Source organism: Culex quinquefasciatus, chromosome 2 (assembly GCF_015732765.1).
Source record: "Culex quinquefasciatus strain JHB chromosome 2, VPISU_Cqui_1.0_pri_paternal, whole genome shotgun sequence".
Taxonomy (NCBI): Eukaryota; Metazoa; Arthropoda; class Insecta; order Diptera; family Culicidae; genus Culex; species Culex quinquefasciatus.
In genome coordinates this window covers 50239496-50353209 of record NC_051862.1, presented here as the reverse complement: position 1 = coordinate 50353209, position 113714 = coordinate 50239496, and the positions used below count along the sequence as shown (strand labels likewise).

The 113714-nt window shown below is 39.5% G+C and overlaps 10 protein-coding genes and 1 pseudogene across 13 annotated transcripts; 5 read left to right on the top strand and 6 right to left on the bottom strand.

Moving 5' to 3' along the window:
- The first annotated feature begins 6989 nt into the window (after positions 1–6989).
- Positions 6990–22511, top strand: LOC6046488. Of its 3 annotated transcripts, XR_005277137.1 has the most exons (5): positions 6990–7071; positions 7234–7780; positions 15461–15835; positions 15895–16313; positions 16375–16516. XR_005277137.1 is itself a non-coding variant. In XM_038252626.1 (2 exons), exon 2 carries the CDS (start codon positions 16509–16511, stop codon positions 18066–18068), a length of 1560 nt encoding a protein of 519 aa, XP_038108554.1. In that variant the 5' UTR covers positions 16143–16313; positions 16375–16508; the 3' UTR covers positions 18069–22511. The 3 variants fall into 3 exon arrangements, 1 of the variants encoding a protein (XP_038108554.1); XR_005277136.1 differs by lacking the exon at positions 6990–7071 and having other exon boundaries at positions 7115–7780; XM_038252626.1 differs by lacking the exons at positions 6990–7071; positions 7234–7780; positions 15461–15835 and having other exon boundaries at positions 16143–16313; positions 16375–22511.
- Positions 22512–30398: 7887 nt separating this feature from the next.
- LOC6046492 lies at positions 30399–31963 on the bottom strand (annotated as a pseudogene).
- Positions 31964–32254: 291 nt separating this feature from the next.
- On the top strand, positions 32255–33588 carry LOC119767077 (flavin-containing monooxygenase FMO GS-OX-like 2). Its single transcript, XM_038254553.1, has one exon. It carries the CDS (start codon positions 32290–32292, stop codon positions 33553–33555), a length of 1266 nt encoding a protein of 421 aa, XP_038110481.1. The 5' UTR covers positions 32255–32289; the 3' UTR covers positions 33556–33588.
- Positions 33584–40504, bottom strand: LOC6046494 (flavin-containing monooxygenase FMO GS-OX-like 2). Of its 2 annotated transcripts, XM_038254552.1 has the most exons (3): positions 40061–40504; positions 39620–40003; positions 33584–34108 (listed from the first exon to the last, which is right to left on the bottom strand). In XM_038254552.1, exons 1-3 carry the CDS (start codon positions 40448–40450, stop codon positions 33599–33601), a joined length of 1284 nt encoding a protein of 427 aa, XP_038110480.1. In that variant the 5' UTR covers positions 40451–40504; the 3' UTR covers positions 33584–33598. The 2 variants fall into 2 exon arrangements, with proteins under 2 accessions (XP_038110480.1, XP_001863680.2); XM_001863645.2 differs by lacking the exon at positions 33584–34108 and having other exon boundaries at positions 39095–40003.
- LOC119767076 (senecionine N-oxygenase-like) lies at positions 35907–37474 on the bottom strand. Its single transcript, XM_038254551.1, has 2 exons — positions 37346–37474; positions 35907–37282 (listed from the first exon to the last, which is right to left on the bottom strand). Exons 1-2 carry the CDS (start codon positions 37346–37348, stop codon positions 35978–35980), a joined length of 1308 nt encoding a protein of 435 aa, XP_038110479.1. The 5' UTR covers positions 37349–37474; the 3' UTR covers positions 35907–35977.
- Positions 37766–39099, top strand: LOC6046493 (flavin-containing monooxygenase FMO GS-OX-like 2). The gene has a single exon (XM_001863644.2). The coding sequence runs from the start codon at positions 37801–37803 to the stop codon at positions 39064–39066; it is 1266 nt and encodes a 421-aa protein (XP_001863679.2). The 5' UTR covers positions 37766–37800; the 3' UTR covers positions 39067–39099.
- Positions 40505–40888: 384 nt separating the features above from the next.
- LOC6046495 (senecionine N-oxygenase) lies at positions 40889–42304 on the bottom strand. The gene is made up of 2 exons (XM_001863646.2): positions 41681–42304; positions 40889–41624 (listed from the first exon to the last, which is right to left on the bottom strand). The coding sequence occupies exons 1-2, from the start codon at positions 42291–42293 to the stop codon at positions 40894–40896; spliced, it is 1344 nt and encodes a 447-aa protein (XP_001863681.2). The 5' UTR covers positions 42294–42304; the 3' UTR covers positions 40889–40893.
- A 3221-nt stretch (positions 42305–45525) lies between these two features.
- LOC6046496 (senecionine N-oxygenase) lies at positions 45526–64058 on the bottom strand. Its single transcript, XM_038256353.1, has 3 exons — positions 63888–64058; positions 46437–47007; positions 45526–46369 (listed from the first exon to the last, which is right to left on the bottom strand). Exons 1-3 carry the CDS (start codon positions 63900–63902, stop codon positions 45666–45668), a joined length of 1290 nt encoding a protein of 429 aa, XP_038112281.1. The 5' UTR covers positions 63903–64058; the 3' UTR covers positions 45526–45665.
- Positions 64059–72621: 8563 nt separating this feature from the next.
- LOC6046497 (kinesin-like protein Klp68D) lies at positions 72622–87054 on the top strand. The gene is made up of 4 exons (XM_038254898.1): positions 72622–72834; positions 79176–79369; positions 79431–81141; positions 85607–87054. The coding sequence occupies exons 1-4, from the start codon at positions 72796–72798 to the stop codon at positions 86132–86134; spliced, it is 2472 nt and encodes an 823-aa protein (XP_038110826.1). The 5' UTR covers positions 72622–72795; the 3' UTR covers positions 86135–87054.
- Positions 87055–92316: 5262 nt separating this feature from the next.
- On the bottom strand, positions 92317–93292 carry LOC6046498 (alpha N-terminal protein methyltransferase 1). The gene has a single exon (XM_038255806.1). It carries the CDS (start codon positions 93120–93122, stop codon positions 92331–92333), a length of 792 nt encoding a protein of 263 aa, XP_038111734.1. The 5' UTR covers positions 93123–93292; the 3' UTR covers positions 92317–92330.
- Positions 93293–100969: 7677 nt separating this feature from the next.
- On the top strand, positions 100970–104428 carry LOC6046499 (golgin subfamily A member 2). Its single transcript, XM_038254705.1, has 4 exons — positions 100970–101095; positions 101342–102766; positions 102825–103061; positions 103121–104428. Exons 1-4 carry the CDS (start codon positions 101054–101056, stop codon positions 104219–104221), a joined length of 2805 nt encoding a protein of 934 aa, XP_038110633.1. The 5' UTR covers positions 100970–101053; the 3' UTR covers positions 104222–104428.
- Positions 104429–113714: the final 9286 nt, after the last annotated feature.

The window sequence follows — 113714 nt, the reverse complement described above, 5'->3', positions numbered from 1 at the left end:
GATAGTAGCTCGCCCTATGTCGAACCGGTTCCTATCGCCTAGCCAGTGAATCCTTATCGACGCAGTCGGACATCCCCTCCGAGGCAGCAAGTGAGTCAGGTTCCTAAAACAACCGGGATTTAGAGATGAGAGTTGTGTTGTGATAAGGTTTGCAGAGCAGAAAGTACGATGTCGTCCGTTTGGAGTTCAGCGGTAAAAGAGGCCGAATAGAGCACAGCTCGTTTATTTAAGGTAAGTTAGAGAACGCGCGTTACATGTATTTGTACTGTCATTTGACTAGTACTCAAACGAGGGTACTCAACAGTCCTTCCCCTTTGCTTAAAAGTAAAGTTAATCGAACTCATTAATGAAATGATAAGCAAGGTTATGAATCAACCAAAATCTAATACAACTTTTTGTACTATTCGAATGAAAATATTGTTCAGGAATTTAAAATAGTCACTTTTTGCGTTTTTACGTTTTGTTCCTTTCCGTTCAGAGACACCCCTAAACGGACGGTATCTGCCGCATCCAGCACCACACGTGTCCTCGTTCGAAATCTCCATGTCGTTTCGCATTTCGTCTTCAGTAGAAGGTCATTTCGTTTGCTGCACTCCACCAGTAACCTCTTTGATTGCCAGTCACCACGAACAGCACATCTCCTTCGAGTCCACAACACGACGGTTCGTGCTACTAGCCGCCATCGCGCTTTCTTGTCTTCGCTACACTGGGAACCGTGTTGAATGAGTATCTGTTTAAAATACAAATAAAATTGTTTTAGGAAATTTATAATGAAAACTGTAATAACAACTCTAAAACTCAGGACAGAAATCCAGCATATCAGCCTGTGAACAAAGCCAATGGACCTTGAAACAACAAGTAATTCATCACTATTGTGGATTTTCGATTGAGAATTAATGCAAACAATGCATGGAATCAAGATATTTTGATCTATTTTATGAAAATATATGCTAGGTATGTCCCAAGTTAAAGAGACTACCTCATTCACCACCCTTTCAAAAAGTTTCCATTGAAACCATTGAGTTTCCACATCTACTATCTGATCATCTGTCAAACACTTCTCTTGAAAAGTTTTAGTTTTAGGTATTCTATAGTTTAACTTGTTTATAATTTGCTTTTCATTCAATGTACCATTGCACACACAACTATTTGAAATTAAACTAAATTTCCATGACAGACAATCATCGTCTTGAATAAAATTAATGAACTGAATTGAACAAATGACCAACAAACTAAAATTATGGAATTCTCCATTCGTCACTTTCGTCAGCCCGCGAATAAGGTTTCTTAGCAAACAAATTGAGAAAACTAATCTCAAAAATATGAATAACACAATGACTATTGCCAAACTGTCCAGCAAACAATTACATTCAAGCAAACAAACCAACAGCTTTGGTTTGATGCTTTTAATAAGATTCCTGTCCAACACTTGTTGTTTCTCAATTGTGTACCAAATATGACTTTCCAAAAACAGATTTAATGATTTGGCATAGATGACTTGTAAACATTTCAATTTCCCGCTTTGTAAATATAGCGGTTTGCCAACTTTGTCATTTAACAACCAGCAATCGTCCACAAATTTTTGATCATGCCGACCACAAAAATCGTCAACAAAGCGATTGTCTAACTTTTTAGTACATCCTTTACTCAAAATCAAAATAAATTGCAAATTTGCAATGCTCGTCAAAATTTCAGTCATCAGTTCGTACAGAAACAACGAATTTTGTATAGCTTTAAACCCATTATGGCAAACAATTACAGCAATCATAATCAAAAATATTATCATCAATTCAATGTTTTGCATATCATACTCGTTTTTCAAATTAGATGTACATAGCTTTAAACTCAAACTACTACCTTTTCGCCCTGACATCTCAGAAACTTCGTCAAATAATACTTTTTCAAAACAAACACTTTCCGAACTTTCTTGAAACATTCCCCAAATTGGGGTTAAAATCAAATTCTGAACATCATCAATACAACACTCAAGTCCACAACCATCATTGCCAATCAGCAGCTTTTTGTCCGAACTCTCACAATTATCAAAATTGTCACTGTCTTCCCAATTTGAGGTATAATATAAATTTGCTGCTATTGCATTGCTTGAAATATTCCTTTTGTTATCAAAATTATGTTCAATCGAACCCACGTTATTTTCCAACATCACATCTTGTTTCATATCCAAAACATCGTCATACAAAAATAAATTATTCAAACCACACACAACATTTTCTTCCCAATTTGGGGCACCTTCAAAACTCACGCTGACATCTGCTAAAAGTTCATTAAAACCAACATTCTTACATTCACCACCTTCCATGTCCTCATCCTGTAAAAATCCAAAACCACAAAACAAGTTTTCATCCCAATTTGGGGCATCATCACAATTTTCATCAATATTATAACAAGTCTTATCAAACACATCGTTCAAATCCAAAATCGAATCATCCTCCCAATTCGGGGTAAACAATTTTTTCAAATCAATGTCAACATAACTATCATCATCAATTGGTATAGAAAATGTGCTGTCATTCAACAAGCAACTATCATCAACTTCCAAATCAACCATTTGGTCCTCTATTTGTGTTTCATCCAGCTTAATATATGTTGTGTTCAAGACAGTAAAAATTTTCATGCATTGGTCGTTATTATCTTGAAAGTTTTCTATTTGGTTGAACATTTCCGCATTTGCGTACTCAATTTCACCACCTTCATTGCAGGAATAATCATCTGCAGTACTCTCACCCATGAAATTCACAAATTGTCTGTTAAAGTAATCAAGTTTGAAGCAATTTTGCTTAGAATGACCCATTTTCCCACAAAAATCACACGAAATTCTAGTCTGAGGATATCTCCTATCATAGCTTTTGTCAAAATACCTTTGTTGTTGTGTTTGGTTATTGAACCTTCGGTTAGTGTAAACTTGAGAATCAGAATTGTAGTTTTTATAAGGCTGAAATCTGGAATTGTTTCGCCTTTCTGGAAAATTTTGCAACCCATCATTTTGTCTGTAATTTCCGTACCGTGAAGACCCTTGTCTTTGTGTTGTTGTCTTTTGAATGTAATGAATTTGTTCTGGTGTAAAGTAACTGTACTGTCCCAATTGAGATCCTCCAGGTTGATTGTTTAACGCTTTAACGTTTTGTTTTGCTATGTTCCATGTTGTTATGAAGTTGTCCATCTTGTCCAAAGTCAAACCTTCCTCCTTCAGCAAATTCTCTTTGAGATTCCCGTCAAGAAGACCCGCCAGAACCCTGTCCATGATGGCCACGTCCTTAAACGCCCCAAAACCACAGAATTCCGCCTGCAGCTTGACCGCCTGCACGAAATCCTCAATGGATTCATCATGTTGCTGGTTTCGTTGACTAAAACGAAAGCGCTGGACTAAGTCCGGCTCCGTTTTGTCCAATTTTTGTTTCAGTTTTAACACAATATCAGCATAAGAGGCTTTATCCAGCTCATCTTTGCTGTAGTGCAGCTTTAATTGAGAAAAAAGAAACGGTCCGCAAATCGTCATGAAATGCGATTTTTGGCGATCAGCCGCAACTTGATTTGCGTGAAAGGTATAGGCCAGTCGATCTGACCAGTCCGTAAATGACGTACCCTTCCTAAACATCTCAATAGAGGTAGCTAACCCGTTCGAACCCATGTCTTGATATCAAAAATCAGGTAAAAAAATCAAATTCCAAATTTCCCAAAGAAAAAAATAAAAGAAAACACACAAAAATCTCTATTACTGCAAATCCAGGGATCAAATCAAAGAAAAGCTTGCTACTCACCGATCTCGCACCCGGCCTTTGCCAGCAAGCAAACTTAACCTCCTGCACAAACTCGTCGTGCGCACCGTGCACCAGCACAGGAAAACGTCGTTCAGCGAAGCAAAAGTTTGTGCACCGGCTCAAACAGCTGAATTACACCGTGGCAATTTGGCCTCACAAAGCTGCTTTCTCCCGGTCCAAGAACAAATCGCCTGGTCACCGCCGCCAACGAACGCTCTCCTTTGTCCCAAAATGCCGCCGGAACTGCCGACGCTCCAAACCACCGCAAAAAGCAGAACCTTCACCGCACCGAATCAGCAAAAATCCACCGGAATACGCCGCGCAAAATCGTGCCACTTGCCGCCCGAACCACGGAATTCGCCGTGCTGCAACCGTTCCGATGCAAATCTCCGGCCAACAGGTACCGCACTTCCAGGCACACCGACAGAATCCTCGGTTTTTTGCTGCTGCTCACTCGGCGTCGGTTTGTAGAAAACAAAATGGTGCCGCCGCTACTCGCACACAATGGCTAGCAAATTTCTTCCCCGATGCGTGTACACCCGAACAGGACGATCGTTTCAATCCCGCAAAGGAAAAATTGATTAAAAAAAAACTGTTCGATTAAATACACCACCGAAAGAAAAAAAATCGCTCGCGTAGTTCTTCACTCCTTCGTCGCCAATTAAAACAACCGGGATTTAGAGATGAGAGTTGTGTTGTGATAAGGTTTGCAGAGCAGAAAGTACGATGTCGTCCGTTTGGAGTTCAGCGGTAAAAGAGGCCGAATAGAGCACAGCTCGTTTATTTAAGGTAAGTTAGAGAACGCGCGTTACATGTATTTGTACTGTCATTTGACTAGTACTCAAACGAGGGGTACTCAACAGTTCCATCGTGCAAGTCTTCCCAATTGATCGAAGTACCTGCAGAAAATTTGGCGGACCTGGAAAATCTTCTATGAATCTGTGTATGGTCCGCGAGGAAAGACTCGTGGCGGTGAACAACGAGCTGCTCTACCTGAACTAGGTGGTGTCCGAGCAGGCTTCGGTCAAGGACATTGTCCAGCTGTCAGCCGGCCAATGGTGCTCAACAATCCAGGTGTCGAGAGTGAAAATGCGTGGAATGTGCCTGTCGAAGCGGTTTAACGAAATATTGATCCACGGGACCCAGACTGTTAGTCGCACTGATTTTTTATAAGAATTTATTTACATTTGATTTTAATTTTTCACAATACTACTGTAAAACTTTACTTGATGAAATTTAATAAAAACCGTTCTTTTGGTTGTGTTTTACCTAGGTGGGGTGGGGGTGGGGAGGCTGAATGCATCCGTTGCGTTGATGATGGCCAAGCCTATGGCCGTTAGACAAAAGCGGAATCCGGTTGGCCACAACACCGCGGAACGGCAATATGACCACAGTAAGTGAAGCCGAAGCAGCTGAACACCAAACATTCGGAGTTTCAAGTTTGGGATGCGTGGATGAGCTTACGTTCTACAAGGTCAGCTTGGACAAGTTGATGGATTTGGTTTCTAATTGGCTGTATAATCCATGAGCAGCTGGAGCATTTTCGACCGCCAAAGGTAGAGATTCAATCGATGGCCTTGTGCGACTCGTGGTGCATCAAATGTCCCCGGGCGACCGTACTTTAATGTCCCGTTCCAACGTCGGCTCTTAAGACTAAATTCATAAATGAAGTTTCAATTTTGCTCATTCTAAATGCCACCCATCTTCCAACCCTGAAGCAGTGCATCAATAATTGTTGAGAGATTTGGTGCTGGGGCGAGGGGACAGTCGTGAAGAGGACGGAGCACCGATTGGCTCAAACGTAAAGGTGCTCACAAACGATTACTACTCGAGGTGAAGGATTTCTGAAGGACCTGCACCGTCATCTGCTGCCTCCTGGTAACGACACCGTCGAGGATCGCGTCGGCTACGCCCCCGAGAGGATCTTCATTGGGACGTGTCCTTCGACATAAACTGCTACTCAAAATGCTCAGGAAAACACCTGTTGGCGTAGGCTCTTTTGTTACCGGCGACGGATTCTATTTTTTTAAATTTCCACGCCACAACTTTGCCGCCGGATCGGTCCGATTCCGCATAACCTGCTGCCCTGTAATTTCGTCGATCGTTCAATTGGCAATCCGTGGGCAATCCGTTTTCAGAACCAGGTTGGCCGCTTTGGTTGCCTTACATTTGTCAAACGGCCGCAAGCACGAGAAATTTTGCTATGTTGTGATGTTTTGACGTTTGTTCGTCAGCCCAAGATAAAAGTAAAAAGGCAGGAATACACTAATCGATTAGTGATAATTCTAATCAACTAACTGTAATTTTTAATCAACTAGCTGGTAATTTTTGGTTGATTAGGGCATGTGTCTCACCCCTAGAGAAAAACGTAACGCTAACGATTCTCTGTATTTAAAGCATATTTAATAGCCCGGGTAAAAATTAAATAAAAGTTGCCCGAAAAAGAACCTACTAAAATTGAGCCTCCAGTCCAAATTTCAGCCGGTTTGCTTGAAAACTGGTTTGCCGGTAGCTGGGTGGAATTTAACCCGTAAAAAGTTATTTTTTCACATATGCCACTTTTTGAGGCAAATTCGCCAAAAACGCGATTATAACCAATATCAGTGGCGTAACGGCCAGATCTAGGGTCAGATTTTTGTGCAACTGTTGGTACATTGATTTTTGAACTTCCTGCAGGCCTTCAAAGTTTGGCCAAATCGCCCCCAGCAAATTCAAATGGTGTCTCGGGCGTCAGCTACACTGAAAGCCCGACCATGGTAATTTTAAGAACATTTGCTAAAAATGCTGCTTATTAAAATAACTGTTGCTTTTTGGTGAAAGTAAACGCAAAAATGGTAGAATGTACTATGCTTCCACAAAATTGCATGGTAGCAATTACGAATTCATTATCATTCTTTCCATATTGGAGGGTTGAAATTACCATACCGCTCTCGACATAGTAAAACTGACTGCGTTAATCAGTTAATTCAAGCACGGAATGTTTTTAGCAAAAATACGTCGGTGCGTGTTCTCAATTTAACCCTACAATATGGTAGCAACTACCATGGTTGGGTTTTCAGTGTAGAAAAACAGCTGCGATGAAACCTGCAGACTTTTCCGAGCGGCGTTTACGTCACTTCACAGATAATTGTTTTTCCCGCACCCCAGACGAAACGTTTCCACCTTTTCATCTTGACGCTTCAAAACGTCAGTCTGGAAAAAGAGAAAAGAAATCAAACGAAAAAAAAATCTCGCTCGAGTGTGTGGCGCTTTCGAAGTTCGGTTTTGCAGGGGGAAAATACATATTTTTGGTGTAAAATCGCTTTCAAAAGTGTAAAATCTGTGTTTTCGTAAAGTGCTGAACTCGCTGCGTTCGATTCCGGACCAAATCCGGTCAAATTCGGTGGCGAGCGGTTGCTTTTCAGGCGGAGAAGGTTTGATTTTACCTGGGGTGTTGTTTTTCGACCTGTGACAGATTGCTGCCTGGCCTGCTCCAGCGAAGCAAAAAGTGAAGAGAGGAAAAAAAGAACGAGTGTTTGCTTGAATTCCTCCGCGGAAAAAAAAGAGTGTGTGTGTTGGTCGGGATCTGTGTCACCGCGAAAACTGGCCAAGCTGGAACGGAACAAACGAAACGACGCCGAGTGTTCCGACGACCCCGCGCCCGCACCTCCCGGAACCGGTTCCGGTGGCCAGACCGATTCCGGAACCCCGGTGGACGTGTCCGAGCCGAAGAAGAAAATGAACGGACTAAGCTTCAGCGAGCTGTGCTGTCTGTTCTGCTGTCCGCCCTGCCCGGGCCGGATCGCGTCCAAGTTGGCCTTTCTGCCGCCGGAGCCGAGCTACGACCTGAAGGCGGAGGATGAGGCGGCCGGCAGTGGGGGCAAGTTTGCGCTCACGCTGCTGGACCGGGCCGACTGGCAGTACGGGGACCGGGAGAAGGAGTGCTTCGAGGCGTTCTACTCGCGGTCCTCGCGGGGGAACCGGATCGCCTGTCTGTTTGTCAAGTGCAGCACCAACGCGAGGTGAGTAATGCGACTTCCGTTCTCGATAAGGATTGATGGCCGCGCGGAGGTCAGTGGTCACATGAAGCTGCGACGGTCCGTCGTGGTTGGCAAACTATTCGCAGTTGTCCAATGAGACTTCTGATTATCTGTTTATGTCATTAGCGAGTTGCTCTAATCGATAGATTAAACAGAGCAAATCTAATGTGCACCATCGCGAATATTTATGATTCGCGTGACTGGCTTGTTGGCGGGGACGGAAATGTCCACCTCTTAAGCAAAGTATTTGGAGATTCTTCTAAGGATTTTTCTACAATCAAAGCGATTGAGTTATGAATCAGAACTTCCGCAAATCGTTATCAGCATCGTAAGCAAACCACAAACATGCAAACTGTGTGTCTTTGATTGCAGTGTTGACTTAACTGGTCAAAATTGAATGTGTTTTTGCGATAACAAATTTGGTCATTCTTAAGTGGTCACTTATAAACTAAAATAGAGCGAATATCTGACATTTTATTAGTTTTCTGAGCATAAATCAAAACACAAAAGCAATTATAAATCGGAGCATTTGTTACGGTATGTCCACGCCTCCCTCATCCCCTGTTAATTCTGTGAAGTGTGTCCCATTCATACGTGTTAACAAACGTTTTTGTCCGACTTGCAACAAGATGGCACGATCAGACTGTATTGCAAAACTGTCCATCCACCTCCAACGCGTAGTGCGAATAAAACTTTCAGCCGATCTTCACGCAGATTTGTCCAAAAGCTTCAAAATCTCTCCCCCGCGCCAAAACCATGTCACAGCCCCTAACGAGCGATAATGAAAGCAATCAGCCCTGTAATGTACTGGCTGGTACCGTACCGAACACTGTAAATAATCGGTAACAACAAACTAAACATCGCCTCAGTTGATGATGATCGGTGAACCAACTCTGATCGCGCTAAATGATTATCCTGCGCTGTACGAGCGCCGTTTGGAAAACTTGTACCTTGAAGTCTAGTACCAGTACATCGCTTTGTCGTGTCCATGAGTCATTAGCATTTAGAGTTGTTGGTTCACTTTGGAAGCAAAGTCGCGATATGGGTACTTGTGTGAACCGAGACTCTCGAGAGGCGATTTGCGTTATCAGCTTATAGGTTAGATGTTTACGGAAGTGATCGATTTGTTGGGCTATAATGGAATTCTAATTAATTATATAGTTCTGCAAAATTTGTGTTCGAACATTTCAGTAAAGGTAGTTGCTATCAACGGCCTTTCAACAAATGCACTCTTCTTGACACGAATTTCAAAAGTAAAAGTTGATAAGAGTTGTTACTTTTGATAAGCAGATGAAAGAAGGTTCCGCCAATCGGCACCGTCAAGGTTCTATTTGGCTTTTAACTTATCAGTAAAGTATTGACATTTCACGCACTCAGATATTGCACTATACTTGAACAGCGACTGAAGAACTTTCATCAGAGGAGACTCGCTTCTCTCTTGCGTGAACTATCGGTAATCTGCCAGAGAAGAACATCGCTGCTTTGTGATTGTAGCTAAATCCGTCACATTCTAGTCCAGAAACTTGTTTCCATTACGAAATCCACCATTCGTTCTTGTGGCTAAATTTTTGCCCCCCGGTTCACGTTACCCATTTAGAATATCCCCCGCGCGCGCGGTGGTCATGTACAAAAAAGGTCAAAAGATTACTCGTTACGATAGGGGAGGGTGTACTGTTCCACCTGATGATCCAGCGTTCCACTGCCCCAGCCAGGTCTGGTAGAGACCACATCTATTAGGGGAGCCCCCGCACACACACATACATATATGGGCCAGCGATGTCTCTGCTAGGTAAAATTACCTCTCCCACTTTTTCCTCCCCTTCCCCTCCTTTTGGGCAAACATATTTTTTTATGGAAAGTTCACTCAAGTACCCTGGCATAATTCTACACTGCTGCTGCTTCTGCTGCCACACACTCGGATGGTCTACTGAGCTGGTAAGAGGTGTTATCCAGTGAACAGCTTGTGTTTTTTTGTCAGAGGATTTTCATTTTGTGGCACTTCTCTGTTTGTCTACAGCATCTAAAACCGGGACGCTCCAATTTTCCGCCACCCATTCCCTTTTCACATTTTTTGTATTATAAGGGAATAGGGGAGACTAGGGGTAAGGAAGCATATTCAATTACATATTTTCGAATGCTGTGTGTGCCTTAAATCTGCTGGCCGACTTGGATTATGTTGATACAGCTTAATTGTTAGTGTTTAAAATTTCCAACATGAACTGATCTCACCAAATTCGTAAAGCAGAGCAATTCTCCAATACTGCCCATAATTGAAAATTCGGCTATTATGCCAAATCAAGTATTCCGAGAAAAACGCGTTTTAGTGTTTGTCACAAAATCTCTGTCAAGGCAATTTCCCATAAGAGTGGCATATTAGCCGTTTGGTCTAAACACTATTTCAGTGAAATTCAGGTTCCAGAAGATGCGTTGGAACATCCTCTACCACCTGGTGCTAATATCTCGTTTTTGCCAAAAGTGGATATTAGCCTTTTTTCAATGGTGGGCAGAATAGGGGCCATCGATAAACCCAAAAAAAATTAGCCTCCAAAAATTACAATTTTAAATTAAAAATAAAACCTATTGATGAAAAATAATTATGAAAGTCCAAAAACCTAAAAAAAAAACGATATTTTGAAATAAACAATACAAACTTTAAGTAACCAACCCAAACCCGCCACTATCGATCTAAAAATTTGCCAAAAATCAATTTTTCAACCAATCATTGATCTTTAAGGTGAAACGCGAAGGCAATCTTAGTGCCAATGTATTAGTGAGCTCTGATAGTGTTAGTTCGATGATGATCATTAATGACGTAATTGCTGTACTAGTATTTGTGACATTGTATAGAGTTATCTAAGCCCGCTCTCACACACACTAGCACACCATTTGTTTTGCTGGCGGGTACAAAATTTAACCTCAATCTTTTTCGTGTACGTACACGCAATACATGCGCACGTAGATAACTCTATGGAGGTAGTTGTGTGAGCAAAATAACTTTGCTAACAAATGCAAATGTCTAATTGAACGAGAAATGTACTTGCTAACTTTTGAAAAGAGTTTATTTCACCATGACTTAGAACTTTGGAACTATCAAAGTAAATCTCATCCTTCAATATACAAAATATTGCATGCATTTAAAAATATTTTTTTAAGAAACTAGAATCAAACGTTTACGTTAACTGATGTTTTAATGGTAAGTTATCGATGGAAATAATTTGTCTTCATCTACTTGAAGCGTACTAAGATTTGCTTCTTATCCTGAATTTATGTTTTATAGTAATAAATTGAAACGTGTTTTACACTTTTTCAAGATTTATTCACATAAATGTTCCGTTTCCCGTCACAAATTACAAAATTGACGCGTTGGACGAAAAACAGCTGTATCTGTAGGGTTTGATCAGTCCGGGGAGGTTGAGATCCGGGTTAAATGACGAATACTGGGTTGGACTAATTGCCGAAGTCGACAGACAGATGCTACATCAGCAGCAAGGTGAATCCGGATCCGGTGCAACCGCCGCCAATCACGTTCAAGATCAGGAAACCTGCAGCAAAGAACTCTTGCCAAGAAAGCTTGCGAATCACACCCAGGTCGACGATTGCCACGAGTAGTGGCCACGTACGTTTTTGTTGGTGGCATCCTCCTTGCTGGTGATCAGTTGCCCCGGGTAGAATAGATGGCGATATATTCCTATGAGTATTTTATTTATCACGGTCACTTCCATAACGATGACTACGGCAAGCAGAACTTGCTTGTCGCCGCCGGTTTAACCTAAGAAGGTGCTGAACGTCCAACTAGATTCAATATTCCTACAGTTCACCTCCTAGGAGGCGTTTCAGACACTGGCTTGTCCGACGTTGCTAACGGTAACGGAGCTGGTGTTGTTGAAGTGATAAGTCCGCGGATTGGCCTCCGCTGGCCGTTCCGCCTGTCGTAGTCGAAGTTCTGCAACTGACCGTGATAACCAAGGTTCACAACGGAACGAATCGCCATCTGTGTCAGCTGGAGAAGCTGGTCACCGGCAATCAGGATGCCACCAACAGCTACGCCAGTGGCCACTACACTATCAGCATAGAAATCGTCGATTTGGAGGTAATCAGCATCCGCAAGTTGGCCAATCAAGGAACCAGTCTGCAGGGCCTTTTTTTCTTGCACTTCCTCGGCAGTACCGCTGTACCTGTTAAAATTCAATAAAAAGCCATAAATATGTTTAAATATATAACAAAACTGATTTTCTTACTATTAATTTGCCACATGATCTAATAATTTCTTTCCAAAACTTCAATTTTGTTTATAAACAAACCTGAGATTGACATTTTACTCTACTGTTAGTACAAAGGGATGCAAATATCACACAATAGAGTTATCTACGTGCGCATGTATTGCGTGTTTGTACACGAAGGGTTTTTAGGTTAAAATTTGTACCCGCCAGCAAAAACAAATGGTAAGCTAGTGTGCGTGAGATCGGGCTTAGATAACTCTATAGAGCTATCTAAGCCCGATCTCACACACACTAGCGCACCATTTGTTTTGCTGGCTGGTACAAAATTTAACCTCACTTTTTTCTATAGAGTTTTCTACGTGCGCATGTATTGCGTGTACGTACACAAAACAGATTGAGGTTAAATTTTGTCCGGCCAGCAAAATCAGATGGTGCGCTAGTGTGCGTACGCGAAACGTCATAAAGCTCTATAGAGTTATCTAAGCCCGATCTCACGCACACTAGCTTACCATTTGTTTTTGCTGGCGACCACAAATTTTAACCTAAAAATCCATCGTGTACGTACACGCAATACATGCGCACGTAGATAGATCTATGCGTAACTGCCATCATCCTTGTATTTTGTGGGCCCGCCTGTAGAATACAAGCTACAATCTGTTATGCGTTTCGTCCCCCTGTTTGTTACAGGAAAGTGTTCCCGGACACGCTATAATATAATAATTGGATTAATTATGAAAAAAACTTATTCATTGTTTTTTATGCTTTGGAGTCATTAATATAGGTTGTTAATATACAAATAAAGTTTTACATTTATATCCATTCTACTCTCTTTATTTTTAAGCATGAAAACTGGCTGGTAATGCAAAATTCATATTTTTATAAATAATTTCATTGAATCCTTTTCTGGCAACATTCCGATGATTTCCATTTCTATCAGTGGCGATGATTACCAATACTAAAGCAGCAGCTGCTGGTGTTTAAATGTATCGGAACAAAGGTAAAATTGCATGCGAAAATTTTCACTTCGCGACTTTATTAGAGGTACGTTTTTTGAATATGAACTGGTCCTCCTGGTTGCAGCACGTTATGGGATTACAAATTCAGTAAGGTAATTTGAATAAAACAGCTTATTTGAGGCGATTGTTGTGGCACCAAATTTTTGTATGGAGGAAACTAATCGCTCATAAAAAGGCTAGATTATGGAATATTCTGCTTTTTTGTGACTTTATTCATATTTTTCTAGATTCCTGGGAATCTTGAGTGTGTAGTGATTGAATTTGTTTCGATTTTACTAGTGAATAGTGCGGTCAATTTTCTAGTTCAAAAAAAATTCTTCTGACTTTCACGGGATAAGGGGGAACGGGACGGTAATCATGGTTAAGGCGGAACGGGACAATTTGCTCCATGTTTTTTCGCCATATTTAATGATGGCACGTTTCACATTTTAAAACACTTTTTTAATTCGTTAATTCAAATGTTAAAAACATTGCTTGTAATTTCTATATTTAACCTCAAAAAATATTTGCAACGGCATAGTGTTTCATATTAGTCATAAAGAGCATTTTTTGTAACATTTAGAAGAATTTTATTAAAACTAGCATTCAAAATCATAAATTGAAGTTTAATTTTGCATTGACAAAATAGCAGACTTTGATGAGATTCTAACAAATGCTACATTTCGTGACGGGACAACGCGAGCAAAACTTTCTTCTGAAAAAAATCACGAAAAGAAATATCTGTCATATCAACAAAATTTGACGAAATTGCTTGATTCAGAAGGCAAAATGTTCGTTTGTCAATTTTGAAACAACCGTAGATTTTTTTTTCAAAAACTCACTCGGAGAGCAGAGTTCTTCACATAAAATCAAAGTAAACAAATTTTACGTTGTTGTCCCGTCACGCTACATTTTTATATCTCAAATTTTGTGTTTTTAAAGGTTTATGTTTTGTTTTTATGAGCGAATCTTGGTGTAAATTCAAGATTCATAAAATAATTGGTCATACGGAATGAATGATTATCGGAAGGTATGTATGGGACTTCGGATAACTGAAAAAAAATCGTGTATTTTTATTTTGTTACTTTAAACATCAAATTTGCATTCTGTGACCTTAAAAAAAGCGAAAATGCATTTTTCCGCCTTTTTGGCTGCCATCTTGAATTCAAAAACATTAAATTATGTTAGAGTAGTTTAGAGGGTGAGCGCGATAATCAAAAATAAGACAACAAAAAACTTTTTTTTGTGATTCGATTTTCCGAAACAACTAAATCCACCTGAGTGGTTGGTGTCTTCCCCACTCTTAACCGAAAATGGGTCAAACAAAAGATCGGGAAATAATTTAATTCAAGTGTTCATAACTTGATACTGGGTTGCCAGAACTTCAATGTTTTGGACTCATTTGGAAGGTCTTTCGATAACTTATCTTATCCTATTCCTATGATTGATCCGGACGAAATTTCTGTACAGATTAGTGCAAATCGACTTCAAATAGTAAGACAGGGTTGCCAGATTTTCGAACATCGAAACAGTCGAAAATTACTTTACATTTTTTAATAAAACTGTGACCTTATTTTAAATAAATTTTAAATATTTTTATTCAATAAGATCAAATTTTCCAACTGATGATGTTTTTTTTTTGTTGTTGACTTTATGTCAACATGTCCTGGAAATTTTTAATTGCGATTTTCAACTTTAGTAAATGAAACTTATATGAAGTTGTTTGCACTTTTTCATGGAAAACATTTTCATTTGAATTCACGCATTTAAAATTGTCCGTAACAAGATTTTTTTTTCAATTTTTAGGTTTTTACATTTTGAAATTTTATATTTTTTTTTGCCCTTGAATTTTTTTTTTCAATTTTTGAATTTCTAAATTCAATTGTTGAATAAATATTTAAAGAACATAATGTTAGACGACTTGGTCTCACTGTCCTAAGCTATCTAAGAGTTTATTGAATTCTACAAGCCCAGTAACTTGTTTTTTTTGCAATTCCTTCGTGAAACTACTTACTTTTCCTGTCAATCTGGGACAACGAAACAGCCTACTTTTCTCTACCATGTATGTATGTATGTATCTACCAAAAGTAACAGAATCGAATCGTAACCCTTTTCAAAACAAATGCTGAAAAGTTCTACTTTTTGCATAAACTACTATTTTTCAACTGCCTTAGAAACCAGAATTTGACGATATGGCAACCCAGACATGAGACATTCAATACCAAAGACCACAAAATCCGAGGAAGGCCTCAACCACCTGTTCAATGTTCCCCAATCTCCCCGAAACACGCGTGTCTCTAAAGGTTGCTGCTCGTCCAAAATCTTCCCCAGCTCATTTCCATTGAATTCTGGGTAATTCCTTACCCTCGTGTTTGTCCCACCAGCGCCAACGCCACTTGAAATCACTGTGCTGACTTTTTTTTCCTGCTCTTCCCCCCTACCCACAGATTCACCCTGCTCTTCTCCCACGGCAACGCGGTCGATCTGGGCCAGATGACGAGCTTCTTCATCGGGCTGGGCCAGCGGATAAACTGCAACATCTTCAGCTACGACTACTCGGGCTACGGCATGAGCACGGGGAAGCCGACGGAGAAGAATCTGTACGCGGACATTGACGCCGCGTGGCACGCGCTGAGGACGCGATATGGGATTAGCCCGGAGAATATCATTTTGTACGGCCAGAGCATCGGGACGGTGCCGACGGTGGACCTGGCCAGCCGATACGAGGTGGGCGCGGTCATCCTGCACTCGCCGCTCATGTCCGGCATGCGGGTGGCCTTCCCGGCGACGAAGCGCACCTGGTTCTTTGATGCGTTTCCGAGGTAAGACTTGAATACCTTGTATGAGAATGATTTTTTGACGATCTTTTCCGTTTCAACAGCATCGACAAGGTTCCCAAGGTGACGTCGCCGGTGCTGGTGATACACGGCACCGAGGACGAGGTGATTGACTTTTCCCACGGCATGACCATCTACGAGAAGTGTCCGCGGGCGGTCGAGCCGCTGTGGGTGGAGGGCGCCGGCCACAACGACGTCGAGATGTACAGCCAGTATCTGGAGCGACTGAAGCAGTTTGTGTCGGTGGAGCTGGTCAACTGACAAAAACTGAACAAGGGGGGTGGTGGAAGCGGTGGTAGTAGAGGTGGGGGAAGTGGGGATGGAGAGGGCAGTAAGGAGGGAGGACGGAAGAAGCGTAGTGGTGCAGCGGTGGCGGATAGTGAGCAGAGACGGAGTGGCGGAGATGGGAGCGCGGCCGGGCATAGCGATATTCCCGAGGAGGACGATGAAGATCTGAACACGGGTAGATTGGCGTTTGGTTTGAGTTATGATCATCTCAATTTTTACTCCGTTATACCTTTCAGACGACGAGATTCTGAACGCCTCGATCACGATCAGCTCCAACTCGACGACGAACGTGTCCATGACGACGGCGGCGACCGCGGCGGAGAAGCTTCTCTAGCAGCACGGGTCGGACGCGGGTAGCCAGGTGTTCAACATGGCTACCGCGTCGTCCTCCGCAGCCGGTCCACTGCCAGCGTCCCGGTCGCACGATGTCGTCGACTCCGGCAGCCGGCAGCCCAGCCACAGCAACTCGATCCGCAGCAACAGCACCAAAGCGACGGTGCACATCAACGGCGTTGCCGTGGATCACTTCCAGCAAAACTCGGACGTCGACGAGGACGTGGCGGCGTCGGCGCTGGGCGGCTCCTGCCAGAACAGCGACATCCGCGGCTTCATCTCGTACTCGAGCGACAGCAGTATGATCGAGCTGAACCTCAAGTTCCGCAAGTGCGCGTGCAACGAGAACATTATCAACATTTCCAAAGAGAACTTGCAGCAGCAGCAGAAAGAAGTAGAAGGTCAACATCGAACCACCACCACCACAGCCACTTCCTCAACGTTCAGCAAAGAAGGTAACAGTAAGAAATTACTACAGTTAAACAAAGACAATTTGAATAGTTTAGTGAGTAAACTGAACGATACGAATAGCTCATCCTCATCGTGTACAAAATGTAGATTGACGTTAGATATAAATAATATTTTAAATCAGATCGTTAGCGATAGACAAGTCAAGTGTGAGACAAAGCTGGTAGTCGATCAGGAAGCGGTTTCTGGGGCTGGGGCTGGAGCAGCAGTAGATTCGGACGACGGAGAAGACCCGTCCAACGGACGGACGCTCAAGGTGGTGGGCAGTCCCTCGAAGGCCGCAAGCTGGTCACCGTCGCCGTTGTCGACTTCCCCCTCCCCAAGGGCGATCGCCGCCGAAGACCTGAACCGGCTGCAGCGACGTCACAGCGAAAACGTCGAGCGCCGCTCGATCGGAATCCAACACGGTCTCAGACCATCCGTACAGCGCAAGAAGCACCAGCTCCGCCGAGGAAAGACCCAAGCCGAAGAGATCATCATCATCTCGGACGAGTTCCGGCGCCAGTCGCTGTCCGACCAGAAGGTCAGAATCTCCCGCGGCGCATCCAAAAAAGCCATCTCCAAATCGATGGAAAGCATCGAGGACAAAACACCACCCAACGGCAAAACCGTGGGCGTCCACCTCGAGGAGGACACGCTCACCGTCGTGCTGGACTCCGCCAAGTCCAAGTCCAAATCCGTCGACGACATCTCGCTCGGCTCGAACCACAACGAGGAAGAGTTCGGTCCGTCCACCCCGCTGGCAACCTCCGCCGCCGCCACCAACAGCGTCGAGCTGGTCTTCATCTCGGACGAGTTTGTGCAGCGCAAGAGCAAAACCAGCTCCGACGTGATCGTCGTCGTTGACGCCAACCGCAGGAGCTCGGGCTCGAAGCGACGCAAATCCGCGTCCGCCGCCCTCGCCCGGAACCAACTCGTCATCATCACCGACGAAGCCGACAAGAAGAAGCCCAAAGACGTCCGGATCGTGCGCAGCGCAAAAGATCCGCGCCGCAAGACGACCATCTCGAACTCGAACTCGTTCCTCACCTACGAGGAGCCCTTTTCGCCGGAGACGCTCGAGAGCAAGGACATTGGCACGATGTTTGCGGAGGCGAGCGAAGCGGCGGCGCTGGCCGCGGCCAAGTAGAACGTTGAATGCTCATTTGTTATGCCCGTTTAACCCTGCCCTCACTGCTACCACATAATTTCTAGGGAGAAATGTGGCGCTGTCGTGATTGTTCTATTGCTTTCGGTGTTTTCGTTCTCTATTTTTGATTTTTTTTTTAGATGTTTTATTGAGCGATTCTCTGGCGTTAATCGATTGGATTTTGTGTTTTCTGATCGGCTTATTAAACTTTTTATCTTGGATTTCCTGGGAAACAACTCTGAGGTTTCGTACATTTTTGAATAACAAATCGAGTTCTACAATTCTGAAAAAAATAAAAATCATCTTAATTGTCAACTATCCTCTTCCAATTTCTTTGAAAATTTAAAACAGGAAAGCTCTGTCCAGATCCATACCTTATTTCGGGGTGAAATCATTGTCATAATTCATACCGAACTAACGTTTGAAACTATTGATTCATATTGCATACTGCATTTCGGTATGAATTTTGATTATTTTCATTTAAAATTCGATAAGCATTTAAATCTATTTTATAATTCAGAGGAGCCTCCCAAATCTTTAGTTCGAGGATCATCCTATTTGGATATTGGTATTCAATCTTGGTATAAAATCGCCAGATTTGTTTTTCAAAGAAAATATTTTTTCCCAAGGCCTTTGGATAATCTAGTCTGGACTGTACTCGGAACATGATTGATCTGCAACAATTCTAGAGTTTTTTTTTTTTTTTTTTTTTTGAAAAGGTCCTATAAACTATTGTGTTTCATATGTTTATAGGACCTATTTAAAATAAACTCTAGAATTATCAAAACTGCCCTACTGCCACTTACTTCTTCATAGAACGCTTGATCCCAGTTCGGAATGGAAATAATGTGTGTTTGGTGTTAATATTTCATTTTGGTATGATTTTTTAATTCATGCTGAACTCTACTATGAAGATAATTGATTTCTATATGTTATATCAATACGAACTGATTTTTATTTGGATCTCAGAGGCAATAATCTACAACTGCTTTAAACAACTCTGCGATTGTTATTTTTTTTTCTTTTGGGATCTTCTGATCATGATCATGTACTTGACGTGAAATGGAAACGGACATGTATGTTCAGGATTTATGCTTCATTTTGGTATACATTTATTTGATGTTTTCTTAATTCATGCCGAACTCTGATATGAAGCTATTGGTGCAAACTTTATTACTATAATTCGGTATGATTCCTATTGATTTGTATTGAGTGATTTACCTCAAGATTATTTTTTTTTTTTTCAAAAACCGAAAATCAGTTTTAAAAATATATGTTATCTCAAAAAAGTTTTAAACAATTTAAATGCTGAATTCAGCACTTTTGAAATCGAAATTTTCGTCATTTGGAGGACAGAAAATGGGAAAGTTCAGAACAAATAGAACTCAGTTTGGTATACAGTATATCAGTTTCAATTCAATGTCAAATAGTGAACACAAAAAATGCATAACAAATTTGTTAAGTGGAGTTTCAAAACATTGTAGTGCTTATTTCTGAATAATTGCTAGTTCTTTTCATATGATTAATGCCATTGAAAATATCTTTTTAAACTTTGGTCTCTCAACTAGACTAATAGTTATCGAGAGGAAGTATAAAATAAAAAAAATCATGTCACGATATCAACTTTTCAGAAACTCATAAAACGTATTTTGGTTTCATCTTGTGGCGGTCTTGTTTATCACAATTTCACCAATAACAATATATTGTTAAAAGAGTCCAACCATGCTTAATATTTTATCAGCATAGGAAAGTGCATTTCAAATCGTTTGCAATACATTTCAAGACTATTTCCAATGGAATTTTTGAAATCTCTTAAAAATAATTTCCCTTATTTTTTCGGACTTATTTTTAAGGGAGGATAAACTAATTTGGAAATATTTTAAAGTTAATTTGATTTTTTTTCGGTTCGGTATGCATTTCTTTTGTATTTGGTTTCGTAAAATCATTCTGAACTCAAGTATTAAACTATTATCTTTAACTGAAAAATCTAAATAAAGAATAAAACAAAAAATGTATTATTGTTTCATTGAGTTATTAGGCAGAAAATTCATAACGTTCGATCGATTAACGCTAGAGAATTACCCTTCTGTTAGTTGTTCCTCCTGATTCTATTGTACAAACGTTTGTTCAAATCTTGTTGTTCCGTTCCCCTAACAGCAACGTCCTGCTTTGATTGGCTTGTCAACCAATTGGTGTTTTCTTTCACCAAAGGTCAAATCTTCATCTGCGATTAAAACGCAATTAAATGATAAACAAAACAAAAATGTTTTAATAGATGTTACATTGCAGCAACCGTAGATTGATTTACACTCTTATGTACAGCACCAAATTAGCGCAAAACCTTATCCCCGAAACGATAATGGCTGAAATTATGAAACTGAAAATGTCTGACTGATGTAGTAAGCACAAACATATACCAGCAAAACTAACAGTAGAAGTTAACACACACACACACACTCAAAGACACTCACACGATCATCATCACGAGAATCCGAGAGTAATCGCAAGCTACCTAGTTCCGATAATCTTACACCAATGTTGTTTTTCCACCTTCATTGCAGATCTGATCTGAATTCACCTTATTGCCGTCCCATTACTAGCAAAAAAAAAAACAACAAACAAAACTAAACAAAGCAAAATCAAAGTATAAATGTTGCAATTGTGTCTGTGTGGTTCAATCACACCAACACAAAGACACACACACACACACCCGTAGCGAAAACCCCTTCCGGAGATCAATCTTTGTCGATGTAGTCGCGTGTATTTGTATTGCCACAAACACACTCACACTAATTTATATATATACTAGCTACTAGGAATGCGTGAGCGTGTGACGTCGTGCGTGCGTGTGTAACCTTAATCCTTCCTGAATGAAAAACGAAAAAAAGAGAAAAATGTGACAGATACTGTGAGCACAACATTAGATTCCCCCTACATATATTTTTGGATCTTGCAATATATTGTGTAGCTTAAAAATGGTGATTCCTGCATCAAACATGAAAGACTTGAAGGCTTCCTAAACCTTTAGTGGAGACAGAAAAAAAAGTACGAACTGTGTAACATTCCTTCCCCCCTCCTTCCATCTCTCTATTGTTTTGTACACTCTCTCCTCGGCACTCTGTGATCAGACCCCCACATGAGCATACCCCTTTTCTGAGAAAGTTTTCCGTGTAGAATAGCCCGTGCTCTGCTCCCCTTTTGCATTTATATCACCGCGTGTCTGTATTTGTGTTCGTAACTTTGCGGCGAGAACAATAGCAAACCAAATGAAAAAGATACTTTTCGTTGAAGAGTAGGCGGGTGAGAACTGACTTTCTAAATCTTCCGTTTTGCAGCCGCAGATTAAGTGAGAGTGAAAGAAAGAGAGGTCATCGTCAGCGAGTGTATGAATGTTAGGCACCCTTTTTTAGAAAAGAGAACATTTTTTCAAAAAAAACGCACTCATAAACCTACCGCAAGCTACAACTACTACAACCGAGAGGACCGCATACATGTAGAGATTTACCTAACGAAGCAAAACAGGCAAATCAAGCAACAACCAACCAGAGATTGTGACTGCACTAGGAAGGAAACAAACCAATCCTGTTTTCCAATCCCAATTTTTGCTCGTGACAGCATATTATAAAAATATACATTACCGAATACAGAAGTATATTGATGAGAGAGGACGCTGAAGAAATTTGAAAAAAAAATCGTATCATGTAGGTTAAATTATACGACAATGTAAACTTATTAATATAAACAAAAACATCAACACACACACACAAGTATATGAAAGTAAGGTGTTTACAATTAATCGAATTCGAATTCAAATTATTCTGCAGCAAAAAAAAGATACTTCAAAAATATGCAATATATAAAATTAAACAGAAAAAAAAAATCTACACAAAAACTAATTTCAAAACACACTCACACCGCCACGTGCAACAGCGCAACCAAAAAAACCGTTCGCGTTTGATTGTTTTTATTTGTGATTTATTGTGGTGAGTTTTCAACCCAGAATTCCCCACCCGCACACACTTCCCTGCCCCTTTTGAGAAAAGAAAAAATAAACAATTTAGTAAATAAATTCGTCTGTGAGAGTGGGTGTGACTTGACGTGTAGTGAAAGTAACAAAAAAAACGTGATGTGGAATAAAGGCAAAAAAATGCAACAAACAAAAAAATACCCGTAATGAACGATATGATTTAGCAATCGTCTCGCGTGCGAGACAGCAAAAAAAAAGGTTTTAAACTTTATTCGATAGTTTTGTAGCAGAGTTCTGGAGAGTGTGCAAGAAAAGTTTGCGGAAAAGCAAAAGCGAAAAGAAATCAGAATATTATTATGGATTATTTAAAGAACCCTGTAATAGAAGTATATTAGTTGTCAGTTGTATTAAGATTATACAAGGTACACCGTAAGAAATTATATTAAATCAATTGTTATAAGTGAAATCCAACACAAGTCGGATTCGAGTTATTGTTTCTATTTTCCCTGTATCCGATGGTCCCCTGTACTAATTACAGCTCTTTGTTTTGTTCTTTATTCCTTCCATGATTATGCTACGATGTGACGCGTCAATCTGAGATCAACCGTTCAACAAAGGCTATGAACTGCTGGTGGTAATATCACCGAAGAGTTTCGACCGCGATTGGTAAGTAGAACAGCTCATCTATTATATTTTTTTCGTACCAAATAATTCAACCAAATAAACACACCCAACGCAAGTCAAACTTACACCGACTCGTAACTTTAACTCGCTGGTTCTCGAGCATAGCTCAACCAATCGGGACGATTCTTTTTCCAGTGATTTTTAAGGAAGTCTAGATAATAGTAGAACATTGCAGAACTCGGTTTGATCAAATCTATATTTTCAAATGTATATTTGCGTTCCAGCTTTTTTTTATCGCGCTTGTCCCGCGGAATTTTGCGCGAACTTTTTTTTACACGTGAAAAAAGAAGGAAATTTGGTCAAAAACAAGAAAAGGTCGAAATACCGCACAATAGTTATATTAGTTATTTATAGCTCAAACATATTATTCGTAATAGTGTATCAAAATTTTCATAATTGAAAGACGCAACTTTTGGTACCGTAACATCTATACTGCCGTTCTACGCATAATTGTCCCATGTTCAAAAAAGTGCAACTGAGAAAAAGACGATTAAAATTTTTCGACCGTTTTTTGTGTTTCTACGCATAATTGTCCCGCAGTTCACCCAATAAGTCCCTAATCATCCCAGTTAGCAGTTTATCACTCTTATTTGTAATCCTCTTGCTGTAAAACTGATAATTTTGTGATAGAAAATACTTGGTGGGACAATTATGCGTAGAAGTACAAAGACACTTGGTGTTGTTTTCACTGAGTTTACGAACAAAGTACTAGATTTTATGTGTTTTTCGAAAAGTAAACGTCAAACTAAACCTGAAAATGACAAAAGGTCAGAATCGACAAAAAATGACATGGGACAAATATGCGTAGAACGGCAGTATAGGTCATCGCTGAAAAAGTTATCGCAGTTTTAGTGGAAAATGTTGATTTTTTGCCGATTTCGTCATTTTCCGGTTTTTGCGCGTGATGCGTCGAAAAACTCATTTTTGTAATATGTTATGTAAAATTTTCCGAGGACTGTTTTTATTTTGAGCAATTCCAGCTCAAATAATCAATTTCTCTGGTACTTCTGTACCCGACCCTCTCCGATTTCAATGAAACTTTGTAGACAGTATAAGCCATTTTTGTGTATATGAAGCCAATAGTACTCGAAAATAACATTTGAGGAGGGCGTAAGGTATTTATTTTTTTTTGTAATTTAAAAATTACTGTATCTCGGAGCCGTTGCGTCGTATTAAAAAGTGGTCGAAGACAAACTTGTAGGAAATTAGACGGGCTTTCTGAAAAAATACACTGAAACAAAAATACACGCCACATCTATGAGATTTTTTGATTTTTAAGTCTAAAACTTAAATTTAAAGGTGATGTCACGATTTTTTTTATTTCTAATTTTTTGAGGAAATAGCCTAAAATGTTACCAAAAGACTGACGAAAAATGCAGGATGGTATGTCTCTTCTAAAAATATACAAAAATCATTTACTAAAACTGGTTTTTGAAAATGGTCTAAACGTCAACATTTTTAAAACCAGTAGTGGGGATCGATTTTCCAGACAATTTTATATAAAAATCTCCATATTGACCATTGTCCTATGTTCAATCCTTGGGAAGATACAGCGGTTTTAAAAATAAAAATGTTGAAAAAACGGGTTTTTTGGTGGTTTTTGCCAATTTCTATATGACAGACTTGGTTTTTCAGTCTCGTAAATATTTTTACCGGAAAGCTCGTCCAATTTCCCATAAGCTTGTCTTTGAGAGATTTTTGATTTATATCGTTTTTATATTTACGTAAGCAAATTTATTATCCTAGTTTCTACCACACTGAAAAAAAATATTCTATTTTCAGTTATTAGCAATGCAATTAAGCTTATATCTGTAAGCCCTTACATACAATTGAAATGCTGTCAAAGGCAAACTTATGGGAAATTGGACGAGCTTTCCGGTAAAAATATTTACGAGACTGAAAAACCAAGTCTGTCATATAGAAATTGGCAAAAACCACCAAAAAACCCGTTTTTTCAACATTTTCATTTTTAAAACCGCTGTATCTTCCCAAGGATTGGACATAGGACAATGGTCAAAATGGAGATTTTTATATAAAATTGTCTGGAAAATCGATCCCCACTACTGGTTTTAAAAATGTTGACGTTTAGACCATTTTTCAAAAACCAGTTTTAGTAAATGATTTTTGTATATTTTTAGAAGAGACATACCATCCTGCATTTTTCGTCAGTCTTTTGGTAACATTTTAGGCTATTTCCTCAAAAAATTAGAAATAAAAAAAATCGTGACATCACCTTTAAATTTAAGTTTTAGACTTAAAAAACAAAAAATCTCATAGATGTGGCGCGTATTTTTGTGTCAGTGTATTTTTTCAGAAAGCCCGTCCAATTTCCAACAAGTTTGTCTTTGACCACTTTTTGATACGACGCAACGGCTTCGAGATACAGTAATTTTTAAATTACAAAATACAAAAATATTTAAATACCTTACGCCCTCCTCAAATGTTATTTTCGAGTACTATCCAAATTTTTAAGCGAAAATGGCGTTCGAATGATGAACGCCCGAAATGTCAAAATCACGCAGTGGTACCAACATTACGAAAAAAGTGTGCCATGTATGACAGCCACATTTTATTTTCTAATGTTGGTGCTACTGCGCGATTTTGACATCTGGGACGTTCACCATTCCAACGCCATCTTCGCTTAAAAACCTGGATTGGCTCCATATACACAAAAATGGCTTATATAGGACTAGGATCATTGTTTCATTGAAATCGGAGAGGGTCGGGTACAAAAGTACCAGAAAAAATCCTGATTTGAGCTGGAATTGCTCTTTTCAAAAAATCATATCTCCGAAACGTACGGTTCGACATCGCCGATTTTGTAATATGTTATGTGAAATTTTGATGAGTCTTATTTAATTGATTGCATGAGTCTTAGCAACTAGACTTTTCATCGAAAAAAAATAAAACATTTATGTACTGACAACTTGATACATCAACACATTGATATTAAATTTGCCAAAATTAAACAAGGAACTCTGTACAACATTTTTTAACGGAATTCCTATATACCTATTTTAAAATTCTTCAATAACTATAATCATGTTTAAAGCGTTCTTAGATAAACAAATATATAAAATTAGAAATAAAATTTTAAATTTAGTTATCCTTCACTTTTTCCGAAAAAAAAAATCAAAACCATTACCCAGGTTTGGCTGTAGCACTGGAGCTCAGAGTTTTCAGTTATTCTTTAAACACTGATTGTTTTTGTTTGAAATCATTCTTTAGATAAATATTGGTTATCTGAGGTTGTGGAAAAGTTGGGAATTGAAATATGGAATTTGAGTGGTCACCCTGCAACCCCGCTGCTTAGCGTTTTTGATTTTCAAAAAGCATTAGAAAGTAGAACTTTTAAAATTTCACTAAATTTCAGGTTTGGAGAAGTTTGACTTGTTCTATGTGACTTAGCCTCAAAAATTATTTTTTAAGGGTCAACTTTGGCTGTATTTTTAACTAACATTTTATATTCTACAAATAAAATAAGTATGCATTAATTTTTATAATGTCTCAAACTATGATGCACGCATTTTTTACGAATTAAAAGATAATCAATATATGAGCAATTCTCTACCAAAACCGGAAATGGATTTTATTTGTATTTTTTGATTTGGCTCAAACTTTGTGGGGGCCTTCCCTATGACCAAAGAAGCCATTTTGCATCATTAGTTTGTCCATATAAATTTCCATACAAATTTGGCAGCTGTTCATACAAAAATGGTACGTAAATATTCGAAAATCTGTAACTTTTGAAGGAATTTTTTGATCAATTTGGTGTCTTCGGCAAAGTTGTAGGTATTGTTAAGGACTATTTAGAAAAAAATAGGTACACGGAAAAAAAATTTCCCGATTTTTTTATTAACTTTTTTTTCACAAAAACTCAAATTCCCAAAATACGTATTTTTTGATTTTCGAGATTTTTTGATATGAGCAATTCTCTACGAAATCGGTCTTTTTTCTTCAATTTTAATTTTTGTATTTTTTAATCCGGCTGAAACTTTTTTGGTGCCTTCGGTATGCCCAAAGAAGCCATTTTGCATCATTAGTTTGTCCATATAATTTTCCATACAAATTCGGCAGCTGTCCATACAAAAATGATGTATGAAAATTCAAAAATCTGTATCTTTTGAAGGAATTTTTGATCGATTTGGTGTCTTCGGCAAAGTTGTAGGTATGGATACGGACTACACTGGAAAAAATAATACACGGTAAAAAAATTTGGTGATTTTTTATTTAACTTTTATCACTAAAACTTGATTTACAAAAAACACTATTTTTAATTTTTTATTTTTGATATGTTTTAGAAGACATAAAATGCCAACTTTTCAGAAATTTCCAGGTTGTGCAAAAATCACTGACCGAGTTATGAATTTTTAATCAATACTGATTTTTCAAAAAATCGAAATTTTGGTCGTAAAATTTTTCAACTTCATTTTCGATGTAAAATCAAATTTGCAATCAAAAGTACTTTACTAAAATTTTGATAAAGTGCACCGTTTTCAAGTTATAGCCATATTTAAGTGACTTTTTGAAAATAGTCGCAGTTTTCATTTTTAAATTAGTGCACATGTTTGCCCAGTTTTGAAAAAATATTTTTGAAAAGCTGAGAAAATTCTCTATATTTTGCTTATTCGGACTATGTTGATACGACCTTTAGTTGCTGAGATATTGCAATGCAAAGGTTTAAAAACAGGAAAATTGATGTTTTCTAAGTTTCACCCAAACAACCCACCATTTTCTATCGTCAATATCTCAGCAACTAATGGTCCGATTTTCAATGTTAATATATGAAACAATTGTGAAATTTTCCGATCTTTTCGAAAAAATATTTTGGAATTTTCAAATCAAGACAAACATTTTAAAAGGGCGTAATATTGAATGTTTGGCCTTTGTGAAATGTTAGTCTTGATTTGAAAATTCCAAAATATTTTTTCGAAGAGATCGGAAAATTTCACAAATGTTTCATATATTAACATTGAAAATCGGACCATTAGTTGCTGAGATATTGACGATAGAAAATGGTGGGTTGTTTGGGTGAAACTTAGAAAACATCAATTTTCCTGTTTTTAAACCTTTGCATTGCAATATCTCAGCAACTAAAGGTCGTATCAACAAAGTCCAAATAAGCAAAATATAGAGAATTTTCTCAGCTTTTCAAAAATATTTTTTCAAAACTGGGCAAACATGTGCACTAATTTAAAAATGAAAACTGCGACTATTTTCAAAAAGTCACTTAAATATGGCTATAACTTGAAAACGGTGCACTTTATCAAAATTTCAGTAAAGTACTTTTTGATTGCAAATTTGATTTTACATCGAAAAATGAAGTTGAAAATTTTACGACCAAAATTTCGATTTTTGAAAAATCAGTATTGATTAAAAATTCATAACTCGGTCAGTGATTTTGCACAACCTGAAATTTCTGAAAAGTTGGCATTTTATGCCTTCTAAAACATATCAAAAATAAAAAAATTAAAAATAGTGTTTTTTGTAAATCAAGTTTTAGTGATAAAGTTAAATAAAAAATCACCAAATTTTTACCGTGTATTATTTTTTCCAGTGTAGTCCGTATCCATACCTACAACTTTGCCGAAGACACCAAATCGATCAAAAATTCCTTCAAAAGATACAGATTTTTGAATTTTCATACATCATTTTTGTATGGACAGCTGCCGAATTTGTATGGAAAATTATATGGACAAACTAATGATGCAAAATGGCTTCTTTGGGCATACCGAAGGCACCAAAAAAGTTTCAGTCGGATTAAAAAATACAAAAAAAATCGAATGACCGAAATCCTAGAGAACTGCTCATATGTTTTAAGGGACAAAAATCCGCAACTTTTGAGCTATAGAGAAACATGGTCAAAAAATCTGCCGCCGAGTTATGATTTTTTGAAAAACTGGTGATTTTTGGAAAAAAACGAAATTTCATACATAAATTTTTTTTGACCTCATTTTTTTATGCAAAATTGAATTTGCTATCGAAAATTACTTTGCAGATTTTTTGATAAAGGGCCCCGTTTTCAAGATATAGCCACCGAAAGTTTGATTTCAGCGAAATATTTGCAGTTTTTCGATTTTTAAAAATAGTGACCATGAGTGACCATCTCTAAAAATATTTTTTTTTTGAAAAGTTCAGAAAATTTGCTATAAAATTGTCTAAGAGACATCGAAGATTGGACCTTTGGTTGCTGAGATACAGCGGCTTAAAGAAAAAGAAACACGAAAATTGAAGTTTTCTAAGTCTCACCCAAACAGCCCACGATTTTCTAATGACGATATCTCAGCAATTAATGGTTCAATTTTCAATGTTAATACATGAAACATTCGTGAAATTTTCCGATCTTTTCGAAAAAAATATTTTGAAAATTTTTAAATCAAGACTGGCCCTTTTAAAATGTTAGTCTTGATTTAATTTTTTTCAAAACATTTTTTTCGAAAAGATCGGAAAATTTCACAAATGTTTTATGTATTAACATTGAAAATTGAACCATGAGATATCGTCATTAGAAAATCGTGGGCTGTTTGGGTGAGACTTAGAAAACTTCAATTTTCGTGTTTCTTTTTCTTTAAGCCGCTGTATCTCAACAACCAGAGGTCCAATCTTCGGTGTCTCTTAGACAATTTTATAGCAAATTTTCTGAACTTTTCAAAAAAAATATTTTTAGAAATGGTCACTCATGGTCACTATTTTTAAAAATCGAAAAACTGCAAATATTTCGCTGAAATCAAACTTTCGGTGGCTATATCTTGAAAACGGGGCCCTTTATCAAAAATCTGTAAAGTAATTTTCGATTGCAAATTCAATTTTGCATAAAAAATGAGGTCAAAAATTTTATGTATGAAATTTCGATTTTTCCAAAAATCACAAGTTTTTCAAAAATCATAACTCGGCGGCAGATTTTGACCATGTTTCTCTATAGCTCAAAAGTTGCGGATTTTGTCCCCTAAAACATATCAAAAATCTCAAAATCAAAAATACGTATTTTGGGAATTTGAGTTTTGTTAAAAAAGTTAATAAAAAATCGGGAAATTTTTTTCCGTGTACCTATTTTTTCTAAATAGTCCTTAACAATACCTACAACTTTGCCGAAGACACCAAATTGATCAAAAATTCCTTCAAAAGTTACAGATTTTCGAATATTTACGTACCATTTTGTATGAACAGCTGCCAAATTTGTATGGAAATTTATATGGACAAACTAATGATGCAAAATGGCTTCTTTGGTCATAGGGAAGGCCCCCACAAAGTTTGAGCCAAATCAAAAAATACAAAAAATAAAAATGGTCGAAATCGGCCGGCTTTGTAGAGAATTGCTCATATAGCGAAAAATGCCAAAACTACCAAAAATTTAAAAAGTGACTGTGAAATTATTTGAAAAAAAAAAACTTAAAAGGCAAAAGGTAATACAAAAAAGGTGGTGGATTGAAAAACTAAAAAATAAACAAGAAAAAATAACAAGAGAAGTAAAGTTTTTCGTTGAACAAAAGTTGCTCAGAATTACCTCCTAAACGCTGCAAAAAAATCTGGAAGTTGCATTTCAAATTTTTTGCACAATGCTGAAAAAGAAATTGATTGCAAAAGCTTTTTCGATAGAAATCATTTTTTTTTTTTGCAACCCCTTTTTGTGGCCCTTAATTTTTCAAAGGAAATTTAAACGAAATAAAGAGATTTTGCCATAACTTTTTAATAAAATAGTTTCATTTTCATTTATTTGTTCCCATGTATCCATCAAAACATTCCAACAACATTATTCCCCACGATTATCCAACGATTCGTCATACTCCACCTCAAAGTTGTTATCATCCAGCACCCTAAACACATCGTTCCGATACTTTAGCAAATCCTCGTTCCTCCTGCGCTCACTGTGCATATGCATCCGAGCCATTATCGGCGGAACCGGCTTCACGTCCGCCGTCCTGGCCACATCCCCATAGTACACCGCCTGAACCTCGCCGCCCATCATGTGCGCCTGTCGCGAGCTCAACCCTCGCTTTCGACGATTCTCGGTATCCGCTTGCAAATCGGCAAGCATTTCCTCCCTCGATGGGAGCGACTTTCCTCCGGAGTAGTATTTGACCGCGAAGCGAGACTGCAGGTCGAACATGATGGTCGTGCAGACGCGGTACGGAATCCCGATGAAGGCCATCGTCGGATGGTTGATGTTCAGGATGTGCTTGTGAGGGGTTAACCCGGTTGTCGGCGACTTCGATCGTGCAGTCTCGGTGTAGGAAGGGAAGCTGTACCGGTAGCCGGTGCAGTAGAGGATCAGGTCGATCGCGTGTCGAGTTCCGTCGATGAATTCTACCTCGGACTGGTGCAGCTTGGCGATGTCCTGAACGTGGACCACGTTGGGGGGGAAGGTGACGTTCTTTAGCTTTTCATGAACGTGATGACTGAAGAAGACTGTTTGAGCTTGGCGGGATGCGGCGATCGTCAAGTCCTTTCCACTGGGACCTGATCCCACTATGAGCACGGAGCGATCGCGGAAGATGTCCGGCTTGCGGTATTCGTGGCTGTGCAGTTGAGCGCCTTTGAAAACGTTCTTTCCGGGGAAGTTTGGGATGGCTGGATCGAAGTAGTGACCATTACATACTAGAACGTAGTCGAAGGTGTTCGTCGTAGATTCGTTGTTCTTGAGATCTTTCACGATCACCTCCCACTGTCCTGCGCCTACCGGTTTGACCTGCTCCACCAGATGTTCAAATTTGACGTAATCAACAACATAAAAGTTTCCCGCATAGCTCTTCATAAACTCGAGCACTTCACTCGAGTGGATGTAGGACCTGCGCTGAGTTGGCATCTCGTACCCCGGGAATCCCATGACCTCCTTCGGGAGATTCGTCCACAGTCCGCTGTACATGCTGCCGTGGATCGTTAGCCCATGGTGATCGCTTCCGACGGTGTCCGTGTACACCCAGGTTCCGCCGACCTGGTCCGTCTGCTCGTACACCACCAGCTGGTCACATCCAACATCCAGGATCGACTTGGCCGCGGCCAATCCGGCCGCACCGGCTCCAATTACGCAATACCGTCCCGATTTTGGGCGACTCTGGAAGATTAGTTAGCTGTTTAGCAATCGCAAATCTTGTTCAATTAACACTGTTGACCTTACCATTGTACGATTTTTTTTTTATCAGCTGCGTTGTTCACACATTACCGACCGGCTCAACGAACCACTGCTGACTGTCGACTGAAAGTCATCATCACAAACATAAGCGAGAAGTCAACAGAGAGAGGAGGGAGCAACAGCTGAGAGCATCTGCATGTATTGGTTGTTCAGAACTTGCACACTGCGGTGCGCTAGATTTGGTACTTCACTGTCAATTTAAGGTGAAACGGGACGCTCGTTCTTGGACACCTTCTGTACAACTTAATTCGTCTGTTGCGGCATTTACCGGCATTTCCATAAATTCGAGTCGTGGTGTCAATATGGCGCTGCCTTCCCGATTCACCTTAAAGAGTCTTGTTAGATTCTGAACATCCCTGGTAGCCATAACTCTTCCTTATCAACAAACCAAACAACCAACCCGACAAAGCTCGCCTCATCGCCGCAGTCAGTCGTCAACCATGGCCCAAAGCACTACCAAACGCTACTGCATCGTTGGAGCAGGCGCCGGTGGACTGAGCTGCGCGAGGCACGCGGCGGACACCGGAGCGCACGTGACCGTGTTTGAGCAGACTGCCAGCGTCGGCGGTACCTGGGTTTACACGGACGAAACGGGCCACGATCGGTACGGACTGCCGGTACACTCGAGCATGTACCGCAATCTGCGGACTAACATTCCCAAGCAGACTATGGGCTATTGGGACTCGGAGCTGGTGTCGGACCGGACCTATCCGGGTCAGCAGGAAGTGTTGAGTTGGTTGGAAGGCTACGCAGAGCAGCATCGGCTGAGCCGGTGGATTAAGTTTGAACATCAGGTGATAAGGATTGTTCCACTGTTTGGCGAAGGTGCCAGCCGAAGGTGGGAAGTTATCGTGCGAGATTTGCGCGAGAATCGCTGCGAAACGTTGCAGTTTGACTTTGTGATGGTCTGCAATGGGCATTACTCGTGTCCGAAGGTACCGGAGTATCCGGGAAGAGATGCCTTCGTTGGGATTCAGATTCACAGTCACGACTACCGCTGCGCGGATCGCTTTGAAGATCAGGATGTCCTCCTGGTAGGAGCAGGGTACAGTGCGTCAGATATCGCGATCGCTACCGCCAAGGTAGCGCGATCGCTAACCGTAAGTCATCATGATCCGAACAAAGTCAACTTTGGGAATCTTCCGACACTCGTCACAAAGCCTACAATCTCGAAACTTACCCCAACCGGTGTAGAGTTCGTTGATGGGACCACGGTCAACTGCTCCGTAATCATCTACTGCACCGGCTATCGCTTCACGTATCCCTTTCTGAGCGTGGATTGCGGCATCACCGTCGAGGACAACCACGTAACGCCACTGTACAAACATGTAATCAACATTAACCATCCGTCGATGGCGCTGATCGGAGTTCCGTTCTATTGCTGTCCAACGCAGATGATGGACTTGCAGGCACGGTTCTGCATCCAATACTTCACTGGGTCAAGGTCGCTACCGTCGCGAAGCGAAATGCTAGCGGATACCGAGGCCGACCTAAAGGAACGCAAACGGCGCGGACTTCCGAAGAAGTGGATGCACAAGCTGGTGGACGATATGCAGTTCAAGTACTACGAGGATCTTGCCCGGACAGCTGGTATTGTACCGCTCGAGGCGACCGTGGAGAAGATGTTTACCGAGTGTATGAGACGAAGGATGCTGGACGTTCAGAACTATCGGGATGATGAGTTCGAGGTTGTTGGGGAGGATTAAATAAACGCTTTGAAATAAAAGTCTTTTATTCTACTGTTTTCGTTCAATTACTGACTCCACTTCCACGAATCTTGACAAAATTTTCGTCGTCAATGATGCGGTACACGTTGTTTCGATAGGTCAGCATGTTGTTCCGCTTCTCCGTGATGCACGCATCGTACAGCTTGGTTAGGACTGGCTTCAACGGTTCGATATCCGCAACCCGTGCCAACTCGTCATAGTACCGCTGCTGAAGATCACCGTCCAGCATGTGAGCCGCCTTCCCAAGCAGTCCCCGAGCAGCTCGTTCCTCCTCATCCCTCCTATTGTCCGCCCACATCTCCTCCTGCGAGGGAAGTTCCTTGGCTCCGCTGAAGAACTTGATGCAGAAGCGACTCTGCAAATCAACCATCAGCGTAAAACACGAATGAAACGGAAGCCCCAGGAAGGCCATCGAAGGGTAGCGAATGTTGATGCAGTGCTTGTACAGCGGCTTGACATGATTCTCCTCCACTTGAATCCCCGAGTCTACGCTGAGGAACGGGAAGCACGTCTGGTAACCAGTACAGAAGACCAGGACATCGCACGGATGCTTCGAGCCATCTACAAATTTCATACATAAATTTTTTTTGACCTCATTTTTTTATGCAAAATTGAATTTGCTATCGAAAATTACTTTGCAGATTTTTTGATAAAGGGCCCCGTTTTCAAGATATAGCCACCGAAAGTTTGATTTCAGCGAAATATTTGCAGTTTTTCGATTTTTAAAAATAGTGACCATGAGTGACCATCTCTAAAAATATTTTTTTTGAAAAGTTCAGAAAATTTGCTATAAAATTGTCTAAGAGACATCGAAGATTGGACCTCTGGTTGTTGAGATACAGCGGCTTAAAGAAAAAGAAACACGAAAATTGAAGTTTTCTAAGTCTCACCCAAACAGCCCACGATTTTCTAATGACGATATCTCAGCAATTAATGGTTCAATTTTCAATGTTAATACATGAAACATTCGTGAAATTTTCCGATCTTTTCGAAAAAATATTTTGAAAATTTTAAATCAAGACTGGCCCTTTTAAAATGTTAGTCTTGATTTAATTTTTCAAAACATTTTTTCGAAAAGATCGGAAAATTTCACAAATGTTTTATGTATTAACATTGAAAATTGAACCATGAGATATCGTCATTAGAAAATCGTGGGCTGTTTGGGTGAGACTTAGAAAACTTCAATTTTCGTGTTTCTTTTTTTAAGCCGCTGTATCTCAACAACCAGAGGTCCAATCTTCGGTGTCTCTTAGACAATTTTATAGCAAATTTTCTGAACTTTTCAAAAAAATATTTTTAGAAATGGTCACTCATGGTCACTATTTTTAAAAATCGAAAAACTGCAAATATTTCGCTGAAATCAAACTTTCGGTGGCTATATCTTGAAAACGGGGCCCTTTATCAAAAAATCTGTAAAGTAATTTTCGATTGCAAATTCAATTTTGCATAAAAAAATGAGGTCAAAAAAATTTTATGTATGAAATTTCGATTTTTTCCAAAAATCACAAGTTTTTCAAAAAATCATAACTCGGCGGCAGATTTTTTGACCATGTTTCTCTATAGCTCAAAAGTTGCGGATTTTTGTCCCCTAAAACATATCAAAAAATCTCAAAAATCAAAAAATACGTATTTTGGGAATTTGAGTTTTTGTTAAAAAAAAGTTAATAAAAAAATCGGGAAATTTTTTTTCCGTGTACCTATTTTTTTCTAAATAGTCCTTAACAATACCTACAACTTTGCCGAAGACACCAAATTGATCAAAAAATTCCTTCAAAAGTTACAGATTTTCGAATATTTACGTACCATTTTTGTATGAACAGCTGCCAAATTTGTATGGAAATTTATATGGACAAACTAATGATGCAAAATGGCTTCTTTGGTCATAGGGAAGGCCCCCACAAAGTTTGAGCCAAATCAAAAAATACAAAAAATAAAAATGGTCGAAATCGGCCGGCTTTGTAGAGAATTGCTCATATAGCGAAAAATGCCAAAACTACCAAAAATTTAAAAAGTGACTGTGAAATTATTTGAAAAAAAAAACTTAAAAGGCAAAAGGTAATACAAAAAAGGTGGTGGATTGAAAAACTAAAAAATAAACAAGAAAAAATAACAAGAGAAGTAAAGTTTTTCGTTGAACAAAAGTTGCTCAGAATTACCTCCTAAACGCTGCAAAAAAATCTGGAAGTTGCATTTCAAATTTTTTGCACAATGCTGAAAAAGAAATTGATTGCAAAAGCTTTTTCGATAGAAATCATTTTTTTTTTTTGCAACCCTTTTTGTGGCCCTTAATTTTTCAAAGGAAATTTAAACGAAATAAAGAGATTTTGCCATAACTTTTTAATAAAATAGTTTCATTTTCATTTATTTGTTCCCATGTATCCATCAAAACATTCCAACAACATTATTCCCCACGATTATCCAACGATTCGTCATACTCCACCTCAAAGTTGTTATCATCCAGCACCCTAAACACATCGTTCCGATACTTTAGCAAATCCTCGTTCCTCCTGCGCTCACTGTGCATATGCATCCGAGCCATTATCGGCGGAACCGGCTTCACGTCCGCCGTCCTGGCCACATCCCCATAGTACACCGCCTGAACCTCGCCGCCCATCATGTGCGCCTGTCGCGAGCTCAACCCTCGCTTTCGACGATTCTCGGTATCCGCTTGCAAATCGGCAAGCATTTCCTCCCTCGATGGGAGCGACTTTCCTCCGGAGTAGTATTTGACCGCGAAGCGAGACTGCAGGTCGAACATGATGGTCGTGCAGACGCGGTACGGAATCCCGATGAAGGCCATCGTCGGATGGTTGATGTTCAGGATGTGCTTGTAGAGGGGGTTAACCCGGTTGTCGGCGACTTCGATCGTGCAGTCTCGGTGTAGGAAGGGGAAGCTGTACCGGTAGCCGGTGCAGTAGAGGATCAGGTCGATCGCGTGTCGAGTTCCGTCGATGAATTCTACCTCGGACTGGTGCAGCTTGGCGATGTCCTGAACGTGGACCACGTTGGGGGGGAAGGTGACGTTCTTTAGCTTTTCATGAACGTGATGACTGAAGAAGACTGTTTGAGCTTGGCGGGATGCGGCGATCGTCAAGTCCTTTCCACTGGGACCTGATCCCACTATGAGCACGGAGCGATCGCGGAAGATGTCCGGCTTGCGGTATTCGTGGCTGTGCAGTTGAGCGCCTTTGAAAACGTTCTTTCCGGGGAAGTTTGGGATGGCTGGATCGAAGTAGTGACCATTACATACTAGAACGTAGTCGAAGGTGTTCGTCGTAGATTCGTTGTTCTTGAGATCTTTCACGATCACCTCCCACTGTCCTGCGCCTACCGGTTTGACCTGCTCCACCAGATGTTCAAATTTGACGTAATCAACAACATAAAAGTTTCCCGCATAGCTCTTCATAAACTCGAGCACTTCACTCGAGTGGATGTAGGACCTGCGCTGAGTTGGCATCTCGTACCCCGGGAATCCCATGACCTCCTTCGGGAGATTCGTCCACAGTCCGCTGTACATGCTGCCGTGGATCGTTAGCCCATGGTGATCGCTTCCGACGGTGTCCGTGTACACCCAGGTTCCGCCGACCTGGTCCGTCTGCTCGTACACCACCAGCTGGTCACATCCAACATCCAGGATCGACTTGGCCGCGGCCAATCCGGCCGCACCGGCTCCAATTACGCAATACCGTCCCGATTTTGGGCGACTCTGGAAGATTAGTTAGCTGTTTAGCAATCGCAAATCTTGTTCAATTAACACTGTTGACCTTACCATTGTACGATTTTTTTTTTATCAGCTGCGTTGTTCACACATTACCGACCGGCTCAACGAACCACTGCTGACTGTCGACTGAAAGTCATCATCACAAACATAAGCGAGAAGTCAACAGAGAGAGGAGGGAGCAACAGCTGAGAGCATCTGCATGTATTGGTTGTTCAGAACTTGCACACTGCGGTGCGCTAGATTTGGTACTTCACTGTCAATTTAAGGTGAAACGGGACGCTCGTTCTTGGACACCTTCTGTACAACTTAATTCGTCTGTTGCGGCATTTACCGGCATTTCCATAAATTCGAGTCGTGGTGTCAATATGGCGCTGCCTTCCCGATTCACCTTAAAGAGTCTTGTTAGATTCTGAACATCCCTGGTAGCCATAACTCTTCCTTATCAACAAACCAAACAACCAACCCGACAAAGCTCGCCTCATCGCCGCAGTCAGTCGTCAACCATGGCCCAAAGCACTACCAAACGCTACTGCATCGTTGGAGCAGGCGCCGGTGGACTGAGCTGCGCGAGGCACGCGGCGGACACCGGAGCGCACGTGACCGTGTTTGAGCAGACTGCCAGCGTCGGCGGTACCTGGGTTTACACGGACGAAACGGGCCACGATCGGTACGGACTGCCGGTACACTCGAGCATGTACCGCAATCTGCGGACTAACATTCCCAAGCAGACTATGGGCTATTGGGACTCGGAGCTGGTGTCGGACCGGACCTATCCGGGTCAGCAGGAAGTGTTGAGTTGGTTGGAAGGCTACGCAGAGCAGCATCGGCTGAGCCGGTGGATTAAGTTTGAACATCAGGTGATAAGGATTGTTCCACTGTTTGGCGAAGGTGCCAGCCGAAGGTGGGAAGTTATCGTGCGAGATTTGCGCGAGAATCGCTGCGAAACGTTGCAGTTTGACTTTGTGATGGTCTGCAATGGGCATTACTCGTGTCCGAAGGTACCGGAGTATCCGGGAAGAGATGCCTTCGTTGGGATTCAGATTCACAGTCACGACTACCGCTGCGCGGATCGCTTTGAAGATCAGGATGTCCTCCTGGTAGGAGCAGGGTACAGTGCGTCAGATATCGCGATCGCTACCGCCAAGGTAGCGCGATCGCTAACCGTAAGTCATCATGATCCGAACAAAGTCAACTTTGGGAATCTTCCGACACTCGTCACAAAGCCTACAATCTCGAAACTTACCCCAACCGGTGTAGAGTTCGTTGATGGGACCACGGTCAACTGCTCCGTAATCATCTACTGCACCGGCTATCGCTTCACGTATCCCTTTCTGAGCGTGGATTGCGGCATCACCGTCGAGGACAACCACGTAACGCCACTGTACAAACATGTAATCAACATTAACCATCCGTCGATGGCGCTGATCGGAGTTCCGTTCTATTGCTGTCCAACGCAGATGATGGACTTGCAGGCACGGTTCTGCATCCAATACTTCACTGGGTCAAGGTCGCTACCGTCGCGAAGCGAAATGCTAGCGGATACCGAGGCCGACCTAAAGGAACGCAAACGGCGCGGACTTCCGAAGAAGTGGATGCACAAGCTGGTGGACGATATGCAGTTCAAGTACTACGAGGATCTTGCCCGGACAGCTGGTATTGTACCGCTCGAGGCGACCGTGGAGAAGATGTTTACCGAGTGTATGAGACGAAGGATGCTGGACGTTCAGAACTATCGGGATGATGAGTTCGAGGTTGTTGGGGAGGATTAAATAAACGCTTTGAAATAAAAGTCTTTTATTCTACTGTTTTCGTTCAATTACTGACTCCACTTCCACGAATCTTGACAAAATTTTCGTCGTCAATGATGCGGTACACGTTGTTTCGATAGGTCAGCATGTTGTTCCGCTTCTCCGTGATGCACGCATCGTACAGCTTGGTTAGGACTGGCTTCAACGGTTCGATATCCGCAACCCGTGCCAACTCGTCATAGTACCGCTGCTGAAGATCACCGTCCAGCATGTGAGCCGCCTTCCCAAGCAGTCCCCGAGCAGCTCGTTCCTCCTCATCCCTCCTATTGTCCGCCCACATCTCCTCCTGCGAGGGAAGTTCCTTGGCTCCGCTGAAGAACTTGATGCAGAAGCGACTCTGCAAATCAACCATCAGCGTAAAACACGAATGAAACGGAAGCCCCAGGAAGGCCATCGAAGGGTAGCGAATGTTGATGCAGTGCTTGTACAGCGGCTTGACATGATTCTCCTCCACTTGAATCCCCGAGTCTACGCTGAGGAACGGGAAGCACGTCTGGTAACCAGTACAGAAGACCAGGACATCGCACGGATGCTTCGAGCCATCTACAAAGTCGATATCATTCTCACGGATTCGGGCGATCTCGGACACTTGAATCACTTTGTCGTTGAAGATGTTCAGCTGGCTGGTTTGACGATGGCTTAGTACCGTCCCGTTGGCAACCGGTGCCGAAGCTATTGCGACGTCCACTCCGCTGTGACTTCCTCCGATGACGACCACGTTTTTGCCTCGAAACGGTTCCGGACACCGGTAGTCGTGGCTGTGCATTTGACGACCCTTGAACAGGTCCGCCCCAGCGATTTCCGGTATGAACGGCTTGAAGAAGTGTCCGTTACAGATTAGGACGAAGTCGAATTGGTATGTTTCATAGGTATTGCTGGGTAGATTCTTCACGATAACCTACGGAACAAATAGTCTTAACATTAGGATTTCTCGAACAAACCGAATCATCATTACCTCCCACTTGTCACTGTCCATGAGTCGCGTAACCCGCACCACGTGATGCTCAAACTTGATGCAGCCCCACAGCTCGAACTTATCCGTGAAGTTCACGATAAACTGCAGCACTTCGGCCGCCGTCACGAACGATTCCTCCTGCTCGCCGATGGGAAAATCCGGAAAACCCATCAACTCCTTGGGAAGATTCGTTTTCAAACCCTGGTACATGCTAGTGTGAATGTCCAAACCATACTTATCCTTGCCCACCTCATCGGTGTACACCCAGGTACCGCCGACCTTGTCGGTTTGCTCGAACACCGTTACGTGGCCGCCGGATTCCTGGGCGTACCGGGCCGCGTTCAGCCCGACAAGTCCGGCCCCGATGATGCAGTACGAAGGGTTGGGCATGGTTTGCTTCGAGCTGGGTTCGCGTCCGCCTAGGTCAACCGCTCAAACTGAACTGACTGGATAACTGTCTGGTCAAACCATTCTTATCGTTCGATTTTATCATCAAGCTTATTGGGATGATCTGGATTAAGCGTTAGCTGCTACCGCGATGACCTTCATCATAAACGTTGTATCTTGATAACTTTCACTTCGATGGTAATTAGTTATTCATGGTTTGGGCATGCCCTCAGATATCCCAAAATCCAGTTCAATTAAGATATCAGGTGACTCTCTGCTTCCGGCGCTGGATTCCCCTTCCAATTTTCTCTTATCTTTGTACACACGCAAGGTTCGATTACGTCGAAGACGTATGCTACTGAACCACATGCTCAGAAGGAAATTGGAACTTTTCGTTCGAGGGATTTCTTTTCTATATCAGTAAAAAAAAGACCGAAATTCTCCAGTTACACCTCTCTATCCTCACCAACCTCAACAACCTCCTCAAAGTGCTCGTCGTCCACGATCCGAAACACATCCCGCCGAAAACCCAGCAGATCATCATTAAATCGCTGACTGCTTTCGTTGTGCAGCTTGGTCATCACCGGCTTTATCCCCTCCGGCAGTTCCGCCGTTCGCTGCAAGTCCTCGTAGTATTTGCCCTGCGCCGGTCCCATCATGTGCGCTTGCCGCGTCCGGAATCCGCAGCTAAACCGTTGCTCCATCCGAAGGCGCGTATCCTCGCGCATCGCTTCCGCCCCGGGAAGATCCAGCTGTCCCGAGTAGTACCGCAGACAGAACCGGGCTTGAAGGTCGAACATCTGGCCGGCGCACACGTAGTACGGCAGTCCGATGAAGGCCATCGACGGCTGGTTGATGTTGATGCAGTGTTTATACAGCGGCTGGACGTAGTTGTCCTGGACGGTGATGCCGCAGCTGGAGCCGAGGAACGGGAAGCTGTACCGATAGCCGGTGCAGTAGAGGATTACGGTGAAGGGCTGTTCGGAACCGTCCGCGAAGCGTGCTCCAGTGGGAGTGAGTTCTTGGACATCGGGTTTCTGGGTTAGATTCGCGGGGAAGATCGTCTTGAACGGCTCTTTGGTATGGTGACTCATGGTAACACGGGTTGCGTGTTTGGATATCTCCAGCGCTAGATCCATCCCGGATGGTCCGGCTCCAATGACGAGCACCGACTCGTCTGACAAAGAAGAAATTCTTAGAATCGCTTAAGATCATCCCACGTCCGATGCTTACCCTTAAATTTTTCCGAACTACGGTAATCGTGGCTGTGTAGCTGCAGTCCCTTGAACACTTCCTTATTGGGATAGCTCGGAATCGCTGGTGTGTGATAATGCCCGTTGCAGACAAACACAAAGTCAAACCGAAAGTTCCGAACCTCCCCACTGGGCAAATTCTTAACCCGCACTTTCCACTCCTTCTCGACTCGATCCACCAGCTCCACGTGGTGTTCAAACCGCACCAACTCCGTCACCCCAAACGTATCCGCGTACAGCTTCAAAAAGCTCAAAATGTCCTCCGACGGAATGTACGACTGCGCTTGCTCAGGTATCGGAAAATCCGGAAAGCCCATAACCTCCTTCGGTAGGTTCGTCCGCAACCCCCGGTACATGCTAGTATGGATGTCCAGCCCATACCGATCCTTCCCAACCCGATCCGTGTAGTTCCACGTTCCCCCGACCTGCTCCGCCCTCTCGAAGATCACCAGCTCAGCTCCCTCAATCTCCAAAACTCGCCTCGCCGTCGCGATCCCGGCCGTACCAGCGCCAATCACGCAGAATCTCAACCGTCCGCGATCCATAACTAACCACGACCTACCCTCAACTAAACCTCCGATCGAGTCCTGCATCCGAACCAGTAATTTATACTCACTGTGTCGCGCGCGCGCGCACCTCTTATCATTCGCCCAAGTGCATGAAAGTGCAACACAACAGGAAGGACAGTCCCCTTCCATATCTGTGTTCGCAGCGAATAGTGTTAACGATCGATCGCGTAAACAGGACAAGGCTCTCGCTCTGAAACGGTCGGCGGCGATCAACGCGGGCTTTGTGTGTTGAAGCGCGGGATCGCGCCTCTAGAATCGTTTGAGAGAATGAGGAACTATCTGGGCTATTTGTACCCATAACTGACCATGATCTCATACGAGATCAGATTTTGATAATTCTTGCTACATTCGCTACGATCGAGATTTCTTGATAGTAAGGTTTCGATCGTCACCATCGACAAATCACGATCAAACTTGGTAATATGGGGCATTTTTGCGTCGTTTTTATTTAAATGATCCAGGTACTAAAATATGCCCATTAGGATGTAACAAAAATGACTTTTTGGCGGGCATTCAAGGGTTTGTTCCGGTGGGCATACTAAGCCCAAATCCAAAATGTGAGCTTGATTGGACGTAACAGGAGCTGGCGCTCCGCCCTTCAATTTTAAATGGGATTTAACCCGTAAAAAAATATTTTTTCAAAAATGTCACTTTTTGAGGCATTTTGGCCACCAATGCGTTTACCAAAAACATCACTGGCGTGTAGGCCAGATCCTTGCGCATCTTTTGGTATATATAACATTGACATTTGGAGCACCCTGGAGCTCGGTACAGGCCTTCAAAGTTTGGCATTTTTTCGAAAAATCGGTCCCGGCAAAAAAGATATGCGTCGCGCCTCGCGACGCCCTAGACGCCATTTGATTTTGCCGGGGCCGATTTTTCGAAAAAATGCCAAACTTTGAAGGTCTGTACCGAGCTCCAGAGTGCTCCAAATTTCAATGTTATATATACTAAAAGATGCGCAAGGATCTGGCCTACACGCCAATGATGTTGAAAATAAACGCTTCAGCGGCCAAAATGCCTCAAAAAGTGACATTTTTGAAAAAATCTTTTTTTACGGGTTAAATCCCATTTAAAATTGAAGGCCGGAGCGCCAGCTCCTGTTACGTCCAATCAAGCTCATATTTTGGATTTGGGCTTAGTATGCCCACCGGAACAAACCCTTGAATGCCCGCCAAAAAGTCATTTTTGTTACACTCTAATGCCCATGTTCTACAATATGCTTTTTGATCGAAAATCTTGTTTTAGACCAGTTTTAAGGACGCTCTATCTTCTTTTAGGTTTAGTTAGCACAAACTCTCTTCGGGAATGTTGCAAACACTTTCCAGATCAATCGAATGTGAATGCCGGTTTTATATTCGTTATGGGCTTTTATATTTCGTTCATAACATTTTTTTACATGACCATCAGCAAAATTCACAAATTTTAAAAAATTCGAAACATTATGATTATTTTTTTTCAAATTCTTCAGCTCTACATTTAAAAAGAGTATTAAATAGTAGAAATTTTATATTTTAGAACTAATTATCTTTTTGAAAATTATAAAAAAATATTTTAAAAAATAATAAAATTTGTTAAATTTTATTTTTTTTTTTTAGATTTTTTATATTGAAGATCTCTATGAATTATTTTTTTAATCATTATAAGTAATTGCTCATACAATTTTTTACATGACCATTAGCAAAATTCACAAATTTGAAAAATAAAAATTATTAATGTTATAATTGAAAAAATTTAAAGTGCTTCAGCTTTACATGAAAAAATAGAGTATTTGAAAAAAAATTATTAAAAGTCTAAATTTTATATTTTTGAATTAATTATATTTTTTTAAATAATGATTTTTTTATTGAAAAAAATCAGACGTGTCACTAGATAGCACATAAGCGATAAAATATTGACGTTCGTTTGACTTCAGATTATCGAAACATCAAATTATCGAGGCTTTAGATAATCGAATCTGGACCAAGGCTAACTCGAAAAAGGTGCACTTTATTATAATTTCACAAAAATTATTTTCGATTGCAAATCAATTCTTGCAAAAAAAAAAGTAACTTTGGAAGATTTTGCAAGTGTTTTTTATTTTTCAAAACTAAAAAAAAACTAAACTCAACTACACTGAAATATCTCTTTTTCCTGAAATTTTGATATTACAAAAATGATTCGTCCATCTCTCTAGCTCAATATTTGGTACTCTTAGGGCATTAATATATATTTAAAAATATTTAAAAAATCGAATGGGGTGGGATATACCCTTTCTAATCAAACACCTATCTTCGTCATATGGAGAGTTTGATGCTCGACTAAAGCTTCAAAAATACAATTTAGGCTATAAACTTATCGGCAACAGCACCGCCTGGAATAAGCACGCAAATGTATGCCATTTACTGGCCAAAAAGATTTAGTGCACTTTTGATCATAATTTCTATTTTGCGAGACCATGCTGCTTAACTGCTTAACGAAAGTCGCCATGAATATCGTTTCACTTGCGCTAATGTTTTCAAAACGCTTAAGATATGAAATTGCTTCCAACTACCGACAACATGTTCTTTTGAACATTAGTTAGACACTCACTTGAAAAATAATCCCAAAACATGTAAATAATTAGCAATCGCCATAAAAAAAACAAACGCGCCAAGTCTTTTGACGTTTGACTTTTGACGACCCATTCCAATCGGAGGCTCAAGAAAATCAAGCGAGAAGCGAAGGCAAATAAAGAACAAAGGGTGGCCACCAACACCACCAGCAGCGCCTGTTAGAGTGAGCCAGTGATGCGTGGCCCACAGTATTCTCGTCTGATTAGAATACATTTGAGAAATATTTTTTTGAAATGCTTATAAAAGAAATAGAACAACTTTTAGTAAAAGTGAAAATAAACAAAAATGTTCACAAAAAGTTGCTCTACTCGTTGATGTACTTGGTTTTAGTAAATTTCAAGGGACACTCCAGATTATCAAGCATTATTCAAACACGACCGCTTATTAGGCTTAAAATGTGTATATTTCCCTATGATTTATTTATCATATTAGAGTTTTTGTGAAAACAAATACTTGTAAGTTTTAAATTACAGGCCTAATTTTAATTTTTTTACATAAAAGTAGGGGGGGGGGGTGTTCGAAGACACTAAATCGATCAGAATTCTCTTCTCAAGATACGAATTTTGAACGTTTTTATTGCACTTTTGTACGGACAGCTCACAAGTTTATCTCGATTTTTAAGAAGATTAGAGAGTTGATCAGCAACGGATTGAAGAAAAGCGTTTTTTTTTATCTTTTAGACGAAATGCACATGCATGCTTTATTAAAGATCCATTAAATATTAAATACATTAAACCTAGTAAAAAATAAACCAAATATTTATCTACATCATTAATTCTACCCACCCAATAACCCAACGCCCTCAATTCACCTTAACGTACGTCTCATCATCCACGATTCTAAACTTGTCATTCCGGAAGTTGACCAAATCCTCACTGAACCGGAACGCGCACAGCTTGTGCAGCTTCTTGATAACCGGCTTGATGGGATCCACCTCGGCCGTTCGGGCCAAATCATCGTAGTACTGGTCCTCCTGCGGTCCCATCATGTGCGCCTGTCGCTTCCTCAACCCACGACTCCAGCGTTCCTCCATCTCACTGTTCGTATCCTGTTCCATCTCCTCCTGTCCAGGCAATTGCTTAGCGCCGCTGAAGAACTTGATACAGAACCGGGCCTGCAGGTCCATCATCTGGGCGGCACACACGTAGTACGGCAGACCGATGAACGCCATCGTAGGGTAGCGAATGTTGATGCAATGTTTGTACAACTTCTGGACGTAGTTGTCCTCGACGATGATTCCGCAGTCGGAGCTCAAAAATGGGAAGGTGTACTTGTACCCGGTGCTGTAGCAGATGACGCTGAAGTCCTGGCTTGTTCCGTCCGCGTAGACAACGCCGGTTTCGGTCAAGCGGACCACGTCTGGCTTAAGGGTTACGTTCTCCGGGAAGACTGTCTTCGGGCTATCTTTCAAGTGGTGACTCAACGTGACTCGTTCGGCCTTCTTGGAGATCTCGTATGCGAGATCCATACCGGAAGGTCCTGCTCCTATCACTAGAACTGTTTCACCTAAAAGTCGAAAGTCGACGAATTAGTGTTCTCTTCTAAAAAGTACCCTTCAAAAGTTCAAACCTACCAACAAACGGCTCGTTCGTCCTAAACTGGTGGCTGTGCATTTGCTTTCCCTGGTACAAATCCGTTCCCGGATACTTTGGGAAGCTCGGCGTATGATAGTGCCCGTTGCACACCAGCACATAGTCATAGTAGTACGTCACCAGCTTGTCGTTCGGGCAGTCCCGAGCGATCACCTCCCAGCGCTTTTCATCCTTCGTAGGTTTAATCCGAATCACGTAATGGCTAAACTTGATGTTCTCCGTAATCCCGTAACTGTCGGCAAACAGCTGGAAAAACTTGAGCATATCTTCCGCCGGAATGTAGCTGCTGTCCTGCTCCGGGATCGGAAAGTCCGGATAGCCCATGATCTCCTTGGGCAGGTTCGTCTTCAAGCCCTTGTACATGCTCGAGTGGACGTCGATGCCGTACTCGTTCTTGTCCACCTGCTCGTTGAACACCCACGTACCGCCGAGCTGGTTGGCCATCTCGAAAACGGTGACCTCGCCGCCTGATTGGAGGGCATGGCGGGCGGCGCACAGTCCGGCCGTTCCCGCTCCGATGACGCAATAGGAGCGCTTTTTCGTCGCTGTTGTCTGTGGGAAAATGTAAAAACAGTTTCTTATCATGAAGCTATTGAAAATTGTATTTGAAGTTTTTTATTCGACTTTTGGGGACGAGCATTTGGATGAGATTCAGGGAGTGAAGATGATCAGTCCCAACTGAACACCAATTAAATGTTGAGATTGAAAGAAATCCAACATTTTCTTTCATGATAAGGCTTTCTGATGTTACTTTGAAGGCCTTCGGATAACACTAACCAAAAAAAAATTTGAGTTCATCTACACTTCCTGAATCTCATCTAATCTAATCCTTGAGCAGCCAGTCATGGGCATTTCGGAGAAAGCCCTAGATCAATATACTATACTGGCCAGACCTACTGCGATAAGTTTACCGCAGACAAGATTCGTTGAAGTGGATTGAGTTTAACTAAAGTTTGTTTCGTGATGCCATTATCTGAAATTGATGGCACTTTTTCGGCAGAATAGAAAAAAGAGGCTTGTTTATTTGAAATCTCATCTAAAAAAATATTTAGAAAACTAAATTTCAAACCTAATTAAAGTTACTATCAAAAATGTGCAAATCATCAATCACGATTTCTTAAATAAAAATTCGGTTTTTTTTAGTTTTGTACCGATTTGTGGTCCCAAAATTCTAAATTTCTAAAAAGATTTTAAAAAAATATTTTTTTTGGATGGTCACCTCGCGAAAAAACGATAAAAAAAAGTCGGGAAATGGATTCCACCAGGAGGAAACTGGGAAAATGTAATTTAGTTGAGTTAAGTTAAAATAGCCATTGTTTCAACATTCTAATGATAAAAGTGTTTTAAAATGCTTTATACACCTGTCCAGTTGTTTTGAAATCATTAGTTTCCAAAATATGTAAGTATTGACAAAAATGTTATTGTTTGAGGTTTTTTTTTGCGATGCTGTACATCGAAATTTCATAAAATTTTAAACATTTTTAAACGAGCCCAAACATGCTAAATATGATTATCAATGCAGAAAAATGCATTTTAGATTGTTTTCAGTTTATTGGACTTCTATTTTCATGAACATTTTAAAGTTCTTGAAAAATATTTTTTTTGCCCCCTGATTTTTCGGACCAAGTTTGAAGAAAGGGGCGACATAAACTTTGAAAAATATTTGCAACGGCCTAATAAATGTATGCATTGTGTAAGTATTTTGCTGTATTTTGATACTCAGGTCAGCTCAGGTCAGCTTTAAATAAATAATCATTTTTATTGACGTTTTACATTACATTCTTCCCGAAAAAAATCCTTTTGATCTCGGGGGAAAACCGAAATCTGGTGGCCACCCTGCTTTATTTGAGTTAAAATGAATAAATCGACGAAAACATTTCAAAAAGCACCATGTACAAACCGTGCGTTTTAATTCCAGATTCGAATTCCCGTTTTAATATAAAAGCAAAAGAAGATGTTCTAATGATAACAAACGATGAAAAACCTTGCTTTTATTGATACTTGGTCATCCAACACTATTTCCGTCATTATATTTAAGAAAAACAAACATAACTTCTTTTTAAATTACAATCGTCTATATCACCCTGCTATCATTGGAGGGTAAGCCAATAAACCAAATTTTCAGTTTTTGATTTTTGGTTGTTTTTTAATAACCCTGACTCAAGGCGGTTCCAAAAACACCCAAAAAACAAAAACTGGAAATTTGGTTTATTGGACCTTTTCAAAAAAAAACTCCAGAAATATACAGTAGTTGTTCGGTAACTGGGCTGCGAACGTAGCCCACACAGAAAAAAATACGTAAATTTACACAGCACGTAAATGCTGTTTCTTATGTAAACTCACTCAATGTAATGTTGAAATATGATGTAATGAGCAAAATGTAATGGAAATTACTCCGATGTAAATCTAAATCTAATGTAAATCATAAATCTAATGGAAACGTTGAGCATGGAAACTCAAATCTGATGAATTTCTACCCGCGTTCAGCTTCCTGTAAATTCCTATTTAATGTAAATCATATATCCAATGTATTTCTGCCAAACGTTGACTTCAAAACTACCCGAACTAAAAATAGTTATGTTTGGTTCTCTTTCTATCGCTCTCATACTTCGCTGGCTCACTGCCTGTACCTCGACCTGAACAAGTTGATGCTTTAGCCGCTCGATTATAAAATGCGAAGATGGCTCAGTCGGCAGCGGGTAGCAGCAGTAACACCGAACATCCTACCCGTCATCCGTTCGATTCCAGTCCAGCATTATTCCACTTGACCGTCGACGAGAAAGCGTCCCCTACCTGTGAAATAACTTTTTTAAATCAGAATTTCCTTTTGCTGCCCGCTTCAATCATTTTAAAATAGAACATAGGCCACACCCTTTTCCTACTGCAATCCAAGTCGAGCTTCTCATTCCCATTGGGCAATCAGAATTAGTTGATTTGAACTAATGTAAATTCCAAAACTAATGTAAATTCCAAAATTAATGTAAATTTTCAAAACTAATGTAAATTTCCAATGAATCTAATGTAAATTTCCAATGGACCTAATGGAAATATACATCATTTATCATGATACCTTTTGGTACATGATAAATAATGTAAATTTACAGAAATATTTTTTTCTGTGCAGTCACCGAATGTTGCTCGTTAACTGGGCTGAACAAAAAATAACGAGGGGACCAACGTTGCATAATATTTTCCAGATGTATTATAAAAATAAAAGTTACTCAAATTTATGTACAGTGCTTACTTTTCAAATTTCTTTAAGTGTAACTTGAAATTAAACAAAAGTTTGAAAAAAGTTTTTTTATTTGTTGAATATGATTTTTGCATCCATACACCCCTCGGTCATTTTGGTTTGTTTTGGTTTTTTGGCGTTTGTCTGCTTTTTAACTGGGCTACGGCCCAGTTACAACTACAACTACATGGCGTCCTTTTCATGATGCTTTTTTGACACAAGGTTCATGTAGTCTTTTATTTAACAGGTTGACAGGGATAATAAACAAACACTGCTGATGCCAGAGATTGTGTTTATGTTACTTTAGGCAGTTGCAAATATTTTTTGAAGTTTATGTCCCACGGCTCTAAAGGTATTGACGGAATTTTTATTTTCGCAAAAAAAAAATCGTGGAACTGTACATTGGTATTTCATGAAAATTTAAAATGTTTCAAAGAAGTTCAAACATGCTAAATATGATTATAAACGCGGGAAATGCATTTTAACTGGTTTTCAGTTGATTCAACTTTAAGTTTCATTAAAATTTTTAAGTTTTTCGAAAAAATAAACTTTGAAAAATATTTGCAACGGCCTTATTTAAAAAAAAAAAAAAACATTATTAAACAGACTTTACTGAAGTAACTTTTAATCATTTTTGGTGGAGAGGTAGCTTATTAGAAGTACTTTCAGAATATGCAATAAACCAGAAATGTAGCCGTCGAAATAAACGATAAACAGCAACAGACAGGTAGACAAACATTCCAATAGTTTTTTTAAAGGTCCTATAAGCTTTTGTGTTCTATATGTCTACACAGAAAAAAATATTTCTGTAAATTTACATTATTTATTGAGAAACTCGGGAACAGGGAAAAATATTCACTAAAACGAGGATACACGTTAATTGATATGGTCAAAAAAGTCGAGAACACCATCAAGGAATGTGCAGGCCTCTTGAAATCGGTTGGAAAAACTGCAAAATCGTTGAGAGTACCGAACCCAACTATACCAAGGATTAAAGCACTACCTAAAGTGCATAAACCAGGCAACGAGATGCGAGAAATCATTTCAGCAGTGGATGCCCCAACCAGTCGGATCGCAAAGTGGCTTGTCGAGGAATTCAAGAGTATGCCGAAACCCTTCCCGAGCCGATCGATCATCAGTTCGCAGGTGTTCACAAAGGGTGTACCCCATTTGGCATAATGGACATTTGGCATAACGGGTTTTTCATGTGGACGTTTGGCATAATGGACGTTTGGCATAATTGGTCCAATGCGTCGTGGACGTTTGGCATAATGGACATTTGGCATAATGGACGTTTGGCATAATTCGTTCAAAAAAAAAAACAGGGACGTTTGGCATAATGGACGTTTGGCATAACGAGTTTTTCATGTGGACGTTTGGCATAATTGGTAAAAAAAAACAGGGACGTTTGGCATAATGGACGTTTGGCATAACGGGTTTCTTATGTGGACGTTTGGCATAATGAGCCCGAGACAGTATGATTTTTTCCACCTTTGTTTGGGTTATTAATCATTAAAAAACAAAAGGGGACTATGGAATGGAAAGTAAAGAAAGGATATTTGTTCGGACGAAATGATAATTTATTTGAAAAAAAAAAAACGATTTTCAACGAAGTTATTTAGTTCATTTAACAATGTAACAATATTACAAATAAATTATACAAATACAATTGTACGATCAATGTTTCTGCCACTTGGAGCCAAGGTTTGCTGCAATCGCAGTGAGATAATCCGGCACTTTGTAGGTTTCGTAACGCTCAACATCCTTAAAAAATTGTTCGTCTGCGTCTTCGTGTCCTGTTTTCCTTTTCTTGTTGGTGCTCGCAAGGTGGGACTCAACGAAAACAGATGTTTGCAACTCTTCCTTTCTTAGTTCTTCAATCACTTTGAACACTCCGGGGTTAAGTCCAACCAGAGAATTCCAGCGTCTGTGAAATGCCTCGATCTGATTTGTGGTGCGTGGCACCCTTTGTTTCACGCTGTCATAGACGGACCATAGGGCAGGTGGAAATAACGGGTCTGACCGGAACACTTTTTTCTTCTTATTTACGCGTGTTACTTTGCCGAGTACGTAGAACTCCTCCACGTAGGCGAAGAATTCGTGTAAATTTTCCGGCGCCTCTTTTTTCAGCGTGGCAAAAGCTTCTGGAATCTCTTCCGATGGGAGAAATGCCAAAGCTTGCACCTTTTTGTAGATGTTGAAGTTATGCTGGTTTTGGTCGAACAAGTGTGACATTTTCTCCGATCGAATGTGGTCGAGCAAGTTTTTGCTAAAGTGGAAAAAACAGCAGTTGTGTTTGGACTCCGGGAACTCAAGTTTTGACGCGTTGATTATCGCCTTTTCGAAATCACTCAATATCACAGAAGGACTCAGATCGAGGTCAATCGCTTCTGCTGCTTCGATAATTTTCGCGAAAACCGACCGATAAAGAAGTTCCGTTTTTGACGTCATCAATGTGAAAATGGCTGGATACGCCGACTGGTGATCAGGCCCACAACTGGCCATTATCGTCATCAGCTGACGAAATAGTGTGGGTGCAGTTCGAAAAGTTCCGTCGATAACCCAATATTTCGCCGAATCAAGACGTCGTAGTCCTTCTTCCGTCCCGAAGATCAATGCACGATGGTCGCCAACCTTAACATCGCCGATCAGGAAGCATTTCCCCGTCAAATCCTTCCGTAAATGCTCCGGCACTTGTAGCTCAGTGATGCTTTCTGGTTCCCTTGGGCTTCCGGCGACGCGCTTTCGAACCCTGTGAATAATCTTCCTTTGTGCTCCGTAGGATAGATGCTGTTGGGCGAATTTTGCATCACCTTTCATGTCACAGGTGGCCAACCTAATCACGTTTGCAGGTCCTCCACTGTCCTCGATTGCTATTCGTTTCACGGCAGCTCTGTATTTTAACTCAGCAATGAAACCAGGGTTGAACTCGTGGCTATGAACGGCTGGCGAATCCACGCAATGGGTTCCGTCTGGTTTGAGCCTTGTTATGACGCGAGCAGAGCACTTCGCTGGCTCTTTAGCTACACCATGGCCCCTTTCTCTGCATTCCCAGTAGTGGGTCCCATCTTCCTGTTAATGAAGAACGGAAGGTTATGTTTTTCAATTTGAGGTTAGATAACTTTATCACATGGCCATCAATTTGAGGTTACTTCAAATATGTACATGGCCTTGAACTGATCATCAATTTGAGGTTAGGTCACTGTGCCTCGTGACAAGATCTTCAATTTGAGGTTAGGTCACTGTGCCTCGTGACAAGTAATTGAATACTTGAATTGACAATTTTAGTAATCTTAAGCATGAAAAGCCATGTTTTTTTTAAATGATTTTCTGCACATTTTCTTACCATTTTCCGGTTCAGATAATAAATGTATCCCCGTAAAGCCAGAACATCTTTATCTTTTGATGATTTCAGGATTTCTGGTTCACGTTTTTTTTTTGAGCTCCTCCTCAGAAAATCCTAAAAAATCTTCCTCGTCTTCTTCAGATTCCGCCATCCTTAAGTATTATTCGCACAAATAACCAAAATCGATGTTCGCAGTAGAACGCTTAGGAAACGAATGAAGGAAGTAGATCTGCGGTCAAGCAGTTTATCTTAAAATACCACACTAACACTTCCCGCTGGCACTCACCGTAAAGTGAAGAACTCAGCTGTTTTCTATTGTTTTGTTCGAATTCAATAGACTGAATTGTTGAAATGCCCTCTAGAATATGTCCAAGGTTATCGAAACTCTAGACTTTAGACCTTTTTTATGATAATTATTTCGTCGGCTGCAAAGTAATGAGATCCTTCCTTAACTAGGGTTATGTTGTTAGGCTATCTTTGTTTTAATATCAAGATATTTTAACTTGTGGTATGTAGTATTTAATACTCCATGTTAAAAATATATTACAATTTATTTTTTTAATTGCAGCTTAAACATGAAAAATCCATTAGAAATGCTAAGCCGCGTTTACAGGAATAATAATCCTAAGAACGAAGCCATTTATATTTTCCAAGATGTTTGCGGGCCAGTTTACACATGGCCATCTTTTGTTAAAAAGATAATAATTTCGAAAACGTTGAATTATCGTGAACGAGTAAAATTGACAACGTTTTTTTACGTAAATGGACTCAGAGAACCAATGGATTGGATGGAATTTATTGTGACTATTAAGGGATCTAGGTTTCATAGTTATAAGAGAGAAATATTTGATTTGTTCATGTATTACAATTTAGAATCGGTTCAGAGAAAATATTTCTCCTATTGTATGAGCCATGCAATGTACGAGTTTTTGGATGGAACACCAAGATTAAAAAAAACACCTCCAAAGAAGTGAGTTTTAAGTTTTAATTGTTGAATAAATCTTCTCATGTATATATGTATATTTTTCATATATATATTTTCTTGTAATGAAATCAAAAAGAATCGCTTACTTTAGGAGAAATAAAAATTGTAATAATAAAAAACATCGTATATTAATCATGAGACTTTTCCCTTCTTTATTAATATTTCACCAATATGATCTTTTCTTTAAATCTATTAAAGGTGATTTTTAAAAGTTTAAAGAAGGGAGGTTTCATAAACAAGCTTAAATGTCAACTATTTCAAGAAGGCCAAAATAAACATTTATTGAGAAATTTTCCCTTTTTCAAGATTCAACTTCATTCAAATTGAAATTTTCAAATTTCAAATTCATTTGAAATAAAAGAAGGAAAAATTGCATTAAAAAACATAGTTCTAGAGTTTTATTTGAATAGTTCCTGTAAACATAAGAATAACAATGCAATAGCTTATAGGACCTTTCAAAATAAAAACGCTAGACTTGTCAAAAAACTAAAAAAGGATAAAACTAACTTTTTTTGGAGATTGTACATTAGAAGGGAAAGGGAATTGTATAAAGGAAGGGAACATTTCTTGAAAAAGCTCAATTGTCAATTACTAAAAGTTGTACATAAAACTTCATTGCAATTTTAATAAAAGAAGGGACAATTGCATAAAAAATCTGAATCTTAAAATATTAAAAAGGCATGATAAACGCCTATTGGGAGATCTTCCCTTCTTAAGTGAATTTGAAATAAAAGATGGCAAATTTTCATGAAATAACTCAATTGTCAAATATTAAATAAAGAGCAACAACTGCGTTTTTTTTTTAGATTTTGCCCTTCTTTGAGTTGAATTTTAAATAAAAGAAGGGAAAATTTAATACACTCCTCGTCTCAGCCTCGAATACCAAATTTTCAAATTAAGAACATGCTTTTCATGGAGTAGGTATTAAGCAATGAATAAAACCAGAAATAAATACTATTCACAAGGAAACCTGATTCAACTAACTATGCCAAATGTCCATTCTAATAAACATCCCTAATGATTTTTAACGATTCACGCCAAACATCCATTCTGCCAAACGTCCCTGATGTTTTTTGAACGAATTATGCCAAACGTCCACAAAAAGAAACCCGTTATGCCAAACGTCCCTGATTTTTTTTGGACCAATTATGCCAAACGTCCATTATGCCAAACGTCCATTATGCCAAACGTCCACATGAAAAACTCGTTATGCCAAACGTCCATTATGCCAAACGTCCCTGTTTTTTTTTTTTTGAACGAATTATGCCAAACGTCCATTATGCCAAATGTCCATTATGCCAAACGTCCACGACGCATTGGACCAATTATGCCAAACGTCCATTATGCCAAACGTCCACATGAAAAACCCGTTATGCCAAATGTCCATTATGCCAAATGGGGTACACCCGTTCCCAAGCATACCAGTAAACAACGCAATAGGAACTCTACGGGATTGGCTGCAATCACAATACGAGGGAGAACCATGGAGACAAAAAAACGATCCAGTATATAACATTCGTCAAATTATGCATGGAACAGAGCTACTTCCAGTTCAGGGATTGCATCTACCAACAGAGGATGGGAGCATCGATGGGTAACCCACTGTCACCGTTCACGGAGCAAAAAGAGTTCCCAAAATCGTGAACAAGCGTTCATGAAAATGGGAACCTCGAACAAAGTGTTCAAATCCCATGGTACGATTTTAGAAAACGTACCATGAAATTTGAACACTTTGTTCGTGGTTCCCATTTTCATGATCGCTTGTTCACGATTTTGGGAACTCTTTTTTCTCCGTGTTCCTGAGCGATGTTTATATGGCTGCTTTGGAACACGAACTACAGACCAAAAACCTACTACCAGAACGTTGGTGGAGATACGTGGATGAGGTCTTCTGCATCATCAAAAGGGATTCACTAACAACGGTACTGGACACCATAAACAGTGCACGCAGAAGCATCAAGTTCACTTACGAAATGGAAGTCGAAGGAAAGTTACCTTTCTTAGACATCCTGATCCTAAGAGAACCAGGTTGCCCATCTTCGTTTTCTTTCGAGATCTACAGGAAGCCAACAAACACCAGAAGAACAATCCCAGCCACGTCAAACCATTCATTCCAACATAAGATGGCAGCATACCATTATTTTATACATAGGATGACAACTTTACCCCTCAGCGAAGCAGGAAAACAAAAAGAATTGGAGTACATTTTTGAAACAGCGGAAATCAACGGTTACAGCAGAACAACTATCCAAGCAATCATCGATAAGAAGGAAAGAAAACTCCACAGAACGTCACTCACAACCCTTGCACCACCAGTAGAGCCACTACGAAGAGCAGCAGTAGAATTCGACTACAGGATAACACGCCCATTACGACAAAAACTGGCTAAATTTGGCATCGATTTAGTGTTCAGTAGTAAAAACAGCCAGTTGGAATCCATCTTAGGTTCAACGAAAGACCCCATACCGACTTTAGGCAAACCCGGCATTTACGAGGTATCCTGCGGCCACTGTGATATGAGCTACATTGGACAAACTAAGAGATTGCTGCAAACCAGGTTGGGCGAACATATAGACACCGATGTCAGAATTGCCAAGGAGGAAATACGGAAAGGATTTGTCCCCATTTCAAGTCAGCAGTAGCCGAACACATTATCAAGGAGAAACATAACATCACAACTAGCGACGCGGTCATCTTAAGACACATCACGAACCCATCGAAGCTTGCTGTCGCCGAAAGTTTGGAAATCTTCAAGGCAGGCAACAAACGTTTACTCAACAAGGATTCAGGTAACGGCTCAACGTGGCTGTTTAAGCTGTTACCTATACAGGCACCAAAGAAGAACAAGGAGGTAGTACCTACAGTAACTACAAATACGGATACCCCAGCGATGAACCTTCAGTCGAGAACAGAACACTGATGAAGTCTGCAAGTAGTAGACGAAATACGTATCTGTCAAGATATTAAAAATATATAGCGGAATTAAAAGGAACAACTCGTCTCTTTGTATTCATAGTAATGCATTCTGCTAAAACGCTCAACCAAACCACAAAATGATGTATATTTCCATTAGGTCCATTGGAAATTTACATTAGATTCATTGGAAATTTACATTAGTTTTGAAAATTTACATTAGTTTTGGAATTTACATTAGTTCAAATCAACTAATTCTGATTGGCTCGACTTGGATTGCAGTAGGAAAAGGGTGTGGCCTATGTTCTATTTTAAAATGATTGAAGCGGGCAGCAAAAGGAAATTCGGATTTAAAAAAGTTGTTTCACAGGTAGGGGACGCTTTCTCGTCGACGGCCAAGTGGAATAACGCTGGACTGGAATCGAACGGACGACGGGTAGGATGTTCGGTGTTACTGCTGCTACCCGCTGCCGACTGAGCCATCTTCGCATTTTATATACGAGCGGCTAAAGCATCAACTTGTTCAGGTCGAGGCACAGGCAGTGAGCCAGCGAAGTATGAGAGCGATAGAAAGAGAACCAAACATAACTATTTTTAGTTCGGGTAGTTTTGAAGTCAACGTTTGGCAGAAATACATTGGATATATGATTTACATTAAATAGGAATTTACAGGAAGCCGAACGCGGGTAGAAATTCATCAGATTTAAGTTTCCATGCTCAACGTTTCCATTAGATTCATGATTTACATTAGATTCAGATTTACATCGGAGTAATTTCCATTACTTTTTGCTCATTACATCATATTTCAACATTACATTGAGTGAGTTTACATAAGAAACAGCAATTACGTGCGGTGTAAATTCACATATTTTTTCCTGTGTATTGGACCTTTAAAAAAACTCTAGATTTGTTCAGTTTTCGATTCAGAATCCATAAAAAAAGTTCGTTTTTCAAGCAGGATTATAGCCTTACATCCCTCAGTGAGGAAGACAAACATAACGTAGTGGGTAAAGAGTTACAGAAATAAATCCACATACAACACGGCACAGCTTGCAAATCCATGACAATCCTACTTCAAGGTTTCCCGATGCCCCCGTCTTATCACACACTGAACGCATCTTTCCTATCGGTATGGTATGTTCTCGAAGCGGGCAGAGTTCTCTTTACTTTGAGCATCATCCCTTTGGGACCATCCATAAACCACGTGGACACTTTAGGGGGGGGGGGGTATGGCGATTGTCCACGCTCCATACAAAAATGATTTTTATTGTATGGACAATTGTCCACGAGAGGGGGGGGGTTCGAGATTACCAAAAAAGTGTCCACGTGGTTTGTGGATGGTCCCTTTATGTACAACAGACAAACAGACGTAAATATTTGTGCCACATCTGAAATTTTCCGCAAAACAACTGATTATGTGTTCCAACAACAACAAAAATAAACAATTTGAAAAAAAGCAAATATAGAAGTTCCAAAAGTGCAGTTCCTTATAAAATACCTAATTGTAACTCAAATGGCCTATCTTGTCTCCGTAATTAATTCAAACGACTTAACATTTTCCTGAATGAATCCGAAACAAAAGAAACACGGCTCACCGCTCAGTTCATCACTGAATGATTGATAGCAGTTCGCCGCGCTATCTCAGCACGCGAATCCCTTTTTGTTGTACGACGTTCATTCTACATACGCCTTGTTTGTAAACACACAGCCGCGGCTCGCGTTTATGCCCTTTTCCGCGTCGTCGTCGTCCCGGTGACGTCACAATGCATCTCAAGACACTGACTGATTCAACGCTCTGGCGGTGTAGCCATGCAAAATGATAATCGGATTTTTTTTTTTTCGTTTTGAAAATTTACGAGCGAGCTAAAATAAGCTTCGTCATGATCAAGAGCAAGACCCGGGGCCCGCGATCGCCGGCAGCTCCGGGATCCTCTTTCTATGTTACTATGCCAGCTGATAATGAGTAAACACCTAAAAACGTGGTTCCAGTTTGCTTTCGACTGATTAATTTATCTAGGAGTAAGCTTTCGTAAGATCGTTTTAAGTTTTTTACCAAATTTTCCAAGAAAAGTTTGAAAATAAGCAGAATTCTATACTGATCGAAAATTGCAGGAAAATGTAATTTGAGATAAAATCTGCATGAAAATTAACTCAAGAATTCAAGAATCCGGAATCATCCAGCCTCCAATACGCAGATTGAACAGCATGCAATACAAGAAGCCCCATTTCTGGGGTGATAAGAGTGCGTGTTTCTTGACCCTGGGGCTTGTACATTGTTGCACTCGTCTCGGCCGTGTGACGTGTTTGATACACTTTTGACACTCGCCGGTCATAACAATTAATTAGCTGAAAGTAGTTGTTTTGTTTTCCACGACCAGAAATAGAACGCTCTGTTGCTAATCAAGAAGAAAAAGCACGTGTTGCGTAATAAGCGCACAGGAAAGGTGATGAGATTTGATGAGTCTAGACTGGATCGTTGAAAGGTAATTCACGTTTACTTGAAACTTTTGAAATTTTTTTAAAGGAAATTCAATTTTAAAATTTTAATAACACTCACTTGAGTGAAATGTTTCACATTTTAAGCACACACATTTTATTTTATTTTAGGGGACAATATTTGGGTGTTCCAGGCTTTGGTTAATGTGCACCGTTAAGTTGTTTTTGGCATAAACTATAGCCAAATTTATAATGAAATTTAAAAAATAGACTCCAATTAAATTTGATATGAAAGTTTTGACAATTTTTGCGCTAAATTATGTTCAAATAATTGATAAAACAAGATTTAAAAAATCAGACGTACTTAAAAAGACATCATTAAGCAAGCTGAAAAATGTTCAAATTAAGCATGTAGAGTTATTCATGCCCATCTTCATCACACTAAATCTTTCGACCTATTCTAATCACTTTTGCAATTTTCCACTATTTAAACAACATTCAGATACTTTGACAATGGAGAGTTGATTGCTCACTTATGTTTGAGCTATCTATTATTTTGAAGTCAAAAACACTTTATGAAATCGGTAATTCATGACCAAAATGCTGATAGGCCGATAATAGAAATAGGCCGAGACAACGTATATTTTCCCTAGTTGAATTCCTAGCTCAGAATAATAAGAAAGAAAAATTAATAGAAAAAATAGCAATGACCTCTTGAAAAACCAAAATAATGAGGGCCATATATAAAATCGAGGTAATTTATTTTTGTTATTTTACATTTAGAAAAAATATTTTAAATTTAACTATTTTTTTCATTATTTTCCGGCATTCTGAAAATTTCAGAAAACTGAAACAAACTGTATTTGGAATCAGTTGAGGGCTAGAAAATTTAAAAATATAATATTAGATATTTTGTTCATCAGAGATTTTTTTTATATTCTGAAAATGTGTTCAAAATTTAGTAACTCCGACCAATAACTCAATAACTCGGATCTGCAAATTGTTAGCGAATCCATCGGCATCGACAGAAACAATATTTTCAGTTTATCACCTTGCGGCAGCCAGCCTACTGCGTCAGTCAAGGAGGTATTACACTATGACAAACAAACAAATTCGCCATTGACAGTTTGCCAAACTCGCTAACTTGTTTGCGGCAAACTCGCAAACAAAGCAACATAGAGTTATCTACGTGCGCATGTATTGTGTGTACGTACACCAAAAAAGTGTGTTTAAAATTTGTACCAGCCAGCAAAACAAATGACGTGTTAGTGTGTGTGAGATCGGGCTTAGATAGCTCTATCGAGAAATTAAAAATGCAACAAGGAGTTAAACTTTCTGTGCAGTTGCTGTGAAGCATAACATGGCTTTTCAAAAAGTTTAACTCCATGTTACCGGCTCACATCACTCTTTTTAGTTTCTCGATAGAGTTATCTAAGCCCGATCTCACGCACACTAGCAAGCCATTTGTTTTGCCGGAAGTTACAAAATTTAACCTCAATTTTTTTCGTGTACGTACACGCAATACATGCGCACGTAGATAACTCTATGTATTCAGGCTGACGTTTATGCAAACACATACAGGTAAAGTCACGAACTCGAGATTCAGTGACTGGAGTTGCAAAATGTCTGTCAGTAACATCATGATTCGAAATCCGGACACTTAGTAGCATATCATTTTTGTTATAGCTGGCAATAAATCGTGTAATAAGTTGGAAATGTACAAATATCATCAGGATGTAGTATAAATATTCATCATCAGAATTTTAAAATTACTTGTTGTGCTTCGAGTCCCGGACATTGATAAAAGCTGATCCGAAATCCGGACACTTTTGCTTCGAATTCCAGACACTCGATTTAGCTTATGAATCGCACAAATTTGGACTGAAAAGTTAGTGAATGGCATTCTTTAGATCTCAAATTAGCTGTTAACATCAAAACAATCGATATTGTATATAAAAATTTGCTAGATTTTAAGAAAAATCAAAACCATAAATTTCTGCTTTGCCTTCCCGGTGCTGCCGACGACTATGAAATATTTCTGTGAAATGTTTCACATTTTTGATAATATAATAATTTTATTTTATTTAATTGTATTGGCATTAACTTCAGCGCTCAAACAAACTTTAAATGAAAGTTGATGTTAAAATTCATCAAACAGCACAGTTTTGACATTCATAATACGAACTTATTTTTTGATGATTTGATTTGATGTGATAATCAACAGGGCCACAAGGATGACCTATGTAGCGGTTGCCTAGAATTACAGTGGCTCAGACTTAAAGGGAGCATCTTCAAATTACTGCCGTATGAAGGGCCAAAAGGGGGTGGTTGGACGCGAACAAGCAAAATCACTCACGGTGTCCTCAGGGGAAGAGAATCTCCTTCCGACAGTAACCTCCAATAACTCCGAAAAAAGTCTGACAAAGCTGAAAAACAGGGCTCGCACCCTGCTGGGGGCCTAAAAGGGCGCGGCAGACAGCTAGAGACTGACAGGGGTCAATAGATATAGTAATTAGACAATCCTTAAGAATTGTACAATTAATACGCTATTTTCCCCTTGTGACGTAGTTCTGGTTTCCACTATCTACATCCAATCTCCGCCATTACAGCATACCGTCCACTGCCCTGATGCTCCCTCCCCGATCCCCGGCTTTGATTCTAACTACTAATTAAAAGGAAAAAAAACATAGATGAGAACAGGTCAATGCGGATGGAGAGCAAATCGAGCTCAGTATCCCCTCACAAGGACTGGTAGTAAGTGTTAAAAAAGAGTGAAAAATATGAAGAAAGATAAGAAGAAAAATGAAAAGATAGTATGTCAATGCGGATGGATCGATGATTCCCTCACAAGGACATTAAAGAAACAGATGGTAGAAAGAGCAATAGAAGAACATAAAATCAGGAATAAGAACGGATGGAGAGCAAAGTGGACTCTCTCATTACAAAGACATCAGTACAGATATGGAATTAAAATGGATTGATCTCACCAAATTCCTTGATGGTGGCTTGCGTTTCTTCTAGAACCAGTCCCTCCGCATGACCCGAAATCATCATTATGATTTTCGCTACAAAGTTCTTCCTCGGCTAAATTCCGGCAATGACCACTTCCTCCGCAATCGAAAAATTCAGCGCTCCTTCAGTTAAACCTCCCAGTGCGCTTTTGTCCCGTTGCAAACAGGATCCAACTCCATGGTCGAGCAATGAAAGCTTGAGGTAAATGTTCATCAGATGATTCTTTAAATCTGGTCCATCCATTAGGTTTCGTCACTCGTAACTTCAGTCTTCCGGTTATACTCCAAAAATGACCAAATTTCATTTTCAACACAACCAATCCAACGCGATTTCATATCTACGTCCAGATTCTTTTAAAACAGATCCATTTCAGGTACGTCACCAAACATTTTAGAAACTTTTTTTTTTAAATTACGAAAATCTAGAAAAAATATGACGGAGCAAAGATTTTTCGCGACCGCACGCACCGATTACTCTGATCTCATCCAACATTCATAATACGAACTTATATCCAAATAATTGATAAAACAAATGAAGTGTCCGGGTTTCGAAGCGTCCGGGAATTCAAATCATAACATTATCGGTCGAATTCAAGTCATGAACCTGGACACTTTCAGCTTTGACTCTGACAAATAATTTAACCTTACACTTTTTTTTAACAAAAAAGCAATAGTAACAGTAACAAGTTCAGACAAAAAACATGTTTTGAAACTTATGGATATTTTTTTAAGGAAGCAATTAAATATCATTTAAAAATTGCAACGATTTTGTTTACATCTAGATTTCTTTTTATAAACAACAATTCGCCTATGATGCTGTAGCAAACTTAATGATAATTCACACAACTGTAACTGATCTTCTCATTTCAAGCATATTCAACAAACAAACTTAATTCAAAGAAAAACTAGGCCTTATGGCTTTGTATCTTAAAGTTCCAACAAACTCATGCAGATAGTCTCAAAAACCAAAAATTGTTGGGGCCGAAAAATGCCCCATTTAAAAAATGCAAAAATAACGTTAGGCTTCATCCATAACGTACGTCACGCTAAAAAAAGCCAAAATGTCTGAACTTGTTGCTAAGAAAACATCAAGCCTCTATTTGTTTTTCAAAAACCCCATCACGCGATTATCACTGGATCATTTGTTTTTTTTCTCTATCACTAACGTAATACCATTCAAACAACATCCACATATTGTTTGTCTAGCAAGAGTGTTTTTCCTGGGGGGTAACTTTCTGCTCAACTCATCACAATATTTATGTTCACTTTGCAGATTCAATCACGACCCGAGCCCCTCTTCCACGTGACCAAAACAAGTTTGGCGGAGAAATTTCTCGGCCCTGGAGAAAACCCTAGAATTTCCAACGTGCAACGTCGAATGAGTATTTCATCACATCCAAGAGATACCTCTCCGCCGCATGATGCAATTAATTACAGAAACTGGATCACACACTTGTAATGACTTTTTGAGCTAACTAGCAAACCATCATAATTATGCAAATAACGTACCGTTTCGTTCACCATGATTCTCGGTTCTGTGATTTATTGGTGTTTAAGTGGAAATTAGTTTAATTAGCTTCAAACGCCAATAACTACTTTGTATGCAGGTTTAAACTCCACTTCTTTTTTTTTTGTTAATCGTTAGACCTCTCCGTTCAATCGCACTGTCAGCGCAAGACTACCGGTCCGGTGGGTCAGTTGGTCCTTATTTATGAAGTTCATAGGATGCCGGGGCGATCACTGCCGATCGCGGTACGGCGGTTGCAGCGTTTGTTTTTTTTTTTTTTTCAAACCCATCGATTAACTCGAGCTGGGCAAACCTCTCTGCTGCTGTACAAAATAGTCGCTGATAGTGGGTTGGATTCGCAAACGAGAGAGAGTATTTCGCGCCAGACTATACGCGCGAGAAGTGACGACCATGCACTTTGGACGTGGTCAGCATCTCAACCCAGTAAAGCCTACGGGGTTGAACCCCAAAATTGCAATTAACCCAGAAACGCAATCGCAAAAATGAATAGTGGTCACGGTGAGGAATCTACGCCGTACTCTCAGATTAATGGCGAACCCTTCGCCGAGGTTCTTCCGCGCAGGAAATCCGCGGCGAAAACAAGCTTATGAATCAGTCGCTGACGAGCCCCCCCCCGTCCGGCATGACGGGAATTCCAGACAAAAACAGCAGCGCGCACACTACCAAAAACACGTGCTCGGCGCACCCCAATACTACCACGCTAGCGCGAGCATGTGAGATTTGCGATTACAACTTGCTCACGCTTATCAGAGGTGCTAACCGCACGTTTGCCAACACGGATGAGCTATACATTTAAATGCAACTTTGTATTGGGCACTTTATGTTTATTGAGTAAGTGCTGACAAAAGTTATAGGTTGTTTAAAGTTGAAAAAGATTAAGTTTAAATTAAAATACTTTCAAAAATCAAAGCACACTAAGAAGGCTGCCTCGATCAGAGGACGCCACATGGCAATCAGCCACCACGTGGTAGGAGGGCATCATCATTTTTTTTGCTTTTAAAGTGGTTTTGTTATTTCTAGGACACTTTATTCAACCAGATATTTGATCAAAAACACCTTAACAACGCTAAATGTAATTTTGAAGTCGATTTTGGAGTTATTTTCCTGCCACGTGGTGGCTGATTGCTATGTGGCGTCCTCTGATCGAGGCAGCCTTCTTAGTGTGCTTTGATTTTTCCCTATACATTAAGCTGAGACCATGAGAATTTCTGCGACGCCGGAATGAATCCGGTTCAAGGCAAGACCAGTGGCCTCGGATCGTCTTGCACCCTTCGGAGGAATTGTTGCCCAGACCATCCCCTAGGACCCCATGGTATGCAAAAGTCGTCATTTGTGAACGGCTGCCTTGTACAGAGCAATTTACCTAAATGCTCCAGTTTTACGGGTTAATTCCCATTTAAACTTGTTCCTGCTCAAGGCAAGCCAGTTTCCAACCAAATGGGCTGAAATTTTGGCCTGAGCCTCCATTTGGAGTACTCTTTCGGACAATCTCATATAATTTTTGATTTGAGCAACTTTAATTTTTTTGACCCTGGCTAGTACTTATTGTCAAAATTCTTCAACGCTGAGCTTTACTTAACATTTTTATAAAAAAAAAACTAGAGTAAAATCATATCAGCCCATTTCAAATATTTCATTCCATTTATAATCAATTCCAACGAAGTATCACTAAACGCACCCCGCAGCTAGTGAGTCGTTCCGAGGCGGGGGGATGGCAACCCTATTCCGACCAAAGCAAACTGACAACAGTCGACATTAGCACGGTTGTCAAATGAGAGCCCACAACAAAAGCACTAGCTGTCAAATGGTAGCCCATAACAAACCATTGTTTGGGTTTTTGATTTTCAATTTTCCCGCAATTCAAACGATAAATACCTGAAAAAACACGTGAATTGTGTTGCTGATGGCAAATTCTATCATATCCTTGGAGATTCCATCCCAATATTGGCTGAAAATTCATATCGAAAAAGTGATTTTTCTGTTTACCTTTTTTTGCTTTTTTTCTTTTGGTCGATCAAACAGTGCGCCCGTACACTGTGAATCGGCATTACACATTTTTCAGTTTGGTTTTACACATTTGCATGGGACTTTTGAGTTTAACCAGGATAACACACTTCGTGTTACCAAAATAATATGAATAATAAAGATTCTGAGTGTTTGTTTTCTGAACTTCCAAGATGGCGGCTTCTTCGCTACCCCCTGTTCCGAGGTGAGTGCATTTCGGGGGGATGGCAACCCTATTCCGACCAAAGCAAACTGACAACAGTCGACATTAGCACGGTTGTCAAATGAGAGCCCACAACAAAAGCACTAGCTGTCAAATGGTAGCCCATAACAAACCATTGTTTGGGTTTTTGATTTTCAATTTTCCCGCAATTCAAACGATAAATACCTGAAAAAACACGTGAATTGTGTTGCTGATGGCAAATTCTATCATATCCTTGGAGATTCCATCCCAATATTGGCTGAAAATTCATATCGAAAAAAGTGATTTTTCTGTTTACCTTTTTTTGCTTTTTTTCTTTTGGTCGATCAAACAGTGCGCCCGTACACTGTGAATCGGCATTACACATTTTTCAGTTTGGTTTTACACATTTGCATGGGACTTTTGAGTTTAACCAGGATAACACACTTCGTGTTACCAAAATAATATGAATAATAAAGATTCTGAGTGTTTGTTTTCTGAACTTCCAAGATGGCGGCTTCTTCGCTACCCCCTGGTGCATTTTCATCGTAAAACGTCAGCGTCGTCTCGTCGGTGCGTCGCTTTGACAGTTTCTGTATGCACTTTTCCACCCACACGCGCACGCCCCTCTCACTTCTCACCGATGAGGAAATTGAGTTCCAGCTCGTTTTCGTTGTCTCACGTTACAAATGGTACAGTTACAACTTGTAACGTCATGATTAGAAATCCGGACACTTAGTATACCATATTATTTTTATTATAGCTGGCAAAAAATCATGTAATAAGTTGGAATTGTAGAAACATCATCAGAATTTAGTATAAACAGTTAGTTTTAAGAGAATGCATGCAAAATATGTCTTTTCTAACAATTTTTCATCAGAATTTGAAAATTAAAATGACTTGTTGTGCTTCGAATCCCGGACACTGTTAAAAGCTGATTCGAAATCCGGAAACTCGATTTTGCTTATGAATCGCACAAATTTGGACTGAAATGTTAGTGAATGGCATTCTTTAGGTATCAAATAAGCTGTTAACATCAAAACAATCGATAGTTTATATAAAAAATGGCTAGAATTTGAAAAATCAAAAACATAAATTTCTGCTTTGCCTTCCCGGTGCTTCGGACGCCTATGAAATATTTCCGTTGAAATGTTTCGCATTTTTTGATGAACTTATAATTTTATTTTATTTAATTGTTTTGGCATTAACTACAGCGCTCAAACAAACTTTAAATGGACGTTGATGTAAGAATTCATCAAATAACACAGTTTTGACATTCATAATGCAAACTTATATCCAAATAATTGATAAAACAAGTTGAAGCGTCCGGGAATTCGAATCATAACGTTATCATGCCGTTCCCACTCTAACTTTGGGGGAGCGGGCGATTATCGGGCATCGCCAGTGCCAGTTAAGATTCTTAAGCCAAGATACACACCTTAAAAATGTTGATGTTTGTTTTGCACACGCACACCAATCATTCGTGCTCGCCAATAGAATACATACTTAATTTGGCATTACAGCCTAATATTCAGTTCTATATAAGTATTCAGAATAGTGCTAAAAACATCACTTTTCTCTAAAATATAATCCTGAATTACTAAGTTTAAAAAACTGTTTTTTGAGGGTTGGCTCTGATTCGATTGGCAAAGTGGTTAAGACTGGCTTGCCCAACAGCATTCTAGAAGGTAAAAAAAGTTCCAAAAATATTCTTGGGAAGTTAGATTTTATTAGACAGCCTAATCGTAAACCGCTCTAATTTACCAGCATTGGCGGCACCAAGGGAAGAGAAAATTGAAAGAAAATTGTTCTGGATTTGGCCAGGGGTTCATCCACAAATATCGTTATTTACTATTTTCCCAATACTGCATAAAATCAGCAGAAACGTTCCCGTAGTTGAAAATTAAAGTCAAAATAGATGGTACGATTCTTTGAAGGCTGTATCTCAGAAACTAACTGTACAGTTTTCAAAGTCTCATAGAGAAAATTGTTGAAAATTTATTTAACTTTGAAAAATGTTTTATCGGAGGTGCTTCTCTTTCAAAAAGTATTTTTTTAAACGTTAAAAAAGTCAATCGATATTATACACTCAAGAGCAGTGTTGCAAATGAGTGACAGAAAAACGTATCATTTGATGATTCCTGCACCGAAATTTCAGAAGATATAGCGACCGTCACCATGCCATGTGAGTTCTCTTCTTTTATCTTGTCATTGCCAGCAAGGAAAATTCTCTTTGTATGACTCCATTTCTTTTCCTCGTACGCGCACACTCGCCGAAGATTATTTTGTTTTTATTTTTCACAAAACAGCAATGAAAGAACCGGAGAGGAGCATTGGGAACTCATCACGTCCCGTTAACGTGAAGATTTCCATCATTGTCATGATTTTTCGTTCAAAGATATAAATTTTGCGTCGTTTTCAATATTTTGACAAAAATCCGTCAACAAGTTGTTTAGAATAGTACCCTACACATGCCGATTCCTTTTGGTAACGATTATCCCATTCTTTGTAAAGTTATGGAAATCGTCATTAATCAATGATTGCGAACTTGGGCGTCAATGATTGTTCCACAAAATTATATAAATTTTGAAACACATTTGATTTAGAGCAAAAATTCCTTCTGTGGCTTCAAGAAGGCAACAACCTGCACTTGCTGATTCATTTTGGTGCAGATATTCGTTGAATTTATATTTATACAGAATATTTTATAGTGATGATCAATTTTCTTCAAAAATGATCAACGGTTTCACCTTAAATTGCTATCGAGAAATTAAAAAGAGAGATGTGAGCCGGTAACATGGAGTGAAATTTTCGCAGCTGTCATGGAAAACTTCACAGCAGCTTGACAGAAAGTTTAACTCCATGTTGCGCTTTTAATTTCTCGATAGAAAATTGTGTTAGGCTGGTTCTAATTTAAATTAAAGTTTTGATCTAAAAAAAAAAACAATATTTTGTCAAAAAATCGTGCAGTCCAGATTCGATTATCCGAAGGCCTCGGAGAAATTTCACTTCGGATGATGGAATCACAAAAAAATCGTAGTCTTATTATTGGGTAATTCTCTACCAACTCACACGAAATCGGGAAAAGTTGCCCCGACCCCTCTTCGATTTGCGTGAAACTTTGTCCTAAGGGGTAACTTTTGTCCCTGATCACGAATCCGAGGTCCGTTTTTTGATATCTCGTGACGGAGGGGCGGTACGACCCCTTTCATTTTTGAACATGCGAAAAAAGAGGTGTTTTTCAATAATTTGCAGCCAATAATTTGAGATAGAAATTTGGTGTCAAAGGGACTTTTATGTAAAATTAGACGCCCGATTTGATGGCGTACTCAGAATTCCGAAAAAACGTATTTTTCATCGAAAAAAACACTAAAAAAGTTTTAAAAATTCTCCCATTTTCCGTTACTCGACTGTAAAAAAATTTGGAACATGTCATTTTATGGGAAATTTAATGTACTTTTCGAATCTACATTGTCCCAGAAGGGTCATTTTTTCATTTAGAACAAAATTTTTCATTTTAAAATTTCGTGTTTTTTCTAACTTTGCAGGGTTATTTTTTAGAGTGTAACAGTGTTCTACAAAGTTGTAGAGCAGACAATTACAAAAATTTTGATATATATACATAAGGGGTTTGCTTATAAACATCACAAGTTATCACGATTTTACGAAAAAAAGTTTCAAAAAAGTTGGTCGTCATCGATCATGGCCGTTCATGGTCACCCGCGACAGACACGGACGACGAAACAAAGAGAAACGCAAAAAGTAACTTTTTCAAAACTTTTTTTCGTAAAATCGCGATAACTCGTGATGTTTATAAGCAAACCCCTTATGTCCATATATCAAAATTTTTGTAATTGTCTGTTCTACAACTTTGTAGAACATTGTTACACTCTAAAAAATAACCCTGCAAAGTTAGAAAAAAACACGAAATTTTAAAATGAAAAATTTTGTTCTAAATGAAAAAATGACCCTTCTGGGACAATGTAGATTCGAAAAGTACATTAAATTTCCCATAAAATGACATGTTCCAAAATTTTTTACAGTCGAGTAACGGAAAATGGGAGAATTCTGCCGTTTTACGGCGATATGATGTATAGGCTATTGAGATGATTTTGCTGTAGACACGATTTTCTGTTTTTGTTCATTTTTTCAATTCAAAATGACTAATTTGAGGTCTGCTCTGTAGAAACTGTTAAAAAGTACAATAAAAATGTGGCCCCTACAAAATTTCTTGTTTTTTCCTATTCTCTACGATTTTAAACCACAAACATCATTTGGCCGAAAAAATAGCAATAAAAAATCACTACTTTTCCTGCCCAATGATGTATGTATACATTGCTCGTTCAAAGCGATCAAAGCTGGCTTTATTTTTTGTGCCAGCTATTTTGATAGCTGAGTGGAACCCGTAATGCATTGTCCAAGTGGATTTTTTAAGGGGGGGGGGGGAAGGTTTTAGGGAGCGTTCTTTTATTACGTAATGCAGTTGGGGGGAGGGGGTCGGAGGCCGTGTTATGCTCCATAAAAAAATTTAAAATTTGTATATAAATTTTGTTACGAGGGGGGATCTAAAAATCTGATTTTTTGCGTTACGTAATAAAAGAACGCTCCCTTAGCGATTGTCTATGCTCCATAAACACATTTTTTGCATGAACAATTGTCAGCAAGGGAGGTGGGTGGGTCTAGAATTTTCAAAAAAGTGTCTACGTGGATGTGGATAAGGTGTCATCCATTAAGTACGTCACATTAAAATCAGCCAAAATTTACTCCACCCCCCTTTGTCACGATTTCCCTATGCTTTTAACACGCAACGTCACGCTTTCTCAAAACCCCCCTCTTCCCTCAGATCGTGACGTACTTTATGAATGATGCCTAATGGACGTCCCCTTAAGAATTAAATCGAAATAATGTAATAAAATATTGCCCTGTCTTGATTTGGTCCCAAAACCTCAAATCAACATTCAAACAGTATTGAGTTTGACTTCTATCAATTCTCAATGTATACATACATCATGATGAGTAAAATTGGCGTATACATCATTGTTTGTTTGCTTAATAAAATGGGCCCCAGAGCAGTTTTTTGAAAAATTCTTTCGTCAGGAGGTAGCTTTTAAGATTCTTTATCAGACTGTACAATAAAATTGAAAATGTCCAAAATGGCGTATACATCATATCGCCGTAAAACGGCAGAATTTTTAAAACTTTTTTAGTGTTTTTTTCGATGAAAAATACGTTTTTTCGGAATTCTGAGTACGCCATCAAATCGGGCGTCTAATTTTACATAAAAGTCCCTTTGACACCAAATTTCTATCTCATCACCGTTTCAGGCTGCAAATTATTGAAAAACACCTCTTTTTTCGCATGTGCAAAAATGGAAGGGGTCGTACCGCCCCTCCGTCACGAGATATCAAAAAATGGACCTCGGATTCGTGATCAGGGACAAAAGTTACCCCTTAGGACAAAGTTTCACGCAAATCGAAGAGGGGTCGGGGCAACTGCTGTGTGAGTTGGCGGAGAATTACCCTATTGATTGTCTTCAAGCTCGACAATCAAAAATAAGGCGCTGAAGTGATTTATAATTTTTAAATCCAAAATGGCGTTGACGAAATATTGAAAATGCATTTTTTTTTATTTAATAGGCAATCAACTCTTCAAGTTGGCTAGAACGGGGTTGCAGAACTCGAATTTGTTAAAAACAAGAAAATAAAAAAAAACGAAAAAAAATTCGTGATTCGATTATCCGAGTCCTATACAAATCATCGAATAATCGAAACTTCCGATATTCGAAGCATAGGATAATCGAGCCCGGACTGTACCTCCCAAACCTGATTTGGCACCATCTTGTACTATTGCTCAAAAGATGTTTCCCGAAAACAAATCGAAAATTATTGAATTGATAAAAATGGAAAATTAAAAATGTTGGATTTTTATCTGCGCACCTATTTTTTATGAAAATTTCTAAGGCCATTGCAATTTTTGTTCTATGCGTTCTAAATTTGTTTTTTTTTTTGTAATACAGTCCAAACATGATTATCCGAAGTTTTTTTATTTTATTAGGTTGTTGCAAATATTTTTTAAAGTTTATGTCCCTCGGCTCTGACCAAAGTCGAAGAGGGGAGGGGAGGGGGGGGCCTTTTGGCTGCCATCTTGGATTTAAACATTTTAAATCAGTTTAGAGTAGTTCAGGGGCATAGCTCAACAATCAAAAATAAGATAGCGAAAACAATGTTTATCGTGATTCGATTATCCGAAGTTTCGGTTATCCGAAGTGAAATTCTGCCAAGGCCTACGGATAATCGAGTCTGGACTGTATTAATATTTTTATATTTTTATCCACAAAACATTTCCATAAAACTTGTTTTCCACCCTGGCGACATCTCGCAGTGATAAGCGGTGGGTGTTTGTGTTTTGCTTCGTTTTGCTCACCCACTGAGCGCGCGCGCTCTCCCCTCTCACGTGGCTCATTCGGCGTCGCGACGCTTCACCCTCACCCTTTTCAAACTCACACTCACTCTCACTCACTCGACCAAAATCTCATTCGCTCACTGGTGGTGGTGTTGGAAACACAGCTGAATCGATAATCCAAACAAAAGTGCCCGTCTAGTCATCAAGATGTGCTGTTTTCCGTGAAAAACTTGCGGAAAAGTGTGAAAATTGCGTCGGGACAGTCCAGTGCGGGAGGCCAAGTTCCGTGTTCCGGGTCCAGGATGAATCGCAGCAGCGCCGCCAAGCAGAAGAGTTCCGCCGTAAGTTTTTTTCGTCTCTAGTTGTTTGATTTAGAGAGGAGGGGTGTGTTAACAGCAGCAGCACCAGCAGGCCTTGAGACTCCGCAAAGTCTAGCTTGAACGAGTATGAGGTGGAGATTTTTTTTTTTGAGGGCGGCAATGACGAAAATTGTAAGGCGTTAAAATTAAACAGAAACTTATTTCCATGCATGACGAACGAGTCGTTCCGTCCAACGCCCGCCAGTAGGCCCAAAATAGGAACGCACCAAAATTGCACAACACTCGCACAATCTGCCACTATTCTTTACCTCTCTACTTTTTTTCATAGAAAAAAGCGAAAGCAAATCAGTAACAACATTTCAAAAGGGCGAAACCTACGATCCTACCATTTCGGGAAAATCAACATTCAAAATTTTGCAATTCCGATCAATTCCTATTTCCACAAAAAAGCATGAAAACCATCAATTTTGTCAAAACGTAATAGAAAATAGCAATAATTTCATCATAGAGAGCAATTTGAAATTAATTAAGGTATTTTTGCTATTAAAAATTGAGAAAAACAAATTACGCCTTTTTGAAGAGCGTGCCTCCATTTTCGCCCCACCGTATTCGCCACCCACTCAACCAAAACAACGGTTTAGCCCGTCAGGTTACGCCGCAAAGCAAAAGTAAACAACAGATTCGCCCTTTTGGTTTTTTGTTCATTTTTCGGGTTTTTAAAGAAAAAAGGGGTGAAACAACTATTTTATCATTGTGAAACGTTACAGTCAGTGATAATATAGTGATATTTGCAACCTCAGTGATAAAAAAATTGGTCTAGAAAACCTTCAGAAGGAGTCCGATTCAGGCCAAGAATCGTTGAGCCAGGATACACCGTAAGTAGCAAGTTGGTTTGACGATGTGGTCTATATTGAAGTGACGTTCCTTGGGGTGTCCCCGCCGGAAGTGGGAGACATGGCACCTGACGACTAGGCCACCCCGCGACACCATCCTGCCTTCTCTATCTTTGCATAGCTTCAATGGTTACGGAGGCGATGATTTTGTACGGCATTCCTCCTAAACCTCCCTACACTAACTTTTTGTCCTGCAACTGCTAGACCCAGAATCCCCGGATGTTCCAAGAACCGGTAAATTATGGACCTTCATATCTAGATTGTGAATCCAGACCAGATCCGATACTACAATAATTGAAATTAAAAAGTAATGTATTTAGGATCATACAAATCTGTGTTTGTTGTGGAATTGTAGTCAGAGACATCAGAAACATACATTTTGATCCATTTTGAGGATTGTCAGGTTAAAATTCACTAAATTATAACGAAAATTTGGTGTTTCTAAATATACGTCGGAACTTGCAGAAAACACTACATTCGCCCCTCGTGATTGGGTGAAAACACAAGGGCGAAAACTCAATTTGGTTTGTTTTGATTGATGTCGTTGATTAGCCCTTTTGTTTTTTGCTTGTAAAACTACGTATTTTCGGAATTTTGTGATGATGGAGGGTGTTTTAGGATCAGTTTTGTTCGCTTTATATGATTCTGACAAAAACTCAGTTTGTTTACATTTGAGGGTTTCGCCCTATTGAAAAGTTGTTACAGAAATAAAAAGAGGGTTGGGTTGTGGTGCATCATCAAGTCAGTAACAACATTTCAAAAGGGCGAAACCTACGATCCTACCATTTCGGGAAAATCAACATTCAAAATTTTGCAATTCCGATCAATTCCTATTTCCACAAAAAAGCATGAAAACCATCAATTTTGTCAAAACGTAATAGAAAATAGCAATAATTTCATCATAGAGAGCAATTTGAAATTAATTAAGGTATTTTTGCTATTAAAAATTGAGAAAAACAAATTACGCCTTTTTGAAGAGCGTGCCTCCATTTTCGCCCCACCGTATTCGCCACCCACTCAACCAAAACAACGGTTTAGCCCGTCAGGTTACGCCGCAAAGCAAAAGTAAACAACAGATTCGCCCTTTTGGTTTTTGTTCATTTTCGGGTTTTTAAAGAAAAAGGGTGAAACAACTATTTTATCATTGTGAAACGTTACAGTCAGTGATAATATAGTGATATTTGCAACCTCAGTGATAAAAAAATTGGTCTAGAAAACCTTCAGAAGGAGTCCGATTCAGGCCAAGAATCGTTGAGCCAGGATACACCGTAAGTAGCAAGTTGGTTTGACGATGTGGTCTATATTGAAGTGACGTTCCTTGGGGTGTCCCCGCCGGAAGTGGGAGACATGGCACCTGACGACTAGGCCACCCCGCGACACCATCCTGCCTTCTCTATCTTTGCATAGCTTCAATGGTTACGGAGGCGATGATTTTGTACGGCATTCCTCCTAAACCTCCCTACACTAACTTTTGTCCTGCAACTGCTAGACCCAGAATCCCCGGATGTTCCAAGAACCGGTAAATTATGGACCTTCATATCTAGATTGTGAATCCAGACCAGATCCGATACTACAATAATTGAAATTAAAAAGTAATGTATTTAGGATCATACAAATCTGTGTTTGTTGTGGAATTGTAGTCAGAGACATCAGAAACATACATTTTGATCCATTTTGAGGATTGTCAGGTTAAAATTCACTAAATTATAACGAAAATTTGGTGTTTCTAAATATACGTCGGAACTTGCAGAAAACACTACATTCGCCCCTCGTGATTGGGTGAAAACACAAGGGCGAAAACTCAATTTGGTTTGTTTTGATTGATGTCGTTGATTAGCCCTTTTGTTTTTTGCTTGTAAAACTACGTATTTTCGGAATTTTGTGATGATGGAGGGTGTTTTAGGATCAGTTTTGTTCGCTTTATATGATTCTGACAAAAACTCAGTTTGTTTACATTTGAGGGTTTCGCCCTATTGAAAAGTTGTTACAGAAGTTTTGGACAGACATTTCTTTCCAACACTGCTGTTTTTTTCTTTGGGGTGGTGGAACGCACGAGATGATCAATCGAGTGGAAAGCGCACCACCTGTCCGCACCACCCACCCTCTTGTCGTTCATCCTAGAGACCCACCAGGCGCATCAAAGTGTTATGAAAAGTTGAATAATGAAAGTGAGTTGGCTGACTCTATCGTCGAACAGCAGGCGATGTGATTGCCCATCATTGCGCTTTGGGCTGTTTTCCGGGAGGATTATAAACCGCCTGCTATAGCTATAGCTATCTCTGGAAAAGCGCGAAATGTGGGGCAGAGTTGAAAAAGGACACCCAGCTGCATGTGTAAAGGGGGTCACAATCGGATTGTCAAGTCCTGCGGTTTGTGGCAAAGTTTTTTTTTAATGTGACTCAGTTGTGACGGAGGTTGATTGGCGTGTTGCATATCCATTTAGTTGAATTTGATTTGTGCAAATTTTATTTTTTTTCATCAAGCTTACGTTGGCTATCTACGAACGAGCGTCAAAGCGTGGTCGAATTTATTTATTCAGCTTAAAATCATTTGGACTGGCAGGAAAAAAGTAATTAAAGTTCAAAAAATGAGCAGATGTTTTGTTGAATTGGATGTAACATTGGTTCAATGTTTGTAAGGAACTCTGGATAATCAAATCGTGAACAAAAAAAAGGCGTATTTTCTTACTTTTAAAATCAAGTACGAGTTCTGCGACATTGTATTTAAACATCAATGGTAGATTGCTAAAGGAGATATTACACTACGGCAAACAAACATACAAACTTGCACGTTTCGACAGTTTGCCTGCTTAGTTTGTTTGTACAAACGTCGGCCTGCATAATTTTGGCTTGTTTGCGAGTTTGCCGTAAAAAAGTTTGCGAGTTTGGCAAACTGTCAAACACGAAAAAGTGCTAGTTTGTTTGTTTGTTTGTTTGCGATAGTGTAATGGCTCATTAAGAATTCTCACCATCTTGGATTAAAAATTTCAAATCATTCAAGAGTATTGTTTGGGTCATGTCATATTTAAGCTCAGAAATTAAAAAAACAACAAGGTTCGATTGTCCGGAGTGATTTGTTTTTTCGAGGCCTTCAAATAATCGAGTCCGAACTGTATTTAAAACATTTTTTTTTTTTTTCAATAAAAACATATTTTCTATTTAAAATAACCTTTTGATACATCAAATAAAATAGGTATTAGCAAACTATTTGGTGTCTTGAACAAGATTCTGGAATTTTTCTTATTTTTTGCCAACAGACCCAATAAACAAAGTTTTTTATTTATTTTTTGTTTTTTTTTACATTTTAAATCCGCCTTGAGTCAAGGATATTCAAAATCTCCAAATAAGCAACAAGTGAAAATGAGGACAACTCGGCTTCCCTCCCACTAACATTTACACACAAGGTCCTCGGTAATTACTCTTAGCTTCAAGAAAAAAATAATTACAAAAGACTACGAAAAAATGAGGACAATTCAGAAATACAGCTAGACTCTTAGAAAATGTCCATAAACCTTTTTTTGTTAAATAAAAAAAGGTTTTTTGTTTCTTTTATTTTTGGATAGTTTCAGATACAAAAAAAGGCAACTCTTGAGCCCGAGAAGTATGGATAGAAAAAATCATTAAGATATAATTTTTAGAAAAATCTGTGATTTTTTAAAAATATCAAAAATACTATATTTCTAAAATCATTTTAAAAAGCAAAATTAAATTTGCAAGCGAAAAGTACCCAACTTTTTTTAAACGAATTGTTTTCAAGCTTTGCCATTTGGGTTGATTTTTAGGATCAAAAAAGTATATTTCTGATTTTTTGAAATAGCGTTCACGTATATTTTAGAGGTAATTTTGAGCAACTTTTGTTCAACGAAAAAAAATGACTTATCTTGTTTTTTTTTTTTTTTTTTGTTTAAGTTTCAGTATTTTAATTTGCATCTTTCTTGTTTAGGTTATGTTTGTTTTTGATAGTACTTGGCCTATTCTACCGCCTCCTATCATTACATTTTGCCTATCTAATTATTTTATGTTTTTACAGTCACGCTTTTAATTTTTTTTTATTGTTTTTGACACCATTATCATTTAAATTGTAAAAAATGCGTAGAGGCGTAGTCTAGGATACTAAAAAATTTACTGCATACTTCCTTTTACTATAGGATATAAATATAGGATATGTTAGTACATAACAGCCAAATTTGAACCCTACAAAAAATGTCATTTTTAAAACTATTGGCAAAGTCACTTATTAAAACAAGTCAAATTTCCAACCCTGTAATTTTCTAAAATTTTAAGAGTTCTTCTTTCCAATACTTTTTTAAGATCAAAAATTAGTTGCAAAATGCCGGATTTTGTCGAATTTTTAGATCGAAGCTCGTCTAAACGCGGGGTTGGGTTGTAGAGGGTTAACCCTTTCAGCCTGATGGGTCATATATGTCCCAAAACTCAAAATTTCCAAATATGCCCTATAATTTTCGTATGACCCTAAAATTTTTTTTCCCGTCATTAACTAAAAATATATACAGCCCAGACTCGATTATCCGAAGAACTCAGAAAAATTTCACTTCGGCTAATCGAACCACAAAAAAGCAAAAAATTCTAACTACTTTAAACTATTCAAATTTGAATAAAATGGGGTCCCAGAACTCTAATTTAATGTTAAAACAAGAAAAAGAAAAAAACAACAAAAAAAGAAATTTTTGCTCGTGATTCGATTTGTATTAGTTTGTGAGCAATAAATTTGAAAAAAAAAACATAAAAATAGGCATTTTCATTAGAACAAATTTCATATAAAGTGGGAAAACTTTTGATGAGTGCTTCGAATTGAGTTCAAAAAGCAATATAAATCGACATTTTAATTAAAAAACAGTTTTAAAGAATTTTGGGAGCAAAAATAAGTATTTTCAACAGAACTATTTTGTTTTAAACACTGTTGTTATTTTTTTTTTGCAGAAATAGTGCACCTTGTAGGGCCTACCCTAGTATATGTTTTAAAAATTGCGCATTTTATAATTTCGTTTGTTTGTTGTCTTTAACATATATTCTTACTTGTGTAATCGAACAATGACTTAATGGAGATTAGCTTCCCCAAGATAACGATGGGTTCAAAATTTTCCCAATCGCTTCGATGTCACATTTGTTCGAAATTTCTCCCGCGTCGTCACGGCACGGTCGTCCCCAGCATCGGTTGGAGGTGGAACCTTGAAATGCTCTTGATGACGTCAAATTTTCTCCTAATAATAGTTTCTTGTGTATGTCGCTTTCGCTTTCACACAAGAGAGAGACTAACATCACAATTAGAACCATAATAATAAGCAAGAAGTTGGACTCAAGAGCAATGTTTCTAGTCACGCTTGGGCTCGGCTTGCTCCACGAGAAAATCAATGGAATCCAGCAGAAGAACAAAGTGAATTGCTTCTATTTTAATGGCACTTGAAAGTGATTGGACTGATTTTTTTTTTTTGCTTTCTCATCCCCACAGCAACAGGGCGCCAAAAATGAGTGCGTCCAGGTGGTGGTCCGCTGCCGGCCGCTCAACAACAAGGAACAGACGGGCAACTTCCAGAAGGTCGTCGACGTCTTTCCGAGCCGGGGCGTGATCGAGATCCTCAACTGCAATGAGTCCTCGCGGGAGAATAAGAAGATGTTCACGTACGACGCCGTGTACGATAAGGAGTGAGTTGTGGTTGGGGTTTTGGGGTGTCAATTTATCTAATTTTGATTTTTTGGTTTTTAGTTCAACTCAGCAGCAGCTGTACGACGAGGTGATCCGTCCGTTGGTCTACTCTGTGCTGGAAGGCTTCAATGGGTGCGTTTTTGCGTACGGTCAAACCGGAACCGGTAAGACCCACACCATGGAGGGCATTAAGAATGACGCCGACCAGAAGGGTATTATTCCGCGTGCATTTGAGCAGATTTGGGCCCACATTAATCGATCGCAGAACATGAACTTCCTGGTGGCGGTGTCCTACCTGGAAATTTACATGGAAGAGTTGCGCGATCTGTTGAAGCCCAACACGACGTCGGTGTTGGAGTTGCGCGAACGCGAAGGTGGCATCGTCGTACCGAACCTGCACTCGGTCCTGTGCAAAAGCGTCGAAGACATGCTCAACGTCATGCACATGGGCAACAAAAACCGAACCGTTGGTTTCACCAACATGAACGCGCACAGCTCGCGATCTCACGCCATCTTCCTGATCAAGATCGAGATGTGCGAGGTAGGTGCGACGCTGGTCAAGGTGGGCAAGCTGAACCTCATCGATTTGGCCGGTAGCGAGCGGCAGTCCAAATCAGGCGCCACAGCCGAACGACTCAAAGAGGCCAGCAAGATCAACCGGGCGCTTTCCTCGCTAGGAAACGTAATTTCGGCCCTCGCCGAGAAGTCACCGCACGTCCCCTACCGCGACTCCAAGCTGACCCGCCTCCTACAGGACTCCCTAGGCGGAAACTCCAAAACCATCATGATCGCAAACATTGGCCCGTCCGAGTTCAACTACAATGAAACCCTGACGACGCTCCGGTACGCCAGCCGCGCCAAGACCATCGAGAACAAACCGGTCATGAACGAAGACCCACAGGACACCAAGCTGCGCGAGTACCAGGAGGAAATCGCCCGACTCCGCCAGCTCATCACAGAACGCCAAATGCGCGAAAAGTCCGTTCCAAAGGTCAAGAAAGTCAAACAACCACGCGTCATCAAGCGCGAAAAGAGCGTCGATTCCGACGAAAAGTCCGACTCGGAAGCCGAGCAGGAACCCGAAGAGGACGAAAAGGAAAACGAACTCGACTTTAGCGAACTGGACGCCAAAGCCCAAGAAGCGCTCCTCAAAGAACGCGAAGCGACCGCTTCCCTCGCCGCCAAACTGGGCGAACTCGAAAACCAACTAGTCAAGGGAGGCAAAAACATCCTCGACACGTACAGCGAGCGCCAGATGGAGCTCGAGAAAAAGATGGCCGAAATCGCCGAACGCAAGAAGCGCGAAATCGAAATGCAACAGCAGCTCGAACTCCACGAAGAATCCACCATGGAAATCCGCGAAACGTTCACCTCGCTCCAGCAGGAGGTCGAGCTGAAAACGCGCAAACTCAAAAAGTGCTACGCCAAGTGCATGGCCCTCAAGCAAGAGCTGTCCGACACCCGGGACGAACACAACCGCGATCGGCGCGAGCTGGAAATGACCCAGAATGAACTCATCAAAGAGCTCAAACGCCTCCTGCTCATCATAGACAACTTTGTCCCCACAGAGGTCAAGTCGCGCCTCTACACCCAGGCCAAGTACGACGACGAGGCGGAAGAGTGGTACCTGAACAGCAACATGATGCTGCTCAGCGTGCACCCGCAGAGCGTGACCCGGCCGGTGGCCGACCCGAACCGGAGACGGCCCATGTCCGAGTACGCGCTGCACATGATCAAGACGAACGCGCCCGACGCGGGCTATCGGTACAAGGTGAGTAATCTTGAACGAATCATCGCTGCGGTCAACTTTACGCGGTAGGCCTGGCCGCTGACGTTAACGTTTCTGTTGTTTCAATGCTTTGTAATGCAATGCAATGGCGCTGGGAACAATTGCCAGAGGAAGGTAGGGCAAGACAACCATATGGGACAAAGAAACAATCGTTCGAATGGCCACTGCCACTTTTGACACCTTTTTAGATTACAGAATTACATTATCCGAAGCCTCGATTATCCGAAGTTTCGATTATCCGAAGGTTTGTATAGGGATAATCCTCTGGCACCATTGTAAATGGCTAGAACGTTTGACAGTCACCAAAACCTCGAAGAGCCCACGTAGTAGTATTAGTGAAGAGCCCACGTTGTTTATCGTGGGCTCTTCACTTATACTACTGCGTGGGCTCTGTGAATGTAGCAAAATTGGTGTTGTTTGTTTATTTACAATGTAAATTTGTAAATTTTACATCAAGAAACATCACTTTTTGTGTTTGCAAATCTGTTACGAAAAATGATGAGAACTGTTACTTCCGATTGACCGGGAAGATTTGTCGGGTAGTACTGGACCGGGGACTAGCCAAGTCCCGCTGTTGATCCTTCCGAACAACTCGCTGCAATCTCCGTCAGAGAGTAACCGACCAAGTGCAGAAACATCCGTGATTCCGGTGATTGTGGCGGAGCTGGTCTTTCCAAGCATCCTTCGATAACCTTCTCCGAGGACTGGCCCACTCCCGCTGTCGATTGGCACAGGGAATCTAAGGAATCGCGTGCTTGTGTAGAATCCGACCTTTTGTGGACTCACAAAAAGTTCTTCGTGAAGTGGTCCGAACAAATCTGAACTTCTAACTTGCAAAACCGTCTTCATCGCCACTTCGCGGGGCATTTATCCATAGTCTCTGGCGGATAGGGTCCTTCGCGAACTTGGGTTTGGAAATCCGTTCCGTGTCGTTATTTTTTCATGGAAATAATTTCAATATTATGAAATTATGCCTTTTTTTACCACGCGGTTTGTTCATTTTCAAATTTTGACAAATGCGTTCTTCATCTTCTTTGTTGTCCTCATGTTCGCGTCGAACATTTAGGTTTCATAAACATGGCCGTCGTGACAGGGGGCTGGGGATAATCGAATCACGAAAAAAAATATTTTCGTATTTTTTTTATTTTCTTGTTTTTAACATAAAATTTGAGTTCTACGACCCCATTTTAGACAAATTTGAGTTGCTGATTGCCTTTTTAAAAATAAAATGCTTTTTTTTTTCAATATTGTTTCACCGCCATTTTGGTCGCCATCTTAGATTTAAAAATTCTGAATAATTTTAGCGTAGTTTAGGGGTCATACCTATGCTCAACAATCAAAAATTAGACAACGAGCATTTTTTTTTCTTTTGCGAGTCTGGACTGTATAACTTTGGAGCATTTTTTTAGTATTAAAGTTTTCAAACCCCTACATTTTTTAATCTCTAAAAAAGATGTTTTTTTATATTTTATAACTTTTTAATATTTAAATTTAAAAAAATTCAAATTGCATTATTTTTCAGTTTTTGAACTTTTTTATAGTTTTGAGTTTAGAAATTTTAATAATTTTGAGTTTTGAAGTTTTTTAATTTCAATTTCGAAATTTGAAGTTTTTAATTTACTAAATTCCTTATTTTTGAATTTCTAAATTTTTGGGTTTTTTGAATTTTTGGACTTTAAAAACTTTGAATTTTCAATGTTTTTAATTTGTACTTTTTTAAGTTTCTAAATTTAAAATTCTTTTCATTTTGAATTGTTTTTCAAAAAAAAAATATTTCTTCAATTCTTATTCTTAGATTCTAAAATTCTTAATTTCTCAAATCTTATTCTTAGATTCTTATATTCTTAATTTCTCCAATCTTTCTTTTATGTTCCTAAATTTTAAATTATTAAATTCTTAAATTCTTAAATTCTTAAATTCTTAAATTCTTAAATTCTTAAATTCTTAAATTCTTAAATTCTTAAATTCTTAAATTCTTAAATTCTTAAATTCTTAAATTCTTAAATTCTTAAATTCTTAAATTCTTAAATTCTTAAATTCTTAAATTCTTAAATTCTTAAATTCTTAAATTCTTAAATTCTTAAATTCTTAAATTCTTAAATTCTTAAATTCTTAAATTCTTAAATTCTTAAATTCTTAAATTCTTAAATTCTCTAATTCTTTAATTCTTTAATTCTTCAATTCTTCAATTCTTAAATCCGTAAATTCTTAAATTCTTAAATTCTTAAATTCTTAAATTCTTAAATTCTTAAATTCTTAAATTCTTAAATTCTTAAATTCTTAAATTCTTAAGTTCTTAAATTCTTAAATTCTTAAATTCTTAAATTCTTAAATTCTTAGATTCTTAAATTATTAAATTATTAAATTCTTAAATTCCTCAATTCTTGAACTCTTAAATTTTAAAATAAAAAAAAAACAAACAAATGCAAAATTTTTAAACCCCACAAAAAAAATAATTTATAGTAAAAAAATATATCAAAAATTAAAAAAAAAGTTAGACAAAAGTAAAATAAAAATCAAAAATTAGAAATAATCTACATTAGGGGAAGGTGGGGCAAGACGACCATATGGGGCAAGAGGAACAATCGCTCGTACGGCCGTAATTTTTACAATATTGATTATTTCCAGTATGAGGAATTGTTGCTAGCAATGCAATTAGCTGATTCTACTACCACATAACCGCCAAAACGACGTAAATGCCACGGGGCATAAGATTTAATGAAGTTTTTTCAAAACCTTTGTTTTCTTTTAATATTTGGAAAGTACAAAATAAGGCTTAGGGTTCGTTTTAAGGCTCATTTTATCAAAATGCTATTTTTCCTAGATCAGTAGTGTCCCTACCAATGACATGCACCTATTACAAAGTATGATTTAACTTTTGGTTATTTTTATTGAGAGCTTTTAAAAAATGTTGTTCAGGTGGGGCAAGTGTACCATATGGATTTTTAGTATGGAAAAAAATACGGATTGCTGCAACAACATATTTTATTGGGAAATAAATACATGCAAGTACTTAAAAACTGATAAACAACTGTGAAAAAAAAAATTCTGCACAAAATATAGTGATATTATGAAAATTTACTATTTATTATCTAAGTAATATTTTTTTTTTCGTAAAATCGATAAGATTTTTAGTAAAATATTGTTATTTAATCTAAAAATTTAAGAAAGTTTTAAAATACATTCTTATCTGATGTATCTAAGTGATAACAGTTCAATTGTTAGCAAATTAACATGTTTTTTCATGCATTGTTCCTCTTGCCCCAACGGGATGTTCGTCTTGCCCCGCTAGTTGAGTAGAACGTACGGAAAATCAAAAAAATTAAAATCAATTTTTTACATTAAAAAACAGGATTTTTTTAAAACTTGTTCTAACAAAGTCTTAGTCAAGACCTAGAATAAGATGATTATAATAAAATCCGACAGATTTTTAAACTTTTTAATGGGTTATAATGAGCATTTCCTTAGCTTGTTACACTTGCCCCACTTTCCCTACAAAAATGATTTGAATTTTAAATTTAAGAATTTCAAAAATTTGATTACTCTAAAATGCAAAAAAAAATCAAATAAAATTAAATTAAAAATAATAAAATTCGGAAACCAGAAACAACAAACCTTAAAAACACAAAATTACAATACAAAAATTAAAAGCTCAGAAATTCTTAAGTTCGGAAATTCAAAATAAATTAAAATTGAAAATCAAAATTATACAATCTTTTTCATTTTTTTCTGGGTTTTGTAGTTTTCGATGTTGTTTAATATTTACATTTTTAAATTTCTTTATTTCGAAATATTTTTATTTTTCAATTTTTTAAATTTTCATTTTGAATTCCAATTTTTTTTTCATTTTAAAAATGATTATTTTGCGCATTTTTTTTGTAAAAATGGTTGGTTGGTATTTCTAAAATCTTTATTTGCATTTATTTTGTTTGGTTTACGTTTGTTTTTGGTAGTATTTGGCCTATTCTACCACCTCCTATCATTTTGCTTTTCTAATTTTTTCATGTTTATACATAAACTGTTCCAATTTTTCGTTTGTTTTTCACATTTTTTGCTATAAAATGACACAATTTACATTCAAATTGTAAAAAAATGCGTAAAATGCAACCTGAGGCACTAAGAAAATTACTACATACTTCTTTTTACCTAATATATAGGGAATTACATTTTTTAAAACATTGGCAAAGTCACATAAAACGTTTCAAACTTCCAACCCTAAAATTATTGAAGTTCTCCTATCTAAAGCTTTACAAACAAATGCAAACTTGATACAAATTATACTTTTCCATAATTTCGCTGCCGTCTACAGTACCGACCAAATTCATCAAAATGAAAATACACAAGAAAAAAATATTCTTAGAATTGCTCTCCTAGCATTTGGATTTTGGATGCTTTTCAAGTTTACATAATTTTCATTCATGAAACTCTCTATTCTTTATCCTTCCAGGGCGAAAACATCATGAACTACGAGCTGGATATGCCGCTGCGCACCACGTACGAGTACTCCAACCCAAAAGTGTCCGCCTCTCTTCAAGCGGTCCTGGCCGAAGCGATGCAAACCGAGGACGACATCGACATCACCGACCAGTCCAACTACGCGAGCATGATGAAGCAACGGCTGGACAAAATTACGCGCCGCAGCCAGAACCAGGACGGCGGCGGCGGCGGCGTTGGTCAACAGTCGGGTAGCGGTTCCAACGGGGCGGGTTCGTCGTCAGGCGCGTCAAACGGTGGCATTCAGTCGAGTAGCAGTGGCATTGGCAGTGGTGGCAGCAGCAGCAGCATCAACGGTGGTACAGGTTCCCTCGGTGGTGGCGGCGGCGGCATGGCCAACGGTCGGGCCCGATCGTCGATCTACAACCGGGGTATGTCGGCGGCGCCCACCTTCGGGGCGCACTCGACGGCCAAGAAGGTTGCGCCACCGGCCAGCGCGGCACCAACGTTCCCCAAGGCGCGCGGACTCATCCCCAAGTAGATCCAGCGCCAAGGTGAAACTGAACTACTCATTTGATGATATTCCACCTTTCCTGCGCAACATCATCATCCGTCACACACGCTCACACAGTTTTAAAAATCTCCCACGATTTTGGGTTTCTTTGCTAGGATTTTTTTTTGTTTCTTGAAGCTTGAGTATTTAACAGTTTAACAAAAAAAAAGTGTAGGAAAAGTTTCACACGCGCGCGCTTCAAATCGGCTTGGCACCAAACAATTATGAGAAAGTGGAAAAAATGCAGTTTGTGGAAAAAGAAGGAAGAAATTGTGAGAGAATGGGAGAAACAAAAAAAACAGTGAATGTTAGTAAGAATGAGTATTGCGTTTTAAAGTGGGTAGGCGGCTTTAGGCTTAAGTAAATAACCAAAACTCTCTCCACCACAAGGAGGTCACCGAAGCATAATTTAGTCTTTCTTGTTCGCTCTTTGAACTAGATATGTTGTGTTCTAGTTGTGAAACAGATTTCAACTAGCTTGTAAATAGGAATTTTTGTTTGTGGTATACTTTTTTCGGTTGTTGTATTTTAGTAGTTTTATTTTTATTTTTTCTCTAGTTTTGTTAAAGTATTTTGAAAACATTCTATTTATTAACTACTGTTCCTTGTGTTCCTTAACGAGTAAAAGCTGTATTCTGTATATTTTGTTTCGCTTTGTCACGATTACGACTGAACGGTACCATTAAAACTGCAATTTATTCTTTACTTTCACTTTAAGCCATTTCAAATGCATTATTCATGTCATTGCCCTAACTTCTCCCTGTTAGTCTCGCTGTAATTCATCGTTGTAAGTTATGAAACATTGTGCAATTAAAGGAAAGAAAAGAGAAAACTTTTTTTCTTTTTAATCAGGATGGTCGAGCACTTTGAGCAGTCAGAAATTCAGTAATAAATGTTTTCATCAGGAACAAAGGCAAAAATTGATTCAAATCTCACAGCTTTTTTCAACTTTTTCTTCCTGTTAAAGAGCAATTCCAGCTCAAATCAGGAATTTTTCTGGTACTTTTGTATCGACTCTCTCCGATTTCAATGAAACTTTGTAGACATGTTATCCTTGGCCTATATAAGCCATTTTTGTGTATATGGAGCCAATAGTACTTGAAAATAATATTTGAGAAAAGCGTAAGGTATTTAAATATTTTTGTGTTTTGCAATTAAAAAATTATTGTATCTCGAAGCCGTTGCATCGTATCAAAAAGTGGTCAAAGACAAACTTGTAGGAAATTGGAAAAATACACTGAAACAAAAATACACGCCACTTCTATGAGATTTTTCAGTTTTTAAGTTTAAAAGTTAAATTTGATGGTGATTTCACGATTTTTTTCACTCAAAATTTTTGAGGAAATAGCCTAAAATGTTACAAAAAGACTCACGAAAAATGCAGGATAGTATGTCTCTCCTAAAAAAGCACAAAAATCATTTACTACAACTGTTTTTTTTTTTTTTTGAAAAGTGGTCTAAACGTCAAAATTTTTCAGAATCGATAGTGGGAATCGATTCCCCAGACACTTTTACATAAAAGTCTCCATATTGACCATTTCCCTAAGTCCAATCCTTGGGAAGATACAAAACAAACTTATGGGAAATTGGACGAGCTTTCCGGTAAAAATATTTACGAGACTGAAAAACCAAGTCTGTCATATATAAATTGCCAAAAACCACCAAAAAACCATTTTTTCAAAATTAAATCGCCGCCATTTTGGTCGCCATCTTGGATTTCAAAATTCTAAATTACTTCAGAGTAGTTTAGGGGTCATACTAAAGTTCAACAATCGAAAATAAGACATCAAAAAATTTGTTTTTTTCGTGATTCGATAAGGCCGATGCAAATATTTAAAAAAGTTTTTGTCCCTCGGCCCTGGCCGAGGTCAAGGGGGCAAAAAAATAAAAAAATATATAAATTTAAATAACAAGCCATAGTCTTCACATTTAAATGAAAAAAGTGTTTTAAAATGCATTTTACACTAGATCAGTTGTTTTGCAATCATTAGTTTTCAAAAAATCTAAGATCTGACAAAATCAAAAATTGTATCGAAAAAAAAGATTTTGCATCGAAATTTTTTAAAAAACCTTAAGATTTTTTAATAAACCCAAACATGCTAAAAATGATTTTAAACGCAGGAAAATGTATTTTAATTTGATTCCAGCTGGTTGCACTTGAATTTTCATTGAAATTTTGAAGTTTATTGTAAAAAAATTTTTTTTTGCCCCCTGATTTTTCGGGCCAATTTTGAAGGGGGGGGGTGACAAAAACTTTTAAAAATTTTTGTACCAGCCTAAACAAAAAGCTCAAATAAAGTAAAAACACATACAAAGATTTGATTCGTTTGATATTGCAATTTATGAAAGTTTGAGTATTTTCGAAAAAATACTGTATTTTGTAAAAGTTTTAGTATTTTACAAAAAACTCTTATTAGGTGAAAGTGCATTCACAAATTTAATTCGTTTGATGCCCATATTTCAATTTATAAAAATTTGAGTATTTTCAAAAAAAGTACGGTATTTTGTGAACATTTAAGTGTTTTACTAAAAAAACTCAAATAAAGTGAAAATGCATACAACAATATTGCAATTTATAAAAATTTAAGTATTTTCGAAAAAAGGTATTTTGTAAAAAAGAAGTATTTTACTAAAAGAAATCTTTAATAAAGTGAAAATGCATAAAAAATCGATTCTTTTGATACCCATATTGCAATTTAGGAAAATTTGAGTATTTTCAAAAAATACCATATTTTGTGAAAATTTTAGTTTTTTACTAAAAAAATCTCTAATAAAAAGAAATTGCATTCAAAATTTCGCTTCGTTTGATACCCATATTGCAAATTACGAATTTTATGAAAAATGCAGTATTTTAAGAAATTTGAGTATTTAAAAAAGAAAAACTCTAATTATTTGGAAATGCATATAACATTTTGATTCGTTTCATACCCGTATCAGAGACATACATTTTTTAAAATTTAGTGTTTTCAAAAAATACAATTTTTTGTGAAAAATTTTTTTTTTTCAATTCAATTGTGTTTTTATTAGAATTTAACTGTTCTGCTCCAGGATGTTACATTTGCAATTCAGAGATTTGGAGAACCTTTCAACTGAGATCAATTCATAAGCCTTTGCAGGGAGGATACATATTTCTACGTTTAGATTTTGCTAACTGGGTGTTCTTTTAGGGAAAATAATTTTTGAGAAAAAACCCTAGATCTATGTTTGGCTTAAAGACTAATATCACAGTTGTTGGTGGAGGAGTGCTTCGATGAGCGGATTCGTTGACATCCCACACGAAGTCCTGAAGGTTCTCGTTGCCCTTTCGATGCTTGCGTCGACGGTGTCGACGCCGGCCAGCTTGTGTAGATCGTCGGTCGGGTACCACGGGTCCAGGTTGTGCACCATCTTGAGCAGCTTATTCTGCTTCACCTGGAGTCGCTTACGGTGCGATTTGGCGCAGTTGCCCCAGACCGCAGCAGCGTAGGTCAGCATTGGACGGATGATGCACTTGACCACCAGCGACTTGTTCTTGATGCTCAGCTTCGACCGCCGATTCAGCAGGGAGTAGAGCGCTTTGGTGGACCGATCCACCTTCCCGATGATGTAGTTCACGTGCTTGTCGTACTTTAGCTTCTTGTCATGCACCACTCCCAGGTACGTGACTTCGTCGTCCCACGTTGCAGGCTGGCCGTTGACGCTGATCGATCTGCGGGGAAGGTGCCGAGCAGCACGCCTCCTGGTGAAGAAGATGGACTGGGTTTTCCCAGCGTTCAGCTTGATGCCCACTTCCGCTGAAACTCCTCGAGGTTGTTCTGTGCCGCTTGGAGGTGGGTGACGACGATCTTCGGGTCCTTGTCCGATGCCAAGTATGCAGTGTCATCCGCAAAGAATGCGTACGACACTCCATCGATCATCGGCACGTCGGAGGTGAGGATGTTGTAGAGAGTCGGGCTCAGCACTGATCCTTGGGGCACGCCGAAGGGGATGTTGTGGACGGAGGAACGCTCGCCATTCACCGTCACCGTAAACGACCGATTTGTCAGGAACGACTCGACAATCTTGACCAGGAACGGCTGGAGGTTCGAGCGGAAGAGCTTGTAGACCACGGCGTCCTGCCACACGGAGTCGTAGGCCTTTTCGACGTCGAGAAGGATCATGCCGGTCGACTTCCCCGCCAGGAAACCGCGCTTCACCATCTCCGAGATACGGGCGAGTTGGTGCACCGTTGAGTGCCCCGGCTTGAAGCCGAACTGCTCGTGTGGAATGAGTTGCTCCGTCTCCAGGTGACGGTTTATCCGGGCGAGGATCACCCGTTCCAGGAGTTTGCTCAGGCTGCTCAAAAGGCTGATCGGGCGGTAGTTACCTGGATTGGTTATGTCCTTGTTCGCCTTTGGGATGGCGATCACGTTCGCGTGTTTCCAGCCGGCCGGAAAGTAGCCCAAGGCCAGGCAAGCGTTGAAGATTTTGGTCAGGACGACCAACCCTTTTCTTGGCAGCTGCTTGAGGCACGTATTCCGGATTCCGTCTTGCCCAGGAGACTTCCGGTTTTGAGCGTGCGGATGATCGCCTTGACCTCTTTCGGCTTGACAAGGGCGGCCGGAGGCACGGGAGGAGTTGTCGCTCGTATGTGGCCAAGCGCGTTCTCCACAGCAGCCGATGTTTCGGGATCACCTGGTTGCTCGTTGTTGTGGGCAGCGGCGAATGCACGAGCGAGCGCTTCGGCTTTCGCTGAAGGGCTCGCTACGAGGTCTCCGTTGACGTTCAGCGGGGGACTGTACTTGACCGTGTTCCGGAGGTTGCGGGTAAGCTTCCAAAACTTGTTGCTGCCGTTGTCCAGCGTCCTTAATAAGGAGCCGAAGTTTTTGTAGCGGTGTTCGGCGCTTTTGGTGCTGATGACGTTGTTCAGGTGGGTCACCACCTTGTGAAAATTTTAATATCTTACAAAAAACTCTAAATAGTGAAAAATTCATACAAAATTTCGCGTCATTTAAAACCTATATTGCAAATTAATTCATTTTTCTTAGCATTTTAGAAAAAAAGATAATTTGTTAAAAATATTTTTATAGACAACTGAGAAAATTGTTTAAAAATTTAATTGAATGCTTTGTAAAACGGACAAATAATAACTGATATAAAACAATGCAAAAAATAAAAATGTAGAAAAAAGAAATGTCTTATATTTTCAAAATCTAGAGGAACAGCATCTAATTCCAGCGTGCCTCTAATGTTGCCATATCAGCACTTTGACATTCAATTACAGCTCATTAAAAGCGTTTTCAACTGATATCGAGTGATCATTAGCTCACTAAGAAGTGAGCGAGCAAGTTTCTATCAAAAGTTATGCAAACTTAGTTGTTTTAATAGTGAAAATCAGAAAATTGGCTAAACCTGAAAACGGCGCTGGTACTTTTTTCAAGTGTTTTTTTTTGTGACAAGAGCCAGTTAGTTTTCAACTTTAAATGAAGTTGAAAACTTTAAACGTGTTTTTTTTTAATTTGCCATGAAGAATAGGTTTTTTTTTGATATTTGGGCTTTTCGAATATCCCTGAATCAATGCGGTTTCAATTCAAATCTGTTTTATTGGAAATTAGCCTAAAAAAATCAACAATTTCTACATTAGCTCGACCATCCAAGAAAGTTTATGAATGGAAAATCGAACTCTGAAGCCTAATTCGTCCCATCCATTAAGGGAAAACAAGGTTTAACATAATAGTCACATTAAATGTTTTAGTGAAAGAGGGGAAAATTGAAACACATAAAAAGAAGTAACAAATGGCGTAACCAAAACAGTTTTATGTGCAAAAGACAGGCAGAAACGGACAGGAAGATAATTTTGAAACACAGATGATAATGTTCTAAGTCACGCAATCTTTCCCCACGATTTTTAGTTGTGCTCTGTTTGTTAATGTTTTCTGCACCAACGCTCATTCCCTCTCTCTGCGCTACGCGACTGTAACAAAACCATGGTGCGAACCAGTTTCTCCACAACTAAAATGAAAATGATGCTAAATAGGGCTATAAAAAAGAATATCATTTTTCAAACAATTTTTGCAGCAAATATTGTAACAACAAAAAAAAACAGATCGTGTAAAGCACAATATCAAAATAAAACCAATGAAAATACAGTTTCAGTGTGTGTTTGAATATTATTTTAAGGGCCTTTTCTCAAAATTGAACCGGTCTCAAAGTTTTACTTTCCCTTTCAACTGCCATTTATTATCGGCTTCAGCGCAATCATATAAACCGGATACAGCCCCTTGGGAAAGTCCTTCTGGCGCAGCTCCTTCACCACCCTCAAATTCCCCTTCGTCAGCAGCTGCTTCATCAACGCCAGCGGCCTCGTCACCGACGAATCGCACCGATCCAGCTCCGGCTTATCTCCGTTGGTAAAGTTCTCCTTGATCACCATCAACCCATTCCGCCGCAACGCCTTCGTGCACCGAAAGAAAAACTCCACAATGTCCTCGTCCGTCAGGTGACCCAGCACCCACTGGGACCATATCAGATCGTACTTCCCCTCCTCCGGAACAAACTCCTGCAGGCCCTTATTGTAGATCGTGCCCAACTTCCCGCTCCCCTCAAGCTCCTTCCCCGCCGTTTCGCAAAACGCCCCATCCTGCTCGGCCAAATCCACCCTGTCGAACCAGGACATCAGCAGCCCCTTGCTCACCCGTCCAATTCCGGCACCGCAGTCCAACGCCTGTCCCCGGCCCGGCGCCGGTTTCATCTTGAACAGATTCTTCAGAAATTGATCCGACCCACGGATGTCGGTGAACGAGATGCTGCCGAAGCCGCCGAGCATCCCGTCCACGGTCGGCGCAATCCGGGACCAGTACTTGCGCGCATCCTGGTAGTATTTGTCCTCCTGTTTGGCGGTTGGGATCGGTTCCGAAGGCACTTGTTCCTCTTCGGTTGGAGGTGGTTGGTCTTGGTCGACGTCGGTGGTGTTGTTGTTCGCCTCGCCGTTGGCTGTGATGTTCGGTTCGGTTTCCATTTCAACGAATATTCCGGATCGCACACTCACGGGGTACAATTTTATTGTAAAATTAGTTTTTTAAACATGAAAATAAGGAACTTGAAAAGTTGAAAGACCCATGGCCTTCTGAGCTGAATGAAAGTCGGGGAAGTAAACAAACGAGCATAGAAACGCACGCGTTCGCGCGAAGTGGGTGGTGTCATTTTTTTATGTTTGGGCGAGGTTGTTTTGGCAACGGTTGGTAACCAGCAGGGCTGAAGTTTGAGGCAAAGATATCGTATTTAAAAGATGAACAACTTTTCGTTGGAATTTTTTTTAACGAAATAATGGGATGTTACTTTAGAAAAGTCGCTGAAAATCATGCATTCATGTAGATATCTAAAATAATTCTTATGAATATGCGTTGGGAGACTCTACCGAACTATATTTGACCAATATTTGAGATCCAATATAAATTTTACGAACCAGATTTACCAGATTTCCAGCATTCTTTGAAATTACCCCAAAATCCAATCAGTAGGTCTATTCCCGTACTTGCAGAATTGCAGAATTTCTGCAGCTTCTGCAGAATTCTGCAGCCAGCATAAGTCACTTTTTTGCAGCACGTTCCCGTACTTTTCAACTCGCTCTCTTCATCTCTCTCTTTTGCAGAAGTTCTGCAAGGAGAGAAGCCGCAATACTTTTGCCTGGGTAGCGCGTTCCAGTACTTTTTCTGCAATGTTGTACACAGTTGAGTGGATTTACTCAAATTGGGTATTGAAGTTTTTTTTTAATTATTTCAAAACAATTAAAAAATCGATTGACAAAAATGGTAATTGAAAGAAGTTTACCTCTAGAACGGGGACTTATTTTTTATGCAAATCAACATTTTATCTAAAAAAATCAAGCACCATTCATTAAACTAGAAATTAATAATGCTTAGGTAAACATTTTATATTAGAAACAACTCAAAACTTTTACATTAGGTAAACAATTTAAGAAATGAGAATGGCAGGTACGTTTAAAAAACATAATTAAAAAAAGAAAAAGGTTTAATATAGAAGATAAATTTATCAAAATCAAAAATCAAATTATTCGCTCTACAACATTGCCTTGGCGTTCTCGATTGCGAGATTACTACTCGAAACTAGGTGTTCGAAGGCTTGATTGTTGAGGCAATTGCAGAACTCTTTTTACACCGTAGCTTCCATCCACCCCGGGATTCGAACTGACGACCTTTGGATTGTTAGTCCAACTGCCTACCAGCGACTCCACCGAGACAGGACCCAGGGAGACGACTCCTACACCTGGACTGAGCTAACGACCTAACCTTTTTTTAGGTTAGTCCGGGGCCAACATTCACTTCCCGTCCGACGGAAGGCGTGATCAGACAAATCTCGTCTCGAAAAATGAAATGAAATAAATTTATATAGACCATAAATACATGTTTTAATAGCAAAATGTTTGAAAGATAACATAAATAAATAATGATTGGATTTCACATCGAAGAACAACGGTGACGCAGCGAAATTGACAAATAAAAAAAATGAATCACAAACTTTACAATTTTGAAACTCATAAATTTATTAATCTGAAAATTAAGAAATTCGTGATTAAAACTAAAAAAAAAAAATTTTCAAATTGAGGAACTTGAAAAAAATAAATCAGATATTAGAGAAATTTAAAAATGCAAATATTTATTTCTGAAAAAAAAACAATAAATCAGAAATTCAAAGCTTAATAATTCAAATAATTAAAAATTAAACATTGAAAATTTCAAAAAAATCTTAATATTCAAAATTTGAAATAAAAAATAAAGGTTTCTAACTTAAAAGTTCCTAAACTTAAAAATTCAAATATTTTTAAATTCGAAATAAATGAATCAAAAGTTTGATTATTTCAAAGTTCAGAACACCAAAAATCCAAAAGTTACAGTTTAAAAAAATAATAAAAAATTAAGAAACTAAAAAAAAACTAAAATAAGTAAAATTTTAAAATTCTGTACATAAAAAATGAAAACTCAAATATTAAAAACATAGAAACAGTTCGTACTCTATTTTCCGAAGAACTCGTTAAAATGTTCAATCTCTAAATCCTCTAAACCTGATTTTCTAACGACTCCAAAAAAAATGTACTTTTTGTGATTCAAGATGGCGCATTTAAGAATTTCCGAATTTTAGAATTTAAACTTCCTAAAATTTAAGAATTCGACTAAATTACATCACATTTTTTGTTTCAAATAAGAATACAAATTGGTAGCACCGTTAAAGGTACAAATTATTATTTGGCAATTAAATTTACCTATTATTTAAACACACATATTTAGTCTATTCAAAAAGTTATCATTTCAACACTAAAAAATATCGCTATATCATTTACATTAATGAACTAAGCATGAAATCGTTAACACAAAAAATCGTTCTAAATAAAACCAGACATAATAAAACTAACTACCCAAAAAAATCATCAATTCAAAATATACAAACGTCTCTTCAAAAGACTAATTCAATTTAGTGATAATAAAAAAAATAAAATATTACAACTACCTAATAATAAAATGCTTGATTTCACCAAAATTGCAAACTTTATGTAAGCGTGTACTCAACATCCATCACACCAACTTGCAGTCACTTTTCAACAAGAAATAGAAGAGAGAGCTTGCAGAAAAGTACGGGAACGGTTTTGCTGCAACTTCTGTCTCTCTCATTGCAGAAGTTCTGCCTGGGAAAAAAGTTACTTATGTTGCAGAAAAGTACGGGAACGCTCTGCTGCCGATTTCGTGCAGAATTGCAGAATTCTGCAGTACGGGAATAGACCTAGTATACTGCCCATGTTCGCATAAATGTCCCATATGCAAAAACAGCAAGCTGAGAAAAACGCATTTCAAGTTTGTCCCACACATAAGGCTACGTGGTAAGTTTTCACGCAAAAACTGGATTTCCTCCTGATTTCTAGAACAAACTACACTGAAAATAAGCCACACTTTTTAATCAAGTGTCCATACATATGAATGATTGAATAAAGCCACATCATAGATCTAATTGGTTTGTGTTTCAACATCAATCCAAATTACAATCAAATGCAATTGTTTGGGCGATTGACTTTTTGATAATTTTTTACACGTTATTTTCATTCGTGTGGCTCCAAGGGGCAAGAAACTCCAAGTATAATTAGATAATTTTTTAGCCCCTTGGGTGGCTCAAGCTTTTCAAGTGTTTTTCTCATGAATTTGTCCCACTGTCTTGAACTATTTAAAGTGATGAGGAAAACACTTGAAATTGATCTTAAGATTAGCATTAGCATTAGCATTAGCATTTTAGGACGCCCTATCCACGGATGGCTCCACAACGCTTATCCCTCTGTTTGGTCTGGTTGTGTTAGACCCTCATCCGGAACAATAATCCAACACGGGAGATACCATGTCTTCATCTTTTGATGAGTGTGTAATACAGCCCAGGGCATAAGGGGTCCTCGCCGGGTCCAAGCTATCCTTTGGGGAACGGAAGGAATGTTAGTAAACACCTATCTAAAGTGCGCAAGGATCCCTGCGTCACCTTAGTGGTATAGATGTTTGTAGGGTGGTTTTGGACTCAATGTTAGTAGGAGAGGTAGAGCCCTAGGATATACCCCGAAAGGTATTGCGGGCGAATCAAGTAGAGTTAGTTTTTTATTGTTAAACATATACTTGTGACTGTATAGTGTAAAAGATGCATGATTTATATTTTTCATATTTTAAACCACGGCAGAAACAACGCGACGAAGCCGTGCACGATTAAATCGACTGTAGTATTGTAGTATAAACCAACCATTTTCTCTGGTGAAAGCAATGCTGATCAAACACAGTTTTAACTTGTCTGTTGTTAAACTCAAGCTACCAACTGTAAGAGTAAAGAGAAGTTAATATGTTCTTTTAAATTTTGATGTGTTTAAGCGAAATACGAGGTTATAAATGATTTATCACATCATTTCAATCTTGATTTTAAACTCTTACAGCGATGCGGAGTAGATCTTGATTATTTATTTATTTGTTTTATTTAAATGTAAGAGTTAGAAGTTAATTTAAACGACCGATTGAAAAAGCATAATTAGTTAACATTTAATTTATTTTGTGTCATGGGATTAATCAGCATATTTATATTTTGAAAAAAAAAATGAAGCAATTTTAATCGAAAGTCCTCACCAAGGATTTTAGCTTCAGCAGTACAGTAAAAACAACCCCCTACTCCATGTGCATTATTTGGATCCATCACCAAACCCCGAAGCAAATTAAAATCTACGCTTGGAGATTAGGAGAAAATTAGAAAGTTAACCACCGTACAAAAATCTGCGGAGGTAAAATTTTGATAGCTACAAACACATTTAATTCCAAAAAGTATGCAGCAGTGACCCTATGGCAACCCTTCTGTGGAAATTTCCGGATCCACCTGATCCACAAACGTCATACACTGCAGAAGCTTCTGTCGTTCATCCCAATCTCACTCACACACGCGCAAAGCAACCAACATGAAACGAACTCACCAAATTCGCCTTCGGTTGATGTCAGCAGGCAAATGCATCCAGCATTCTGGCCTCCTAGTGGCAACAGATCTCTCGGTGTCCCTTTTTGATTTCCGCCTCTCTGACATAATTTTCACTTTGAAGCGGGCCTGCTACGAGGTCCCACTCACACGCACACTAGTCATCCTCGAACCAAAGCTACGAGCAATTCGCGACGTGCCGGATCCGATCGCGCGTCACCGCACCACCACCAAAGCAAGCGCGTTGTATGCTGAACCGCACCACAAACAACATCCTGGACTTGCCCGAACTTAGTGTTAAAAAACAAATTCTCATTACGATCCATTACATGGAATCAAACTAAAAAGTCTCCTCTCTTTATCTGTGGAACTTGCCACTCACATCCACACGCACACATGCAAAGCACCTGACCACTTTTCGCTGCTGCTGTCAAATTTCAATCGCCCGGGTGGCGTAGCACGATCCCCTTCTTCCATCAGCAAAAAGAAAAATCACGAAAAACTCGAATAATTCCCCAAATTTAACAAAAACACCTTGCAATTTGTAATATGGTGGCTCTACAATCGGTCATCAATTGAAATAATGAGAAAATACTACAAAAATTAACACAATTTTCAAAGAAAAACACGCGACGCGAAGCAAACGTGACCGGTCCACAAGGCAGCGTTGCCAGAACTGACACTTGAAATTGATCTTAAGATCTACACAAAACAAGCAATATTCAAAGTCAAAGTGATTTTCCACTTGAATTTAATGTGTCCCACTGATGGCCTATCTACAATCACTTAACTTAGAAAATTTCACTTAGCTTAGGAGTTTGAATCAATGGAAATGAATCTGATCTTCTACAATGAAAAGGAATAAAATTAGAAACTTGACGTATGTTTTAGAAAATGTCAAAATCAACGGTAAGTTGACGTTTCCATATCAAAGGTAAACAAACAACTGCATAGCAACGTATATCAGCCCAGCAAATTTTCTATGTTGATTGTGGATGACGGCCGTAAGTTGTGTACATTTTCTAAGTTTTACTTTACTTAACTATTCTAAGCTAAGTGATTGTAGATAGGCCATGATTGATTAAAGCGCGATTTGATTTTAAATCCACAGTACAGATCCGGATTTTAAATCCGCAGAACGGATCCGTATACGGATGCGGAACAGTGTGAATGGCTGCATATGAAATGCATTGGAGAAATCGCGTCCGCACTGTGCGTCCGTACTGTCAAATTTTGTGCGGATGCGGTATAATGTGAATACACTTTTAAGCGGTGTATGCACATCGGAAGGAACCGGTCAAGAAAAATTTCAAATGGGCAGCAGCGGCAGCAAAAGCAAGCCAGAGAAGGTAAAGAAAAGCCCCAAGAAATCGCTCCCTCTCCTTTGTTCTGCTGTTCGTAAAGCTCTGGGATGGGATAAACAGAGAGAAAAAAACCTATTGTCAAACTAAACCACTTTCAACATGGCCGCTTCTGTCAACCTAAACCAGTCCTTTCTTATTAGGAGAAAATGAGAAGTATTGTAATTTGAGTTGAAAAAAAAATTAAAAAAAAATTAAATCAATTTCACAAATAATTGTAAATTGCATTAATAGATTGTTTAAAATATTTTCAATTGAAAGGCATTTATTTCTATCATACACCAAATGTTGACTTATCAGCATTTTCATTTTAAAAAACAATACATTTCATGAACTGACTATTCTTTTGCCCATTTAAAACTATTGTTATTTTTTTCGCGTTACATAGAAATGTCATCTAGATTGAACAATATTAAACCTGTGATTCCCATGAAATTAAAATGTGGCGTGAAGAAACAACATCGTACTGGATTTAAAAAGCAAACAAAAATAATGGCCACAGTTTAGCCTATTTGATTTTTTTTCGCACTTTTTTATTTCAACTCATTGCCACAAATTGAAAAACAAACTTTTTTGCTCTTTGAAGTGAATGAATTGGTACAAATTTGAATTCTTGCCAGCCATTTCTTTCGATTCTGACACCTTAGGGCGTGCGACCTATGGAATGTTAACTTTCTTCAAAGTTGAGTAAATATTGCCGTTGAATTCGACGTGCTCCTCTTTGAGGAACTGGGAAAGATTTATTTACTTTCTTTGCGTAACGGGACAACGACAGTAGCAGATCTAGGAAAAAATCTCCCCTCCCATTTAATGACTTGCAGGCTCGCTTGTAGGCTTTTTAGGATTTTTTTAGATTGAAGTAAGAAAACGCATTTAAATCGTATTGCATTTTTCACATCCAAATGAAAATTAAAAAACTTACTTATAAAAAACACATAAAAAATGAAGAAGTGAACATTTTTGACTCATCTTTGATTTGCCAACCATTTCAAGTGATTTGTATCCGGCAGCTCCTTATGAACGGATCCACCGTAAAACGATGGAACATAAACTCAGGATTCTCCACCCACGTCCAACCGCAAATTTTAACAGCCAAATTCAAAAAAAAATCTGCGAGGAAAAACTAAACAACATTTCAACCAAAGAAAGAGTCATCCGCATGCTTGAGCACTGAGTTGAAAAACATCATCAAGAAAATTTGAATTGTCAAGCTATCTGAATCACAGATTGCTTGATATTTGTTTTCGAACACAAATTTTCTTGCAAAAAACAGAAGAAGAATACAAACGTAAACACTCAAAAAGAAGACTCTATCCAGCCGTCCCGTCCCAGGTAAAGCTATTCTAGATTTCATTGGTAAGTTTTCAAACGAGCACTTACAATGAACTCAAATTGATGAACTCTAATGCATGTAAAATGTCACAAACAGGAATCAGGGAGTAGGAAGTAGGACGCGAATGTCAAGAAAATGAAGGAATTCGACGAAAACCGGGAGAGAATTGAGCGAAAAGAGACCGGAAATGCTCATTTTTCTCTCAATTCTCTCTCGTTTTGCACAAACGATGAACGTTTTGACCGAACGATGATCATTTTGCTTCGTGCGTGTTTGAAAAGATCTCAGTGAAATCGAGAATATTTCTTGTCCCCTTTCCTTCCGATCTGCATACTAGCCTTGAAGCTGAAATCTTTTCTGGAGTTTTTTTTTTTGAAAAGGTCCAATAAACCAAATTTTCAGTTTTTGCGTTTTGGGTGTTTTTGAAACCGCCTTGAGTCAGAGGTGTTAAAAAACACCCAAAAAGCAAAAATTAAAAATTTGGTTTATTGGACCTTTTCAAAAAAAACTCCAGTTTTCCTCTTTTCCAAAAATTTACCTTGAAAATTTCTCTTCTATGGTCTCACCCATGCAGCAAAATTCATTTGTTGACATCTCCGATGCGTTGGCTACCAATCTTTCGTATGCCAAATTTTATAACAGTTTCACCCCCTCACCCTCTTCCCACCCGCAAAAAAATATTGTTCGAAAGTGGGGTTGCAGTGCAGTGTCGTGCGGGAGAAAAGTTATTGCACAAGTGTCACAACAAAAATAATAATCATGGCAGACAAGGCGGAGAAAATTGCTGCGGCTCGGAAAAAGGTACGATATTTTGCTTTTTAAACAGGTGATTTTGGCTTGTGAATGTGTTTGCTTGATTTATGAGCGATTATTGATTAAAATTAGATGGGTTTCGGCTTGGAAATTCCGGATTTTGGCGTGTTTTACGCGAGAAACAACATCCCCTTTTCACACTCAAAAGTGACGGCAAATTTGACACGTCAGCCTGCTTGTGCTGGTTGTCTGGAAATTAACTTCTAATGCGCGTTTTAATTTGTCTTCGTCCAGCTCAAGCAGTACCAGTCGAAGCAAAAACAGGACTCGGTTCCGCGGGGCAGCGAACCAAGTTCCGCCCGGGAGACTCCCGTTCCGGCCCAGTCCAGCAGCAGCAGCAGTTGCTTCAGCGATCCTCCAGCGGCGCATGTTCACGAGGACATCCAGAACCAGAATCACCTGCCGGCGTCGTCAGGTCCTTCGTCGTACGGTGGTCCGGCGGTCGCGAGCTACTTTAACAATGGGGGTGGTCATGGGGTGGCGGATTTCTTCGCTATGGAGCCGCAGGTTGCGCGGCCGGATGTTCCTCAGATGGAGGCGAGTGTGCACAGTATAAACCGGATTTCCGACGGGATTGGCCAGTTGATTGCGAATGCTAGTGCGGATTTGGGGCCGCAGAATACGATTCTGGAGCTGGAGTCGGAGAAGGCGGAGCTGGCGAGGACGTTGAACGCGCAAAAGCTGGAGAATGACGAGTTGAGGTTGCGGCTGAGGAACAATCAGTCGACGGTGGAGGAGCTGCGGAATGAGATCGATAAGCTTAGGGTGGAGAACAGCACGAAGGTGACGAGCGAGCTGGGACCGATTCAGGAGCAGCTGCAGATGCAAACGCAAGCCGTTGGTGTGATGGTGGGGGAGAAGGCTGAGTTGATGGGCACCGTTAGCAAGTTGCAAAGCTTGGTGAAGGAGCGTGCGAACGAAAATGACGAGCTGCAGAACCGGCTGAAGGCTTCGCGAGCCACGGTGCAAAAGCTGGAGAAAGAGATCGAATCGATGAAACAGTCCGGATCGCGGTTCGAGTCGCTCGAGCGAACCATCGGCGTGCAGCTGAACGAGTTTCAGGAGGAAGCTAACAAGTTCCGCAAGCTGTACGAAGATCTGCAGGAAGATTTGGGCGAACACAAGCAAAAGTTGCTTGTAAGGAATCAGGAATTCCAGACGGTGCAAAAAGAGCTGGAACAAACCCGGTCCGACCTCAGCCTGGCGAAACTCCGCATCGAACAGCTCTCCTCGGACGACGACCTGGACTTTAACGCCAAAATCGAAGCGTTAACGCAGCAAAACTTGATAAAAGCCCAGCAGATTAAAGACCTGCAGGAAATTATCAAACAAATCGGTGCCGAGCGGGACCAAAGCAACCAGCAGTACCAAAATTACGTGCTTCATCTGAACAAGGAGGTCACCAACTTGGCCGACAAAATCCGCGAGCTGACGGAGGAAAATAACGACCTTTCCAGCCGGGAGGGCGATTTGGTGCGACACGTGGGCGAGCTGGAACGGCAAATGCAGCAGCAGCTGAGCAAGGAAAAAAAGTACGCTGCGCAGCAGCAGGAAGAGGACAAACAGCCGGAAGCGGGTGACCGGCAGGCGCTTGAGGCGGAGGTTAAGCTGCTGAAGGAGAAGGTTGCGACCATGGAGGTCGAGCGGGCGGAATATATGGTGAGTAACAAGGACAAAGTTAACTCTGAATTTGAAATAACAATTTTCACAATTTCAGAAGCAAAACGAGTCCGTTGAGCTGCTCAAACGTGGCTACGAGGATGGGCTCAAAGCGCGTGAGGAGCAGATCGCCTCGCTGCAGCTAACCGTGGAACGGCTCCAGCAGGACAAACCGGACGTCGCCCGGCTGATGGCGGAGATCGACAGTGGCAAGGTGGGCGCGTCCCGTGCCGTCGCCCAGAACATGGAACTGAAGGCCCAGCTCGAGGAGATGCAGAAGGCGTTTGTGCAGATTGTAATTTGAGCTTAAGTGAAATTATCGAAGAAAATGTCTAATAGCTTGTTATTTTGCAGAGTAACGACAAGCTGGAACTGACGGAGAAGCTGCAAACCGAGCTGCACCTCGGCAAAGAGATGAAATCGACGTACGGTCAGCTGGAGACGGAACTTCACTCAATCCGGGAGAAGCTCCACTATAAAGACGAGGAAATGATTCGATTGGCGCATGAAAATACCGAACTTAACAAGCAGCTGCTGCAGCAGAACCAGGAAATTGACCGGCTTCGGTACTACGAGTCGCGCGCCAGCGATGGCAACGTCCTGCAACTCGAACTCCAGCGCGCTCAGCAGCAACTTGAACAAATGCAGCGAAGCGACCACGGTGAAAACGGATGCGATGGTCACGGTCACGAAACTCACGACCACCACCATCATCATCGCGAAGAATCAAACGCCGGACACGACCAGACCGATCTGCACCGCGAAATTGACGTTCTCCAGCAGGAAAAAGCCGAACTGGTGAAGGTCATCAACAACTTCCAAGCCCGCGCCAAGGCAAGTCCCGGCCACGAAAACCACGCCGACCAGCCGCCACTGGAAGCCAGCGAAACCATGTCCACCGTGAGCATTCCCACCCACGAAGCGATGGAAAAGCTGCAGGAACGCTTCCGGCGAACCATCCTCGAAGTCGCAGAACTAACCGACGAAAAGCAACGCCTCGAGCACCTGGTCCTGCAACTCCAAGGCGAAACCGAAACCATCGGCGAGTACATCACCCTGTACCAGCAGCAGCGGCGCCTCCTCAAGCAAAAAGACATGGAACGGGACCACCAGCTCCTGCAGCTGGCCAACGACCGGGAAATGATGAAGCTCAAGCTGAAGGAGCTCAACTATTTGGTGCACCAGCTGGTCGCGGAAAAGGGCCCACCCCGGCATGACCACGACCACCACCACCACCACCACGAAACGGCGAACACCCCCCTCGTGGACCTGCCCACTCCGTCGCCACCGCTCACCGAAAACGGTGACAACGGCAAGCCGGCGGTGCACATTCGACCCACGGAGACGGCCGGCCGGATATTGTCGCTGCTGACGGACATCAAGGAGGCGAACATCCCGTACGGCAGTGGCGTCCAGCACTGTTCGTGCTGCTCGGGGCGGTTGGAAACGGTTTAGGGATTTAGACGGGGGGTGGGCTTAGTCATTAACGTTGTTCAGTGCAGTGCGTGAAATTGCATTGTTTTACAATAAGGGTGTGCAATCAAGATCGTGCCGCGCGCGCAGAAAACAATAGCAAGCAACAACACAGTTGTGTCAATATTTTATACCTTAAACAGGGGGAAAAGCATAAAATAGAAAGGCTTTCTACAGATTCTGGCAGAATTGTGTTTTTTTTTTCCTTTTTGATGACAACTCTGTGATAACATTGGCAGCAGGACTTGGACGGCGAAAAAATAAAAATATAAATATTGAAATTACAAGCCATAGTTTCAACATTTGCATGGAAAAAGTGTTTTAAAATGCATTTTTACACTATTTCAGTTGTTTTGCAATCATTCGTTTAAAAAAATGTAAAATTTGACGAAAACAAACATTTAATATAAGCGAATTTTTAAATTGATTTCAACTCGTCCAATTTCCCATAAGTTTGCCTTTGACAGCATTTCAATTCTGGAGTTTTTTTTTAAAAGGTCCAATAAACCAAATTTTCAGTTTTTGCTTTTTGGGTGTTTTTGAACACCCCTGACTCAAGGCGGTTTCGAAAACACCCAAAAAGCAAAAACTGGAAATTTGGTTTATTGGTCCTTTTCAAATAAAACTCCAGAATTGGATGTAAGGGCTTACAGATATAAGCTTAATTACATTGCTTATAACTGAAAATAGAATATTTTTTTCAGTGTGGTAGATGTGGTAGATGAGCTAGGTTGGTAATAAGAATTAATAAAATTAGTACGCAGTTTCCGCGTACGATCATTTGAGACTATTTGAATTGTTAATCCCGATTGCTTGGGACTCGTTGGACACACGTTGTGAGCTACGTGAGTGCCACCGTGGCCCACGACGAGAGCAAAGCAAGCGAGTCGATACGAACCAGAATTTGAAAAGAGATGGAAAACAAAGAGAGCGCGTGGTGCAGCGTCGTCTGCTTCTCGTCGCGCCGAGTGTTGTTGGTATTGGTGTGTGCTGAGAGGAAATTGGCAAAAGAGAGGGTTTCTTGAGATTGGTCTTTGGGGTTTGGCTAAATGAAATCAGTCTCGTGTTTAACATTAAAGTGATCGGTTCGGGATGAAAGTTTCGCAAGTTTATTTCATGATGTGGTGGGTGGTGGGATCATGAAATTAAAAAGAAACTTTTAGTTACGACAATGGCGCAGTTTGTAGAGTGAACTTCTGTTTGGATTTGGTTGGGTAAGTTTGCGGGCAGTGCAGTGAAGGAAGTAGTGATGTTGTTATTTTTCAGTTGATTCGGCGATCACAAATTGAGGCCATTTTTTCTTGCTTTGGCAATTTTTGTGACGTGGCAAGAATCGCAGGGACGCTTTGATATTGGTGAGAGTCCTTAGCTGATTGGCCAATTGGTATTCCAAGTTGGTTTCGGTGGTAACATTTGGATAGGGCGCATGATTGGTAAAAGCAGGATTGGTTCAAAAAAAGGAAAGTTTGAAGTTTTTTTAAAGCATGAGTTGAGTCAGTATGTTGACTGGTTGAACATTGGGTTTAAGTAGAATTTTAAGATGAATTTGCATCCACCACCCACACGGAATTTTGGGTTTGAACATGAGGACTTGAAGGAGACTTTTTGATGTAGGAAGGTATACAAATGTTGTTAGAAGGGCGGGGAGAGAGAATTTGAATCTATTTGAACTCACGTGGAGGTAAATCAAGAGACAAGCGTTGATTGTTGGGCTCAATGGAAGGAAATAGTGAGACAAACGTTGCTTGTTGGACACAAAGAACTAAATTTGTGAGACAAGTGTTACTTGTTGGACACAAATGAGGATATTATGAGACAAGCGTTGCTTGTTGGGCTAAATGGAAGAAAATGGTGAGACAAGCGTTAATTGTTGGACACGTAAGAAATTCGTGAGACGAACGTTACTGTTGGACACGAAAGAAAGAAATCGTGAGACAAGCATTGCTTGTTGGACACGAAGAACTAAATTTGTGAGACAAGTGTTACTTGTTGGCCACAAATGAAGGGAATTATGAGACAAGCGTTGCTTGTTGGGCTAAATGGAATAAAATGGTGAGACAAGCGTTAATTGTTGGACACGAAGAACTAAATTTGTGAGACAAGTGTTACTTGTTGGCCACAAATGAAGGATATTATGAGATAAGCGTTGCTTGTTGGGCTAAATGGAAGGAAATGGTGAGAAAAGCGTTAATTGTTGGACACGTAAGAAATTCGTGAGACAAACGTTACTGTTGGACACGAAAGAAAGAAATCGTGAGACAAGCGTTGCTTGTTGGACACGAAGAACTAAATTTGTGAGACAAGTGTTACTTGTTGGCCACAAATGAAGGGTATTATGAGACAAGCGTTGCTTGTTGGGCTAAATGGAAGAAAATGGTGAGACAAGCGTTAATTATTGGACACGTAAGAAATTCGTGAGACAAACGTACTGTAGAACACGGAAGAAAGAAATCGTGAGACAAGCGTTGCTTGTTGGACATGAAGAACTAAATTTGTGAGACAAGTGTTACTTGTTGGACACAAATGAAGGGTATTATGAGACAAGCGTTGCTTGTTGGGCTAAATGGAATGAAATGGTGAGACAAGCGTTAATTGTTGGACACGAAAGAAATTCGTAAGACAAACGTAACTGTTAGACACGAAAGGACAAAATTGTGAGACAAGCGTTGCTTGTTGGAACATGAAGAGTTGAATTTGTGAGACAAGTGTTACTTGGACACAAATGAAGGATATTGCAAGACAAGCGTTGCTTGTTGGGCTCAATGGAAAGAACTGGTGAGACGAACGTTAATTGTTCGACACAAAAGACAATCGTAAGACAAACGTAACTGTTTGACACGAAAGAAAGAAATCGTGAGACAAGCGTTGTTTGTTGGACACGAATAATAAAATTCGTGAGAAAAGTGTTGGACACGAATGAGAGGTATAGTGAGACGCGTAAGTGAACATGACGGGAGAAAATCGAAAGCGTGAGCAAGCGTTGCTCATTGGACACGAAGATGAGAAATGATGAGACAAGTGTTACTTGTTGGGCAAGAATGAAGAATATCATGAGACAATATTGCTTGTTATACACGTAGCAATATAAATGAATAAATCACAAGCGCTGGAAATGACGAACGAATGTCTTGCGATAAGCGGAGCTTTTTCGATACAATAGTAAAGAATGTATGACAAACTTTGTTGTTGAATACAAGGAGTTAAAGCATGGCTTTGTTAATTGTTAGATGAAAGAAAATAGTCAGAAATTAAGTTGCTTGCTGGGTAAGACGTAATGACGCTGAAACACACGAAGGAAAGAGTTTGAAAAATCGAATGTCATGCGTTACTTGCAACTATTTTTTTAGAAAAATACAGGTATTCTATCATATGGACATACACAGACAAGTGTTGCTAAAGAGGTGAAATTCAACAGGTGAAACAAATATTGATTTAGTGTTGACCAGCAGAAGGTGTCAATCAGTGAAGGAACCAGACCATTGAAATGCTAAGATTATCGTGACATGGATTGATGATGATTCAGACAACATCGTTGCATTTTGATCCGTCTGAATCCACTGAGTCAATTGAAACTGATTAAAATAACAAAAAAAAAATGTTTTAAGGAGTTGTTTTACTTGATGATTGTTAGCAAACTAAGCTTTTCCCTTGTATAATCGAATTGAGAGAAGTGGTGGTGAATAAATTGACTTGTAGACTATATTAAAGTTGAATTTTCCCGATTGCTGAGAGAAACAACAAAGAGTATCTGGACACATTTCAAAGTGGATCCAGTGACAAAATAATATTGGAATGTTTAATATTAATGCTAGCTGCTAAGATGTTTGGAGAATTTCTAGTTTTCGATTAGTCGGCCGTTGACTGTGATGGAAGTTGAACAACGTTACACTGAGAAACAGTGCTAGGGAATTTGAATAAGGTGATACCTAGGAGATTGTCGTCATTTAAGAATCTGGCATTTCATTCTAAATGTTAATGCTTAAATAATTATGTTGATGTTTTTCGGTTTCATCTTTGAAGATATCTTAGATATTCTATTTGAAGAAATCGGTAAAATTGTGCAGAAAATAATAGTTTGTTTATTATTATTGAAAAATGAGCAGTTCTTTTAAATATAAACGATTTTTATTTGAATTTCCTGTTTATATTTGAAAATGTTATTTTATTCACTTTTATGATTTAGTTGATTCTCTCTCATATTTGCAGTTCATTGACAAAATGAATTTCTTGAATCAATTTCTTTAAATGTCAATTTTTAAACATGCGCATGTCTTGAATATTTGTGTACTAATTTCCAAAACGAGATGTATATACTTTTATTTGAAACAGTATTCTTTCGGGTATTAACATTCTTTTAAACATGAGCTGTGCTTTTAAATAATTTACTCGAGTTCTGGGATTTTCAATGAACAGCTGTTCATAATTTTTACAGTTTTTGCCTTCCTCACCTTACTGAGGAAAGGCTATAAAATCACTCGGAAATTAAACTTTTTAATTTGACGTCCTAGACCCACCTTCATGTATACCTATCGACTCATAATCAACTTCTGAGCAAATGTCTGTGTGTGTGGTGGGATGTTGATCAAAAAATTGTCACTCGATTATCTTGACATTGGCTGAACCGATTTTGTCCGTTTTGGCGTCATTTGGTCTGTCTTGGGGTCCCATTAGTCGCTATTAAAAATTATGCAGTTTAGTAAAGTACTTCATAAGTTATGCTAAAAAACGATTTTAACTAAAGTCCGGAAGATTGTAAAAAGGGTGGTTTTTGTAAGAAAACCCGTCATGCTATACATTTTCAGAAAGGTATTTAAAGGACCTTTCCAACGCGTCTAAGACATTGAAGATCTAACTAATCTATCAAAAGTTATAAAAACTTCAGTGTTATTTATACGCTTTTTGGAGGCCGGATCTCAGATATGTTGATGAAAACGTTGTCCGGAACTCTGATGATCTATCGTTGGATAGGCATTCAAAAGAGCTTTCCAACGCGTCCAAAACATTGAAGATCGGACAATCCTATCAAAAGTTATAAGCACTTAAGTGTTATTTACGCACTTTTTGCATTTTGGATAGCACCCTTTAAATTTGAGGAAGGCGCCAACCACCTAAGGGTGGATTAAGTAACGTTTTTCTTAAAGATTTTGGGCTGTTTAAAGTTTTCTCTAAGCATGAACTGATTCTTTGAAAATCAAATTAAATTTGAGTAGCTTTTAAAATAACAATATATGTGAGATATTTTATCCTCTTTATTTATTTTTTCTTTGAAATGAAGATCAGCACAGAATGATATCTGTAGCGTTTTGCTGAATATCGAAATAAATATTATACAAGAGTAGCTTTGTTTAGTGGATTTGTATGAAATTAAACTGTGAGTATTTACATTTTACCATTTACAGGAACAGTTAGTAAATGATAATTTAAAAAATATGTTTTATGATGTTTGGCATTGTCAATTTAAGGAGAGAATGAAATTCTTGAAAATAAGCTAAGTGGTGAATGAAACCAAAAAGGTTGAGAACCACTGGTTAAGAGTGTTCTTATGCGTGAATGTATGTTGAATCAGATGAGCTACTAGACCACAGATATTCTGTTGTGGTTAATTCAATTGTAATTCTGACACACGTGCTCTGCTGAGGCTCATTGACTTGCATTTGGTCCTAAGCGCCAGAATGTTTGTGACAGGATCGAGAAGAAAGAGAACCAAGAGTAAGAAACGTTCAATGGAGTTATTTATATAACTCAACTTGCTAAAAGACTCTAAGGTTTGACAAAGAGTTAAGTATAACAGAACAATATTTTTATTGAATTTCGTTCGGTGGATGAAGATAACTGATATTAGCAAATTAGATGGTACGACCTCTTGATGGATTAAATAAAATTAAAAGAACCGTTCAACAATGATGACATTGATATTCGTTTGATGTATAGAGATATTACCTTGCGCATGTTTAATGTGAATATGAATTGTTGAAATTTGTACCGCACAGTTAATATTTCGTTTTGCATGGAGCCGTGATAATGGAAGTGTTATTTGTATAAGCGGATTGATAAAGGAACATGGGTTAGTTAGATTCTTCTCATCTACAAGTAATGGCTTGAATCATTTGAGGGTTGATCGAAGTATGAATACATGCATGTCATAGTTAAAATGGATTATGTCTCAGGTTAGTTTTCAAAAGTCCTAAGCATCAGTTGTAAACAATGCTGTTATGGATCGGTTCACGATTAGTTTACAAACTATCAAATTCAAAAATGGTTTGGAATTATTTATCTGCTAAAAATCGTGCAGATTCCTAGGTCTGGCAAAGACTGAGGGAGTATTTTACTTTGTGACAAGTGTTTTTTATTGTGTACAGCACTTCACGGACCAATTTTTTTTTATATTCCTTATGTTCATAATCTAGTTCATAATTATATTAAGGCAGAGAATTGAATTTGTTTTATTTATTTACATGTATGTAGATTTTTTCCTACAAAATTGAGTAAATTGTAGCATAACAGGTATAGCCTTGTTCAAACAATATGGAGAGCACATTATAAAAGCATTGTAATGACGAACTTTTATCCTTAGAAGAGTAGAGGAGCAGGAAAATGTGGTAGATGAGCTAGGTTGGTAATAAGAATTAATAAAATTAGTACGCAGTTTCCGCGTACGATCATTTGAGACTATTTGAATTGTTAATCCCGATTGCTTGGGACTCGTTGGACACACGTTGTGAGCTACGTGAGTGCCACCGTGGCCCACGACGAGAGCAAAGCAAGCGAGTCGATACGAACCAGAATTTGAAAAGAGAGATGGAAAACAAAGAGAGCGCGTGGTGCAGCGTCGTCTGCTTCTCGTCGCGCCGAGTGTTGTTGGTATTGGTGTGTGCTGAGAGGAAATTGGCAAAAGAGAGGGTTTCTTGAGATTGGTCTTTGGGGTTTGGCTAAATGAAATCAGTCTCGTGTTTAACATTAAAGTGATCGGTTCGGGATGAAAGTTTCGCAAGTTTATTTCATGATGTGGTGGGTGGTGGGATCATGAAATTAAAAAGAAACTTTTAGTTACGACAGTAGAAACCAGGATAGTAAATTTGATTACGTAATTATAAAAACGATATAAATCAAAAAGTTGTCAAAGGCAAACTTATGGAAAATTGGACGAGCTTTTCGAACCGGGGGCGACATAAACTTTGAAAAATATGTGCAACAGCCTAAAATAATTGAAAAAAATATTATTTTTTCTTAATTGAAATTTTGTAAAGGTAAAAAAAAAGAAATTTTGGAATTTTTTATTTTTGAATTTTTAAATTTTTAAATTTTTGAATTTTCGAATTTTTTAACTTTTGAACTTTTGAATTTTTGAATTTTTTGAATTTTTGAATCACCCACAAGAGCAGACATAGAAAATCTCTGAAACACGCATTCAAAACTTTGCCCCCGGCTTGCCGGTACTTGTCGGCAGTGTTGGTATTATCGCGCTCTCGCGAGAAAATTTTCTCTCTCTCGAGTTCTCGCCGCGAGTCTCGAGCTGCCGAGAGAAACTCACCGATTGTCCGTGCTCTCCTCCGCTCGCGAACGGGCTTTCTCGCGAGCCAGAATTGCCCGTTCGCGAGAAGTTGAACGTGTTAGAAACGAAAAAAAAACAACACAGCGATTGAAGTTACACCTCTATACCATCGCCTGGTTCGTATTCATAAGCCTGATAAACAAATTGCTAGCTTGGGACGAACGGCTAGCACGAGGCGCTCGCGAGCGCTCGCGGCGAGAGCGAGAACGCGAACGAAAATGCGAGCGCGAGCGAGAAGAGAAAAGAACCTACAAGTTCTCTCCCTCGTTCGCGAGCGAGAAATGCTTTCCTTCTTCTCGCTCGAATTCCAACAATGCTTGTCGGGTATCAGAAAATGAGTACCCGACAGGTACCGACACATATTTTTCTTCTACAGATGAACTTGAGATCAAATTTGATACCTGCTTTGCTACGCGCGGTGGGAGACTCGGGGGCAAACTCGAGAGCAAATTAGGTGGGAATCAAATCGGGTAGCAAATGGTTTAACTTTCGACATTTTCGAGTTTCGAAGTTTAATGAACTTTTAGCATTTCTAGGCATGAATCAACACATAATTATTGATTTTGAAGGTAAACGAGTAAATGATAAAAACCCATATTTGCCCCCCGCGGTGGGCTTGTATCGGTGGCAAATTTGCTACCCTAGCGGTGGGGATGACGGATTTTTTTCAAGGTGGCAAATTTGATCTCGGTATTCATGAGCCGGTTGCAAATTTGATTTGCACCCCAGCGCTGGAGATGCCCTAAGGGCTTACAGATTTAAGCTTAATTACATTGCTTATAACTAAAAATAGAGAGTCTGATTTGCGATGCCTTTCGGTCGGGTCGCAGGGTTTTTTCGCATTCGTCGTCGGTGTGCAATAACAACAAAACCTTATCATACCATTTCAGCTCGATAAACATCGTAACTCGTCGTTCGCTTCGTTAATCAGTACCCCACTAAACATGAATCATGTAAAACTCGTAAAAACATCTCAATTAAAAAGTCAGACTGTTAAATCCTTCATCATTTAATTACAAATAATTTTGGTTCTATCTTTCCACAGCCGGCTGTCTAAGATAAATCCATTTCAATTAAAAGTTAACAGCCGATAAACGGGAAATGACTCATCCGCAGCATCCGATTGCTTGCCTTGAGATTAAAACATAATACCTTTCAACAAACACTATGATTTTGGGTCGCATCATCATCTTCTATGATGAATCCTGACCAAACACCCTATCCTACTAACAAATTTTCAGGTTCCTGGCGCTTGTGGGGTGTAAGCACAGAGTAAATCAGCTGCCCTAGTAGCAACCTGCGCTAACTAACATTCCCGTCCCTTAAAATCGAGATCTACAAACTGACATGGCGGGCGCCGTTGGTGGCCAATGACTGTTACCTATCCGCAACTGATCTAGCTTTAGCAATCATGGTGTTTTATCTTTTCAGCGCATTCATACATGCTGTTGATAAGAGAATCACCACTAGATCGTCGAAGCATATAATCAGTAGTGCTGAAAGGATATTACGGTTCTGTTCAGCAACGGAGGGGCAACCATGGGTGATCTCTCATGCTCATGCTCATGCTCATTACATTGCTTATAACTAAAAATAGAATATTTTTTCAGTGTGGTAGAAACCAGGATAGCAAATTTGAATACGTTAATATAAAAACGATATAAATCAAAAAGCAAACTTATGGGAAATTGGACGAGCTTTCCGGTAAAAATATTTACGAGACTGAAAAACCAAGTCTGTCATAAAGAAATTGCCAAAAACCACCAAAAACCCCGTTTTTTCAACATTTTCATTTTTAAAACCGCTGTATCTTCACAAGGATTGGACATAAAACAATGGTCAATATGGAGACTTTTATGTAAAATTGTCTGGAGAATCGATTCCCGCTACCGGTTTTCAAAAACTTTGACGTTTAGACCACTT

What these genes read in the sequence shown, in the direction of transcription:
- LOC6046488 (XM_038252626.1), top strand. Translation starts at nt 16,509, where the DNA reads ATGGCTACCGCGTCGTCCTCCGCAGCCGGTCCACTGCCAGCGTCCCGG.
- LOC119767077 (XM_038254553.1), top strand. Translation starts at nt 32,290, where the DNA reads ATGGCCCAAAGCACTACCAAACGCTACTGCATCGTTGGAGCAGGCGCC.
- LOC6046493 (XM_001863644.2), top strand. Translation starts at nt 37,801, where the DNA reads ATGGCCCAAAGCACTACCAAACGCTACTGCATCGTTGGAGCAGGCGCC.
- LOC6046494 (XM_038254552.1), bottom strand. Translation starts at nt 40,450, where the DNA reads ATGCCCAACCCTTCGTACTGCATCATCGGGGCCGGACTTGTCGGGCTG. An exon ending in TGGACAGTGACAAGTGGGAG is followed by an intron (nt 40,004 to 40,060) that starts GTAATGATGATT and finishes TTTGTTCCGTAG; the next exon opens with GTTATCGTGAAGAATCTACC. An exon ending in AGCATCCGTGCGATGTCCTG is followed by an intron (nt 34,109 to 39,619) that starts GTCTTCTGTACT and finishes TGCGATGTCCTG; the next exon opens with GTCTTCTGTACTGGTTACCA.
- LOC6046495 (XM_001863646.2), bottom strand. Translation starts at nt 42,293, where the DNA reads ATGCAGGACTCGATCGGAGGTTTAGTTGAGGGTAGGTCGTGGTTAGTT. An exon ending in TAGTTCGGAAAAATTTAAGG is followed by an intron (nt 41,625 to 41,680) that starts GTAAGCATCGGA and finishes CTTCTTTGTCAG; the next exon opens with ACGAGTCGGTGCTCGTCATT.
- LOC6046496 (XM_038256353.1), bottom strand. An exon ending in GACGAACGAGCCGTTTGTTG is followed by an intron (nt 46,370 to 46,436) that starts GTAGGTTTGAAC and finishes TTCGACTTTTAG; the next exon opens with GTGAAACAGTTCTAGTGATA.
- LOC6046497 (XM_038254898.1), top strand. Translation starts at nt 72,796, where the DNA reads ATGAATCGCAGCAGCGCCGCCAAGCAGAAGAGTTCCGCC. An exon ending in CCAAGCAGAAGAGTTCCGCC is followed by an intron (nt 72,835 to 79,175) that starts GTAAGTTTTTTT and finishes TCATCCCCACAG; the next exon opens with CAACAGGGCGCCAAAAATGA. An exon ending in GACGCCGTGTACGATAAGGA is followed by an intron (nt 79,370 to 79,430) that starts GTGAGTTGTGGT and finishes TTTGGTTTTTAG; the next exon opens with TTCAACTCAGCAGCAGCTGT.
- LOC6046498 (XM_038255806.1), bottom strand. Translation starts at nt 93,122, where the DNA reads ATGGAAACCGAACCGAACATCACAGCCAACGGCGAGGCGAACAACAAC.
- LOC6046499 (XM_038254705.1), top strand. Translation starts at nt 101,054, where the DNA reads ATGGCAGACAAGGCGGAGAAAATTGCTGCGGCTCGGAAAAAG. An exon ending in TTGCTGCGGCTCGGAAAAAG is followed by an intron (nt 101,096 to 101,341) that starts GTACGATATTTT and finishes GTCTTCGTCCAG; the next exon opens with CTCAAGCAGTACCAGTCGAA. An exon ending in AGAAGGCGTTTGTGCAGATT is followed by an intron (nt 103,062 to 103,120) that starts GTAATTTGAGCT and finishes GTTATTTTGCAG; the next exon opens with AGTAACGACAAGCTGGAACT.